Source organism: Marmota flaviventris, chromosome 5 (assembly GCF_047511675.1).
Source record: "Marmota flaviventris isolate mMarFla1 chromosome 5, mMarFla1.hap1, whole genome shotgun sequence".
Taxonomy (NCBI): Eukaryota; Metazoa; Chordata; class Mammalia; order Rodentia; family Sciuridae; genus Marmota; species Marmota flaviventris.
Window position 1 is genome coordinate 127,651,205 of NC_092502.1, and position 144,179 is coordinate 127,795,383.

The 144,179-nt window shown below is 36.2% G+C and overlaps 1 protein-coding gene across 1 annotated transcript; it reads left to right on the forward strand.

The window, feature by feature from the left end:
• Positions 1–42,603: 42,603 nt before the first annotated feature.
• Positions 42,604–100,168, forward strand: Emb (embigin). The gene is made up of 9 exons (XM_027954384.2): positions 42,604–42,850; positions 53,178–53,264; positions 75,274–75,463; positions 75,696–75,784; positions 87,152–87,279; positions 89,729–90,008; positions 91,013–91,046; positions 93,770–93,824; positions 94,373–100,168. Exons 1-9 carry the CDS (start codon positions 42,730–42,732, stop codon positions 94,388–94,390), a joined length of 1,002 nt encoding a protein of 333 aa, XP_027810185.2. The 5' UTR covers positions 42,604–42,729; the 3' UTR covers positions 94,391–100,168.
• Positions 100,169–144,179: the final 44,011 nt, after the last annotated feature.

A 144,179-nucleotide genomic window follows, 5' to 3' on the forward strand; every position in this document is an offset into this window, starting at 1 on the left:
TTGTAACTCCATCCATTTACCTGCAAATGCATGATTTTATTCTCTTTTATTGCTGAGTAATATTCCATTGTGTATATGTGCCACATTTTTTTTTATCCGTTCATCCACTGAAGGGCATCTAGGTTGGTTCTACAGTTTAGCTATTGTGAATTGTGCTGCTATAAACATTGATGTGGCTGTGTCCCTATAGTATGCTGCTTTTAAGTCCTTTGAGTATAGACCGAGGAGAGGGATAGCTGGGTCAAATGGTGGTTCCACCCCAATTTTCCAAGGAATCTCCATACTGCTTTCCATATTGGCTGCACCAGTTTGCAGTCCCACCAGCAGTGTATGAGTGTACCTTTTCCTCCATATCCTCTCCAACACTTATTGTTGTTTGTCTTCATAATAGCTGCCATTCTGACTGGAGTGAGATGAAATCTTAAAGTATTTTTGATTTGCATTTCTCTAATTGCTAGTGATGATGAACATTTTCTCATGTATTTGTTGATTGATTGTACATCATCTTCTGAGAAGTGTCTCTTCCAGTCCTTGGCCCATTTATTGATTAGGTTATTTGATTTTTTGGTGTTTAGTTTTTTGAGTTCTTTATATACCCAAGTGATTAGTGCTCTATCTGATGTGTGAGTGGTAAATATTTGTTCCCAAGATGTAGGCTCTCTATTTATTTATTTAATTTTTTCTTTTTAGTTATATATGATAGTAGAATATATTTTTTAAAAAAAATTTGAGCTGTAGATGGACAGAATGCCTTTATTTTATTTGTTTAATTTTATGTGGTGCTGAGGATTGAACCCAGTGACTCAAGCATGCTAGGCTAGTGCTCTACCACTGAGCTACAGCCCCAGCCCTAGTACAATATATTTTGATATATTATATATACATGGAGTGTAACTTCCCATTTTTGTTTTTTGTTGTACAGGATGTGAAGTTACACTGGTCATGTATTAATATATGAACAAGTGAAAGTTATGTCCAATTCATTCTACTGCCTTTCCCATTCCCATCCCCCTCCATTCCCCTCGTTCCTCCTGTACAATTGGTGAACTTCTCCTCCACCCTCCCCCATCTATTTTTAGTCTGCATTGGCATATCAGAGAGAACGTTTGGCCTTTGTTTTTTGGGGGTTAGCTTATTTCACTTAGCATGATAGTCTCCAGTTCCATCAATTTACTGTCAAATGCCATAATTTCATTCTTCTTTAAAGCTGAGTAATGTTCCATTGTGTATATATACCACATTTTCTTTATCCATTCATCCATCTGTTGAGGGGCACCTAGGTTGGTTCCATAACTTAACTATTGTAAATTGAGCTGCTAAAAACATTGATGTGTCTGTGTCACTATAGTGTGCTGATTTTAAATCCTTTGGGTATAAACCAAGGAGTGGGATGTATGAGTGTACCTTTTCCCCACATCCTTGCTAACATTTTTTGTTCCTTATATTCTCAATAATTGCTATTCTGACTGGAGAGAGATGGAATCTCTGTATAGTTTTAATTTGAAGTTGCTAATTGCTAGAGATGTTGAACATTTTTTTTTTCATATACATTTTGACCATTCTTATTTCTTCTTCTGTGAAGTGTCTGTTCAGTTCCTTTGCCCATTTATTATTTGGTTTTTTGGTGTTGAGTTTTTTGAGTTCTTTGTACATCCTGGAGATTAATGCTCTATCCGGGGTACACGTGGAAAAGATTTTCTCCCATTCTGTAGGTTCTCTGTTCATGTTCTAGATTGTTTCCTTTTCTGTGAAGAAGCTTTTTCATTTGAATCCATCCCATTTATTGATTGTTGGTTTTACTTCTCCTGTTTTAGGAGTCTTATTGAGGAAGTCCATTCCTGAGCCAACATGATAAAGAGTATGGCCTACTTTTTCTTCTAGTAGGCACAAGGTCTCTGGTCTAACATCTAGGTCCTTGATCCACTTTCAGCTGAGTTTTGCGCAGGGTAAGATATAGGGGTTCAATTTCAAACACTACTATGGATTTTCAGTTTTTCCAGCACCATTTGTTGAAGAGATTTTATTTTCTCTAAAATATCTTTATGGCACCTTTGTCTAGTGTGACATAATTGTATTTATATGGGTTTGTCTCTGTGTCTTCTGTTCTGTACCACTGGTCTTCATGTCTGTTTTGGTGCCCTACCATGCCATTTTTTGTTACTATAACTCTGTAGTATAATTTAAGGTCTGGTGGTATGATCACTCCTGCTTCACTTAACTTGCTGAGGATTGCTTTGACTATTCTGGACCTCTTATTTTTCCAAATAAATTTCCTGATTCCTTTTTCTATTTCTATGAAGAACATCATTGGAATTTCAATAGGAATTGCATTAAATCTACATAATGATTTTGGTAGTATTACCATTTTGAACAATATTAATTCTGCCTATCCAAGAACATGGGAGATTTTTCCCATCATCTAAGGTCTTCTTCAATTTATTCCTTTCTTTCTTTCTTCTCTCTCTCCCTCTTTCTTTCTTTTTTCTCTCTCTCTCCCTCCGTCTTCCTTCCTTCCTTCCTTCCTTCCTTCCTTCCTTCCTTCCTTCCTTCCTTCCTTCCTTCCTTCCTTCCTCCTTCCTTCCTTCCTTCCTTCCTTCCTTCCTTCCTTCCTTCCTTCCTTCCTTCCTTCCTTCCTTTCTTTCTTTCTTTCTTTCTTTCTTTCTTTCTTTCTTTCTTTCTTTCCCAAGGATTGAACTCAGGGGCACTCCATCACCGAGCCACATCCCCAGCTCTTTTTTTTTTTGTATTTTATTTAGAGACAGGGGCTCACTGAGTTGCTTAGTGTCTCACTTTTGCTGGCTTTTTTTTTTTTAAATTTTTAATATTTATTTTTTGTTTTTTTGCGGACACAACATCTTTATTTGTATGTGGTGATGAGGATCGAACCCAGGCCGCACACATGCCAGGCGAGCGCGCTACCGCTTGAGCCACATCCCCAGCCCCTTTCTTTCTTTCTCTTTCCTTCTTCCTTTCTTTATTTCTTTCTTTTACAGTTTTGTAGTTTTTATTGTTGAAGTCTTTCATGTCATTTGTTAGATTGGTTCCCAAGTATTTTATTTTATTTTTGAGGCTCTAGTGAAAGGGATAGTGTTTTTCGCTGCTGTGACTAAAAGATCTCTTCAGAACAATTTTAAAGAAGGAAAAGTTTATTTGAGAGCTCCTGATTTTAGTCCATAGAGGGCTGGCTCCATTCCTTGGGACTCAAGGTGAGGCAGAACATTATGGCAGAGGTGTGTGGCAATGGTAAGCGGCTCACATCACGATGATCAGGAAGGAGAGAGAGAGAGAGAGAGAGAGAGAGAGACTCTACTGGATAGATACACATATATATCCCAAGCCATGCCTCAATCCCCACCTCCTACAGTAACACCCTAACATTTCAGTTAACACTCAGTTAATTACTATCAGGGGATTAATTCACTGATTGTGTTAAGACTCTTACAACCTAATCATCTTTCCTCTGAACCTTCTTGCATTGTGTTACACTTGAGCTTTTGGGGGACACCTTACAACCAAACCATAGCAGATAGTTTTTCTAATTCTTCTTTCAGCCAATTCATCACTTGATGTACAGGAATGCAATTAATTTATGGGCATTAATTTTATATCCTGCTGAATTCTTTTATGAGCTCTATAAGTTTTCTAGTGGCAAATAGGGATAGTTTGAACTTCTTGTTGGCAAATAGGGATAGTTTGAATTCTTCTTTTCCTATTCATATCCCTTTAATTTATTTTTTCTGTCTAATTGCTCTGGCTAGAACTTCCTGGACTAAAGTGAATAAAAGTAGTGATAGAGGGCATCCCTTTTTTGTTCTGGTGTTTAGAGGGAATGCTTTCAATTTTTCTCCATTTAGAATGATGTTGGCCTTGGGTTAACATATATATAGCTTTTACAATTTTGAGCTATGTTCTTACTATCCCTAGTTTTTCTAGTGTTTTGAACATAAAGGGGTACTGTATTTTGTCAAATTCTTTCTTCTGCATCTATTGAGATAATCATGTGATTATTGTGTGTATTTAAGTCTACTGATGTGATGAATTATGATTTTTAATTTCTGTATGTTAAGCCAACTTTGCATCCCTGGGATGAACCCCACTTGATCATGAGGCACTATCTTTTAAATATGTTTTTGTATGTGATTTGCCCGTACTTTATAAAGAATTTTTGTATCTATGTTCATCAGGGATGTTGGTCTGAAGTTTTCTTTTCTTGATGTGTCTTTGTCTGGTTTTGGTATCAGGGTGATACTAGAGTCATTGAATGAGTTTGGAAGGGTTTCCCCCTTTTTCTATTTCATGAAATAATTTGAGGAGTATTGGTGTTAGTTCTTCTTTTAAGTTCTGATAGAACTTGGCTGAGAATCCATCTGGTGCTGGAATTTCTTTGTTGGTAGGCTTTTGATAATGTCTTCAATTTCATTGCTTGAAATTGATCTTTTAAATTTTCTATAGCCTCATGATTCAGTTTGGGTAGGTCATATGTCTCTAGAAATTTGTCAATGTCTTCAAGATTTGTTATTTTATTAGAGTATAAGTTTTCAAAATAGTTTTTGATTGTTGTCTATATTTCAGTAGTGTCTGTCGTGATAATTCCTTCTTCATTGCAAAGAAATTGTATCGAATTAGAAATTTTAGTTTTCTGTCTCTTCGTTAGCTTGGCTAAGGGTTTATAAATTTCATTTATTTTTTTGAAGAACCAACTTTGTTATGTCAATTTTTGGATTTGTTTCTTTTGTTTCAATTTTACTGATTTCAGCTCTGCTTTTAATTATTTCTTGTCTTCTACTGCTTTTGGTGTTGATTTGTTCTTTTTCTAGGGCTTTGAAATATAATGTTAGGTTATTTATTTGTTGACTTTTTATTCTTTTAATGAATGAGCACAAAGCAATGAACTTTCCTCTTAGCACTGCCTTCATAGTGTTCCAGAGATTTTGATATGTTGTATCATTCATTTACCTCTAAGTATTTTTTTTTTAATTTCATCTCTGATTTTTTCTGCTAGGCATTGGCCATTCAGTAGTGTATCTTATTGCCTAAGATATGGTCTGTTTTAGAGAAGGATCCATATGCTGCTGAGAAGAAAGTGTATTCAGTCATTGGTGGATGAAATATTTTATATATGTATAAATTATTAATTGTATTTTTTAGTACTATAGATTCTTAATTTAGCTTTTGTTTGGAGACTCTATCCAATGGTGAGAGAGATGTGTTAAAGTCACCCAGTATTATTGTGTTGTGGTCTATTTGATTCTTTAAGTTGAGAAGGGTTTGTTTGATATATGTTGATGCTTGATTGTTTGGGGCATAAATATTTATGATTGTTATGTCTTGTTGATGTATAATTCCATTAAGCTGTATGAAATGTCCTTCTTTGTCCCTTCTGATTAACTTTGGCCTCAAGTCCATTTTATTTGATATGAGGATAGACACCCCTGCTTGTTTTCAAGATCCATGATATATTTCCCCCCATCCTTTACCTTCAGTCTATGGATGGCTTTGCTTATGAGGTGAATCTCTTGGAGACAATACTTTGTTGGTTCTTTTTTTTAAAATCTAATTTACCAATCTATATCTTTTGATTGATGAGTTTAGGCCATTTATGTTCAAGGTTATAACTGAGATATAATTAGTATTCCCAGTCATTTTGGTTTATTTCTGGTTTTTAATTTGAATTAGTTTCTCCTTTGATTGACTATTCCTTTGGTGTAGTTCCTCTCTTTGCTGGTTTTACTTTTTTTTTTTTTTTCATATCTCTTCGTAGAATATTTTGTGGAGAATGTTCTGTAGTGCAGGCTTTCTAGTTGTGAATTCTTTTAACTTTGGTTTATCATGGAAGGTTTTTATTTCATCTTCAAATCTGAAGCTTAATTTTTCTGGGTATAGTATTCTTGGTTGGTATCCATTTTCTTTCAAACTGGGTATATGTTATTCCAAGACCTCCTAGCTTTGAGGGTCTGGGTTGAGAAATCAACTGGGATCCGAATTGATTTTGCTCTAAATGTAATCTGACATTTTCCTCTGGCAGTCTTTAAAATTCTATCCTTATTCTGTATGTTAGGCATTTTCATAATAATGTGTCTTTGTGTGGGTTTTTTGTAATTTTGTATATTTGGAATCCTTTAAGCCTCCTGAATCTGATTTTCCATTTCATTCTTCAGTTTTGGGAAATTTTCTGATATCCTTTCATTGGAAATATTGTGCATCCCTTTGGTTTATATCTCTCAGCCTTTATCTATCCCAATAAATCTTAAATTTGTTCTTTTCAGGTTATCTCATAGTTTTTGGATGTTCTGTTCATGGTATCTTAACATTTTTTCTCCATGGTCAACTTTATTTTCAATATTATATATTTTGTCTTCATTGCCTGAAACTCTGTCTTCCAATTGCTCTAGTCTGTTGGGAATGTTTTCCAGTGAATTTTTAATTTGGTTTATTGACTCCTTCATTTTGAGGATTTCTGCGTGATTTTTTTTTAAAGAATCTCTCTTTATTGAAGTGATCTTACACTCTCTGTATTTTTTTGTCTGATATCACTCCTTACATAGTTCTTCACCTCACATATTAGTTTAAATATGTACATTCTAAACTCCTTCTCTGACATTTCTTGCACTGTGGTGGTCACGATGGATTCTGTTGTTGAAGTATCTTGATTTGTTTTGGAGTGATTTGTTCCCTTGTTTTTTCATGTTGTTTGTGTGCCTACCCATCTAACAGTATGGATGTGAGGCAGTAGAATGCCTACCCTATAGACTTATAGTGTCCCTGAAGGTTTCTAGTACCTCACTTCTGAGAAGTTACCTGTCTGCTTTCTCAGTTTCATGCCATGGAGCAGCCACGAAAGTGACCTGCTCTGTTCCACCATCTTGAAACCTCTCACAGCAAACCTAGTTTAGTGTTTTTGTTTTTTGGTATTGGAGATTGAACTCAGGGACACTTGACCGCTGAGCCACATCTCCACCCATATTTTGTATTTTATGTAGAGACAGTGTCTCACTGAGTTGCTTAGCTCCTCACTTTTGCTGAGTCTGAACTCACAATCCTTCTATCTCAGCCTCTTGAGACATTGGGATGCTTGACTTAGTTTAGTACTTTTAATGTACCTTTGTTTTGGCTCTGTGATCAGGGGTCTTTGCTACAGTTTGAATATCCTCCAAAGGCCCATGTGTTAAAGACCTGACCTCTAGCCTGTGCCACTCTTGGGAGGTGGTGGAACCTTTGGGAGCTGGAGTGTAGTGCAAAGTTTAGGTCAATATCTTCATGGGGGAATGGTATTTGTACCCTAGCCCCTCCTCTGTCTTTGATTCCTGGCCACCAAGAGATACACAGGCTCCCCTATCACCACTCCCTCTTATGACATGCTGTCCTGCCATGTGTCTAAAACAACAAGGATGGAACGCAGACTGGAATCTCTAAAACTGTAAGCCAAAATAAACTTTTCTTCTTTTTAAGTTGATTATTTTATATAAAGTAATATGATAACAGAAAGCTGATTAATACAGGCTAGTGCTTATACTTTGTACCACATGCTACATATCATGCAGCTGTTCCTGCCCAGTTAACAGAAACACTGGAGAGGTTGTGATTGCTGTAGGGAGGTCAGTGACATTGTCGTCCAGGTGCTGCCATACATTTTTGTCTTTAATTATATAATTCCTGTCTCCTTCATGTGGTAAGTCTTCCAATTTCTCTCTGCCAGCTTGTTGAGGCCAAATCACTTAGTCTCACCCTATTGCCCTGGTCTGCACAAAGTCTGTTCTGTTCACTTGCTTCTCTAAAAACAGGAACAGCATTTAAAAAATTTTTTTTCAAAGCATTAACAGGAAAATTGAGCTTTTTTCCCTGGGCTAAGGAGGCCTGCTGTGCCATAAGAAAATGGAGAGTGTTATTCATTCCCTCAGAGGTCAGTAAGATTCTGAGATTCTGCACCTGGCTCCTCTAAGACCCCATTATCTGAATGAACATGCCAATCACTTTTCAGGATGTCTGTACAGTGACTCTGGTTGATGACTTTATCTGTTCTTTTTAATTCTGGTCTGTGCAAAAAAGTCAAGAAATGAGATCTGCTGTATTTAGAGCTCAGTAAAGAAATCTGTAGAACTATCAATTACTGCTCCAAATTTTTAGACTAAACTTAATTTATTTATATATTGCTCAAAATCTACTCCATACCAGTTTCTTTTCAAGTGGGTTCTTTATATTTCATGTGGAGTTCTTGGTGTTCTTTTAATATTAAGGCTATTAACCCCTTATAGATGACATATCACATGTATTTTTTCCCGGACTACATTTAATTTTTATTTTTTGGCATCTTTGATAAAACATATTCTTTCATATTTATGTAGTAAAAACTTTTTATGTAGTAATTCAATTTTTTCTGTTATTAATTTTTAGCTATATGATCTTTTCCCCTATTCCTCAAATAATTTTAAATTCTTGAGAGCTTTTGAACAATTGTCTAGTTTTATTTTTAGAACTCTAATCAACTTGGAATTTATTGTTTAATATGATGAGTAAGCTAGAGATCTAAATTTATCAAAACAGATATTTATTAGGTGAAAAGCCACTTGTTAGATACTATATTCCTTTGCCACCATTTTGAAATATCATATTTGCTGCATACCAAATTCTCATATGTATGTGTGTCTTCCTTTGTTTCTCTATTCTTCTCAATTAGACTATTTGTCTTTTCTTATATTAGCATTGAATTTTTGAAGTGTTACAGTTTCATAGTATACTGTGATTTCTTGTTAGGGTCTGTAAACAAGTCAAGATGGCGCCTGGCATTTTGCCAGAGGGAGTGGTTTGTGAGGTGGCGCCAGCGAGCCATTAAGTGTGGAGATTCCTTATTGGTTGACTGCTGTATCTAGTTTATGTTAATTAAGATAAGCTGTGTGTAATGTACATATACCCCTCCTGTCCTACAATAAACGGCTCCCACTCCTGCTGTATCAATGTACACAAGTTGCTCGTCACCCCCGGTTAGTTTGCTGCAGCCGGACTGCAGCAATTTCTAGAAGGATAAGTTATCCCCAAAATCTTCAAAATTTCTCCAGTTATTATTTTATTTCTACTTTTTCAATATATAAGTACATACATATGAATATATAATGTGTGTGTATATAGTAAAAAACTATATATAACTATAAATATATATAGTTGTAGGTAAATTGGACACAATACCTTTATGTTACTTACTTATTTTTATGTGGCACTGAGGATCACACCCAGTGCCTCACATGTGTTAGGCAAACGTTTTACCTCTGAACTACAACCCCAGCTCTTGGTTTATACTTGTGGATGCTATTAAATTAAGTTTTAATCATCGAAAATACTTTTGGAATTTAAATAGAAAGTGGCTGGAATTTAAACATTAATTTTGGGGAGATTCAGCACCTTTGCAATGTCGAATCCTTTCTATTTTGTCATCTCAAAATTTTTTCATGTAGGTTTTACACAATTTATATGATTTTAATTAGGTATGTTCTCAAGTATATCAACTTTTTGGCCTTTGTTAAGGGTATTTTAAAAGAAATTTTTGTTATTTGTTCTTTCTGTAAATCCAAAAAGTACTACTTATATACACTGTCTTACAACTGAGCATTTTATTAAATTATTACATTAAGTCTAGTAGTTTTTTTTACACTAAAAATAGGAGTTTATAATTCACAGTAATATGTTTCTCCTTTTCAAATTTTTATTTAATTTCTTGTTTGTTAGAAAATTTACTTAAAGATCCCGGTGCTTAATTTCAAACAAAAGAATAACCAGACTCAAAATTTCTTTTTCTTCTTCTTCTTCTTCTTCTTATTTTTTTTTTTTTTTGGTTGTACTAGAGATTTAACCTAGGGGCACTCTACAACTGAACTACAACCCCAGCACTTTTTAACTTTTAGAGATGGGGTCTTACTAAATTGCTGAGGCTGACCTTGAGCTTGAGAACCTTCTGCTTTAGCCTCCCAAGTAACTGGGATTTTAGCTACATATCACTGCACCAGCCAGTATGGTACATGTTTATTCTTACTTTAATCAGAATTCCTACACTATTCTACTGTTAAGTACATTTTTGTTGTTAATCAGTTCCCATATTTATATGAAGGAAGGAAAGATTTTTTTTTTTTTAATTCCTAGCTTACCAAGGATTTGCTTTGACAAAAAGTGGATGTTGAATTTTATCAAATGTATTTTAAACATATATAGTTTAATTTACCTGTTATATACTTAAATGAAATATTTATATTAAATATCAAATATATTAAGTATAAAACATTTACATTAAATCTTTAATATACTTATATTATATTTGATACATTTAATACATATTAGCAAATTAAATGAATAGATTTCCTAATGTTAGATTATTTCCTTGAATTTCAAGATGAACTCAGATTGACCCTGTGGTTTTGTTGTTAAGTCACTATTCAATGTTTACAGTAGTAGGCCTATGCAAATACTTTTCATATTGAATAATTTTGGCATGTTATGAACACTTTAATTTTACTCCCTTCCTTTTGTTTTTCCCTTGTGTTTTTGTATGTGTTCCTCTTCTCCTGCCCCTGCTGTGCCCACTGTCTTTAAGTAGTTAATAAGTATAATTTTGAACAAGGTCAGTGATGTCAGATAAACTCAAGACAATACAGTTATTTTCTTGAAAACAGTCTCCACATCTGGTTGTACTTCAGGCCTGAAGTACAACTGTCATTCCAGGATGTCTCTTTTCTGTGGCACCGTGAATTCCCTGTCTTTCTTCTGGCTTACATTTATTGCTTTTGGCCCCTATCTTCCTCTTATTTGGTCGAATGTGTTATTTTGCCTTAATAAATCAGGTCAAGTTCAAGCAACAAGGGAAGAGGCATGGGTATGAGAGCCCTCAGCAGTTACTCTAATCTTATCTGGATACGCTCTAGGTGGCATCTCTATCCTGGAATCACCTGTTAATGTTGTCCTGATGATTCCTGTTGCCATATCCTTTCCTTTAGTTGGATTTGCTCTTGATTTTGGTGAGAAAAAGTATGCATGGGAAATAGACCTTTGAAACAGTTCATAATTAACATGTTTTTGTTCCATCCTCCTGTTTAATTAACATTTCAATAGGATCTAGGTTGGAAACACTTTCCTTCAGAATCTTGGAGACATTTCTCTTTTGCTAAGAAAGTTGAAATCATTTTAACTTCTGACTACTTGCAAACTCTTCCTTTTGTAGAACCTGTGTGATTTTTTTTTCTTGTCCATGGTGTTCTGAAATTTCACAATATCCACCTTGGAGTGGGTGTATTTTTATCCATTGGGCTGAAATTTGGAACACCTTTTCTTCTGTTTTAGTCAATTTTAAGTTATTTATCATTGTTGACTTCCTTCTTCCATCCTCCCCATTTATCTCCTGAACATCTGTTATTTGGATGTTAGGCCTCTTGGATGAATCCTTTGTTATGTTTGTTCCTATTCTGATAATCATCTCTTGGTCTTCCACTGTACTTCTTGTGAGAGTTCCTCAAATTTATTTTCTGAAATTTTTTATTGATTTAAAACAAATAAATGACAGCAGAATGCATTACAATTCTTATTACATGTATACAGCACAATATTTTCTGAAATTTTTATTGTTTTTCATTTCTTCTATCCTGTTTTTAAATCTAGTCATTTCTCCCTGAATATTCCCTTTCAGAATACTTTTTGTTCATGGTTGCAATATCATATTTAATCTGATGATTTGTATGATAATTTTCTTTTTTTAAATTGGTTGTTCAAAACATTACAATGCTCTTGACATATCATATTTCATACATTTGATTCAAGTGGGTTATGAACTCCCATTTTTACCACGTGTACAGATTGCAGGATCACATTGATTACACATCCACATTTATACATACTGCCATACTAGTGTCTGTTGTATTCTGCTGCCTTTCCTATCCCTTTTGAAATTTCTACACTGTATATATTTTTAACTTATAAATCATGTTTCCTTTGTTTTGGTTTCTTTTTTATTTTAAATCCTTTCCTTGTGTGTTTGGCCTTCTTTAGTTGTTTATTCTAGTTTAAGATTATAGGGATTAAAGTTTAATCACTGAGCTGGTAACTTTTTGACTTAAGAGTTTCAGTGAAGGCTATCTTGAGTAATGTTTTTGATGACACTTGCTTTAGTAGTATAAACCTGAAAATATTCTTTTAATCTCTTGTGTTAAGAGCAAAGGCAAGGCCCTTTAGTGAGGGGTTCTTGGCATTCAGCATTCGACATTTGGTGGGTGCAAAAGACAATACCCCTTTTATTTTCAGTAAAATACCCATGCATCCAGCTATAGAAGCACAGGACAAACCTGTACACTAACACTGGATCCTATGTTTAAAAGAACTTTATGCTTAATTTAATTCTGTTATTGTCATCTCGAAATTGCTAATGATATTTGAACAAAGGGCTTGCATTTTGATTTTGCACTGGGTCCCACAAATTATGTATCAAGTCCTGGGTACCCACACCCTCAACTCTGCAGATCTAAATAAATGACTCTTGGTTTTACCCTCTCCTGCTTTCTCCAAGGGTGGAAGAGGAGTATTTGCTCAACAGCATTTCATTACTTGTTTCTAAATTATTTTAGCACTTCCTTTTATGCTTCCTCCTTCTTCTGCAAAAGCAGCTCTGCCTAAATCCACCTTTCCATGAGCATCAAGGTCATAGCATTTTGGCCTTTAACATTTTTCTATCACTACAGTACATGGCGGACCACTCAAATCTTGAATGCCTGCTGCTTTCCATAAACAGTGGAGGAGTTTCCTTCCTAAATGGTAAAGCATCACTATGGATACAATAGAGCCCATGGGCTGAGGACATCTCTTAGTGTGGTAAGAAGAGATATTAAGGGACCTATGCTGCTGTTTCTCCTCCTCCACCTCCTCCTCCTCCTCCTCCTCTTCCTCCTCCTCCTCCTCCTCCTCCTCCTCTTCCTCCTCCTCCTCCTCCTCCTCCTCTTCCACCTCCTTCTCCTCCTCTTCCTCCTTCTGTTCCTTCTTCTTCCTCCTTCTTGTCTTCTCTCCCCCTTCTCCTCCCCTTCCTCCTCCACCTCCTCCTTTCCCTACTCCTCCTTCTTCTCTTCATTTTCTGCTTTCCCTCCTCCTCTTCTCCTCCTTCTTTTCCTTCTCCTTCTGTTCTTTCTTCTCCTTCAATGTATACCTTATAAGTTTTTCTAGGAAAATCTGTTTCCTAACCCATTAGAGTGATTTGATAGCATTTCTTGCTGAACTGCAGTGCACAACAAGACAAAATTTCAAAAGGATGCATTTTGCCTTAAGGAAATTGTCTTAAGGAAAAAAAATATCACTTTTGTCTAATCTGTAATAACAATGGTAACAACAATAATCATTACAACAAATACTCATTTTATAATTTGAAGTTCTGCCAAAATTTTATTTTGATTTGTACAGCATTTGTAGACATGTATTATTTTTCTACAAAGGAGAGGAAACTGAAGTGTGGAGGGGCCCAGAGACTATTGCCAATTTCATAAAAAGAGTAAATGGTAGTGCTGAGTCAAAACCACTGCCTCCAAATGTCCTTTTAACCAGTGTGAATATGTGAAGCTGTCTCAACTCCAGATAAAAGCTTATCTTTTTCATCTGATATCTCCACTTTGGTTCATTTTCTTTGAGAGAAACTAATTCTTCTGCCTTTTCCTTTTGGTCAAGAGTTTTTTTTGTTTGTTTTGTTTTGTTTTTTTAAACAAATAATGCTAAGTTTATTAACTAAACACTTTCTTTAGCAAATCATTAATCTCCCATAATGAAAACAGAAGTGTTTTTTCCAGACCCTAGACAAGAATTACTATTTGTTTGTTTAGCCACACTTTCAAAAAGTCATTTGTAGAATGAAACTAAAATAGAGCATGTGTTCTCCACCATAGATGGCCAGATACCTAGCTGAGATATAAATTGCCTTTCTTGTAACTTTAAATTTTATTTTTAAAAATTTTAACAAAGCAGTTAAAATACCACATGAAATACTATTTTGGCTGTGTTTTGAGACAAAACTCTGCATAAACTAAAGCATTTGGATAAAAAGTGAGATTATTAAATCACTGATTGCCCCCCTTCTTCCCTCCCCCAACCCCTATTGTAAAGATTGAGATAAAACTTCATGTGTAAGGGCTTTGGCATCTCTGATTTCATCTTCTATAAATTGCTTCATCTGTAAAATGTGATTACGAGTTACTTCTCTTGAAATTCAATCCAGCTAAGAAATGCTTATTTCCATTGGGTTAAATAATATGGCTGTTCAATTTTCCTTTCCCATTCATGTGTTTGATAGCCACCATTTCCCATAACTTTCATTAAAGCTAAGAATATTTAAAAAAATAATAAATGAATAATTAATTTAAATGACAGCATTATTTTGCTATCATTAATGCAGAAGCAACTTGAAATTCTAAATTAATTAAAAGATGGTTGAATTTGAAAGGAAAATGAGTCATAATTATTAGGTATAAGATGGCAAATGCAAATGTAAAAAAAGAAAAAATACTAGAAGAAAACAGAGTATTTTCATTTATTTTGTTTTTTAATAATGAAAATTTTATTTTCTGTTTGACATAAACAGAACTCTTTTTTACATAAAATTCTGGTTCATTTAAATATATAACAAATAATTCCTGGTGCAAACAGTATTGCAAGAAAAGACAAACTGGGAAAAGTCAATATTAAAAACACCTAAATAAAGAATGGACAAATAACTTGAATACGTATTTCATCAAAATGAAAATGAATGTGCTACCATGTGCATGTGCATCTGTCCTATTCTGGCTTCCCATTTTCTTTTGAATAACTTCCTTATATTTGGAGAGTATAACAATTTGGAGAATATGTCATCAATTATGTCTTCCCAGCCAGTAAGAACACAAACATGTAACCTAGCCTCTGCCAGTCACACATGATAAATTAGAGGAAAACAGGCTTTGTGAAGATCTTCTGTTTTTGCTACTGTAGATTGTAGTAGAAGTTCTGACTTTGTGTGAGTTTCAGTGATTTTAGGGTTCAGAGTGAAGGCAGTAGCTAGAGTGGTAGTTTCCTCTTTATTTTATTTATTTTTATTTTTTTTATTGTTGGTTGTTCAAAACATTACATAGTTCTTGATATATCATATTTCACACTTTGATTCAAGTGGGTTATGAACTCCCATTTTTACCCCATATACAGATTGCAGAATCACATCAGTTACACATCCATTGATTTACATATTGCCATACTAGTGTCTGTTGTATTCTGCTGCCTTTCCTATCCTCTACTATTCCCCCTCCCCTCCATTCCCCTCCCTTCTTCTCTCTCTACCCCATCTACTGTCATTCATTTCTCCCCCTTGTATTATTTTCCCCTTTCCCCTCACTTCCTCTTGTATGTAATTTTGTATAACCCTGAGGGTCTCCTTCCATTTCCATGCAATTTCCCTTCTCTCTCCCTTTCCCTCCCACCTCTCATCCCAGTTTAATGTTAATCTTCTTCTCATGCTCTTCGTCCCTACTCTGTTTTTAGTTACTCTCCTTATATCAAAGAAGACATTTGGCATTTGTTTTTTAGGGATTGGCTAGCTTCACTTAGCATAATCTGCTCTAATGCCATCCATTTCCCTATGATTTTGTCATTTTTTAATGCAGAGTAATACTCCATTGTGTATAAATGCCACATTTTTTTTTTTATCCATTTGTCTATTGAAGAGCATCTAGGTTGGTTCCACAGTCTTGCTATTGTGAATTGTGCTGCTATGAACATCGATGTAGCAGTGTCCCTGTAGCATGCTCTTTTGAGGTCTTTAGGGAATAGACCGAGAAGGGGAATAGCTGGGTCAAATGGTGGTTCCATTCCCAGCTTTCCAAGAAATCTCCATACTGCTTTCCAAATTGGCTGCACCAATTTGTAGTCCCACCATCAATGTACAAGTGTACCCTTTTCCCCACATCCTCGCCAGCACTTGTTGTTGTTTGACTTCATAATGGCTGCCAATCTTACTGGAGTGAGATGGTATCTTAGGGTGGTTTTGATTTGCATTTCTCTGACTGCTAGAGATGGTGAGCATTTTTTCATGTACTTGTTGATTGATTGTATGTCCTCCTCTGAGAAGTGTCTGTTCAGGTCCTTGGCCCATTTGTTGATTGGATTATTTGTTATCTTATTGTCTAATTTTTTGAGTTCTCTGTATACTCTGGATATTAGGGCTCTATCTGAAGTGTGAGGAGTAAGATTTGTTCCCAGGATGTAGGCTCCCTATTTACCTCTCTTATTGTTTCTTTTGCTGAGAAAAAACTTTTTAGTTTGAGTAAGTCCCATTTGTTGATTCTAGTTATTAACTTTTGTGCTATGGGTGTCCTATTGAGGAATTTGGAGCCCGACCCCACAGTATGTAGATCGTAGCCAACTTTTTCTTCTATCAGACGGCGTGTCTCTGATTTGATATCAAGCTCCTTGATCCATTTTGAATTAACTTTTGTGCATGGCGAGAGAAAGGGATTCAGTTTTATTTTGTTGCATATGGATTCCCAGTTTTCCCAGCACCATTTGTTGAAGATGCTATCCTTCCTCCATTGCATGCTTTTAGACCCTTTATCAAATATAAGATAGTTGTAGTTTTGTGGATTGGTTTCTGTGTCCTCTATTCTGTACCATTGGTCCACCCGCCTGTTTTGGTACCAGTACCATGCTGTTTTTGTTACTATTGCTCTGTAGTATAGTTTGAAGTCTGGTATCGCTATACTGCCTGATTCACACTTCCTGGTTTGCATTGTTTTTGCTATTCTGGGTCTTTTATTTTTCCATATGAATTTCATGATTGCTTTCTCTATTTCTACAAGAAATGCCGTTGGGATTTTGATTGGCATTGCATTAAACCTATAGAGAACTTTTGGTAATATCGCCATTTTGATGATGTTAGTTCTGCCTATCCATGAACAGGGTATATTTTTCCATCTTCTAAGATCTTCTATTTCTCTCTTTAGGGTTCTGTAGTTTTCATTGTATAAGTCTTTCACCTCTTTTGTTAGGTTGATTCCCAAGTATTTTTTTTTTTTTTTGAGGATATTGTCAATGGAGTGGTTGTCCTCATTTCCATTTCAGAGGATTTGTCGCTGATATACAGGAATGCCTTTGATTTATGCGTGTTGATTTTATATCCTGCCACTTTGCTGAATTCATTTATTAGCTCTAATAGTTTCTTTGTAGACCCTTTTGGGTCTGCTAGGTATAGAATCATGTCACCTGCAAATAGTGATAATTTAAGTTCTTCTTTTCCTATTTTGATGCCTTTAATTTCTTTCGTCTGTCTAATTGCTCTGGCCAGTATTTCGAGAACTATGTTGAACAGAAGTGGTGAGAGAGGGCATCCCTGTCTTTTTCCAGATTTTAGAGGGAATGCCTTCAATTTTTCTCCATTCAGAATGATGCTAGCCTGAGGCTTAGCATAGATTGTTTTTACAATATTGAGGTATGTTCCTGTTATCCCTAGTTTTTCTAGAGTTTTGAACATAAAGGGATGCTGTACTTTGTCAAATGCTTTTTCCGCATCTATCGAGATGATCATATGGTTCTTATTTTTAAGTCTATTGATGTGGTGAATAACATTTATTGATTTCCGTATATTGAACCAGCCTTGCATCCCAGGGATGAATCCTACTTGATCATGGTGCACAATTTTTTTGATATGTTTTCGTATCCGATTTATTGAGGATTTTTGCATCTAGGTTCATTAGAGATATTGGTCTATAGTTTTCTTTCTTTGAAGTGTCTTTGTCTGGTTTAGGAATCAGGGTGATGCTGGCCTCGTAGAATGAATTTGGAAGTTCTCCCTCCTTTTCTATTTCCTGAAGTAGCTTGAAAAGTATTGGTATTAGTTCCTCTTTAAAAGTTTTGTAAAACTCTGCTGTATACCCATCCGGTCCTGGGCTTTTCTTAGTTGGTAGTCTTTTGATGGTTTCTTCTATTTCCTCAATTGATATTGGTCTGTTTCGGTTGTCTATATCCTCCTGACTCAATCTGGGCAGATCATATGACTTAAGAAATTTATCAATGCCTTCACTATCTTCTAATTTATTGGAGTATAAGGATTCAAAATAATTTTTGATTATCTTCTGTATTTCTGAAGTGTCTGTTGTGATATTGCCTTTTTCATCCCGTATGCTAGTAATTTGAATTCTCTCTCTTCTTCTCTTCGCTAGCATGGCTAAGGGTCTGTTGATTTTATTTATTTTTTCAAAGAACCAACTTTTAGTTTTGTCAATTTTTTCAATTGTTTCTTTTGTTTCAATATCATTAATTTCAGCTCTGATTTTAATTATTTCTTGCCTTCTACTTCTTTTGCTGTTGTTTTGCTCTTCTTTTTCTAGGATTTTGAGATGAAGTATGAGATCATTTATTTGTTGTTTTTTTCTTTTTTTAAGGAATGAACTCCAAGCAATGAATTTTCCTCTTAGAACTGCTTTCAATGTGTCCCATAGATTCCGATATGTTGTGTCTGTGTTTTCATTAATCTCTAAGAATTTTTTAATTTCCTCCTTGATGTCTTCTATAACCCATTGATCATTCAGTAACCTATTGTTCATTCTCCAAGTGATGCATGATTTTTCCTTCCTTCTTTTATCGTTGATTTTCAGTTTCATTCCATTATGATCAGATAAGATGCATGGTATTATCTCTACTCCTTTATATTGTCTAAGAGTTGCCCTGTGACATAATATATGATCTATTTTTGAGAAGGATCCATGTGCTGCTGAGAAAAAAGTGTAACTGCTTGATGTTGGGTGGTATATTCTATATATGTCAATTAAGTCTATGTTATTAATTGTGTTATTGAGTTCTATAGTTTCCTTATTCAACTTTTGTTTGGAAGATCTGTCCAGTGGTGAGAGAGGTGTGTTGAAGTCTCCCATGATTATTGTATCGTGGTCTATTAGACTCTTGAACTTGAGAAGAGTTTGTTTGATGAACATAGCTGCACCATTGTTTGGGGCATATATATTTATGATTGTTATGTCTTGTTGGTGTATGGTTAACTTGAGCAGTATGTAGTGTCCCTCTTTATCCCTTTTGATTAACTTTGGCTTGAAATCTATTTTATTTAATATGAGTATGGATACTCCTGCTTGTTTCTGAAGTCCATATGAGTGATATGATTTTTCCCAAACTTTCACCTTCAGCCTATGTATGTCTTTTCCTATCAAATGCGTCTCCTGTAGGCAGCATATTGTTGGGTCTTGTTTTGTGATCCATTCTACTAGCCTGTGTCTCTTAATTAGTGAGTTTAAGCCATTAACATTTAGGGTTATTATTGAGATATGGGTTGTTCTTCCAGCCATATTTGTTTATTTATGTTACTAAACATGGTTTGTTTTCCTCTTTGATTATTTTCCTCCCCTTTACTGTCCTACCTCCCACTGTTGGTTTTCATTGTTATTTTCCATTTCCTCTTCCTGTAATGTTTTGCCAAGGATGTTTTGAAGAGATGGTTTTCTAGCTGCAAATTCTTTTAACTTTTGTTTATCGTGGAAGGTTTTAATTTCATCTTCCATCCTGAAGCTTAATTTCGCTGGATACACAATTCTTGGTTGGAACCCATTTTCTTTCAGTGTTTGAAATATGTTATTCCAGGATCTTCTAGCTTTCAGAGTCTGTGTTGAAAGATCAGCTGTTATCCTGATTGGCTTACCCCTAAATGTAATCTGCTTCCTTTCTCTTGTAGCTTTTAAAATTCTCTCCTTATTCTGTATGTTGGGCATCTTCATTATAATGTGTTTAGGTGTGGATCTCTTATGATTTTGCACATTCGGCGTCCTGTAGGCTTCTAGGATTTGGGATTCTGTCTCATTCTTCAAGTCTGGGAAGTTTTCTCGTATTATTTCATTGAATAGATTGCTCATTCCTTTGGTTTTGACCTCTATACCTTCCTGTATCCCAATGACTCTTAAGTTTGGTCTCTTTATGTTATCCCATATTTCTTGGATGTTCTGCTCATGGTTTCTTAACAATCTTGCTGAGCTGTCTATGTTCTTTTCAAGTTGAAATACTTTGTCTTCATTGTCTGATGTTCTATCTTCTAAGTGTTCTACTCTGCTGGTAGTATTCTCAATTGAGTTTTTAAGTTGGTTTATTGCTTCCTGCATTTCTAGGATTTCTGTTTGTTTTTTATAACCTTTATCTCCCTGTATAGTTGATCTTTTGCTTCCTGGATTTGTTTGTGTAATTCATTGTCAAAGTGATCTTTCATTGTCTGATTTTGCTGTCTAATGTCTTCCTTGAGACTCCAGATCATCTGAAGCATGTATATCCTGAATTCTTTATCTGACATTCCATCTGCTGCAGCTGTTACCTCTTCTAAAGTTGAGTTGACCTGCATTGCTTGTGTTCCTTTCTTTCCTTGTCTTTTCATACTGCTTGCGTTTCTTTCTGCTTGGTGAAATTGTTGTGTTTTTGAAAATTTTTCCCCCTATATATTTATATTGCTCTTGTATAGTTGAAAAGTCTCTCTTGCAGGGTCGGGCGTCGGTCTGCCTACCTTGCAGGCGCGGGCGGCGGCTCTGCTCTGCCCCTGCTCCAATTGGTGTGACGTGTCTACCATGCCTGCGGACCCCTGGGCCTGATCTGCCGGTCGGTCGCAGGTCTGCCTACCTTGAGGGCGCTGGTGGCGGCTCTGCTCTGCCCCTACTCCAATTGGGGTTACGTGATTACCACGCCGGCGGGCCGCTGGGCCTGATCCGGGCGCGGGCGGCGGCTCTGCTCTGCCCCTACTCCAATTGGGGTGACGTGTGTAACACGCCGGCAGGCCGCTGGGCCTGATCCGCCGGTCTGTCGCAGGTCTGCCTACCTTGCAGGCACGGGCAGCGGCTCTGCCCTGCCCCTCCTACCACGCCCACGGATCGCTGGACCGCTGGGCCTGTTCTGCCAGTCAGTCGCAGGTCTGCCTACCTTGCGGGCGTGGGTGGCGGCTCTACTCTGCCCCTACTCCAATTGGGGTTACGTGACTACCACGCCGGCGGGCCGCTGGGCCTGTTCTGGGCGCGGGCGGCGGCTCTGCTCTGCCCCTCTGGCTTGATGACAAAGTGAGAGCGACTCGGGTGTTTGTGACTCACTTTCTTTACCAGGAGACCAACTGTTTCTGTCGCCGCTGGTATCGATGAAGTTCTCTTCTCCGCCGCTTTCTGATGACATCAGATCTCTGCCATGTTGGTATCCCATGCGAATGGCAGCATTTCGTTCCCTTTGTCGGGTGACCAAAGTAACGGGTGAGTCCTGACCGGCCCTCACAAACCCCGTCTCAGTCCTGTTGCCACTGCCTGTGAAGGCTCGGTTGGTATTTACCTCCACAGTATTCAGCAGGACCCGGACCGAGAAGCAGTTTCCGCGGGTTCTTTATCCCTGGGCCAGAGCAGTTCCTTGAGCTGGAATTCGGCCGCTCAGTGCTCGGTGTATGTTCTGATAGGAGCAGGCTCCAAGAAGCAGTTTCCACGGGTTATTTAGCACTGAATCTGAGTAATTTGTCTGTGAGCCACAGGCAAATGGCAGCCTGAAATTACCTGTTCTATGGCTGAATGAGCTGCGATCAGTCGAAAACAGGGATGGTGATGTCAGCTCTCCAAGATGGTGGCCGCTGGCTTCCTCTGTGGTCTGACTGGTGTGGAGAACCTAATTGGACCGCTTCCTTCCCCCATCTCAAACCCAGAATTCAGCACTGAGTACGGTGATTGCACAGCTGGCAGAAGCCCGCAGAAACTGCAGCCCTGTATCTTTGCGTTGCTATCTCCTCGTTTCCCAGCGCGCGCCTCAGACTCTAGCCGCGGGGCGATTTGCTGAATAAGCAGCGTGACCCTCCGTGCGGACAAATCTCTCGCATTTGAGCCCCCGTAGCTGATCCTCGTGCGATGGAAATCCTTCCTCTAGGTTTTGGAGCACCCCAATTTTGCTGGAAATTCCTAACAAGATAGCTTTTAGCCGTTCTAACTCATCATTCTCCCGCACAGTGACGCGGTACACGGGGGTAATGCTCTCCCTTCGCCGCCATCTTCCTCTACCTCTAGTTTCCTCTTTAAAGGTGAGTTATATAGTTAAATCACATTTTTCTTGGCTGCATAAGACTTGAGCCTTCTCTAGTTCATATGTGATTTTTGTCCTTTTCTGGACAAACTAACCAGAGTGGATTTGTATCTTTGCTGCTAAGATTCATAAATAATATAGCAATGTGTAAGTAGTAGAAAGAAAAGGATATAACAACAACAAAAAAAAAAAAAACAGAAAAAGTAGGTTTATTCTGGGGGCATGATGAGATTTCTGCACTAAAAAGAAAGGCTGAGAGAATATAGCTAATATTTTTAAAGAATTTTTAACATTTATTTTTCAGTTTTCGGCAGATACAACATCTTTGTATGTGGTGCAGAGGATCGAACCCGGGCCGCACGTATGCCAGGCGAGTGCGCTACCGCTTGAGCCACATCCCCAGCCTCTATATCTAATATTGAAAGAAAGGCTGTGGCCTTTAATAGTACATGGTAACAAAACAACTAACTCAGATATTATTTAGAATGAAGTATGATTGATGGGAAGGCCTTGAAAGTCAAGTGCTAAAAATGTGGAACAGTATATTAACCTTGAACATTCAAGGACTGTGGGATTGACTGCTTATTTCAAATGTGAATGATTATCTCAAAATCCTGAAATCTTGGTTGAAATCACTGTTATAGAAACAAGACATTTCTATCAATTGTAAAATAATACTTTGTCATATGCAGCTTCAAACATTAAGGAAACTAAAAAATCAAACAAAATTTTCATCCTTTGAGTTGCTGTATTTATAGTAAGTTGAATTCATACTATATCGATCTCTTATATGAAAGGAAACATTTATTGAAAGAGAATGGAGCTCTGAGAATTAGAGTGAAGACATGTGGGAAGATTCATATGGCTTGGAGTTTTTTTAAATGCCCAAACCCCATGGAATGATCCTAATAAAAGAAACAGATTCCTGCTTGCAAAAAAGATTCAGTAATTTAGTCATTTGAGGCAATTATCTTACAAGAACTTAATCTTCCTCAGTTGTTTCTATAAATATACCTGCATTGCACTTGTAACCTCAGTGTAATCCCAGCATGTCCAAGGGGTCACTTGCATGGCAAAAATTTCAAGAAGGCAATGGATTATATAATAACTTTGGAATATTTGTGTCCATGTGTTCTGAAAATACAATAATTTGGATCACTGTAATAGGACATTATATTAGTTTACTATCTTAATTATATTTTTTCTGATATTCAGAATCTGATAAGTGGAAAGTATCAAGATCTAAATGCTGTGGCAAAGCATTTATACTAGAGGATAAGACACCCCATTTCCCTAGTACAAATGTCTTCACCTTAGGCATAGTTTGGGATTTCCATGCCAACCACAGTTTGAGGTATATTGAGAATTCTTTACCAGAATGAAAAAACAAAACACAAAACAAAACAAAACCAATAAAACATGGTATAAGTGCATTGTTTTGCACTAAAATAAAAATACAAAACTCATTGAGCTTTGCTTCCTTGAATGGCAGCATGTACATACATGGGCATTCACTAAATATCTTTTGAGTGAAGCTGCGCCCATCATGAACAGAATGTCATCTGAACTACGAAGTCATAAGGCATAGTGTTCAGCAACATGCTTTCATAAATGGGATACAAAATAGACAGGATTGAACCTGAGTCCAAAGATGCACTTATATTTCATGAATAGAATACTTACACTTCTAGTAAGTACCCACAAAATCACACATAAGGGTACCTTCTGAGGAAACTGGATTGGGGATGTGAGTTACGAGAACACAGAGTTAGATAAGGGAGAGTTTTTTGGTTGGGGAGCACTGTCCTGGAACATGGGATTAACATCATGTTAAGGACTCAAGAAGATGGTGCAAACGCACTAATAGGATAGTTTCCAGAAGTATGGAAAAAGCCATACCCCACAGCTAAATCGCTATGTCTGATGTTGAAAGAAAAAAATGAATAGCTCAGAGATTTATTGGTTATGCTAGAGTCAAATAAGTAAAATTAGTAAACCTATGATTTGGCTATGTTACATGGGAGGGCACAGGGGATACATCATTTCTGGAGGCAATAATAAAATGTACTGGTGATAAAAAAAAAAAAGAATCACTAAAATGTCCCTGGTTATTAAGGAAATAAGAAAGGTTACAGAAGTAGGTTCACTGATAAAAGCAATAGCAAATTGAAATAATAGAGGCTAGGTGATGGAAGCACTGAATCATCAGAAGCTAAGTGGACAAATTACTGTGATAAATGGAAAGGTTAGAGGGGCAACCAAGGATCTTAACACATAGGGATCTATGGAAATAAAATATGGCATCCTTAGGACAAAGTAGATAGTCATCAAGGGTATTCAGTTGTATAATCAAAAAACAAAAACAAAACAAAACAAAAAGAACAAACAAATCCAGGATAGATTGACCAGGAGGCCAATAAAAGTCAAATCCCTGGATTGGAAATTATTACTGGGGATCATATGATAAAAGAAATCCCAGTCTAGGTTTGCTTCAACATGAGTGATCTGGATCTGGAGACCCATGGGGCAATCACTTTATCAGTTTTTGAATGCATAATTGGAATAAACATTCTTAGTTTTGGCTCAACACTTATGTTGTATTCTCAAGCTCTAGAATGAGTCATTATGATGTGGAAGGCAAAATGGAAGATTCTGAAAATTCTCCTAACCTCAGCAAGATAGTAAATTAAAATTAGTATCACATCCTAGGGTAAGGCAATAATTATTACCACTCTAAAGAGCAAAAGCAAGCAGCAGTGACAGTCTTCAACTTATTCCACTTAGCTCCCACTACCTCCCCTGAAACAAAAATAAACATGGTTCCTATAGAATGATAGTACACTGCTGCTAACCTAGTTAAGTGGTAGTCCGGTTACAGCTGCTGTGCTAAATGTGGTGCCCTTACTAGAGTAAATTAACAAAGTCTCAGGTACATGGTGTGTAGTTGCTTGTGTTAGTTGGTTGGAGTCTCCTACAGAAGTTTATAGCTCACAGTTCTGGAGTATGGAAATCCAAAATCAATGTGTTTGATATTGACAAGTTTGGTTTCCTCTAGGTCTCTCTCCTAGGGCAGTAGATGATTTCCTTTTCCCTCTGTCCTCACATGGTCTTTTCTCTGACTGTGCACATTCCTGGTGTCCCTTTCTTTTCTTATAAGGACTCCAATCACATTGAATTAGGGCCCACCATAATGACCTAATTTAACCTTAATTACCTTTTAAAAGGCCCTATATTGAAATATAGTCATATTCTAAGGAATTGGTGTAAAGCTTCTTCATACAAATTTTTGGGGAAGACAAGTCAGTCCATAACACCAGGATCTTGCAAATACATCCCTTCCCCTCCTATCAAAAAAAATCATAAATAATTCACATTTATTTACAAATGCTTACAATAGTATGCATTTCCCACCTTGCCTTGGGACTATATCAGTTTTCTTACTCTTCTGTCATGATAGAGTTTGGAGATATATGACTTAGCTGGATATTATTGAGAGCCACAGACAAGTCAAGATGGTGCCTGGCACTTTGCTAAGAGGAGTGGTTTGAGAAGTAACGCCAGCGAGCCATTAAGAAGATAGATTCCTTGATGACTGACTGCTGTGTCTAGATTATGTCAATTAAGTTAAGCTGTGTGTAATTATTAAGATGATGAGGATTCCTTAATGACCAATTGATGTATCTGGATGTTAATTGAAGCAAGCTGTGTATAATCAGTTAAGTGTATATATACCTCTACTGTCCGACAATAAAGCGGCTCCCGCTGTATCAACCTTCACAAGTTCCTTGTCACTCCCCCTGGCTATTTTGCCCAGCCAGCCGGGCTGCGGCAGGATATCTTGAAGAGTATCACACTATTATACTATGTCAATGACATCATGCTAATCAGACTGGATGAACAAGAAGTGGCTAGCATTTTAAAGTCCTTGGTAAGATATTTATATTCCAAAGGATGAAGAATAAATCCTATGAAGATTCAAAGGCTCATCATTTTAGTTTCAGATTTAGGTCTCTAGTGGTATGGGGCCTGCTAGAATATCCTTCTGAAATAAAGGCAGAATTGATGCAATGTTTATTTTCCATTGTGCAAAAGTAAACACAAGATCTGGTAGTTTTCTTCAGATTTTGAAGCAGCATTTTCCATAGCTGAGAATACTTCTCTGAACCACACCAAGTGACAGGAAAAGTGTATGCAGCAGACCCAGGTTGAGGCACAGACTGCCATGCTTCTTGGGCACACACCTCAGTTCATCCTGTGAAAAGTTGAGGTATTGCATAAGAAGACTGTATATCAGACAAGAAAATCTGCTTTTGGGTGTTCTGGAACTCTGAAGGTGGGTAATAAATGACCATGAGACCCAATAGTTTGTCAGATAAACATAGTCTAAAGTTGGGCAGAACTAATGGCAATTAAGATGGTAGTGAGGTATCCAGGATGGAGCATGAGGAAAGACAGAGGCATAAGCAAGTTGAATGAGAAGGTAGATAAGCCCTCATGGCACCCACCACTTTTGTTCCAGTGCTTCTTCCATCTCTCACTATGGGTGTATTAAGGATCCAAATGACTAGTTGATGGAGGGGCAACAATTCTGAGCTTGCTTTATGCATGGCAGCCACACTGAGACCCATCCACTCAAAGATGACTTTGGAAGGCAGTGGTGAGGAGAAATAAGTTCCAATGAGCAGAGCCTCAGGAGGTCTACTTTGAGGAGAAAAAAGTAACTCAGGGTTATAATAGGCATAGACTCTTGGATGGTGGAAAATGGCTTGGTCAATTAGTCTGAGAAACAGAATGGAAAAGCTGAAAATATGACAAAAGGGAGGTCTGGGTACAATGCCTGTGGATGCATATTTGGGAATCGTGAAGTCTTTGTATTTCATGTGAATGCTCACTCAGCAAGTTGACATGGGATAGGCTCAGTGTTGAGACAGTGGTCATCTAAAATGAGTAAACATGGTAGTACCAGAGATGGAAGCTAGGAACAATGTCAACAGCATGAATTCTTATTTGCCAAGCGTATGAGTTTCCTTGGTCTGAAATAAAAAGGTGCCACAAATTAGGTGGCTTCAACAAGAGAAATGTCTCACAGTTCTAGAGGCTAGGAAACCCAAGTCATGGTGTTGGGAAGGTAGGTTCTTTCTGAGAGGTATGAAGGAGTATCTTTTCCATGTTTCACTATCAGTTACTGATTGTCTCAGTTATCCCTTAGCTTGTAGATGGCATTCACCCTGTGTTTTTATGTTGTCTCCTATCTGTGTATTTCTATGTCCCTTCACATGGTATTCATTTTTATAAAGACAATGGTTATGCTTGATGGCGAATCCATCTTATTCTAATATGACCTCATCCTAACTAATCTGCAGCAACCTTTTTTTTTTTTAAATAAACACATATTCTGAGATATCGGGGGTTAGGATTTCAGCATATAAATTTTTGGGGAACTAAATTAAATCCACAACATCAAGGAAGATCAAACATTTCTGCTGATGCTGAATTTTCCACCCATCAATAAAGAAACCCATACTACTTTTTTGATAAAGCAAAATCATCAGAACCAAGGAAAAGAGGAGAGAAGGGAAAGGCAAAATACTGGGGAACCATATTGAGCCAACCAACTTGATTGTATTGCACACTTCATTCCTTAGAAAGGGAAGCCATTCATTTCAATAGAAACAGACTTGTGTTCTTGGTCTGGTTTGTCTTTCTTGTTTACAGAACCTCAGACTGCACTTTTTCCCCCATGGCTCACTAAATGTTTGATACCCTGGTACAGAATCCCACACAAATTGTGACAGACTAAGGTATTCATTCCTAGCAACAAAGGTGCAGGAGCGTGCACATTACCATGGGATCCACTGGTCATCTCTATCATGAGAGGGATAGAAATGCCTGTTGAAGTCATGGTTGAAAGTGACAGTTCAGAAATGGTACTTTGACAGATTAGAGGGTCATCTTGCCAGACACAGTATATACTCCAAATGAACAAATTCAGCTAATTTATATGGACCTAGGAACAAAGTAGTAGAAATTTGGAACTGGTATTTCCTATCCCTACAACTCTGGGTTCTGTGGATTTATAGTTCCTACTTCCTGAAGAGGGAAGACTTCTATGAGAGGACACAGAAGGAGTTTCATTAACTATAAGATACTGTTGCTGCCTGGACAATTTTCCCTCATCATGACAAAGAACCAGAAGGTGAGACATACAGTCACCATCTTGGCAAGATTGTCACATAAGTGATCCATTTATGGTAAATGGAGTGAGAGGTCAGGAGGGCCTGCAAAGGACATGGTGACCTTCAGCTCATTCCCTTCTGAGATGATGGTTTATGTTGTGCATTCAAGTAAGACACTAAAATCAGAATGCATGCTAGCTGATAAGGTCAGAGGCAATCAGATGGGAGGGAATGCAAGGGAGACCATGAGTGTTAACCATGCTGCCAAGGTCTGCTGTGGTGTGGCAGTAGCTCTGGCTCTTCCCACTAACCTTCCTTTTCTGATACCTTCTATTTCACATAATTAACACCATAAAAGAAAAGTGCATTTTAATTAAATATGTTGTGTCATGCAGTAGCCAAATATGGAACTAGTTAGTGTAGGTGACCGTCAATGGAAGAATGGATAAAGACAATGTTATATATATGTTCACAATGGAGTTTTATTCAGCCATAAAGAAGAATGAAATTATGCCATTTGCAGGAAAAATGGATAAAACTTGGTTGAGTGAGATAAGCCAAACTCAGAAGGTCAAGTTGTATGTTCTCTTATATGTGGAAGCTCGAGAAGATAAAGGAAAAGAAAGGTGGAGAAGATGAAAGAGAGAAAGAGAGGAGGGAAAGAGGAAATACTGGGGAATGATACTGACCAAATTATATTGTTATATCATATGCATGTATGAATATGGAAACAAATCTCACTCTTATGTATAATTAAAGTGCACCAATAAAATATGGGAAAAAAACAAAAAAGGCAAGAAATTGTATGGTACTCATTGGCTTTCCAAAGAAACTGAACATCATATCCAGTACTTGGCAAAAATTTTTTTGGATTCCCTAATGATAGCATTCATAAAATTCATATCATCATGCTCCAGCTCAGTTATCTGTCGACAGGGTCCCATTTTATATTTAACTTTGAAAATATATTTATAATCCTTTGAAAATATATTTACAATAATCTAGACTCATTCTTCTCACTTGCATAGCTTCTCTCTTGCACAGCTGGATTTTATTTGCTGCAAAAAAGAAAACTAGGGTGAGGATATAGCTCAGTAGTAGAGCATTTGCCTAGCATGTGCAAATCCCTGGTTTCCACTCCCAGCACTGAAATAAAAAGTTGTGTTATGAAACATATTCCTGATAGGACAAATTTTAGTTCTGACTAAATGCTGACGAGAATTGAAAACTTCCCTTAAATTCAATTGATGTGATGATTAAAAGAATTTTCCACAGTCCAGCTCCTAGCTCCATATATTTGTAACCTGGTATCTCCTTTATTCCATAATTACTTCTGGTGCTAAGTGATACCCTATCTGCCTAGGGACAAGCAGATTTGCTCCCGTCCTATCTATGGACGGGCAGCTTTTTTTTTTTTTTTTTTTTTTTCGTCACTTACCCTTGAGTGTCCCGGGCTCCCTGTAACAGGCCACCATCTGCTGCAGCCTGGCTGGCTGGGCAAAATAACCGGGGGATGACGAACAACTTGTGTAGATTGATGCAGCAGGAGTGGGAGCCGTTTATTGTAGGACTGGAGGGGTATATATACATTACACACAGCTTATCTTAATTAACATAAACTAGATACAGCAATCAACCAATAAGGAATCTCCACACTTAATGGCTCGCTGGCGTTACTTCACAAACCACTCCCTCTGGCATTTTGCCAGGCGCCATCTTGACTTGTTTACATACCCTAACAATACCAGAGTATTAGGACCAAGTCTTTGGCATTGCACCTTCAAGTCAAATGTTCAGTCACTGTGCTGGGCACATCACACAGTAGAAGTTGTGTGTGTGTGTGTGTGTGTGTTTGGAGGGTGGCTACCTGGGGTTGAACTCAGGGTCACTCAACCACTGAGCCACATCCCCAACTCTTATTTTGTACTTTAATATTTAGACACAGGGTCTCACTGAGTTGCTTAGTGTCTCACCATTGCTGAGGCTGGCTTTGAACTCTCAATCCTCCTGCTTCAGCCTCCTGAGCCTCTGGGATTACAGGCGTGTGCCACCTCGCCTAGCAATTGTGTGTTTCTTAAAACCATTTCTATACTGGATTAGTTAGCAATAACTAGCCTCTACACAGAAGTGGCTAAAGAACAAAACTATATTATAATAAGTCCTTACTAAATGTATCCTTAGCTCATCTCCTTTTATTATGCCATCTGGTGTGGCAAAGTTTGATGAAAGAGAATAGCGAGCAGGACTAATTGATAGTATTAAATAATTTCAGTTAAAATAGCTTATTTTAACAAAATTTACAAAGGCACATGGCAAATGAATATATTGCTAGCTCTTCTAAGATTTTACAATGCATCTGTACAAGTCAGAAACTCTACTTCCCCTTCTTTTGAAACTCATCTTCCTCTGAGGTAGAAAGGGGATGTTTGCTTGGAAATGTATGAAAGGTGTAGTGCATCAGGGGAGCATCTGCTTTTGTTTCAAAGACTAAAAAAAAAAAAAAATAGATTTCATATTGATAGTGTGGAGTACTGAGGTATATATTTCACATAGCCAAGACTTCTTGTCATATTTTGAATACTTTCCTACACTTGGGGAAGTTTGCACATTAAGGATCCTGATTTCCTACACTGAGGTCAGAACTCAAAAACACCTTAGTGAAACTGCTTTAGAGGTGAGCAAAGATTGCTCCGTTTGTTTGTGTAGGTGGCAGCAAGAAGTACAGGGATAAGTACCTGCTCACAGGTAAGGTCAGAGATGGAGGGAGTAGTAGATACAGAGACCTCTGGCATTTCGTGTTCAGTGGAAGAGGAACTACTGGTATCCATTTCAGGCCAATTTATTGTCTGTTTTTCGGTATTTCCATCTTTGTGTCTGTGTCTGTTTCTTCAACAATCTCAAGTAGTACCTAATCACCTTTAAGAGATTATAATTCTGGCTAAACTAGCCAGACGAGTTTTTGTTGTTTGCAACAAGATTTGCATATGGTATTTTAACATATGAAAAATGTTCACCCAAACTTACAATGAAGGGAAAACAAATTGAACTATAACTTCATGCCATTTTCCATATCTCATATTTACAAAGTTACATTCTCATGAGAAAACAGTTCCTCTCGTTGTTGGCAAAATTGCAAACTATAACAATCTAGAAGGAAGATAATGTGGCAATATCTTTCAAAGTTTTAAACACAAATATCTTTTGACAAAGAAATATTTCTATGACTGTATTCTATCTATACATTCCTATGAACCACTGAATAAATGCACAATGATTTCATTTTTGAATTATTTTTAAGTGGAGAGCATCAAAATCCGTGTAATGTTGTCAGTTGGTAACTGGTAAGTACATGGTGGAACATTCACAGAGTGAAGTAATATTTATCTGTTTAAAGGGAAAAGCTCTCTATGGGAATCAGTAGACATATTATTAAAGTAGAAAAGCTATGAGTGGGCCAGTGAGCAAGAATGCCATCATCTGTAGGAAAGGAATAGGCAAACAGAAATGTTTGCATAGATTCAGAACATTTCTGGAGGAAGGCAGTAATTTATAATGTTCATCTCTGGTGAGAGAGGCTGGGTGGAGGAGATGGCTGCTTTTTGATGAATACAGGTTTGTAGCTCTTGAATTTCTTTCATTCATCTGTGAAACAAATAACTATGTAAGGACAGATGTGTAGTGGATATTGTGGTGCATGAGTCATAAACGTTGACCAGATACTGGCTCAGCATTTTGGGAGCTAAATGGTAGAGATGAAACTGATGATTACAGCATCATGTGTTAAGAGGTGGATGTATGAGTCAGCTTTCTGTCACTGTGACAAATACTGAAGATAAATGAACTTAGAGGGGAAAAAAAGTTTATTTAGGCTCATGGTTTTAATCCACAGTCACTTGGCCCTACTGCTTTTGGATCTGTGGTGACATAGTACTTCTTCATGGCTGGGGTGCCTGGTGGTGGAACCTATTCATCTCATGGCAGCTGGGAAGCAAAGGGGAAAAAGTAATTTCCCTTCCACTTGGTCCCATCTACTGAGGGTTCCACCCAGTAGTGCTAACAGGCTGGGAAACAAGCCTGTAGCACAAGAGTGTGATGGAGACATTCCAGATCCAAATAATAGCACCGGGATAAGGATGTACACAAGATGCTGTGGAAGTAAGAGAGGAAGCCCTTGAAGAGGGATAATCAGAGAAGCTTCTTGGGGAAAAAAAAGGCTCACAGAAATTGAACTGAGAATTAGGTAGCATAGCTACAGGCAAAGCTATTCCAAACATTCTAAGAGAAGGAAGAGAAGGATGAGAGGGAAGAGGGGGAAAGAGAGAATTAGAGGGAAAGTCAATGAGGCATACAAGAACTGGCTTTGGAGTTTACAAGACCTGACTTTGTGGGAACTTCAAGTATTTTGAACAAATATAGCTCGGACTAGGGGAAATGTTGCAAGATAAGCTAAAGAATTATTTAAAGCCCAAATCATAGAAAACCTTATTGAATTTTATTCTTACAGTAAAAGCAATGGGCAGTCCTTAAACTTAGAAGGTAGAAGGAGACTTCTGTGTGGAGATTTTCAATAAGAATTTTTTAAAATAATATTTTTTAGCTGTCAATGGACCTTTATTTTATATGTGGCACTGAGAATTGAACCCAGTGCCTCACACATGCAAGTGCTCTACCACTGAGATACACCCCCAGCCCTACAATAGGAATTTTAAGGCAGAAGGCAAGGTTTTATATTTAAACCAAGACCAGCCAAAGAAAGTCCTGGAATCAATAGAAATGTATTCAGCTGTCAAATAACAGAAAAATCCACACAGTGCTATGCTAATAATAATTATCATTATTTTATGTAAAGCCTGGAGTAGGCATCTGAGAGTTGTTGTAGTAGCTCAGTGATGTCCCCAAGGTATCAGGATTCTTTTTGCTTTTCCCTCTATATTCTTGGAGAAGTTCTGGCTTGTCACCAAATGAATGCAAAGTCGCCACTGTCAATGCTGGCCTCATGGCTAAAATTCAGGGTTGAAAGAGGAGGTGAAGGGGCTGGGGAAAAGATCTTGTCTAGTTGAGGCGTTTTTGCTCCCTAGATGAGGAAACTCCTCTATGGATTTGCTCTTATATCTCATTAGCTAAGCTTCCCCTCTCCATGCACCACTGCTAAGGGGAATCAGATTATACTTCCTGGCATAGGCAAGTTTTAATTTATTGCTTGGGGTGTGTTAAATTTCCATCCCCAAGATTGAGACTTCTCCACATCTTGTGTGTATAATGTAGGATATTTTAACAGAGAGGAAATGATTGGAAGTTGGTCATAGGTCTCAATTTAGAAATGATACAACCTACCAAGTGGTCTAGAACTTGTCATTAATTCTTGAAAGAATCAAAACTAACCAGAGAAGTTTTTCATTTCTTTCCATTACTGACCCTGTTAAAATATGGAACAATTTTAGTACAGTCTAACTAGAACCACAATTGATGGGCAATTATGTATTAGTTTTCTGTTCTCTTATAACAAATTATCAAAAATTTACTGGCTTAGAACCAGATAAATTTGTGATCTGACAAATTCCCAAATCCAGATACAGTTTTGAGGTTTTTCTGCTCAAGATCTCAGGAGGCCACAAATAAGGTATTAGCAGCGCTGTAATCTTGTTTGATCCTTTGGGACCTATTCGAAGTTCACTTGTTGGCAGAAGTCAATTCCTTGTGGTTTGAGGACTGAAGTTCAGCTCCTGAAGGTTGACCCTTTTCAGTTCACAGTGAGGTTGTTTATTCCTTCCAAATGAGCACACAGGAATCATTCCCTTCATTTGACTAAAATGGAGTCTTACCAAATGTAACTTATTCAAGAGAATAACTACTTCATCACTTCCACAGACCTGCCCACACTCCAGGGGAGAGATTTATACAAGGCGTGTGTACCAGGGGCAGTCATCATGGAGCACATCATAAGAATCTGCCTGGACTTCTGTTTGTAGGTTTTTTTTTTTTTTTTTTTTGTATCTTTTCTACTAACGGTCACAACAAATTTTCATCTTTATTATAGTACTTTATATAATACTATCTGATACATGTTTTTCTCCAATATATTTTTTAAAGAATCAATTATTTTAACTAATAGTTAACTCTCAGTTCTATCATTTCATATCTTCCTAGGATCTAACAGACACTTTTCATTTGATGACAACTTATATATTAAGAAGGGAAAAAAGTAAAAGAATTTGTGGTATTATTTTGCAAAAATAACACAAGTTTTAGTTAAAAAAGAAAAGAGGGTTTCCTCTACTAATTTTCTAATAAGTAAAAAACAGTGTACACCAATAATATACAATCATTTTCAGATACTAAAAAGAATTGTATCCTAGTTGTGAAAGAAGTCATAATCACACAACAAGTTGAATAACAAGGAAATAATAAGCTAACAATAAAGCTTATTAAAATAACAAGCTAACAATAAAGCTCATGCTATAAAGCTGCAAATTATTAATTGTCGAGTTAATCCTACAGACAGCATGAGTTTGGAAAAGAGGGTTTGAATTATTCATTATGGTGACACAAACTATGCCAAAACGTAGTGGTTTAAGATAATGACAATTTTATCATATCTCACTATTGTGTGGGCCAGGAGTTTGGACAGGGCTTAGCTGGGCAATTCTTCTGTTCCAGGGAGTATCAATGGGGTCACTGTGCACTGTTCAGCTGAGGGCTGGTCTTTTCTGAGGGCTCCAAAAAGGGTCCCTCACAAATCCATTAACTTCTTGCTCCTCGGCCTCTGCCTCACTCTATGGCATCTTATCATTTAGGACTATTAAAAGAGTAAAAATGGAGGCCACAGTTCATGTGTATGCTTAGGCCAATCACCCATCACCCTATAAAAAAAGACTTAAGCTATCCTGATTTCTCTTGAAATGTGGGTTCTAACCACAATAAAAACTTCAGCATTTATTTTTTGTCAGTATGATGAAATCAAACTCATTAGCTCCAGATGAATAAGCTTGTATAGCTCTCCATGTGCTAAAAGTAATGTAGGTACATAGTAGCCAATCATAACAGAGATCAATGTACTTCCTCATTGATTTTATAAGCTATATGTCTCTTGTGATTCCAGCTTCTTAAGACTTGGTTTGAATGTTCCCAGTTCATAATCTTTTCTTGTATAAGCACTATTTCTTTTTTACTTTTTAAAATTGCATTTACTCACTTTTTTTTTGCTTCATTTACAAAAAAATTTGTATGCACAATAAACTCTCATTTCCTTTTTACTTCATCTGGTTTTATTTTGAAGTTTATAGTGTCAGAAGTAAGATCTGAACAATATCTTTGAGGATCCCCAAGGCTGGGAAGTATAGCCACATACCAATAATGACAGAGCCCACTACACTCACTGCTTTCTTGCTGACCGCAGAGTTCAAGGGTAAGTCTCTCTCATGTGTGAGCTCTCTCTCTGCACTTTGAGCTCTTTATCTTTGTTGTGCATACCTGTATTTTGTTGAAGCTTCAAGGTAAGGCACCCCTTTGTCCCTAAGAAGGAAATAGCTGGTATTACCTGGGTTTCTGGACAACAGTAGAATTACCAGTTTCCCTATATAGATATAGTCATTTTAGGGCATTTTAGGCAAAGATGGACTCCATCTGTTACATGACCCCTTCCCTATCTCCCTCTAAAATCCCTGTTTCCTACTTATATATGGATCAGGGTGTTTGTGATCCCCAAAGAGATCAAACCAAATTTATAGAGGAATTAAAAAATTTTCTGGGTGCTTACATTAGTTAGCTTCTCGTCACTATAACAAAAGGTCTGATATAAGCTACTTGTAAAGAAAAGGATGCTCACTGTTTTGGAGGCTCAAAATTTAAGATCATCTAGGAGGAAAGGGTCACACCTCAAATCTGAGCAGATAGAAAGATACGACCAAGCTCAGACTTTTATAACAATCTATTTGTGAGAGGTCAAGGAGTTGCATATGAATTTCCTTACAAGAGCACAACCCCAATGACCTAACTTCCTTCCACCAGTCCCTGCTTCCTAAGGGTTCCACCATTTCTCAATAGTGCTACCCTGAACCTTTGGGACACTAAATATCCAAACCAGAGCAGAGTCTTTGATTCATGTCTCCTGATTTGTACCAATTTGTCCCTATGATTGATACAAGAAATGCTTGAAAATGACCAGAAAAAGCCTGTTGTGATATTCTAACTAAGATGCCTTATTTTGTGTTTGTGTAGCACAGGGGATTGAACCCTGGACCTTGAGAATGCCAGACCACTGAACTACCACTGAACTAGCTTCCAACTAGATATCTTGAGGATCCTGTAAACCACACCTTTAAAGAAGATAAGATGGGCTAGAAAAATGGGCCAACAATGGTTGAAGCTATTCCTGTTCTCCATGAGAACAAATTAGGCCATAACCCAACCTTGAGGAAAAAGAAAAAAACAACAACAACAAAAAAACGAACTAATCTTCTATGGACCACTGAATCTGCCTATAGGAAAATTTTAAACTATTTTCCTGCCTTGAAGGCCAAGATGAAGTGGCTTTATTTGTCCATTTTGTTAATGGACTGCAGATAGAAATAAGTGACTCACGAAAGAAGCATAAATTAGAATGGGAAGTAGCTCCCTTAACAGAATTGCAATATCTAGTAGGACATTTTGAAAGGAAATTAGAGCAGAATAGAAACCATCAGGCAAATAAACTAATAACCATTCAATTACAATAGTTGGAGGGACCTTGATTAACTTTTAAAAATGTGCTCCCAGTTTTGCCCCTATTGATAGAATTGCCTTGTCATAATGAACTTTCTTGGATCATGAAAATATCTGGGTGGTGAGAATTTCAAATCAAGTTCAAGGGTTCTCATATCAGAACTCATAAATATACCTTTGGCCCTTTCCCTGAGAATTGCTCCTTCTTGCTATGTGACATTGGTCCTGTAACTTCCTGGGTAGACATCTGTTATTGACATAGGAAACTAAATAAAATTCTCTTCTGGCGAAATGACCTTAGATTTATCAGACACTGAAACACTATGGGTTTTTTTAAGCCCAAATTAACTGTCCTAAGGAAATATTTAATTCCATTTACATCTAGATATATACTTTTCTGAAATTCCTGGCACTCTGTGGGCTTCTTGTTCTACAGATGTGGGAAGGATTCGAAATATCAAACCCATTAAAATTCTGATTGACCCTTTTAAATTGCTTCTTAAATTATTTCAATACTTTCTGACATCTGAAGTAATATAGGGATTCATACTGATAAAAGAGGACTTAATAAGTCAGAGATTAATTATTACATGTACTAATCCTTGTCACACTCCTATCTTCCTGCCAATAAACCCTGGGAAGAGGGACAGAGTTCTGTACGGGTCCTGAAAATTATAAATAAAATTGTAGTACCAAGAGTTCCAGTGGTACCAAATCAAAATGGTACCCACTGAATCCAAGTGGTTCACAGTAGTAGACTTGATTTACTTCTTTTTGTTTTAACATTCCTGGAGACAAAGACTACCTGCATTTGTTAGCTTTTACTTAAAAAATCAACAATGTACTTGGGTAATAATCCCGCAGGAAAAGCAGATGCTACTTCGCACTGTTCACAAGTTTTACACTTGGGCTAGGACACAGCAATTTCCCAGAAATTCTATCTGGACTCAATATGTAGGTGATTTACTTCTTTGTTCCTCATCAAACAAGGACTCAGAAATGGACTCAATGTGTATAGTACAATAATTGGCTTATTGGTGCCTGAAGACGTGTCCAGATAAACTCTAATTCTCTTAAGAAGTGGTGCATTATCTAGGTCGTGACTTATTTGCAAAAAAAAAAAAAAAAAAAAACCTTTCTGTTTTCAGAAAAAACAAATATTATACAAAATTATCCCAGGTCTGTGACTAAAAGGCAACTCAGAGGATTCCTTGGATTTGCAGTATATTGTAGATCCTGGGTCCATGATTTTTCTCTTTATTATCCTCTCTACTCCATGAGATAAGCAACAGTAACACTTAGGAACCTCTTCTTTGGGAAACAAACCATGAGAAGGTCCCCCTGGAACTTAAATGGGCATTGAGCAGTCCTCCCGTGTTAGAGCTCCCCAATTATTCCAAACCCTTTTGTTGTATATGAATGACACAATCAGGCTGTAGAAGTCCTTATTAGAAAATGCTGAGGGAAAAATGCATAGCTTCACAGTTTGAGAAGTTAAAGATCAGATACAGATACCTCACCAGATTATAAAGGCACAATCAATTGATCTTTTTAGTCCAATCTTGGCTTTGGCTTCACAGTCTTTCTCAAACCCTTGGTGTTATCTCCCCATTAGTCACATTGATAAAATTCCTGTGCATTGTGTTCTCTTAAGAGTCGTAAATGATTGTCAGCATTCACTGACTCTTAAGATGAACTCTACAAGGCCCTGAATAACAAAAACTACATGAATTTGAATATATGGAAGAATCCTTTAAATTCTGCTTTGTGATCTTTAGATGATCCTGAAAAGAAAAACGTGGTAATGAGAGAAATGCTTAAGACCTGGTCATAGTCTGAGGTCAGCTGAATGACCAAAAGGGAGGGGAGACTGTCAAAGTATAATAAAAATGAAGGCCACAGTTTCAGTATACCCAAGAACGAACAACCAACCAACCATCATAACAGAAAATCAAGCTATCTTGATTTCTCTGAAATGCAAACTCTCAACAAATAAACTTAAGCTTTTCTTCCTTGTCAGAAGGACATAGACAAATAAGCTTATACAGCTGTACTTACTCTAAAATGAATTTAGGTTTTTAATAGCCAGTAACAATAGAGATCAATGTACTTCCTTATTTATGCTTTATAAATTGTACTGTAACCTTAAGAGCCAAACTCTTTTGGGTTTGAAGTCTCCCAGTTCACCAGCTGTTCTTCTGAATGCACAGTAAATTTTTACCTTTCTTTTTGACTTGGTCTGATTTTATTGTGATAAGGCCTTCCCTATACTTTGGGCTTTTCACAGCATGATAATCTCAGGGTAGTAGTGTTTTTTACCTGGTGGCTGTCTTTAAGGAGAGGCTTACAAGGGAAAGGAAGTGACATTTTTGGGGGGTCTGTACCTGGAAGCTTGCACACTGCTCACTTTAGCAATATTCAGAGGTCAGGGGTGTAACAGAGCTCATCCAGCTCAAGGAGAAGAAACTTAAGACCCTCCTTCCTGCCCTCAACACACCAAATGAAGAGAATGTAAAAGCATTTGCAGCCATATTCAATTCAGCAGGCAGGGAAAGGTCAATTGGAATAGAAAGATCAGAAAAAGCTGTACAGGGAAATTAGTAGTAGATGAGCTGTTTTTAAAGGATATAAAGCTTTGAAAAAGTGGAGTGGGGATGAGGCCAAAAAAATAACAGATATCTAAATATAAAACAGTAACAACAGGGAAAAGTCTTCCAAAATGCTCAGCAAAACAGGAGTTCTGTTTCTTTCTCAGATTGTTTTGCTCCAACAACAAAATTGACAGTGGGAAATGGACTCAGCTTAGGCAAGTCACTTTTTCTCTTCATAAACAGAGTAATTCAACTGAAAAGATAATTTTTCTTTAAATGAGGTCATCTCATTTGCAGAAGGGGAAATTTGAGGTTAAAGATTTTATAAGACTAATTGGGAAAGGTCAGTCAGAGTTCAGTTTGTCCTGAAAATTGGCCAATTTAAAAAATTCTCCCAAGGTACAGGGAAATGTTTGCAGTTAGCATTGAGACACAGGGCAGCAAGATGGGCATGATTCAATAGCCACTGATCTGGTTATTTGGGTTTAGCAAGCCTAGCCAAGGTCTTGGTATGGTCACAGTATGTTTTAGTCCTTTAGGATGTCATAAGGCTTTGTTCAGATAAGTTTAATCATTATAAGTATAAATTTCCTTATAAAAAGGATGCTTTCCCTAGATTTGTAGTTCACAGATAAGCAGCTCTCCACATTCATTATTGTATGTGTGTGTGCTTGTGCATACACAGGAGCCCCCTTACTGCACATACAGTGGTTTTTTTTTTTTTTTTTTTGTACTGAGAATTTTTACCACTGAACTATATCTCCAGCCCTTTTTATTTTTTATTTTGTGACAGAGACTCACTAAGGTGCTTATGGCCTATCCAAGTTGCTCAGACTGGCCTTAAACTTGTGATTCTTCCTGATTCTCTGGGATTAGAGGTATGTGCCACCATGCCCAGTCATGCAGTCTATTTTGAACAAAGTGCCTGGTACTTGGTAGATATTTAATATCACTGGTGAATTGTATCATTCTTATTCTCTCAATACTTATTTGAATAATCTATTATTTTCCAAAGTTTGACCCATATAATACTAAGCTGCAAACAGGAGTATTTTAGATATACACACTAATTAAAATTAAACATTGCTCTCTGGAGTAAGCATATCTTTCTTGTTTAGCAGTTCAACCTGACAATCTGTATCTAATGTTCTCTTTCATTTTTTGGTGCATGCTGATTTGCAATAAGGAAAGGAAGAAGGAGCAAAACTCATGAGAGATACTTTTTTTTTTTTAAAAGGATCAAACTTTTACGTTTTTTTTTTTTTTAAAGAGAGAGAGACAGAGAAAGAGAGAGAATTTTTTAATATTTATTTTTTAGTTTTCGGCAGACACAACATCTTTGTTTTTATGTGGTGCTGAGGATCGAACCCGGGCCGCACGCATGCCAGGCAAGTGCGCTACTGCTTGAGTAGCCCCATGAGAGATACTTTAAAAAATATATCTTTTGTAGATTAGGAATGGAACCATCACGGCATTCATGATACTACTATACTACTCTTTGGTATTTCTCCAAAAGAATTAAAGTCAACATACTATAGAGATACTTGCATACCCATGTTTATAGCAGTCAAGTTATGGAACCACCCTAAGTGTCTGTGAGTGGAGGGATGGATAAAGAAAACATGATATATATATATATGCACGCAATGGACTTATACTCAATTATAAAGAAATTATGTCATTTGTAGAAAAATGAATTATCTGGAGAGTATCTTGTTAACAGAAATAAGCCATATTTACAAAGCTAAGTAAATAAGCCACGCTCAGAAAGTCTCTTATATGTGGAAGCTAGGGAGAGGGGAAAAAATATAAGGGAGATCAGTAAAATAAAGGAAAGAGAAGGGGAGGGAAAGGGGAGATAATGGGAAATGGGGAATGAAATTGACCAAAAGATATTCTGTATATATGCACGAAAATGACATAATTAATCTCACTATTATGTATAATTATAATGTACCTGTAAAAAATATCTTCTGTGTGGAGAAGTCCTGTAGTCTCAGCTATTCCAGAGGCTGAGGCCAAAGAATCGTTGGGGTTCCAGGGTTGGTTAACAGTGTAGGCAACAAAAGGAGATCCGTTTTTAAGAAGGAAAAAAAAAGTTTTTTTTTTTTTTTTAATTTTTTAGTGTTGGTTGTTCAAAACATTACATAGTTCTTGATATATCATATTTCACACTTTGATTCAAGTGGGTTATGAACTCCCATTTTTACCCCATATACAGATTGCAGAATCACATCAGCTACACATCCATTGATTTACATATTGCCATACTAGTGTCTGTTGTATTCTGCTGAAAAAAAGTTTTTTAGTTGTCTTATATTTGGTGGAAGCATAAAAAAATTTCCAGCTATTGGCCTTGATGGATAAGGGATGGCATTATGTTAAATGGTGTTCAGTGTATGAGTTTGACCAAGTTCAACGTCTTTGTGCATTTTACACAGTATGTCCTTTATGTAGTTGTTTCATAGGCTCTTTTTGGCGCCTCAAAAACTGTTAGGCTAAGCAAACAAAGGGAAAATAAAAAGATACACTATTGGGCCTTGGGGGCTCTGAAGCCTTATTCCGGAAAGACTCAGTTATGAGACTGGAGGGAAGGGTGTGCGTAACTGGTAGGAAGAGCTAAAGCAAATCCAGGGTGTAGGGCCGCTAGCCAGAGCCTTCCACCAGCGGAAAAAATAAATCCTCTTAATAAGATAGCTCGAAGATGCCTGAGGGAGCAAAAGTACTCTCTATTCTCTTGTCTGTCCCATCAAAGTAAATAAGCGAACCCTGCCTCTGATGCACGCAAAGAATAGTTTGCAGGGAGAGTTTCAACCTATCCCCGAAGTGATGCGCTCGCCATCACCTGCCCAGCATCTACAGCAAGCTCCCTCCCCAGCCTCGTAGAGCTGAGAAGGAGGAGGCCGGAGAGGATGCGGAGCGGAGGTGGCACAGCACATCCGGGAGCGCCAGCAGGCGGCTGCGGGCTGCATAATTCATGGGGGGCTGGGCGCAGCACTGGGCCAGCCTCGGGTACGGAGAGAGAGTCTCGGGGGAGGAAGGCAGGGCGGCTGGGCCCCTCCCACTCAGCCTTTTCTCGCGTGTCCTGACCTGGGACTGGCAGTGAGCCCCGAGCCATCAGCGACTGTGCGCCGGGTCTTGGGACACCGACGGCGGCGAGCTAAGGAAAAAGCAGCGTCCACGAGGACCAGGGCTAGCCCGCTGGCCCCATGCGAGTGTTCACGGGCCTGCGGGGGCCCCGGGCGCCCCGAGCGTCCTCGGCCTGGCCGCTTCTCCTTGTGTGCCTAATAGCTGGGACGCCCTGGAGCTTGGCGGACAGCGATCCCCCAGGTGTGATGGGTGCAGGGGCCGGGATGGGGAGGGCTCGGGGCGCGCCTGGAAGGGGCGCGGAGAGCTCGAGTCCTCGCAGGGGGAGGGCATCGCGGGCGCGCTGGGGCGGCGGTGGTGGGGAGCAGCGCGCGGATGCTGGCGAAGGCGGGCTGTGGAGCGGTGGCGGCGGCCTCCCATTGGCTGGGCGTGCGTTACCTAAGCTGAACCTGGGAACTGGAGAGGCTCGGGCTTCTCTGCTTGGTGGAGTGAATCTGGAACGGGTGGCGCCGGGCAAGTCAGAATCGTCGGGGGTGTTGGTATTTGGGCGGGTTCGAGATTTTTTTCTTTGGAAGAGGGCGATAGCATGTGTGGGTGGGTGCGGGCACAAGTCAGTGACTTTGCTTCTGCTCATGCGGCGTGAGTTTTGAAATCCACATTCTCCAAGGCCAACTCCTTTTACTTGAATTGAGAGTAAGACTCAGATATCACCTTTCCTCCTGGCAGGTATTGGCTTTGAGGATGTTTTGCAGAGCAAAGTGAAAAAAAACAACCAACCAACCAAGAAAACAAAGCCCTCACAATCTACAGGATAATTTGTGTGTATACTTTAGTCTTTGAAAACAATACCCCCATCCCGCCCCCTGTGGTGGTTGTGTTGCTTAAGACAGCTTTGCCATTTCAGCTTCACCTGTTTATAGTTACTTTTTTTTTTTCCCCCATCTAACCTGGTTTTCTGTGCTAGTAAATCTCTTAAGCGTTAGCATGCAGCAAAGGACAGAGGAATACCACTGCCCCTTAAGTGGTAAAGATTGCCCACGAGGGACATGGTTCTGTGCGCTAAGTTCAACCTTTCACAGTAATTTATTTTTATGAAGCTATAGCCTGTAATTTTTTTTTTTAAACATACCATGAAGAAGGAAAGATAATCCAAGACAATTCTTTGTTTTATACATGCCCTCCAAAAGGCCTAGTTGTTAACAACTTGGATAAAATCATTTGGGTTGCTTTAATTTTTAAGTTTCTTTGCCTCTTCTTCTCTTTTCCATCATATCACCTAAAAATAACTGTCCAGATTCTCCCACCCCCCGCGGCCCCATGTCCCTAGTTTTTCTATCTCCCATTCACCCAACATTCTTTTTCAGAATATGGTGGTTTTCTGCCTGCAGACTTTCCTTCCTCGCTCTTTCTCCCCTCCCCCTCCCACCAGTTTCCAGTTCTGGGGATGGAACCTTAGGCCTCAGTCATGCTGGGTAGAAGCTCTACCACTGAGCCATACCCTTCAGCTCCAGAACTGTGTAGTTTTGAGAATCAATTAGTTCTTGGTTAGTACTTAAAGTATGGTTTCCTTGGCTCTATGTCAGAATTACCAGTGCTTTAAAATTACTGATATCTGGTTCCTGCCTGTAGAAATGGATTAATTTGGCCTGAGATTCGGCCTATACATAAGTAGTTTTAAAACTCCTCTTGTAATTCTATGTAGTTTAAAACGACTGCTTTAAAATGATATGACCTAGAGAGTGCACTATTGATACTCTGTTGACATCAGGTTTAAGCAAATATCTGGAGCAGGTTCCAAAGGGAAGGAAGCTAGGAAACAAATGGAAGTAGAATAAATGAAGGTGGAAACAAAAGGGATGAATGGGGAGAGAAATATCTATGTATGTATGTAAGTCCTGTTCTTTTAATTCCATGTAAAGCTAAAATTACAAAATCATATATCATATACAAGGCAAGAAATAAGCATCTAAATTTAAACTAGAATTAAAAATGATCAGGTAACCAAAACTTGTTTTCTAGACTCTATATAGCTCTCCATGAGATTGTTTCTTCTTTGCTAAAGGGTACCGTAAAGTTTACTGGATACTTTTTAAAAAAAAATAATATCTTTATTTTATTTTTATGTGGTGCTGAGGATCGAACCCAGTGCCTTACTCATGCCAGGCGAGTACACTACCAGTTGAGCCACATCCTAAGCCCCTGGATATTTTTTAATGTAGATGCTTTGAACTGCTTGGAGATAGGTGTTCTGTTAAACTAAGACTTTGCAGAGTGGGTTTTTTTTTTTTTTTTTTTTTTAAAGGCAGGTCTCTCTGTTGCCTAGTCTGATCTCCAAATGGTGACCTCAAGTGATCTTTCCACTTCAGCCTTGGGAGTAGTTGGAACTACAGACAGGGGCCACTCTGCCCAGTCTTCCAGCAAATTTGGATAATAAACATGGTTATAAGTTATAATGTTTACTATGTGACAGTTGTGTGCCAGCTACTTCACTGTGCAACTTATAGCCCCAATGAGTTAGCTTTATTATTCCCGGCTTTCAAATGAGGAAATTGGGGCTTAGGTTAAGTAATTGCCCAAGTACACATATTTAGTAAAGCAGTGTAGCTAGAAATTTAGTATTGGTCAATCCAATTCCAGAGCTTGTTTTCTTATACACAATGCTGAGTTGTCTCCTTGAGGTAATTCGATATGCCTATGAACATTTGGAGCCACTTGACAATACAGTCAGTCTCAGTGTTTGGTATGAGCTATAAGACTTGTTGATGGAGTCCCTAAAGAATTAGGCACAGGGACTCACCTTGACTCTGTGAAGGCTTTTTTTTTTTTTTAATTTATATAAGAAATTTAAAGTGTCTTTGTAAAAGAGAAATATGAATGGGAATATTTCAACATCATTATCATTACTATTATAGGAAAAAATTGGATAAATGGTTCATGTTTATTTTTTGAGAAATGTTTGCAGTGAAGTCATTTGAAATTGGCATTTTAATTTACAGAGGACATGGTTTGTGTGCTTCCTTGATCAACTTTGTTCCCTACTAGACTATCCCACAAAGAGTGCCCAGAATAAATAGTTGTTGAAATGACTATTTTTCAAGTGCCCACATTTTCCTGGCATTGTGTTACCTATATTTCAGGAGAAAGTGCTAGCAGTTTGTATCTTTAAAGGCATTTAAACTGTTTAAAGGGATAGATTTACTGTAAGCCTACCTTTAATAGGGATATTTCTGATACATCAAAAACTTTAACCTAAATTTATCATCATAATTAAAATGAATTGTATAAGCATTTATTAAGACCTAGTTCAACTGACTCACTTCCTAATGTTCTATCCCCGCTCTCTCCTTTCTCTCTCCTCTTGCCCTTAATGGATAGCCATTGGGAGGGGAAGAACAGGGAAGCATCCTCACGTGGGGAGTGAAGCTAAAAGGCATCCAGATCCTGGTAGGGATGGCATCCAGGTAGGAGAGCAACCCAGGTGTAGTGTTCAAGCCTTATCATAGTGAAGAGGGTGCTTCTTCCTAGTGCAGGGTCTCAAGAGTTGAGCAGGGTGACAAGGGCTGTCATGCCAGGGCAGTTGACATCAGTATCTGATCCCCATCAAGGCATGGAGGTAAGGCATACAGGAGAGACAGACCAATTCAGGAGGCAGAAGCAACCTGAGTGAGTGAGGAACATGGGGACAGGTGTGGCAGCAGCAGTGGGAGATTAGTTACATACAGGGGAACTGATCAACTAAGTAAATCTATCAAGGATATTAGGACCCAGGTTTTCCACTAGAGAAGAAGGAAATGAAGATATGCGTGTGGCGGGGAGTGGGTGGGAGGGGCGAGTAGAATGCTGTGGTTTTGGATTGCAATTGACAGTATCCATGTGTGTATGTATGTGTAAATGTCCTTATAATATATATGATATATGTATAAGTAATATACACACATATGTATATGTGTTGTATGTATGTGTATATGAGTATGCTTGCATGTATTTTTGGCTCTGTTTCCCGAGATGAAGCAGTGAATAAGAATACTTAGCACCCTGGTTTTGGATTAAAGTACCATTCTTTACTAAGAGTAAGCAGGACTTCTTGGAGAAATGGTTGATTTCAGGATTAGGGTGAGAAAGGCAATAAGCCTGGAACATCTTATGTCAGAAAACAGTTAAGTGCTCACAGAATGGCAAACCATGTCAAAAGAATGAAAGAGTCACTGCAAAGGGGCTCCCACTGGACAATATGGGACAAACTGAGTTATCAAGGTAGATAATGATACTAATGGGTTATAAACCACTGAATAATATGGGAAATCTTGAGCACATACTGTTATGAATTAGTCAATGAAAAGTTTTATGAGGTACAAAGTATTATATAGCTACCAAGTAATTTCCCTAATAATTCTTATAGATTCACAGGGGATAAAAGAAAAAAATAGAAAAGACTGCAAGCACGACCTTAATCAAAGCTTGATCTTAATCAAAGGTCAAACCAAAAACCATCAATACAGGTGGAAAAAATTTGTGTGCACTAATAGGGTGTACAAGGAAAAGAACACAGTATTAGCTCAGTGATATTTATGCCAAAGGTGTCTACCCTGTATTTGTCCATATTATAGTGGAACTCTCCTGGGATTTTCATGAGTCAAGGTCATCAAAGTCAGGAGGAGACTGGAGCTATTCCAGAATGAAAGAGGAGAGATATGACAGCAAATGGGAGCATGTGATACTGAGCTGGACCTTTTGCTAAAAAGTACTTTGTAGGGAGACTTTTCTAGAGTGCCGAGATGATCTGGTAATGCATGAATGTTAGTCCCCAGATCTTCAGACTATATTGGGATGATGTTGGGGTGTTTCTTTTGTATGTGGTCTGCAATGTCATTGTCATACGGTTCAGTGAAAAAAGTTCTGTTCTGAAATCCTTCTGTTATTTGAGATTGAAGAGAAAAATAATTAGTTCATTTTTTTTTGGGGGGGGGGAGGGAGGGAAGCTTCGTTTAAGATAGGCATTCAACTACAATAAAATAATTTAGTAATTTTGTTCTTCAGTTCTATTTCCCAAAGAATTATATGTCCTTAAAGAGGAATAGAGTATATATGTTGAGGGTGGTTGTCTTAGATTATAATCTTCTGAAGCTAATTTTGTATAGCTGGCCATACGTTTCACATTATAAAGTGAATATTAGGAATAACAACCTAGGACACATGTTCCTAAATAGAAGGAAAAAAAAAAAAAACCATTATAACATTTTGTTAAAAATAAACTGTACTTCTAAGACATCATCAGTATTCAAGGATAACAAAATATGTTAGGAATGTTAGTATAGAAATAATAGATGTTATATTTAAAAATAGTGTTATTCTTTTCATTGAAAATAAGCTTTTTCTTGCATTCTTAAAGTTATTGAGGTTATCATAACTATTATATCCCTAATCCCCAAACTGAATCTTTTTATAGCCTTATAGTTACATAGTTTTGAGAATCTGAAAGGATTTTGTTTGATCTTGAAGCCCAAAGTGCTTTTGTGACTTAGCCAAGAGCAATGAGCTAGCTAATGGCTGTAGCTGGTTTCCTGGTTTGCATTTTAGGGCTCCATCCAACATGTGGTTTTTCTTCTTAAAAGGCCCTCAAAATAGGCCCCTGGTGGGAGGTGGTGGTTGTTGGGGAAGGGTGGCAAGAAATGTTCATGCTTTAAAATATTTATACTTAAACTAAGTAGAACAGGACTAACCACAGTGTCACAGGCCTTTTGAAAAATCAAGATTGAGGGTATGTGTGTTCAGAATCAAGGTTTCTCAGCTTTGGGTCACTGACATTCTGGACTGGATAATTCTTTGTTGTAGGGGACTGTTGTTGTAGACTGTTTTGTAAGGCTGTATAAGAGTAAACATTGCTCTTGTCATTAGGTTTTTTTTCTTTTAACTTGCTTGTAAATGGCTTTCTTGCCCAGTAGTTTCCTAATATTATATAAAAGCTATTCATTCCTTATCTGGGCTGTTATCTCTCTCTGACTTATAAGGGCTGACTTATAAATGGCCCCATCAGATTAACTTGTATATGTTTTTTGACACACCTCTTTTCTTGACAAAAATCCCACTGGAGAATGATGCCCAGGACCCAAAGTAGCCTTATTCTCTCCCTTCTTTTCTTTCTATTATTATAGTTATAGACAAGGGCTAGGACTATTTCATGCAGTTCTAAATATATTGTTTATAGGCAGTATTTTTTTTTTTTTTTTTTTTTTTTTTGGTAATTAGGTGTTTTAAAATTGTCCTGGCTTAAATGGCTTTTTACCATTGGTCATGGGCTCTCATGGTTATATACAGTATTGTTCCTATGGGAAAAAAAAAAAATTCTGATTTCTAAACCTTTGTTTTATATAAAGTATATATGATTGATTCCTAAATTGTACTGCTTTTATAATTGGGTTGCACATTTACAATGCTAAGTATTAGAATGTTAAAATGAGAAATTATTAAAATAATTTCAATTTTGTATATTGATAGCAATTGGCATATAGGTGAAAATTTTAAAAAATTCTATTTTTTTTTTTTTAATAATAATCTATGCTTTCTTTTTCTTTTTTCTTTTGTGTTGTTAGGGATGGAACCCAAGACCTTGCACATGCTAGGCAAGCGCTATTACCACTGAGCTATATACTCCCAGTCCCAACTTCGACTGTTTCATAGATGAAGTCCATACTCTTCCCTTTGGTCCTTCCCAATTTGATTCAATTAAATGAAGCCCCAAAATTAAATTGGTAAAAATGTTACTTTAGTATTTTGGGTAGATAATGGCACAATTATTTATTTGAAAGTGTTAATAGCATAAATCATAAGCCCCTCCAGCAATTTTAAAAGATAATATGTGAAACACATCTAAGTGTTGTCCATTTTGCTCTTTGACATAAATTAATAATAGGTGAAAATTGGGATGTTACTCAATTCTTTGATGTAATACTCTCATGTCCCAGCTCCTGTTGAAGGACAAAAAGAAATCTTCTAATTTCTGGAATAACTATTAGATGTTAATCTTTTTTTAAAAATTTTTATAAGTTGTTGATGGACTTTTATTTTTAATTTTTTTTATTTGTGTGCAGTGCTAAGAATCAAACCCAGTGCCTCATGTATACTAGGCAATTGCTCTACCACTGAGCCACAATCCTAGCCCTAGATGTTACTCTTTTATGTTGGCATTTTGGCCACTATCTGTAAAAGAGTGCCAGGTGGAAAACTTCCGGTGAGGATTAAGAAAGGGATGATTATGATAACTTAAAGAATGTGCACCATGATCTTGGCTCCATCTCTCAGTGTTTACACAACTTTTCCAATCCTCCCTTTTTCTCCCTCCCTTTTATTTTTCCCCTATGAGATGAGGTTTATAGTGGAAAGAGAACATCAAAGCACTGAGCTGGATGTATCACATTTTGAAACCCCAAGTAGTAGGTAACTGGCAGAACTTGGATTGGAACACAAAATTCCCGCCTCTCCATGTTACACGTCTTTATGGGACTTAGCCCAATCCTCTCAGGGAAATATTATAATTGGGTTGCACATTTACAATTAGGGTTTTTTTTTTCTTGTAACTTGCTTGTAACTGCCTGAATCTCCTGCCAGTTTTCTTTATATACCAGTTAGCTGAGTCACTCTCCTGCAAGCTGTCCTCCTACTGAAAGCAATAAGGTTTATGTTCTCACTCTTTTGATCAAAAAGTGTCTAAACAAAGAACTTCTCACTTTTACTATTCTAACAGCTCTTGCCCTGATCATGTCGGGTGTGCAGATTGCCTCTTAAAAGGAAAGCAGAAATCATATTGGTTATATGTGTGTTTTTTTGTACTTGGGTATTGTTCAGTGGAAACTGGAACCTGGTGAGGACTGATGTTTTTAAAGAGAATGTGAAGTTGGGGTAAGTGGTTCCAGGTTTGTGGATGTGTGATTGTACTTCTAATATATGGACTGGAAATTTAAAGTTGGCAAAACAGCTAGCACATTCTGGAACTATCCCTGAAGCTTTCTTTTTCTTTCCTCTCCTATTCCTTCGACTGCTGTCAGCTTAGATTTTGCCCAGGCTCAGCTTAGATCCCTTTTCTCTGCTCCCTAGAAGGTAGACCCTAGGTGGGTTCTTCCCTAACAGGTCCTGGGGATGAGTAAAAGGAAGGGAGCTCCAGCCTTGGCTGATCTCTTTGGCCTCACCTTCACCCTCATCCCACTGCCAGACTCAGGCTTCTCACTGTCCAGCTTAGAGGTCAGCATGTGTGAAACACACAGGCTGGTGATAGTGAATTAGTGTGACTCTGAAATTTTAATGACTCAATCACAAATTGTGGCCCTATCAGCTACCGTTATGAATGATGTACCAAACAAGAACCTCTTGACAGAAGAACCCATCTAGGATCTACATTCCAACAAGCAGAAAAAAGGGATCTAACCTTAGCTTGGGCAAAATCTAAGTTTACTCTATTTCTTACTCCTCATCATCATTAAACATGTGTCAAGTGCTTTATATGCTCACTTATTTATATGAAATAGAAATAAGAAAGACATAAATCATTTAAAAATATTTTTAGTTGTAGATGGGCACAATACCTTTATTTTGTTTATTTAGTTTTTTTTTTAATGTGGTGCTGGGGAATGAACTCATTATCTTGCGCATGCAAGGCAAGTGCTGTACCACTAAGCCACAATCCCAGCCACCAGAAATCACTTTTTAAGCATATGTCATTCTCTTATTGTTACTGAGAGTGTGAACAACAACAACAACAAATGATGTTTGATGATCTCAAAAGGGGTTTGGGCTTGTTTCAGGATGAGGAGTGTGTTAATAACCTTCACCATTGCATCCTGTTCCATAGTAGGATAGGCCAAGAAAGGAGGTTTCCCTAGCAAGGAAGCAGATACCAAAACTTTGTTTTATAAACTTCACAGATTGATAATATACAGAACAGCTCTTTTCTTCCTACCCATAAGTGAGTGATATCTGCCTTGATTTTTCTGAGGTATTTTTTCTTTAAAACAACCTCTAAATGAGCTATGTCCTGGAATGGAAAGAAAAAAAAAAAACAAAACCCAGAATCTTCATTAAGAAGAGAATATTAATGGGAGCCCTTTTAGCAAGCTATCCCCATGCCTTTGCCCCATGTTGCTTTTGGAAGTGGGTAGGAGAGAGAATATGAACGTGAATGAATAAATATTAGGTGTGGGTGGAGAAGAGGTTTTCCATCCCTGGGAGTCAAATGAGAAACTCAGGACATATTTTTCTATAAAATCACTGTCAAAGGACAGGATGACTTAAATATGTTATTAAAGATTATAAGAAAGTGCATTTCAGCCTTCAAAGCTGTTTTTGAAGTGATTAAATCTTTAAACAGCTTATTGGAGAATTAGGTTCTGTAGGTACATGTTTTTATTAGGCAGTGTTTTAAGCCATGTGTAAAATTGAAGTAAAAAAAGGTGATATACTTTGATAACATTTTTCATACCTTTAGGAAAAGGAAAAGACTGGAAATCTAATCTTGCATTAGAAATAACTTTCTGAGTGTTTTTAAAAAGTGCAATAAAAAAAGGCTCAGGTTTAATTTAAATGGAATGAAGATTTCAGAATGCAGCCAAGTTGAGAAGCCTTGTTTTCTTCTCTGACTTGTTTAGAGTTTGTTGGAGTTTTGCTAGGATGAGGTCTACTACTCAAAGAAGCAAGAGGCTGTGGAAGAAGGAGGAGGGGCAGAGGGGAGGCTTTGAAGAGAGAGTGTGGTAAAAATGGAAACCTTGTTTCTTTCATGAAAATTTTCAAACCCAGTGACAGAGGAAAGGGAAGTAGGTTGCTAAAGGGCATGCTACACTGTAACCATTGCTGGAAAACAATGTATATCTCACATGCAGCCATTTTGTCCTCTGCCTCTAATGCCCAAAGTTTTTATTTTGTTTATTTTTTCTTGCCCTTTGTTATAGTCCCTTCATCACTCTTTGTTCTCTCATCTCTCTTTGCCTCATTCTTTTCTTTTTTGGTGCTGGGGATTGAACCCAGGTGTGCTTTGTTTTTGAGCTATATTCCTAATTCTGCTTTAACTTCTTCTTCTTCTTCTTCTTCTTCTTCTTCTTCTTCTTCTTCTTCTTATTATTATTATTATTATTATTATTATTATTATTTGAGACAGTGCCTCCTAAGTTGCTGAGGCTGGCCTCAAACTTGTGATCCTCCTGCCTCACCCTCAGTATTATAGGCATGTGCCACCATGTCCTGCTTGTTTTGCCTCATTCCGTCATTTCCTTTTCTGTCACTATTATCTAATTCTTCAGTGTTTTCAATTCATTTATGTTTTTAAAGGGATCTGTAATTGTAGAATAAGAAAATGGAGGTATTTATCAAAGAAAACAGCTGTCTGAGTAAATACCCGGTACATTTAGGTAAGAAACAGAAAAAAAAAAATCAGAAATTTGGTCACATTTAATAGCCTAATATAATCCTGAAAAAAATGTTATTTATCCATAATAGTGTACAATGGCATTTTAGCTGTTACACACTGACTTTCAGATAGTCATTTAGTCTTGATGAGATGTCTGATCCCATGTTTTTTCTCTTACAGATTCAGCTTTTACAAATCTTGTTGGAGAAGAAATGATGGCAAAATACTCTAACCTGTCCTTGGAGATTCATAGCATATCACTGACAGGTAAACATATCATGTTTCAAATACTACAATGCCAACAAATTTTGTTTTTTAAACATCATTTAACTAAGCCAGTGTTCTCTGACTCATCAAGTTCTAATCCCTGTTCCTGGCTTGGTGGGAGAAGTGTACATGTAACCCGTACAAGTCCACTACCCTGTGGGTGACACAAGGAGGGCATCGTGCTTTGGCTTCAGGGAGGTGGAGGCTGTTCCAGACCTGCTTGGTCTGAGAAAGGCTTTTTGAAAGAGGGTCACCTGGGGGAAGGGGAGGATTAATTGAGGTTTGCAGATTATCTTATGCTTTCATTAGTTCCTGCTGGTATATCCTTTAGAACCATGCTACACTGAGAGGAGAACTCATCTGTCTACTGGAAACCATTTAGCCAGAGTAACTAATGATGGTCTGAGATAAGTCACTGACAGAGCTGTGGGAAAACCAGTAAAGAATCCCCAAGCCAGACTCAGCTCTGCTTTTTCTGCTTGCTCTTTCACAGCTTTGGATTCCAGGACCTCAAAAGTAATTGGAGAGTTTTTAAAAGTAGTAACAATGGTCTGCTTTAGTAACAACTGTCTTATAAAATAGTACAATTTGAATTTGAAATATTTAAAACCTGTTTATTAAATCAATAACCAATATTTTCTACTTTTATGTCCAGTTTATAATGGTTTCCTCCATGTGTGAAATCTTTCTCTACTTGTGTTTCATGTGATTAGAAGGGGTCATATCAATGTTGGGTAGAACATTTTTATAACCTTGCAGTTCTTTTGGTCTCCAAATGTACCCTTTCTGATATTTGGAATTTATTCTTTTAAAAAATAACTACAATATATCTGTGTTGTTACTTGTTGCTTTACTTTTTTCAAGTTCTGGTTGTTGGTTACTTCCTTAAGATGAGGTGTTTCCATAAGAGAGATTCATATGAAGATGTAAGTTTGCAAATTCTTTCGCCAGTCTGGCAGTGTGGGCAGCAGGTATCCTTCACTTATTGGAATAGCTAGTCGTATAGAACAGCAAGAAATGGCCTTTTAAATTGATACCAGGCTGGTTATTTACTTGACCTGTTTGGAGGATTTAAAACCTAGCAACTCTTTTATTCTAAGAATGTAATTAAAACCAGTCTTCTTACTGTTACAAAGAGAAAACTTCAGTGTGTCGTTTCTTCTCCTCATGGACTCTTGAACTTCAGCTTGCCCCTAGTCTGAGCAAGCACTGAGATGCAGAACATCCTGAGAACTGGTGACACCGCCTGATTGTGCCATCTGTGTACACACATTTGTTTGCTCAATTTCCCTCAATGTTCCTGCTGGTTTACTTGTCTGTCCCGATAAAGGAATGCCTCTGTTTGATTTTTGAGACACTTGAAAGTCTTAAGTTTGGAGCTTTTCGCTATTGCATGGTCTTTTTAAGATTAAGACTTTAAAAAAGGATCTGATTTTTTTTTTTTTTTTTCTGACAAAAGAAAAGGTCTGACATAAGTTCTGCAACACTGGCCCTGTGCTTTGTAAATTGAATGGCTGTGTTTCCATGTAGGGCTGTGGGTCGGCTTGCCTTCTCATGAAAGTTTGGTTTTAAGAGTTACATTTACTAGAGCACAGAATTTAAATTTGAAGGCATGCTGATGATTATTGGGAGTCAAGAATTTTCTTCGGGTTTCATTTAAGTTTTATTATGATTCATGATGGTTCACATTAAGGACTTTAAATCATTTGGGTTTTTAACCTACTTCATGAATGGAGTATGTTCATATTGTCATATCATTGTTTGTATTAATTTTATCATTGCTATTGTTTATCTATAAACAGTACTTTTAATATTTTTTATGTTGTTACTTATTTTTTCCTTCCCTTTGGCTATTTTAGAAGTGGTCTTACTGTTGGGTTAAAGTGTTTCTTATAGAAAGATCAACCAATTTTGGACCAGAATGACCATCTTGGCTATTCTTCTTCACACATTTACTTAGTGAGAATGGGAAACATTTGGGCCCTGTGCCTGGAAGAATGAAAAACATGACCCTTGACTTACAAAAGGTCTACTTGTTTACTTACTTAATATTTTTAAAAATGTTGCTAATTATTTCCTTTATAAACTCACAATGTTGACTGTGTACTATGTACATATTCCTAAATATAACTTAATTAATTCTCCTAGTAGCCCTCTGAGGTGAGCATGATTATTATCTATAATTTGCAGATAAGAAAAGAGAAGCATAAAGAGATGAAGTCAATTGACCAAGAACACGGGTCCCAAGTTGGGGATCAGTTCTGAATCCAAACAGCCTGGTGCTGGAGCCTGTGCTGTTAACCATTGTGCTTTGTAGCCTCTACCTCTACCTCTACTGGTCACCCTTTTATTTTCATGTGAAACCCCTGTGTCCCACCTTTCTTTTACTTTATCCCTCTCTAGCTTCCACATACTAGAGGGGGAAAAATACAACCCTTAACTTTCTGCATTTGGCTTATTTCGCTGACATAAGGCTCTCAGGTTCCATCCATTTTCCTGCAAATGACATAAAAAAATTAATTCTTCTTTATGGCTGAATGAGACTCCATTGTATCACTGAGCTTTGAAACAGATCTTTTGATAATGGACTGTTTTTATATCACAGTTCTAAGTTTTCCAATGTTAATATTTGTGGACTTTTTTTTTTTTTCCCTTTGCTGTGCTGGGAATTGAACCCAGGTCCCTGCACACGCCGAGCAAATGCTGTACCACTGAGCTATATCCTCTGATCTCCATTGTCAGTATTCAGAAGTCGTTTATTATATTATCACAATTAGAATGTTTCTGTATTGTTACTTTCAGTGTGTGTGTATGTTTTTCCCCCTTTGCACATTGTAGTGTTTAGAGTCTCAATAGTTCGTTATAGTTTAACCAATGTGATTAAAATCAAAACATCAGCTGGCAGTTTTCTTGAGCAGCCTGTTGATGTTGCCATCATTTGTCACCCTGGTAACCCAATGGCACATTGTATTTACCATGCTGATGTGAGCAGCTAGCCTGGCGAGGAAAGAGGGCACGAGATGGGTTAAGCAGGTGTTGAAACTACAGGTAAGCAAATTAAGCACAATGTAAGGTTTAGGAAGATCGGTCACACTGAGGAAAGATAGCCATGTTTTCTAGTCCCAGGCAGGTGAGAGTTCTGGGTCAGGAGCACTCAGGCTTTACAGTAGGAGGATTGAATCGATGAAAAGAAGCGAGTATTCCTTTCATTTATTTGGCTGTCCAGACTCTTGCTACCTAGAAGATTCTAGAATGACTCAAATGATGTGTGACTATTCATGATATTTCTCAGAGGCAGTCATCAAACCTGATGTAAAGACTTCATGTACAGAGAAGACAAAATATGAGTCCTGATGTTCCCGGGGAGCGAAAGAGAAGATGGAGAGGGCTTCACAGTAGCAGTACAAGTAGCACAGCGAGTGGCTTTTGTTCTCCACCAGAGAACTGCTTCCAGTAGCAGAAATGATGACGTTTGGGCTGGGTAATTCTTTATCCTAGGGGGCGGTTTGGAGCACTGTAGGATGTTTTTAACAGCATCCTGGCTTTTACCTATTAGATAGGAAATCAGAAGTCCCCTGGAAGACAAAATCATCCCATTTGCCCTCTCTGCTCTACATGTAAAAGAGGTAGATCTGGTTTTTGAGAGAGCTATTTTAATGAAATACTTGAAGCAGACTACTTATGAAGATAGAAGGTTTGTTTAACTCACAATTTGGAGTTTCAAAGTGCAAACCGCATGGCACAGGATCTTGGGAAGCCTTGTGGTGGATGGGGTAGAGAATGTGGGAGGCACAGGGATCTGGGTGGTGCCAGGCTTGCTCCTTTTATAACACCTCTTTCACCAGAACTCAGGGTTCCCCAGAGAGGTACCTGATCCCTTGGTGGGGCCCTCAGTGACCTAAGGACCTTTCACTCTTAAAGGTTCCAACATCTCAATGCTGCTGTTTCATGGCCAAGCCTCTAGTACATGAATTTTGGGAGAACCTCTCACATCTAAACCACAGTACCCGGCAACTGTTCCCCATCCCTCCACCATGGGAGGACATATGATTTAATAATCACAGACACTTTATTAACACCAAAAAGTCAGATGTTGTTGCTCAGAGGCCCAAGACACAGCCCAAGTGGGACAGCAAACCTGATCTATTATAATTCCATCTCATCCCTCCTTTCTGCTTCTTCTGTTCAAATGCTCCCTATTTTAGAGAATTAAGCCAAAAACCACATCTCTGATAAGGCTCAGGTAGATAAGAGCTACGTGTTTCTCTGATGTTTGTATATATATATATATATTTTAATGAACTTTTAATTATGTAAGTAAAATAGAATTTATTTTAAAAAACATTAAAACATTATTTCCAGCATTCTAATAAATTTAAAGAATCTGAAAACCCTCCTGCCACATCTAAGCATGTCTTCAGTACAGTAAACCTTATCTTAAATATACAGCCAAGGACAAATGAAAGTAAAGACAATTTCTACTGTCCAAAATTGGTAATCAGAGTGTCAAGCCTGGGACTTGATGTTGTGTTGGGTTTCCTTGTGTCTGTGGCCAAGGTACTTAAGTTTTAAGAGCCACAGAGATATAAAAACCCAGCCTTGAATCTATGCCAGGAGAGGAGAGTAGGAACTGGAAAACCCCAGAAAGCTGATCCTTCCCTGGCTACAAACAGTGGAAGGTTTGACCTGGCATCAGCTGACAGCTGGGTGGGGCATCAGCTGACAGCACAAGGTGATGACAAGTTGGTTTCTTTGTTTTGCCTTTTTCCGCATTAAAAACAAAAGGTTCCCATTACTGTCAATTAAAAATACACCCTAAACCCCCCAAAGATTCCTCTGATTATTCAAAGATATGGGCCTGCTCTGGAGGACGTTTAGATTGCACATTTATATTACTTGCATTAAAAGCTGACAAATAACAGAAAACGATCCCTGGCAGGTGCTTTTTCCACAGGAAAACCATAAAAAACTTCAATGGAAGGACACATTGTCCACCTGGCTCTGCAGTCCATATTGAGAATGTGACCCAAGAGAAATACTAAAAACAACAAAGCCACCCCTGGTCTGCGAGCCAGCCAAGGAGCTGTAGACTAGATGTTCCTGAACTTCACATCACAGTACTAGATAGGCACACAAAGGAACAAATGTTAGAAATATGAGAAACGTGGGAAGTGAACATTGTACTATCCAAACAGAACTTCTAGAGATAAAAGTCATAAACTTGACAGACCATGTCAAAGCCCTGCTGCTACCCAGCACTTCTATCACTGTTCTATCCCCTCTTTCATGTGATAACTTCTATTCAAAGTGTGCTTCTTTCCCATTCTCTGTATGTGTGTGCATGCATGCACAGGTGTGGCATATACATGAGCAACATAAAAACTATATAGTACTGTTTTAGCATATAGTACTGTATATGTGTGTATATATACTTACACATATGTGTATGTATATAGTATATGCACCATATACTTCTGTTTTATATACATACAGTAGTCTTCCATTCTTCAGGGGGGAATATTCCAAGACCTCCAGTGGATTCCCCAAACCATAGTACTGAACAGTACATGAGCAGTCTTCTTTATCCATGGGCTCTGAATCTGTGGATTCAAAAATATTAAAAAATATTTAGGGATAAAAATATGTACAGAACGTTTATAGCTTTTTTTGTCATTATTTCCTAAACAATACAGTGAATGGCAATTTACACACAATGTACATGATATGAGGTATTCTAAGTAATCCAGAGATTAAAGTGTGTAGGAGGATATATGTAGATCATATGCTTTGAGTATCTATGGATTTTGGATTCTGAATCCCTCACAGATTCTGGGAGATGGTTGTTCTATGTTTTCCCCTGTATATACATATCTATAATAAAGTTTAATGTATAAATTAGACATAGTAAGAGATTAACAACAACAATAATAAAAAGTATGTAAAATGTCATCACTCTCAAAATATCTTACTGGACTGTACTTACCTTCTTGTTGTGGTGATATGAGATGATAGTTAAAGGAAGCACTTTCTGACTTCTCTTTGGGATATCCAGATTGCCAGCTTCACTACTCTTGCCCTTTGGTGAAATAGGATTGCTTGAGCACAAGCACTGTGATATGTTATGACAGTTATAATCTGACAATGATAATGGATAATAAGTGATTAATAGGCAGAAAGCAAATACATTTTAAGCGATCTGATGGACAGAGGCTGATTCCTGTCCCTGGAGGTACAAAGTGGGGTGATGTGAATATGCTACTCAGAATGGCATCCAATTTAATACTTATACATTGTCTATTTCTGGAATTTTCTTTTTTTTTTTTTAAAAAATATTTAACTTTTGGTGTAGATGGACACAACACAATGCATTTATTTTTATGTGGTGCTGAGAATCAAACCGGTGCTAGGCGAGCGCTCTACCACTGAGCCACAATCCCAGCCCCTGGAATTTTCCATTTAATATTTTCAAAGCAGGTAAATGAAATCATGGAAATTATATAGTATTGTTTTGTATTTTTAAATATTAATAGTATATCCCTATGTATTTTTTTGAAAGTTGCTTTTTTTCCCTCCACCATCAGCTTGGAGATTTAGCCATATTACATATGATGTAGCATGTTTCTTTTACTTGTATGTACAGTGTAAATATACCAGTTTACTTAGCCTTTTTTTTCTTGATGAGTTTGCTTATATTCTTTTCTATTATAAATCATATAGAAATGAGCACCCTACATATATTTCCCAGGGCAAAATTTTGAATATTTCTGTTGGATAAATAGCACAAAGTAGAATTACTTAAGAAATTACATGTATTTTTTATCTTCATAGACACTTCAAAATTGCCCTCCAAAATATCTGGATGGTTTGCCTCTTCCCCTGCCCGTATAGTTAAACACAATTTTCCCTACATGTTCTCTAATTCTTCATAGTATCAGACTCTGGTTTTTGCTGGTGAGTACGAGAAGCTGTAGCACTGTTGTTTTCATTTGCATTTTGGAGTTGGACATACTTTTGCCTGTGAGAGCATGTACTTGTGTTAATATTCTTTACCAGTTTCGGTATTGGTTTTTAAAAGTTGATTTAAATGAGGGAGATATAAATTTTGAAGACTGATTCTTTCTGGACTTTTAATGGAAGTTGTAGGTATTTTCTCCCATTTGCTTTTAAACCTATATGCTTTTTTTTATTGTGAAAAATTTTCACTCTATGTTTTTTTCTATTATTTTCAAGTTTTTGCTCTTCACTTTTTAACCCAGTGTGAACACAGTTTTATGATTTGTGTGTGACAGGGAACTAATTTTATTGTTATTATTTTGTGTAGATATTAGTATCTCAACTCCCTTAATGTTGTATTCCTTTTTCCTACAGTGTTGAAATATCACACGCTAGTTAGAGTCCAGATTCCTATATTATTGTTTCTTAACTGTTTCAGTATTTTTCAAGCTACCCAAAGTAATAAATAAATTTTATCTGATGCACTGCTCACACATTCACACACATGAAACAAAAATTTCATCAAACAACCCTTTCCCCCTCATACGTGTGCTACATTTGGATAATTTCTCTTGCTCTTCTGAACCCATGAAAAAGCAAATCTGGTCATAACTACTAAATTATTTTCTGACCTGTGAGTAGGTTTTGACTTGCAACTTGAAAAATTCTGCCTATTTTATTCCATTAATTTCTTGATGTTTCCTGCATTAATACATTAATATTAGTTTTTAAAACACATCTCATATCTTTGTGTTTGTTTTTTTAAATAGATTTTACTATTCTTGGATTTTTACTTTTGCATTTAGATTTTTTTTTTTTTAAGCAATGCCTAGGTGGTCCATGGGATACATGTATGGGGGCCCCAATCATTTTCTTTGTTAAAAGGCCAAACTTTTGCTGTGAATTCTGATTTTTGACTAAAGGTAGATTTCAGATTTGACTGCAGGTTTTTAATGTTGCTGATATTTTCACTGTGCTGATATTTCACTATGGGTCATTTTAACTTGACTACCATTGAAGGTGTTGGATTAGCTAGAACAAATTGGCTAATTCCCAAGTAACCTGGTTCTTTTTGATAGCTCACTGAAGGCCATAAATTATTAGAAACCCAGCATATATATATATTTTTTTATATTGGTCACTTCCATCCAGTGCATCCAGGCTTCCTCCTTCTTTCCTCTATTCCTATTTTTTCTTCCCTCTCTTCTTTTCATTTATAGAGAATTGCTGGAAGAAAAATAAAAAAAGAGCAAGGGAAAGAAGATGAGGGGAAAGTAAATGTGTTAAAGCACATATGGGTAAAGAAAAGAGATTAGCAGGAAAAATTGTCCACCTGCTTCCCCATCCTCATGTTAGTCTTAGGAAACTGGTTTGTTTTGTGAGACCATTTAAATCAGGAGTCCCAGAACTGAGAAGCAGAAAGCAGCACAGAAGACTAAACAAATCTTATGTATGATGCAATCTATGGGAAAGGATATGTCATCAAAGCACAAGATCTTTCTGAATTGGAAAACAAGCATGTTCCACAAATGGAAATGTTTATCTCCAACAATGAGAACCAAGTCAGGTGCAATCCAGAAATGAATATTTACTCTAGATCTAACTAAGAAGAATATGAAGGGATGTTTTGATAGTCTTTAAGGTACACTTGCATTTGCAATCCAGAGTTTCCTCTTCTGTGAATTGCTTTGCATTCTGTATTGCTATTGATGCTATGGCAATTAGATTGACTAATATTGGTTATAAAAAATCTTATTAAAGAGAAAAATACATTTTTGTTAAAATTTCTGTTCATATTTTTTCATGAAATGACTGTGAAAGAGCCCCCTCCTATAGTGTTTTTTTTAGTTAACTTATTTATTTTAATTAGGCATATATGACAGCAGAATGTGTTTTGATTCATTGTACACAATTGTAGCACAACTTTTCATCTCCCTGGTTGTATACAATGTAGCGTCGCACCATATGTGCAATCATACGTGTACCTAGGGTAATGATTCCATCTCATTGCACCATCTTTCTTGCCCCCATGCTCCCTCCCGACCCCTCCCTTCCCTTTACCCAATCAAAGTTTCTCCGTTTTTCCCCATGTCCTACCCCACCCCCATTATGAATCAGTATCCACTTATTAGAGAGAACATTCGGCCTTTGTTTTTTTGGGATTGGCTTACTTTGTTAACATGATATTCTCCAATTCTGTCCATTTACTTGCAAATGTAATAAATTTATTTTATTTTAATGCTGAGTAATATTCCATTGTGTGTGTGTGTGTGTGTGTATATATATATATATATATATATATATACAATTTCTTTATTCATTCATCTATTGAAGGGCATCTAGGTTGCTTCCACAGTTTAGCTATTGTGAATTGAGCTACAATAAACATTGATGTGGCTGCATAGCTATAGTATGTTGATTTTAAGTCCTCTGGGTATAGACTGAGTGGATTAGCTGGATCAAATGGTGGTTCCATTGCAAGTTTTCTAAGGCTCCATACTGCTTTCCAGATTGATTACACCAATTTGCAGTCCCACCAGCAATGTATGAGTGTGACTTTCCCCCCACCATTTAGATGTTTTAAAGTAAAGGAGTACTTTTTGGGTTTTGACTGATCCTTCCTTGAATCTGTAGATTAATGTTGAGGAGAACTGAATGTTTTTGCAATATAGTAGTGCCACTTGTGATCTAGATCCCATTTGATTTAGGGTATCTACTATAGTTAATCTTAATTGTATTTATTTATGTTTGAATTGTTATCTTCTCTGCTACCAAGAGCAATTTTTAATTAACCTCTATATCATACATAGCATATAATAGTACTGAACAAATTTGTTTTGGCTGAAAACTGAATCAACTGTTTGAGACATAAACCTCTTATTCATTCCTGCATATCTCCTTAAGTATTTTGTGGCTAGAATTTCTCATTCACCTCCCCAGGCAGCATTTTTTGTAAACCTGAAACCAAATTCTAAGGCAAGATGCCTGATCTCTCTAGAGAAATGTTTCAGTACTTTAAATTCTATATTCCAGGATCCACTTGCATTATTAAAATCAGTTCAGCAAAAATTCATCAAGAAAGAGTTTACAGTGGTGAACAAAGCAGACATCTTTCTACTGCTCTCCCCTGAATATCTTATAGTTTACATTCCAGTGGGGAGAGGCAGTGAATAAATAGGTAGACAAATTAATTAAAAAGATAACACTGGGCAGTTTCAAGTGCAGGGAAATAAATCAAAGGTGATATGATAGAGAGTGATTGTAGAGAGCAGAGTTGGAAAAAGCGGGCAGGGGAGCCCTCTTTGAGAAGGAGGCATGTAGGCTTGTACTAAAATGCATATTACTAAGACTATAGAATCAAAATCTCTGGGAGGAGGAGGCCTGAGTATCTGCATTTTTAGAATTTTAGAAGTTGATAGCCTGAAACATGAACCATTTGGCTGGGGTGAAATCTCCAGGATAGACATGAATCTGCAATCGCCTGTAGTTTGGACAGAATCTTTATCAAAATAGTGGGTCATGCTGTACATTAGGTGTTCATGAGTTCTCCACTTGATTGGGTGAGTCCTAAGGCATCTGTGCTTAATTATTCTTTAATGAAGTCCAGTTATTTTTTAATCTTTATGCCCCTGATATATCCATGGTGCAGAAAGAAGACCAAGGGATGAAGAAGCCAATTTTGAATGCTTTGTATACCCTAGTCTTAACTCATCATAGCCATAGACTTACCAATTCTATACAGTATGTGTGTGTGTGGGGGAGGTTCTACATAAGATTCCCTGGATTTATTTTAAAATTAGTTTTGCTACTAAAAGAATTTTTAAAGCCAATAGAAAAATTCATTACAAAAGTTAATAGTCCCTTGTACTGGGGAATCTATAGATACAACATTTTCATTTGCTGCTGTTTTCTTACATTGTTTTAAAGTGAAGGTGTACTGCTTACATTGTTTTATGAAAGTGAAAACCTTTAAAGAGGAACTAATACCAATACTTTTCAAGCTACTTCGGGAAATAGAAAAAGAGGGAGAACTTCCAAATTCATTCTACGAGGCCAACATCACCCTGATACCTAAACCAGACAAAGACACTTCAAAGAAAGAAAACTACAGACCAATATCTCTAATGAACCTAGATGCAAAAATCCTCAATAAAATTCTGGCCACTCGGATACAAAAACATATCAAAAAAATTGTGCACCATGATCAAGTAGGATTCATCCCTGGGATGCAAGGCTGGTTCAATATACGGAAATCAATAAATGTTATTCACCACATCAATAGACTTAAAAATAAGAACCATATGATCATCTCGATAGATGCGGAAAAAGCATTCGACAAAGTACAGCATCCCTTTATGTTCAAAACTCTAGAAAAACTAGGGATAACAGGAACATACCTCAATATTGTAAAAGCAATCTATGCTAAGCCTCAGGCTAGCATCATTCTGAATGGAGAAAAACTGAAGGCATTCCCTCTAAAATCTGGAACAAGACAGGGATGACCTCTCTCACCACTTCTGTTCAACATAGTTCTCGAAACACTGGCCAGAGCAATTAGACAGACAAAAGAAATTAAAGGCATCAAAATAGGAAAAGAAGAACTTAAATTATCACTATTTGCAGATGACATGATTCTATACCTAGCAGACCCAAAAGGGTCTACAAAGAAACTATTAGAGCTAATAAATGAATTCAGCAAAGTGGCAGGATATAAAATCAACACGCATAAATCAAAGGCATTCCTGTATATCAGCGACAAATCCTCTGAAATGGAAATGAGGACAACCACTCCATTCACAATATCTTCAAAAAAAATGAAATACTTGGGAATCAACCTAACAAAAGAGGTGAAAGACTTATACAATGAAAACTACAGAACCCTAAAGAGAGAAATAGAAGAAGATCTTAGAAGATGGAAAAATATACCCTGTTCATGGATAGGCAGAACTAACATCATCAAAATGGCGATATTACCAAAAGTTCTCTATAGGTTTAATGCAATGCCAATCAAAATCCCAACGGCATTTCTTGTAGAAATAGAGAAAGCAATCATGAAATTCATATGGAAAAATAAAAGACCCAGAATAGCAAAAACAATGCTAAGCAGGAAGTGTGAATCAGGCAGTATAGCGATACCAGACTTCAAACTATACTACAGAGCAATAGTAACAAAAACAGCATGGTACTGGTACCAAAACAGGCGGGTGGACCAATGGTACAGAATAGAGGGCACAGAAACCAATCCACAAAACTACAACTACCTTATATTTGATAAAGGGGCTAAAAGCATGCAATGGAGGAAGGATAGCATCTTCAACAAATGGTGCTGGGAAAACTGGAAATCCATATGCAACAAAATGAAACTGAATCCCTTTCTCTCGCCATGCACAAAAGTTAATTCAAAATGGATCAAGGAGCTTGATATCAAATCAGAGACACGCCCTCTGATAGAAGAAAAAGTTGGCTACGATCTACATACTGTGGGGTTGGGCTCCAAATTCCTCAATAGGACACCCATAGCACAAAAGTTAATAACTAGAATCAACAAATGGGACTTACTCAAACTAAAAGTTTTTTCTCAGCAAAAGATACAATAAGAGAGGTAAATAGAGAGCCTACATCCTGGGAACAAATCTTTACTCCTCACACTTCAGATAGAGCCCTAATATCCAGAGTATACAAAGAACTCAAAAAATTAGACAATAAGAGAACAAACAACCCAATCAACAAATGGGCCAAGGACCTGAACAGACACTTCTCAGAGGAGGACATACAATCAATCAACAAGTACATGAAAAAATGCTCACCATCTCTAGCAGTCAGAGAAATGCAAATCAAAACCACCCTAAGATACCATCTCACTCCAGTTAGATTGGCAGCCATTATGAAGTCAAACAACAACAAGTGCTGGCGAGGATGTGGGGAAAAGGGTACACTTGTACATTGCTGGTGGGACTGCAAATTGGTGCAGCCAATTTGGAAAGCAGTATGGAGATTTCTTGGAAAGCTGGGAATGGAGCCACCATTTGACCCAGCTATTCCCCTTCTCGGTCTATTCCCTAAAGACCTAAAAAGAGCATGCTACAGGGACACTGCTACATCGATGTTCATAGCAGCACAATTCACAATAGCTAGACTGTGGAACCAACCTAGATGCCCTTCAATGGATGAATGGATAAAAAAAATGTGGCATTTATACACAATGGAGTATTACTCTGCATTAAAAAATGACAAAATCATAGAATTTACAGGGAAATGGATGGCATTAGAGCAGATTATGCTAAGTGAAGCTAGCCAATCCCTAAAAAACAAATGCCAAATGTCTTCTTTGATATAAGGAGAGTAACTAAGAACAGAGTAGGGTCGAAGAGCATGAGAAGAAGATTAACATTAAACTGGGATGAGAGGTGGGAGGGAAAGGGAGAGAGAAGGAAAAATGCATGGAAATGGAAGGAGACCCTCAGAGTTATACAAAAGTACATACAAGAGGAAGTGAGGGGAAGGGGGAAAATAATACAAGGGGGACAAACGAATGTCAGTAGAGGGGGCAGAGAGAGAAGAGGGGAGGGGAGGGGAGGGGAGGGGGGATAGTAGAGGATAGGAAAGGCAGCAGAACACAACAGACACTAGTATGGCAATATGTAAATCAATGGATGTGCAACTGATGTGATTCTGCAGTCTGTATATGGGGTAAAAATGGGAGCTCATAACCCACTTGAATCAAATTGTGAAATATGATATATCAAGAACTATGTAATGTTTTGAACAGCCAACAATAAAAAATTTAAAAAAAAAAATAAAGTGAAGGTGTACTGGCCAAGCGTGGCGGTACATGACAGCAATCCTAGTGACTCAGGAGACTGAGGCAGGAGGATCACCAGTTTGAGGCCAGCCTCATCAACTTAGTGAGGCCCTAAGCAACTTAATGAGACCCTGTCAAAAAAAAAAAAAAAAAAAAAAAAAAAAAAAAAAAACGGCTAGGGATGTGGTTCAGTGGTAAAATGCCCCTGGGTTCAATCCCCAGTACCTAAATAAATAAATAAAATGAAGCTGTACAAAATGGTTCAAAGTAAGTAGAAACTTTTCATCAACAGAGAGAAGGTGGAAGTTAGAGGATAGTTATTGCATGAAGTTTTCTTAATTTGCAAATGCAAAAGAGATGGTAAAATGTAAAAATGTGATTTATAGCTCCAGGAACAATAAAAGAGGACTAGCTATGAGTGGAATGTACAGTGCAGGGGTGGGCTCTTCTGATTCCTGGACTGATGCCCAAACCTAGACCTTGCATTCTCTGCACCCCCATATGTAACCTCAGGGTTTGCCTTTTAGATTGGCTGAACAGGTATTATAATTAACACCTTGCAGAATTTATTATGGGGACCAAGTATTAAAGATGGTCCATATTTTTGTAAGCACCAAATAACATAATTGCTATGGAATATTAATCATGAAGTGGAAGAAGGCACATTTGAAACAGTCATTGTAAATCTTGGTAGGTGTGAATGAGCTAGGTTCATGATCTCAACCATAGAAGCAGTCTTTAATCAGTGAAGCAGGAACTGATTTATTGAATAGATTTTCCTTATCAGAATTGAGGGGAAGGCTGGAAACCCAAGTCCTGGAAATACCAAGGACCTAAGGAGGACAGACAGTAAGAAATACTGAAATAAGTCTAGTTAGGATATTACTGTTGGTACTGTACAATCTTGATATCAGTGCCTAGAATAGATTCACACAGTAGATTGTTTTAATTGATTTTTAAAAAATACATGACAGCAGGATGTATTACAATTCTTATTACATGTATACAGTACAGTTTTTCATATCTCTGGTTGTATATAAAGTATGTTGACATCAATTCGTGTCTTCATACATGTATTTTAGATAATTATGTCTATCACATCCCACCATCATTGTTAATCCCCTGCCCACTCCTTTTCCCTCCCACCCCTCTTCCCTATCTAGAATTCATCTATGCCTCCCATGCTTCTCCTCCCTATCCCACTATGAGTCAGCCTCCTTACATGAGAGAAAACATTCGACATGTTTTTTTTTGGGTTGGCTAACTTCACTTAGCATTATCTTCTCCAACTTCATCCATTTACCTGCAAATGCCATGATTTTATTCTCTTTTATGGCTGAGTAAAATTCCATTGTGTACATAGGCCACATTTTTTTTTAATCCATTCATCCCTGAAGGGCACCTAGGTTGGCTCCACAGTTTAGCTATTGTGAATTGTGCTGCTATAAACATTGATGTGGCTGTGTCCCTATTGTATGCTGTTTTTAAGTCTTTTGGGTATAGACTGAGGTAGCTGCACCAATTTTCAGTCCCACCAGCAGTGTATGAGTGTACCTTTTTCCCCACATCCTTGCCAACACTTATTGTTGTTTGTCTTCATAATAGCTGCCATTCTGACTGGAGTGAAATGGTATCTTAGAGTAGTTTTGATTTGCATTTCTCTAATTGCTAGAGATGATGCACATATTTTCATGTGTTGATTGATTGTATATCACCTTCTGAGAAGTGTCTGTTCATGTCCTTGGCTCATTTATTGATTGGGTTATTTGTTTTTTTGGTGTTTAGCTTTTTGAGTTCTTTATATATCTTAGAGATTAGTGCTCTATCTGATGTGTGAGGGGTAAAAATTTGCTCCCCGGATGTAGGCTCTCTATTCACCTCACAAATTGTTTCTTTTGCTGAGAAGAAACTTTTTAGTTTGATTTCATCCCATTTATTGATTCTTGGTTTTAATTTTTGTGCTATAGAAGTCTTATTAAGGAAGTTGGGGCCTAATCCCACATGTTGAAGATTAGGGCCTACTTTTTATTCTATTAGATGAAGAGTCTCTGGTTTAATTCCTAGGTCCTTGATCCACTTTGAGTTGAGTTTTGTGCATGGTGAGAGATAGGAGTTTAATTTCAGCCCCTAGATTTTTTTTTTTTTTAAATACTTTTTTAGTTGTAGGTGGACACAATACCTTTATTTATTTATTTATTTGTTTGTTTGTTTTATGTGGTGCTGAGGATCGTGCTCATACATGCCAGGTAAGTGTTCTATTACTAAGTTACAATCCTGGCCCCACACAGTAGATTTTTAATAGAACTGTTACATGGATAGGTAAATGAAAGGCATGTAGTAGGTATGTCATAAATAAGTTGGACAAATGGATGAATGAATAGTGATGCACTGTGATTTCTGTATCTTTTAATTAGCTCTTTTTAGTTATACATGGCAGTAGAGTATATTTTGACATATTATGCATAATGGAGAATCACTTCCCATTCTTGTGATTGTACATGATGTGGAGTTTTACTGGTTGTGTATTCAAATATGAGCATGGGAAAGTTATGTCTGATTCACTCTACTGTCTTTCCTATGATTGCTGTACACTTGCTGTTGCTACTGTGATTAGTTTCTCAGTTCTGGATTCCTTCCTAACTGTAAAGCCCTGGGTAGGTGAATATGATTTGTGAGGTGTCCAGGCCTGTAGGGCATAGGGGAGGAGTATCCAGCTCTAGGTGTCCACCTGAGTACAGAGCTTTCCCTTTCTTTGTACTTCATGGAGTAGAAGGGTGTTGAGATTCCTGTCACCCCATATAGTGATAAAACCCACTGCTATAGTGTTGGATAACTTTCATGTTAATTACTTGGAAATAATAACAGCAAATCAATTTGATCATAATACAACAATGTAACCATTTGCTGTGGTTTTCTAGGAACTGATAAACATAATGCTGTGATGTTCCAGTCTTTATACTATGGAAAGATGTTTAATTTTTGGATTATTAATGTTATTTCCACAAATCAGATATTATATTGTTGAAAACAAGAAGAAAGATGCAGTTTTGAAACTCAAATAGAACTGTGCACCACCATTTCCCATTTTTCTTTGAAATGATCTTAAATCAGTTTAGTCTTTTCAGAATGTATTTCAGAAAGTGAGCAAGTTTTTACCGTCTTAGAAGTGTAATGTCATGGATGTTGTTGCAAAACTTCAAAACAGCAGAAATGCATTGCAGTTATGCAATATTCAGGAAGTTGAAATGTTGTTTGTTGAGTTCACATTTGTTGGCTAACCACAAAAGATTTTAATGTGAGTGGTAGAACTTTCTACGTATTTATGATGCTGTGACTACTTGACAGGAAGAAAAGCAAGCTGCAGTAATATTACAGGAAAACATGAGACAACAGTTAGGCTCAGAGGATGGTCTGACACTCAAAAAGCCTGTATTGTGGTTTATATCATATAAAAGAACACTTGGTGAGGGTGTGGCTGAGCGAATTTTTTAAATGTGCTGGTTGTGCCAGTCAGTATCATCCTGTTCACATTGTCCTTTGCTACATTTAAAGTTCTAAGTTAGTTTCATCTTCTATTAAGATTATCTTTCATTTAAAATCTTGGTTGAACAGTTTGAAGGTGGTGAATAAGTTAATTTCAATGTTACAAGAATTTCATATCATTGAGAGTGGGTTTATACTACTGGTTAGGAGGATCTGAATCTAAATTTGAGATTTGGTGCTCATCTATAAAGTAGGAATGATAACCATAATACTTCTGAGAACTGTTTGAAGATTAAGTGATACAATCAACATATAACTCATAAAGGAAGAAAAGTTTATTTTGGTTGGTTTCAGAGGCCTTAGTTTATGATCAACCAACTCAGTTGCTCTGGGTGTGAGGTGAGGCAGAACACCATGGTAGGAGGGCGTGGCAGAGAAGAACTACTCAGTACTCCATAGAAGAAAGCAGAGCTGGTGGGTGGGAAGGGACTGCAGAGAAGATAAACTCTCGCAGGGAACACTCCTGTGTCCTACCTCCTTCTTTCACACCCCACCTGCCTATAGGTACCACCCAGTGAGTCCTTTGAAATTATTAATCTATCAAATGGATTTATCCATTGATAGGTTGCCACTTTCATGATCTAATTATTTTACCCCTGAATCTTTCTACATCAACACAGGAGCTTTTGGAGGATCCATCACATGCAAGCCACACCAGGAACATACATTGAACAATTCCTATATTATATCACCAGTGCTCTTTCATATGATAGCATTTTCTGTAGTCTAATGAAAATATCCATTGTCCTAATTTGCCAATGAGGAAAATGGGGCAAACAAGGAAACTGCAGTATTCATTCCATAGACACTTTTTCTTTTCTTTTTTGCAAATGAAAGATGTCTCATCAGGGCAGTTAAATAATCTGAGTTTTACTTTTACAAAAGTACAACTTTTTATATTATAAAAAATAGATAAAGGAAGAGAAGCTAGCAAGAAAAGTTAAGAGGTCATTTGCCTTGTTTTGGTAAAAGGTAATGAAGACTTACAATGAGGAAATTTGATTGACATTTCAGAGATGAGATGAACTGAATCCTATTGCATGTGAGTCAGGATTAGTATGGTGAAATAGAAGCAATGTAAAGGGAATTTCAAGGGATAGGTAGTCTCCAGCAATATTTGTTATTCCAGGGATATGAAATAGTAAAGCATGAGCTGTGCAAATATGTCATCAGGCTAAATAGTAGACCTTTTTTAACCTAAGTGAAAGCATTTTTTTTTTTTTTTATGGTAATATGATGGGTGAAGACACCAAAATGTATTGTATTGAGGTGGGAATGCAGCTGAGATCAGAGACTGTGAAGTTAATTATTTGAAGAAATTGACTAATTCAGTCATTCTTTTTGGCAGAAATTTCACTAAGAGATGGAACTAAATTTTAAGGGTACCCCAGAGCTAAATGTGTCATGAGGAACATTTAGAGATACCAATTTCAGGACAAAAAATACAGTTGACCCTGAAATATTTTCTCTCATAGCTACCACCACATGTAATTCCTACTATGTGGTAAGCACTCACCCAATACAGTGAAATGTGTAAATTCCTTCAGCTTTTACTTGCTCAGTTTTTGCCCTGTATAATTTGACTCTTGTTCAGGTCTTTTATACCTTGGCTTTTGTTTTTTCTTTTTAAGAGTAAAACTCCATTCAGCAATTTTGCAGTTACACAAGCAGTTATTTCAAGCCTGTGCTCACAAAGCACTTCACACTGGTTGTATTTCCCTGTTTGCAAACTTTGCACCTTGCCATTGCTTGAGAAAGCATTTTATGCAGTTTTAAATGTAATTAAAAGTGATAGGACATTCACTTAAGTTATGTTTCTTTTTCTTTATAAACTTTGGCTCTGCATTTCACAAGAATGCACAGGAGGGACTTGGGAGATTGGTTTACGTAATGCAGTGTGCCTTTGCCCTTCCCTGACCTTTCTGAGGAGCTGCACAGCTCTGACATGTGCACAGTTGCTTCCCTGCTTTTCCATGTTGTATTACCCAGGTGTGATAAATATCATGTCCCTAAATATTACAGTTTTGTTTAAAAAGATGCATCAGTTTTGTTTTTTAAATATTTATTTTAATTAAATTTTACTTTAAATAAAAATATTTATTTTATATCTTTGTTTTATTTATTTATTTTTATGTGGTGCTGAGGATCAAACCCAGGGCCAAGCATGTGCTAGGCGAGCACTCTGCTGCTGAGCTACAACCCCAGCCCCCCAAAAGATGCATTAGTTTTAAAGTATCTTATTGTCTTCAGCTTTCTCAACATGACTGTCTCTCCTGTTTTTAATTGTCTGTTGAATAAAGCAGATCATGTAACATTTTCTCACAATCTGAATGTTCTTGACTCCCATGGGATATGGTTCAATTTGTTCTTTCATTCTCTATATTTCCTGTAAACTGGGAGTTGGATGGGGGGACTTCCTCTGTGTCAGGATTCCCCTTTCCCCTTCTGGACAGATGACTGCCCAGGTGGTGGGGTATCATTCTATTTTTGAGATGACAGCACAGTTAATACAAAATGCTGAGATCCACGATTCCCTTGGTATTGAGCACCACTGAGTTATATTTATATGTTTTGTTTATTTATTTATTGGGTGGAATTCTTCTCCTGGACTGTTTGAGCTAGTGGTAGAGCTGGTGTCAAGGTATGTGCTTAATATTTTTCCTTTATCTTAACCACTATTCAGAATGAAAGTTGGTACTGTAATGTCCTCTGTAAATGGAAGTGTGTGTGGGCGCGCGCGTGCGTGTATGTGTGTGTGTGTGTGTGTGTGTGTAAGAGAGAGAGACAGAAAAATAGATAAGGAATGGCTCCTGCCATCCTGACTCTACTGGACCCCCTGTTGAGATCTGGGAGTCTGACTGGTTAATAAAGCTTATCCTTGCTGTCTTGGTCAGAGGTCCTGAAATCTTAACTGCAGACTCCTGGATGAACAGGATTGGTCCCCACTATCCCATCCTCATTGCTAAAACATTGGGGAAGAAAAGCTTCCCCTCTTCCCCTTTAGATTCCACTAATTAAATTGATGAAAGATTAGCAAAGAAAAAGAAGATTTAATTATGTATGTATAGTAGTTCACAGAAACAGTGTGACTCAAAGGGGCAATTAGGAGGCTGGGGATGTGGCTTAGTGGTGTGAGAGCACCTGGCATGCACAAAGTCCTGGGCTCTATCCCCAGCATGGCAAAAGTAAAGAAAGAAAGCAAAAAAGAAAAGAAAGAAAGAGAGTTAGAATTAAGGCTTAGTTTGCATTTAATTTTTTTAAAATTTAACTGATACATAATAATTGCATGTATTTTAAAGGTACAATATAATATTTAGATATAAGATATAATGGTAAATGATCACATCTGGATAATTTGCACATCACTTATCATTTCTTTATGTTGGGAGCATTCAACATCTTCTCTACTAGCTATTGTGAAATATGCAATTGATTGTTGTCAATCTTAGTTATCCTACTATTATGAAGAACATTCTAAGTTATTCCTTCTGTCCAGTTTTACCCCTGTACCTGTTAACCATCCTCTCTCCACCTGCCTCTCCCCCCACTTCTCATCCTCTGATAATCATTATTCTACGCTCTGTTTTTATGAAATCAGCTTTCTTAGCTTACATGTATAACTGAGATCACAGGGTAAGTAAGTTTCTGTGCCTGATGCTTCACTAAACAATGTCCTCCAGGCTCATCCATACACCATCTTGACAAAGAAAGGAGAGGGGCGAAGGGCCACTTATGGGAAAAAAACAGATTTCTTCTTGGAAAGATAAGCCAGCCCATAGGAGAAAAGATAGCAGACATGATGTTTTTATGGCAGTGTCCATTCAGATGTGGCATGGATACTTCTCTAGTGATGAGAATTATCTTCCTTGTTTGCTTTTGGGGAGGGGATTTATGACAAGTGAGTTCTTCTGAGTGCTTTTTGGAGGCTCTATGTTTAGTCAGATAAAAGATTTCAGGAACTCAATGCCTGCTGCTCAAAATAAATTTTTATACTTTATTGGCATATCCTGGACTCCTTTCATATATGTAGGTGTGTACATATGTGTATATACAGATGTTATGACTGTTATCAATTCATAACATCTTATGAATTGATACTGATGTTTGGAATTCAGTTAAAATTTAGAACTATAGGATGCCTATGTAAATTCTCTTTTTTTTAGATTTACAGGTTCTTAAGAATACCAGGAATGACAGAATATAGCATCTCAGTCCAATCCACACTACACACAAAGCATTCTTGCGACATGTTCCAACACTATGTTTATTGAAAAGATTTGAAATAGGCCCTCTACTCTCAACCCACTAGTGTGGGTTGGTGTTTACAGTTATACTGTTCCCACACTTTCAGAGCATATGGAGTATATTTTTTAGTACTCTCTTCCCTATATCCTATTTAGCTATCATGATTTCAAGAGATAAATATCACAGACTTATGCTTTTGTGATTCTGTTAATGTTGTATCAAAACTTTTCTTCAGCTGTGCCTGTGAAGGAGAATAAGAAAAGTAACCAGATCTATGTTGACAGAGGAATAATTCTTCAAATAAATGGATGGAATGTTGAGAAACTGTTCATATAGCACCATTGAAAATTTAGAAAAGGTTTTATATATTGGATTTCCCTGCAAATGTAACTTTTAAAACATTTTTTTGTCTTTCATGACTTACAGACAAGTCCAGTATGCTAGTAGAAAAAAATATCACATTAGAAAAGCCTTCTAATATGGAACTCACATGCCAGTTCACAACATCTGGAGATTTGAATTCAATAAACATTACTTGGAAAAAAGGTGATGAGCTACTTGAGAATAATAATTATCTCATTAATGCATCAGGAAACACTCTGTATACCCAATACACGTGAGTATACAAGATTTTCAACCATGTTGATAGCCAGAATTGGTTTTATCCTAAATATTTTTACTGACAATAAAAAATTCCTTTGCAGTTAATGAATGTTAAGCTAATATTCTAATTTGCATGTTTACAGAATTATTTCTGTTTTTAAATTTTGATTAATTGTTAAGTCTTCATTTTCATTAAGAAGTATTTGAAGAACTAAGCCTGGATTAATAATTTAAATTACCTTTAGGTTCACCATCATTAATAGCAAACAAATGGGAAGTTATTCCTGTTTCTTTGAAGAGGAAAAGGAACAAAAGGGAACATTTAATATCAAAGGTCAGTATTAATAACTTGAGAAATAATAACTTCAGCATTATGTTCTTAGATTTTTAAGTCCCTGATTTTAATTATTATTGTAATAATACACACAATGAAGTTGGGAAAAAAAATTACATGCTTTCCATTGACTCACAAAGGTGACCTTGAAAATGGTCTTGCATTCCCTAATCCACTCCCCTCTCTGCTTCCATCTCTTAGTTTAAATACAGGTTTTACTTCCAAAGGCCAGCCTGCCAAGTTTTCATAAATCATATTAGTCTCTTAATTTATTTATTAATTCAGCCCTCTAAATTTAGAGCTTTTGTAATAGTCCTCCAGATTTCTGAGTTACTGTGCTCTCCCAGATTAGGAGAATATGGTTTGGTGTACTACATCCCTGACTCCAGGCCTTGTTATTTTAGAGATCCGTAAAATTTAAAAATAGTATGGAGATGCACAAAGGGTTGAGTACATTTTATATCATCATGTATGGCCGTTTAAAAATACAGCCACACATCCCTTAACAGCAGGATACAGTCTGAGAAATGTGTCATCAGGTGCTTTCCTGTGGGAAACACACAGAGCACTTACAGAAACCTTGATTGTTGGCCTGCGACACACCTGTGCTCTGTAGTGGAGCTTGTGGCTCTTAGGTTAGGACTTTGGAGAGTGTGTTATTGAACACTGTCTGCCATTGTAACCAGTGGTAAGAATTTGTGTATCTAAACATGTAACAGGTACAGTAAAGATACAGTATGAAAGATACAAAGTGGTATGCCTTTGTGGGGTGCTCCCGTGAATGGGACCTGAAGGATTGGGAGTCGCCCTGGGTGAGTCAGTGAGTGGGTGGTGAGTATGAGTCAAGGCCTGGGACTTAATTGTCTACCACTGTAGACTTTGTAAACCCTGCACACTTAGGCTACACTAGATTTATAAATGAAAATTTCTTTAATAATAAATCATCTTTAGCTTACTGTAACTTTTTACTTTATAAATTTTAAACTTTTTAAAAACTTTTTTGACTTTTCTAATAGGCTAAAACACAAGCATTTTTGCAAAAATATTTTCTCCATGTAACCAGTGGTAAACCTTTGTTTTTATTAAAGAGTCTTTTTTTTTTTTTTCAACTTTGTAAATGTTTTTGTTTAAAGTGAAAACACAAATACACATACGAATCTAGACCTGCACAGAGTCAGACTCATGGCCCTGTCTTCACTGCCACCTCTTGTCCCATGGACAGTCTTTAGGGGCAGCAACACACAAGGAGCTGTCATCTCTCTGATAACAAGTTCTCTTTCTGGAACATTCTTGAAGGACCTGCATGAGGCTCTCTTCAGAAGACCTATTCAGAAATCTGTTCAGAGTGGTTTGCTTGATTTGTTTCACTGTATTTGTCATAGATTTGCTTTTAAGCAGATGATGCACCATGAGTCTTCCTCCCTTAATGAAAACCTTGCTATGTCCGGGTCGATGCTTGTAAATTTTTTAAGGAGCCTTAGTATTCCGCTTCTGCTGAACACTTCACTTTGACTTTTCATGGGAATATTTCCTTCTCTCATGCAGTTTCCTTTTCTCTTGCCTCTTCTTCAGTTACCCATGCACTAGGTAATAGGAATTTTTCAGCTCCCTTATAATCTTCTGGGACCACCACTGTGTATCGATGATTTATTGTTGACTGAAATGCCATTATGTGCCACATGACTATTCAAACCCCACAATATAATCTACAGTTCTTCCTCAGAGAAATAAGCAAATTGATATATTTACTATTACCATCATTAAACCAAAACTTTACAAAGTCACAATCTCTATTATCCAACTCAAATAGTCTCATAATAAAGACAAATTGTTTTGGGGTAATTATCTTTATGAACATCCCAATGTTTTGTGGTAGATTAAGGAACTACAGTGTTCATGCCGGTATTTGGGAAATATAGCCTGTTGAAAACTGTGTAGGGTTCTGCTACACATTAATTTTCCAGAGAACTGGAAAACTCTTCTCCTTTTTCCAAAAACTTTATTCTGACAGAATACTGATCCTATCCTGAAGGCCCTGTCAGTAGCAGAATAACCTGCTTCTTTATTTCCATGATTGAAGGTGGTTCACTCCCACGTCCCTCCCTGTGTCCTCTCTGCACTGGGACTCGCCTCCTTTGCATGTTTTGTAAATGTTCCAATTTAGTAAAGATAACAAGTCCTTGGTCTTTCCAAAGGCAGAAATTGGCTTTGTCCTTTGATTATTTTGATCATGTATATTCTTTCTTAATCTTCTTTCTTCTGTTGACTAATTTAACTTAGTGGAGGAGCGGATGGACCGTATGCATTTCCTTACTGTGTCCTTTTCCTCTCTTCTTTTCCCTGTCTTGTCCTCCCTTTCATTCTCCTCTTTGCTCCTTTTCTCCTTTTCTTTTCTCTTACCTTTTCCTTTCTTTCTTTCCTTTTTCTCCCCCCTTCACTATTCCTAATAAGTGAAAAAGTATTAAACACACACGTGCATATATACACACAAAATACTAATAATCACATTTTATTGAGTGTCCTTTAAATATGTAAAGAAGGCCTCTAGGTGTTTGCTCACCAAATCTCATGACTTAAGTGCTCCCAGGAAATTCAACTTTAAATGCTGTGTGTGTGTGTGTGTGTGTGTTTGTGTTTAATACTTTTCACCTATTAGTTAAAATTAGTGTGTGTATCTCCTCTCTGTCCTCTACATTGCTTTATTTTCTGGAAATACAGACTTACCGTGTCTGATCAAAGTTTAAGTATTGACTGTACAACATTTTTTTTTTCCTTATTAGCCCTCATCATAAATCAATCAGATTACTATATATGACCATTCTTGGCTCTGATGTGAATATTATTGGAAGCATTTTACTTTTCAAAAATGTCAATTTCATGCCAAGTATTCTTAGGGAAGGCCTCTTGATTCCCCAACTATTTTGACATTACTAAGCTGACGCTGACCAATACAGGGATGAGCTTTTAAATCAAGTCTTTCAGACATGCAAAAAAAAAAAAAAAAAAAAACCCACTGAATATTTGCATTTTCCTCTTGTTTTTTAATTTGTGTGAAGCAATTTAGTTCAAATTCTTCTTTATTTTTGTGATATTGGGGATTGAGCCCAGGGCCTCATGCCTGTCTAGGCAAGCCCTCTACCACTGAGCAGCATCACCAGCGTATTTATATCAAGACAGTATTTTGCTAAGTTTCTCAGGCTGGCTCAAACTTGCAATCCTCTTGCCTCAGCTTCCTGAGCAGATGAAATTACAGACAGGCACCCCTGTGTCCAGATAACTTGTTTGGTTTTAATTGCTGCTTCGCAGTAATATAACTTTTAAGTATGTACTATATCCTGAAGGTTTTTATGAAATTAATAAGTTGAGTCCTTCCAGATCTTCCTTGGTAAAAATAATAATTCATTTAGGTTGAATATTGTTTGGAGAAATGATTTCATTTATGTAGAACTTAAAGATATCAATACAATAATTAATGTTATAGTTATTCTTTTATTAGGTCTGTAAAGCTTGTGGAGTGTTGTATATTATATTTTTATAATTGTCTGTTACGGTTTGGATGTGAGGTGGCTCCCAAAAGCTCACGTGTGAGACAACATAAGAAGGTTCTGAGGAGAAATGATTGGGTTGTAAGAGTCTTAACCCAATCAGTGAAATTAATCCCCTGATAGGGATTAACTGAGTGTTAACTAAAGTGGTAGGGTGTCACTGGAGGAGGTGGGGATTGAGGCATGGCTTGGAGTATATATTTGTATCTGGAGAGTGGAGTGTCTTTCTCTGCCTCCTGATCACTGTGATGTGAACTGCTTCCCTCTGCCACCCTCTCCTGCCAGGATGTTCAGCCTCACCTGGAACCTTAAGGAATGGAGCCAGTCTTCTAAGGACTAAAACCTCTGAAACTGTGAGCCCTCAAAGGAACTTGTTTTCCTCTATAGTTGTTGTGGTCAGATCATTTAGTCACAGCAGTGAAAAGCTGACTAAAACACTGTCCTGTTATACTTTCTCTACATGGTTTGCTTATGGTTTTTCCTAAGAAGAATTTTCTTTTCTTAGCAGCACTAGAGTTGAATGTGCATGAAAAGCCTGTTTTATCCACTATTTTAAAGTTAGCCAAAATAAAATTTTTTTGGGGGGGTCATAGACTACCTGAGTCAACTATAGCTCGAGCCTGAGCCCTTAGAAAAAATCATCTTCAAAGTCCCTTCTTCTGTCTTTACAGGAGCCAGTTGATTTATTGCTACAAGGGTATAACAGGGCTTCAGCATTACTGATTAGTACAAGGCAAAAAACCCTGCTGACTTTGTGTGTTTGGCTGTGGATGCCAGAACCTGCAAGACAGCAAAAGTGCACGTCGGGAGCTTCTAGCTGCTGATGATTATTTTTCATCCAAGAAAGATGAGAGATGAGAGTTCTTCAGTAGTGGGTCAAATATCCTTAGTTGCTGAAAATTTCCATAATACGAATCAATATTAAAAATCTCTGTAGAAAGTATGCAAAAATTAAATTGGTTACAAACGAGAACATTTTGGAACTCATGGGGAGATTTTGATAGGACCAAATGCTATGAGACTTGTCATGACTCAGCCATCTGTCTTCTCTGGGAAGTATCCAAGAAGTAAAAGTGTGGAAAAGTAGCATCATAGAAGCAGCTAGGACTTTAGTCCTCAGTCTTCATGCTGAAGTCCACTTAGCTCTCCTTGACCATATGGAAGAATCTTTGTCCAAATATGGTAGCATCTAAATGTCCTTAAACCAGAGGAATGGTCAATGTGAACTTGGGCATTAGTCCAGGAGACAGTTAAGGAAACAGAGGAGATAAAAAAAGAAAACAGAATTCTGTTTCATCTTCTCCTTGTCATCACTCGGTCATTATCATTTGTTTGTAGTGTACAGCTTAATCCCAACATTTAATTGGGATGGTTAATAGCACAGCCATGTGATCCTAACCTGGATCTTATATAATACCCGAGTATTTCCTAGAAAACCCCTTTCAGCTGCCAGATATGTGTCCCAAGCATGTGCCTCATGGAGACTTGCTGAAAACAGGATTTCATGTTTTCCTCCCAGTGTTACCTTTTCCCACTTTTGATTCTTAACCTGTGGGAAAATTTCAAGATTTTGATTATATTTCAATACACTTTCTGTTAAAGCATGACCTAATCTATGGAAGGAAATATACTGAAATTGAGAAATAGAATATCTGAAAGATCACCAATCTAGGAAAGCAGAAACTCTGGCCTTGACCAATGCCCAGCACAACCATTTGCAAAGTCTGTACTTCTAAACAGTGTTTGTGCTAAGATGATCCTAATCTGGCCAAAGACCAGTGCTTCATGAATACACTTTGTACCTCTCCCACAGAAGTCAAGCAGTGTGGCTTTGCTCCATCTGAGGATGGAGGGAACCTTGTGTCTTTTTTGTGGGGGCGGGGGTGCTAGGGATTGAATCAGGGCCTTATGCTTGTGAAGCAAAGAACCCTCTGTCTTTAGTGGAGGATCCCTCTGTAAGTCTTTAGTTGACACCTGCTCTAGAGTAGGGTTGATCTTTTCAAGTGAGACATTAATTTTCAAATGCTTTCACCTAATCTGTAAGTGTGATTAGAAAGTAGTATTGAGTTGATAGACTGATAGTGCTCTGTTAGGATATTCAGGAAAAAAATTAGCCCTGAACTGATCCGGTTACTCCTCCTCACAGCAAAATGTCAGCTGTGGAAATACACACAGAAAGGGGAACCAAGATGGATTGTTACTGGCCCACCAGCTAGGTGTTACTAGCCTTTAAGCCAAAGTAAACTAGTCTATCCCTTCATAACCCAAACTCAGTTTGGTACTACTTATTCTACAGAAGAAGATAATTCACCTGCAACCAGGAAAAAAAAAAAAAACAAAAAACTGATGAGCATGGGGCTGAATTGTTTCTGCTTTGAAATTCCCAGTTATAGGAAATAGGGCCTAATTAATGCCCTATAATATGAGGAGAGCCTTCCTCTTTAGGGCTGGAAAGCAAGAAGGCTGAACAAGAGGAAGGAGTTGATAACAGAGGTTAGCATGGACCTCAGACTGTAGAGCATTGCCAGCCTTCTGTAACCACAGCCTTAAAATATCTAGTGCAAAAATCGGTTCTGCCCTAAGGAAAATAATAGAGAACAAAATGTTCCATGATTCAGCCGATTTGAGCCTTTAACATTTAATCATTTTCTCTTTCTCAAGAACTTAAAATATACTTGTTACATTAATATTAAGACAGATGGTCCCCTTATTCTCTTGGATCCTAGAGTTACTTCCAATTTCTTATATTGGTTACTTTCCTCCATGTCTGTGCTATCTCTGAAGTGGTAGCTGCACACTAAGAAAATCAAATGAATACTAAGAAAATAGCCTTAGCTAATAGGGCAAAACACCTATGTGAGAGAGAATCTTTCCTCCCTTTAAATAAGCTGGACTGTTGTTGTCTTTTTATTAAAAAAAAAAAATAGTTCTTGGTTGTTTCAAAGTATTACTTGATTTTTTTTTCTGCCTTTTCTCGTTAAGACTAGTTTGTTGGGGATGAGCTATTTCCTTTTTAATTCTTATATTTTATTCCATGTATGCTTTCTGCTTCACATACTTCATAGGTCTTTTTAGCCAGTTTGATTTTGCATTATCTGTAAAGTGCAGAAACTGGGCACCCTCACTTAAATTGTACTGATTTGTTTGAATTATAATGCTTATGCAAACACAATAATGTCTAAAAATTTTATTTCTACATTATAGTTGTACATAATAGGGGGATCCATTGTGACAGATTTGTACATGCACATAAAATTTGGTCAATTTCATTCCTCATTGCCCCTCCTTCCCTCCCCTCCTCACTACCCCTTGTCTTCTTCCCCTACTCTCCCAGTCTCCCTTCTGTCTTCATGAGATCCATGCCCTCTTTTCCCCCTTTCTCCATTCTACCTTCTCCATATAGTCTGGCCTATTATGCTGTCATGTTCTATCCATTTTCTTGCACATGACACAATTTCTTCTTTATAACTGAATGAAACTCCATTGCAAACACAATAATCTTATTTAGCTGCTTTACCAACCAGTTGAATGTGTGGTTAAAGCAGTACGATTCACTGAAGGTTGCTTTTTTTTTTTAAGTTGATTATCTTTAGTTATACATAACATTAGGATTCATTTTGATATATTTTTAAAAGCATGAAATATAATTTGCTCTAATTCAGTCCCCAGAACTTCCTTTTTCCCTCATTTCTTCCCTCTCCTGTTCTCCTCCTTCTACTCTACTGATCTTCCTGCTATTTACTTATAGTTTTTTTTTGTGTGTGTGTGTGTCTTGTGAATGTAATGATGGTGAGATTCACTGTGGTATATTCATATATGTGTGCATAGGAAGGTTAGGTCAGATTCATTCCACTGTCTTTCCCTATCTCATCCCTCCTTCCTTCCCCTTCATCTACTCCATTGATCATTCTTCTATTTTGTATTCTCCCCCCTCCCAATTTTAGATTCCTTCTGCATATCAAAGAAAACATCCTACCTTTGACCTTTTGGGATTGGCTTATTTCACTTAGCATGATAGTCTGCTGCAGTTCCATCCATTTACTGACAAACACTGTAGTTTCATTCTTCTTTATGGCAGAGTCATACTCCATTGTGTGTGTGTGTGTGTGTGTGTGTGTATCACATTTTCTTTATCCATTTATCTGTTGGATATATATATATGTGTGTGTGTGTGTGTGTGTGTGTGTGTGTGTATCACATTTTCTTTATTCTTTCATCTGTTGTAGGGCACCTAGGTTGGCTCCATATGTTGGCTATTGTGAATTGTGCTGCAATAAACATTGATATGGCTGTGTCACTGTAGTATGCTATATCTTTTGGATGTATACCAAGGAGTGGGATAGCTGGGTCATATGATGGTTCCATTCCTATTTTTTTTTTTTTTTTTGAGGAATCTCTACTTTCCAGAATGATTGCACTAATTTGCAGTCCCATCAGCAATGTGTGAGTGTGCCTTCTTCCTCACATCCTAATCAACATTTATTGTTACTTGTATTCTAGGTAATTGCCATTCTGACTGTAGTGAGACGAAATCTCAGAGTAGTTTTAATTTGCATTTCTCTAATTTCTAGAGATGTTGAATATTTTTTTCATGTATTTGTCAACTATTTGTATAGCTTTTGATTAGTGTCTGTTCAGTTCTTTTACCAATTTATTGATTGGGTTATTTGTTTTTCGGTGTTAGTTTTTTGAGTTCTTCATATATCCTGGATATTAATGCTTTATGTGAGGATCAGGTGGCAAAGATTTTCTACCTTTCTGTAGTGATAGTTACACTTGAGGATGGACTGGGGCCATATCTACATAATTAGCATCTCAGCGCTCCTATTTCTTCACTCTTTTCCTGACCCTTGTTTTTTAATTATTTATCTCCTACTTTTTGTCATTTTACTTGTTTCATAAAGGACACAGTTTAGCGTCTTTTTCTCATTCCCATGGTTCAGATAATTTCCAGGTGTCTCTCTCTTTCTCTCTCTCTCTCTCTCACTCTCTCTTTCTCTCTCTCTTTTTCCTGGGTTTTATTTCTTTTCTGATTCACAGGGCTAGCTGGCCTAGAAATCATTTTTCCACATAAAAAAAATTGATCCTATTAATTCGGCCAATGAACAGGACATAGAAGGGCCGTGGGCATTGCAGATTATAAAACAGCTTAATTAAGAAAGCAGTACCAGTGTATAATCTTAATAAAAGTTTTAATTTTATGGTGTTTCCCATGCACCAAGGACATTATGTTTTCTTGTTTAATCTTTATTGTAATACCACAGGATGGGGATGATCTACCCTTAGCCTTAAAGCTGGTACCACTAAAACTGTAGTCTTAAGTCAAGTATCTCCTAGACCCAAATCTTGTCTTTGTGACATTGTGTTGACTTCTGATTTTTGAACTTAACCTCATGCTCCCTAGCTTGATGGTGACAGATAGGGAGTTAGTCTTTCAAAAGGAATGCCAAGAAGATCTTTGGTGAGATTAGCCACCAAGCTTCTTCTGGCTGAGATGACTGTAATGAGCAGCATCTTGAGTGAGCTACATGCTCTCGACTCTCCTGCATTGTGCTTCTTCAGAAGCACCCGAGTAGTTCCTCTATAGGTGCCCAAGGATTATTAGGGGGTGATTGCAAATTCCGATTGGTACTTCACATCTTTGGTTTATGTAAAATTGTTGCCTACTCAGTTGGATCAAAACATGTTTAGTTGGCTATTAAAAGTATGGGAACCTCTGATTTATGGATTGCTCTGTCATCTCTGCTAGGATTACCTAAGCATTTATTCCTTCGGGGTGACATACCTTCCTTTTATGTGCACCTCTTTATTATTAACAGTGTCTCATTCAGTACTCTGCTGCTCAGCAGTCCCAATGAAGAGGGGATATGTATAATTATATTGGAGACAATGATGTAGGCACATTTTAAACAGTAAGGAATACAAGGTGGCTTGCCCACTTGCCATTATAACATTAATCACTGAAAGACAGAACCCATGAAGAAACCCTTGTCTAGGGCTACACAATTTAGAATTTTTTTCCCACTCATTACCAATTATTTTCCTTTTGCTCATCATTAAAATTTATACCTTCAGCAAATACTTGCCCAATTATCTTTGGGTAATAGGAAGGAACTCAGGAGTACTTGAAAAATATATTTAATCTTATATTTAACTTTAGCAATTAAAATTGATCTTCCCGCTTTCTACTGTGTCCCTCTCAAATATAAAATCTAAAAAAAAAAAAATAAAATAATGAGTAAAATTTTTAAAATACCTATGAAATTTGACAACATAGTATAAAAAATTTAGACAGTCATAATTGTATCCATTCTTCCCCTGCTGGCAAACTAAACAAATAAACACAAGTGAAAAAAACAAAATAAATAATGTGCTAAAGTTAGTAAAAGGAAAAAAAAAAACAAGAAAGAAATCAAAAAGAGTAATCATCATTGATCAGTTGACATCCCTAGATTAAGTGTTCATTCTAGATACATCCTTTTGAGGTCAATCAGAGGAACTGATTTCTTCATGTAGGCTTGAGTTTTTATTGTATTACTTGTATTCTTTTTTGAAATTTTCTTCACCAAATTGTTTGTATACTAAAACTTAATTTTTAATTGTTCAAATCTTAAAACCTAATTATTGCTATAATGACATCTATATTAAACTTACCTAAGAAATTTGTCATCGTATACATTAGCATATATTTTTAAAAAGTCACATGAAGTGTTTTTCAATTTAACCTTTTTTCTTATGCTGTTCTTTTTTCTTAATTTATTATTATTATTTTTTAATGTTCCGACCCTCTCTAACTCTTTGCTGGCTTCTAATAAATCTGTTATTTATTTATTTATTTTGTTATTTTTAGATGTACATGACAATAGAGTGTATTTTGATGTTTTATACATAATAAGTTATGGAGTATAACTTATTCTAATTAGGATCCCATTCTTGTGGTTGTACACAGTGTGGATTTTCACTAGTCATGTATTCATATATGAACATAGGTTTTATACTACTGTCTTTCCTATTCCCATCCTCCTTCCCTTCCCTTCAGTCCCCCTTGTCTAATCCAGTGAACTTCTATTCTCCCCCCAACCCCACCCCTTATTGTATGTTAGCATGCACATGTCATAGAGAACACTCAGCCTTTAGATTTTTGGGACTGACTTATTGCACTTAGCATGATAGTCTCCAGTTCCATTTGTGGTAAATCTGTATCAACCAGCAATTTTCAATCTGGTAATTTTCTTTTCACTCAGATGCCTTCAAAAAACAAAACTTTGAAGAAAATACTTGCTCTATGGTGACATAAGAGGTGGGAATAATAAACTTGGAAACATGGAGCTTCTTTCTCTTTTTTGGTACCAGGGGTTGAACCCAGGGGTGCTTTGCCACCTACCTATATTCCCAGGCCTTTTAATTTTTTTTTTTTTTTTTTTTTAATTTTCATACAAGGTCTCACTAAGTTGCAAGGCTGGCCTTGAGCTTGTGGTTCTCTTGCCCTACCTCCAGAGTTGCTGGGATTACAGGTGTTTGCCGCATGTCACAGTTCATTGCAATGCTATAATTGTTATTAGGTTCAATCACAGAAGGGCTTTCTTCCATTTCTACTTTGGAGACAATTATATTGCAGCTGTCTAGCTATTAGTATTTTTACTACTATTAACTATACCCTAGTGACTATTAATTTGTTTCAATTCATGTATAACTCAAACAACATAAAGAAAATCAAGTCACATATTGTTGAGAAAATTAAAGGAGAAAATGTCTTCAAATTTAAGACATTTCTTTTACTTGAACAGTTTCAGTATGTACATTTTAAAAAAATCTCTCTTAGTTCCTGAGCTTCACGGAAAACACAAGCCATTGATCACGTATGTGGGAGATTCTACTGTCCTGGTGTGTAAATGTGAACACTGTTTTCCTACAAATTGGACATGGTACCGTAGTAATGGGAGTGTACAGGTAAGAGCTTGCTTCTTTGATTTGAAGAAAGCAACAACACCAACAAAACCCCTTTAGTTTATAGATAACAAGATTATAATAGACTCAAAATTCCTACTATGTTTATTTTTTTGGTATGTATTCATAATGAAAGAACAGTGATAAATGGAGTTGTCTTTTGGTGTTTCAGCATATTGCATTGTACATATGAAGATATCTTAGTTTCATTAGCTTGTACTTTAATTTTTTTTTTTTTTTAGGTTTAGCAATTTATTTAAATTCTTCAAAAGGAAGTTAGATTTCATTTATAGTTAACCACTTTAGAAATAAACTCATCAAAAGAGATTCTTTCCCTAACCTTCCATGAAAGTAACTGGGGAAAAAAACTCCTTCATTTCCCATTTCTGTCTTATGAAGTATCTGTGATAGAATGTAACATAAGACTACCATTTGAGAAAAATAATGAAAATCTGGTAACTTAGGTTCTATCTGTAAGTGCTATATGCTTTTTTTTTTTTTTGGCCTTCCAGTTACTAGATGGGAGCCAAACACTGTACTTTAATTTTCATTTATTTAAGGGAAATGACTATTCAAAGAGCTGATATGAAGGAAAAAAAAAAAAAACGGATTCAATAAATCAATTTTGGTTTCTTCCTCCCACATAGCCTCAAATGGCTAGAAGACTTCAGGGACATCCTTCTCTAGCCCTGCTGCTAATGATCATTGAAATTAAAGCTCTGTTAAAGGCAGGCTATCATTCTAGAAGAAGCATATGAGTCAGAAGAGATTTTATAATGAAATATTAAATTCCTTCTGGGACAAAATTGGTGATTTATAGACAGCTGAAGGATGACAGAGGGAGAACTTGGAAAGCAGGAATGACTGATTCCGTGGTAACGTTGGCTTAGTTTTTCAAAGAATAGCTCCAGGTTGTGCAGATATAGACTTACCCAATTAATATTTCTCTTTGTCATGTTACTGATGATTAGGAAAGGTGTACGCAAATATTAAAAAAATTTGTAAAAATAAATCAAGTGTTTGAAATACACAACCTGATTTATATGTGCATATATGATATCAAACAGTGGCCTAAATTGAATCATATATATTTTTTCTTTCCTTCTCCTCTTCCTTGCCCTTTGTCCCTTTTCTCCATTCTACTGATTTCCCTGCGATCCCTCCACCATCTTTCCTTTCCTTTTTCCTTTCTAGCTTCCACATGTGAAAGAAAACGTATGACCTAAAACCTTCTGAGTTTGGCTTGTTTTGCTGAACATAATATCCTCATGTTCCATCCATTTTCCTGCAAATGACATATTTTCATTTCTCTTTATTACTGAACAAAACTCCCTAAATAAAATTGTATTAAACTTTTAGAATGTCATTTTACATGTATATACCTGTGCTTCTGTCCATTTGTTACGAAATCATTCTCTTAAGTTGACTCTGAGCATGGGTCATAATAGGATGTGAGAAAAGTACAGGGAAGAAGGTCCAGGTCAAAACTCTAAGTCAAGTATTTTTCTAAAATGTAACCAACCATCTGCATCAGAATCAGCTGGACTTATTTTAAGTGCAAGACTTTGACTTTTCATCTCTGACTCTGGGAGGGGGCATTTGTCCTAAACATCCCGGGCAGTGCTGTGTACATTGAGTCAGGTCACTACAATGTTTTTGACCAACAAGAAGCTCATAGAAAGTTCTTCCTCAGGTAACCTCAGAGAATATTTTTATGCAGAGTAACATTTATTGAACAGTGAGACCAGGGAAGACATCAGATGGGCCTAGGAATAAAATATTATTTAAATTGATTAAATATAGCAGCTTCCAAATAGTTTAGTATGACTGTTATGAGCCTGGCAAAAACCTAGAGAATCTCAGAAGCCATTTTGCCTGTGAGACAGAAATTGGGACGTGAAGGATAAGAAGGGTACAAGCCCCTGTAGATAGCAAATCTCTTTTTCCATTGCTTTTGTATCAGCTTGGAAGGTCTGAAGATTTCAGCTTCAGTTCCAGTGTGGAGAGCTCCCATTGTCAGGGTTAGTGGTCGACTTTCATGGGAGTGATCAGAAATAGTGGGTAGCTTCAGGGTTGGGAGTTGTTTCACTGTGTGCTTGTGCTTGTGAGGAGCTGGTCAGTCTTGGAATGTAAAACCCAGATGGCTGGAATTCTTCTGTTTTTTTATTCTCATGTAATATTCACCCATGATGATCTATTCACTTTTTAAAAACATTCAGTGCTAAATTCTTATCACAGAGAATATTTATTCCTTGATTTGCTACCTGGAAAATCAAACTCTGATAAGATTTAATTCTGTTGTATATAAGGTCTCACAAATTTTAGTATGCCTTTTTTCCAGGAAGCAGTTTTCTTGGCATTACGTGATAACTTTGCTCAAAATTGGATCATATAGGACATGTGTCTTTTATGTGATATGATAGCATTGGATTTTAACATTTCCTTACATTAGGTTCCTGTTGATGTTCACATGAATGATAAATATGTTATCAATGGAAAACACGCTAATGAAACAAGGCTCAAGATAATGCATCTTTCGGAGGAAGATGGCGGATCCTACTGGTGCCATGCAATATTCCAGCTGGGCGAGAGTGAGGAACACATTGAACTTGTTGTGCTGAGCTTTTTGGTGCCCCTCAAACCCTTTCTTGCAATCATTGCTGAAGTTATCCTTTTAGTGGCTTTTATTCTGCTTTGTGAAATGTACACGCAAAAGAAAAAGAAGCACCCAGGTACGATTTATTTTTTCATTGCTACTTATTTATGATATCACTTACTTATGATATGTACTATGACTTAATATATCACAGTGACTTTGAAGTATTGTGAAAGAACCCTGTTTTATTATTTGCAGCAGTATTTATGTTAATAACAAGGGAGATAGTGAGCTGTGAGCCTATATTGATGGTCTTCCTGTTTCAACTTGCTTAAAAATATTAGTAATAAAATTAACTTTTTTCTTTTGATGCTACTGATACCTGAGCACTAATGAGTGGATGTGACAGTTGACATTGCAATATTAGAAAAATCTGTCTTTGCTTAATATAGAAGATCTTAAAGACAGTTTTTTTTTTCACTTGGATAATTCATTTTAAAATATATTTTTTTAATTTTTTATTGTTGGCTGTTCAAAACATTACATAGTTCTTGATATATCATATTTCACACTTTGATTCAAGTGGGTTATGAGCTCCCATTTTTACCCCATATACAGATTGCAGAATCACATCAGTTACACATCCATTGATTTACATATTGCCATACTAGTGTCTGTTGTGTTCTGCTGCCTTTCCTATCCTCTACTATTTTTATCAAATATTCTGGCATTTTCTTAAAAGACATTGTCTTGTCAGTGTCTTATTTTTGTAGCCTGTGCCTGATGGGATATGGGTTGAGAAACCAATGGTCCTTTGAAAGAATCTACTATACATTCTGTATTCTTTTCTGATTTTGTATTGAATTTTTAATAACTTAAATAGTGGCAGATAATCAATCATATATTTGAAAATCCCAGGCTTTTCTTGGTCAGAAATGGAGATGAAGTCTGTAGATAAAGAGGAAGGCAAGCAGGAGCACCTGAGTTGGTGCTTCTGGTTAAGATAATGTGTTTTAGCTTCATTCCAAACAGGAAGAGCAGCACTGGGCATTCTTAGCTTGGGAGGGGGGTTAAATTGAACATGTATGTTTCATTAAAAATAGTAAACCTTTCTTCTCATGTTCTTCTTTTGTTACACAGAGGAAGGGAAAGAATTTGAACAAATTGAACAGCTGTAAGTATTACTGTTTACAGATTAATTTTTGCTTCAGTTAAATACAGATAAATATGGAACTGAATGAACTATTTACAGTCAGGAACACAAAAAGCACCAGAATATATGATATGCATGTTATTTTCTGAACATGTCCATGAGGTGGTGAAGATTGGCATCTGGAGTCCTCTGCCTGTGTTAGAATCCCCATCTAGGACTGAGGCTGTAGCTCAGATGCAGAGTATGTGTGAAGCACTGGGTTTGAGTCTTAGCACTGCACAAAAATAAACAAAATAGAGGCATTCCGTCCATTTATAACTACAAAACAAGATTAAAAACAATAAAAACAACAGAATAATTCCCCTGTATCACTGCCCGCACTTCTCTGTGCTTCAGTTTTCTCCTTTACAGAATGGGTTTATAGTAGAATTTATCACTTAAACCTATTGGATTAAATAATACTACAGTGTAAAAATGCTCAGCATAGGCTTTGATGCATCAGTGTTCAGTGACCACAGGGAAATATTATTTGCTTAAATGGTTCTCATTCTTGACTACATAGTCAGATACAGTGACTCAGACCTTGCTGGATTCCCCAGACCAGAACCTCTGGGATTGGGTCTGGGCATTTGTATTTCTTGACAACATCTACCAGTAGTTCTGATTGTCAGATTGAAAATCACTGGTTTGTAATTCTATTAGTGATTATTCTTGAGAGAATACAAATTTTGTCATGAATTCTTCTACAACCCTTTTTAGAGTAGAACATGAGGAAGGCTGGGAATAAAATAGCTGGGAATATAATTTGGTATGGGGAAGGTGGAAGTGAAGTATGAAGTATGAAGGCCAGTGACAGAGGTGCCCAAGATGGGGATTAAAGTCTGAGTAACAGAGCCAAGGGCCATAGACTGAGAATGTGAGACTATCGCAGATGAAAAAACCTGAGAAGTGGGAGAACTGGACAACTGTCACCAACACAAAATGACACTGGAAGTTTATCCTTATTAGCCCTTAGGTGTCCTGGGGTGTGAGTCTGCAGCCACCTGAAAGAACAGTATTGGGCCAGACAGTTGTCTTGCAGCAATACACAGACATTCAAACCGGCATTTTGACTCAGTTCACAAATAGCAGGTTAAAAAAAAAAAAAAGAGAGAGGGAGAGATCAAGAGGTGAGCTTCCAAGTTAACCAGTTAACCGCACAAAATAATTAAAACAGGGAGTTCCATGAAACCAGGTAGGGAAGAAAAGGCTTTGTATTGGAATCTGACATTCTTCCAGTTGGTAGGCAATCACACTTCTCCCAAGGCAGTCTGCTGTCTTCCTGGAAAACTTGGGCAGTTTGTTTATTGTGACCTGAACTTTGAATTGTTCTGATTCCCATGTATTGGACCTCTTTCTTATTCTTAGAATCCTAAATATGCAACAGCTGTTCGCATACTGGAAGACAAGCATAACCTTGCCTTGCTTCTTCTGTTCCCCTGGTTCAGCCTCCACAGAGTCCCTGACCATTCCTGTGAGGTCACAGGTAGAGGCTGCATTCTAGTTTGTGCAAGACATACTAATAAACAGTTTGCCTGAACAGTATGGAATGGACTGTCAGTTCTGTATAATTTCATGGTCATGTACGCAGCCTCCCCTATTCAGTATTTTTCCCCCTTAGGATATCTTAGAGACAATATCAAACTGATTCAATCTATAATACAAAGAATGAATTTTTTTTTTTTTTTTTTTTTTTGAGAACTGGGGTAGTGCACATGATTTTCTTCATCCTTCACTGTACCACAGAAATCATTTAAAATGTCTCAATTTTTTAGGTTATCTCAGTAAAAGATTAGTACAAGGAGCGAGGACACTTTTAGTTTATTTAGACCAATCCAACCTTGTACCCTGTAACAATGTTCTTCTAGATTTTTTGTGTTAGAGATAATTGTGGGGGGCAGAAAAAAATTTTTATGTATTATACACAAAATATATTTTACATATAACATTTATATATGTACTTAGATCCCCATGATTATAGGATTTTCTTGATGAAAAAGATCTAAAAATATAATACTCAACACAATAACATCAAAACAAGCTAGTTACTGCAAATAGTTCAATAAGGAGATTGTGCATTTATTCACTCCACTTGGATGTATAATCTACACAGTTCCACCTACCACCATCCACACACTCCAATTTTGACATTATTGATTGGGTGGTTGAATTTATTGCTTAGTGGCAGTAGTTTAATGAGCTCAAGCCTGCACAGATCTCCAGGGACATTCACAATGCACAACAGTTACCTAGTTTAGTCATTCTTAAGAATCTGAAGCCCACATTTATAGTCTTGTTCTGATGTACATTGGGTAAAGAACCGTGTTTGACCTCTAATGCAATGTAATAAACATCAAAGCATGAGACCTGTGTGACACAACCTAGTTGAGCTCCTTATTGGCTATTATCTTGCATGATTCCAAACAATGCCTAAGTTATGGTTATATGCCCAAATCCCATTCGTGCTCTTCCCTTTGCATAGAACAAATGAGCTTTTATCATCGACATCAAGGCAACAACCCTTCTCCAAGCACTGACACAAAAATAAAAATCAACATTAAGAATAAAATATTTTTAGAAAAATGCATTCTGTCTGCATTGGCATTTTCCATTTTATCCTGATCGCCATGATGTAAATGGTATATACTGACTTAATTTTATGCATTGTAAACATATAATGATTTCCCTTTTTGTTTTCCTCACAGGAAATCAGATGATAGCAATGGTATAGAAAATAATGCCCCAAGACACAGAAAAATTGTAAGTTACTTCCAAATGATCATTGAGCTACAAGGCAAAATCCAATATACACAGGCTATTAATCCAGTTTCTTTTGAGTTTCAAAACAGACATAGTAATTGACAGTGTGCTTGAATATGCTTGTTATACTATTATAGAAGAAAATATATAGTTATACAAAAATTAATAGCATCCTTCTCCACCAGAAAATAGGTAGCAACCAATCTAAAAGTAAATCAATTGCATTCTCTCTATGTATTTATTTTTAATCACCTTGGGCTAGTTTCTTTTACAATTTTTCACATAACGTTTTCTTTCTCTCAAGTTTTCTGTATTATTCTATCATTTTATTTTCATATATTCCCATATATTTAGTGCTGTGAATTAATTCATAATTGCTGATTTTTTTTTTTATTGAGTTAAAATTTTCTTAATTCATCAACAGCAGAGCTCCTCACTTTGGCAGTAGGTTACCCCTGTTTCCCAGTACTTTTGTTTTGCTAAAGTGATAGTTATTATAGAATAATGAGGACATTAATTATGTTTTATTATGTTTTTTTTTAATGCAGGAATCTGGGAACCAATAAATGGAAAGATCATGTCAGGGGTCATGGGAAGATGTGTGCAGAGTTCATATTTCATCTTGGTTTATCCTTTCTTTTAAGACCATCAGAGTTTTTATTTTTTTAAAAGACAAAAAGTTTATGCAACACACAAAGTAGTAGCTTCATAAACAAAATGTGCTATCTCATATCTAAAGATATATTTTTATTTTGTTATTGTTTTTATGTTAAAGCAAGGTAAATTGTTTCAAACATGTTCTATGAGTTGTAATCCAAGATAATGAATTACATCCTGGTCCATAACGGACACACAGAACAGACACCAGCAAAATCAGTTAATAGTTTATTGAACAAATGTCACTAAAGACCTGTTTAAAACCAAAGAATTTATTAAAGAGAAAGCCTTTGCCATTTGTCTTAAAAAGTTATTTTTTTCCCCAAATCTTACTCTGTATGTGAAGTATTTGTAACAATTTTCATGTAAAGTTCTTCCTTCTGTGATACTGTAAAAAAATGTGTCTTCTTTGGAAATGAATACTTTGTGCTTTTGCTAATGATGGTTATCCTACAATTTGTAGAATAAATATATACTTTTAATCCATAAATAATGGTTTAAAGCAAGGAAATAAAACCATTTGCTTGTCCCAAAGTGCTGTCACTACAAAAGCAAATCCTCCTAATCTTAATCCACTCATTTCCATTGCTTTCCTACACCAAACCAAAGATCTGCTTAGTCTTTATAAGTAGAATCCCCTTCTCCCCACCATGGGGTTTGAACTTTTTCAGGTACACCTCCTGGTGTTCATGTTTTAAGTTGCAGAACTATATAGTCATAATGCAACACTGTGACTATCTGTAATTCATCTGTGGTTCATGGTTTCCTAGTATCTTTTATTTGTTATGTAGTTTCTTGGAATTTATGACTGGTTAAATATATAAAAATACACAATTGATGCTTTATGATAATAATTCCTTAGACTGAAATCTGAAAGTACTAAAGTACTTCCATGTTGTTGCAAATGCCTTAGACTTATCTTGAAAAAATAGATAGTTTCTATTGCACATATAACTGAAATATTCTCTAAGGTCACTATAACTAAATGAAATGAAATCTAAACGGATAGGAAAAGTGATCAATGGCTTTAAATGAAATATGGAAATTATGCCTCATACTAGATTGGGAGCTCTTGATACTTAAGGGCCTGGGGTCCTGCTGCTTATCGGGCAACAGGGTTAAGAACAATTAGAAGCAAAGAGGGAAGAGCTTGGGACTATGTTAAAAATTCACATTTCTTGATGATTAAAGGATTAAAACTTGGGGAAGAAAATTCAGTGATTTGAAAAGAAATATTTTATAGAAACTTGCACCATGCATATATTGGTTAAGAAAATTATAAGATTCTAATAGTGAAAATTATATGGTATCTTACCTAATGTTATTAATAGCATAAGTAATATACATAAAGTAAGCACTTGGAAACTGCTCATTATTTTATTGCTGCAGCAGTGCAGTCTTTTGTCATAAAACATGTTGAGTAGACATATAAATTTTATCAAACTGGAATACACTGCTTTGTGGCCAAATTAATTTTATTGGTCTTAGAGCCATTCATTTGTTTTGATTTAATTCATTATTAATTTGAAAAAATTATCTTGGGTGATATGATGGCAGTTAGTTTAATCCAAACAACTTGAATTCAGTGAAAAATTAATCAAAACTGTTATATGAGTAAGTCCAATTCAAATTGGTATAACTGCGACTAGCTGTGTACAACACCAAATCAGTATAGCTCTTTTGCATGTACATGCTTCTATTTTGACACCACCAACTGTTTAGGTTAAAATAGATTTCAAGAAAAAAAAAAAAAGAAAATTAGTGCCCTAAGGTTGAATGATCTGAAACATTTATCTAGTAAATTGAAATTTTAAGTGGCATTGCTTTTAAGTGGCAATGCTTACCATTTACTTTTTTTCTAGCAAAGACAAGTTATTTTAAAAACTCTAGGCAGAAAAGGTGCTTCAACATTTAAGTTGATGTTTGGCTTTTCAGAGTCTCTCTGGAGGGCCCTGGAAAATTGCTTTAGCACTGTTTATTAAAAATGAAATGATTCCATTACCTCACCTCATGGAAAAGATAAATGGAATAACTAAGAACGTCCAATTGTCAATGGACTACAGATACTAAGCAGAAGAAAAGCTGAAGCAGAGAAACCACTCCAGCTTTATATGTTAGACACCTAGGGAAATTTTGTGATTCTTTCCAGCTCATGGGGATTTTCAGAATAATAAGTGGATTTAATGATGTTATAGAATTCCCAGATATTTTCACATTCAGGTTATATGAAAAAGTATATCTTTTCCTTTTGCAGTCTGTTTTTCCCTAGCATTACTTATGTAGGCCCAATTTTAAAATTGATTGTGCTCCTTTCTTCTCCTTTACTTATGGGTCATGAATCTCCATTTCTTTGACCTTAATAGCTCATTAATCCACCCCATTGCCTCCCCCCATCCCACCTTCACCAGCTGATTTTTGTTCCCCAGTCTCATCTTCTATCAACCCATCTTTTGTGCTGCTGCTTGATCCTCTTTCTTAAATACAAATCTCACTTTTGAACTTCACCTGATAGGTTCCAGGCCAAATTGCTATAGGCTCACCATTGCCATTTCTTAATATTGCAGTTAACCAAATTGCTGATCTCTCTCCAATGTCTTGAAGTAGCTTTTATACATAGAGATTGAGCCCAGAATGCTCTCCCTGATGTCTTTCCCCACTCCACTAGCTCAAGACTACCTGTCATAATTTTATGCTGATCTTATGACTTTGGGTAGTTCTCATACCCAGTGAGACATGTACTATCTTAGGTGCACAAACTTCTCTGCATTTATTGCCCTGTATTATAAAATATGTTTGCTGGACTCTTTCCTGGAGTTTGCCTTTTATTTTTATGCCCTGTATCTACCACAATGAACATATGTTAAAGATGTCATGAAAATGTGTTTTGAATGGATAAATTTATTAATAAAAATCAAGTTTTGGGCTGGGCTTGTGGCTCAGTGGTAGAGCACTTGCCAGGCACATGTGAGACACTGGGTTTGATCCTCAGCCCCACAAAAATAAATAAATAAATAAATAAATAAATAAAGGCATTGTGTCCATCTATAACTAAAAAAAATAAAAAATAAATAAATCAACTTTTGTAAATTTGTGCTTATTTTAGAGAAACAATTTAAATGGTGACAAATCAGAATTTTAAAAATATTTTAACAGGGGAAAACAATCATATAACTTGCCTAAACTATTATACAGAAAGTATTGTTTTTAACTTAAGTTCCTATTGTCCTCCATGTTTCATGGACAGCACACAGATAAGCCCATTTTTTATTTTATTTTGTAAGTTAATGTGTTGACTTTAAATGTAAAGAATTTCAGTAATTGTATTCTTTTGTATGGTTCCCTAGAGAGTTGATAGTTGTGTCCACTTCACTAATCTCATTCCACTGTCCCCGTCCAGACAGTGTCTTCTGATACCTCATTCTCAGAATTCACTTCAGACTTTAATTTTAAAAGAAACAATTTTTTAAAAAAACATTTTAGTTTGGATCCCTGAAAGCATACCTTTCATCAAATTCATCAAAAGGAAAAGTTGTCAGTTCTGCTTGCTTATGCACTGGGTCCTTATCTTTGAGGCACTTAAATAGGTTTATGCAAAATGATTTACTGAGTATCTGCTCTACTTCTTGGTAGAAAATGAATCTTCTGTAACTGAACAAATTTATACACAGAATTGGGGACTTACTTCACATTAGTGATGCTCAACTTTAGATAGGAATGACTTCAAGAATGTGTTCCAGTATTAATTAAAAGGCAGTGACCTACTTGTCGGTGCTCTGAATAAATATTTATGAAATGAATGAGAAATAGAGGAATGATTCAATTATTTTGGAATCTTGAATCATACATATTTATACATGTCTACTTTGATTTTGATTAACTGCAAATTTATCCTATTATAAAGAAAAAGAAAACTGGCACTATGTGCACTTCTTTCATACCACACTTAGAGATGTCTTTGCACTCCATCTGGAAAGTCAGTTATATGCCTTGTTGCCAACTGAGTTCTTCATTAAGGAATATTACATTATTTAATAACAACAACTGACATTTATTGAGTGCATAGTGTGTGATAGGCACCATGCAAAATGCTTTGGAATATTTTATATCATTTAATCTCCACATCATCCTATGTCATTAAACAGTTATTTCCTGCTATTTTATATTTATAGATGAGGGAACTTAGGCTCAGAGAGATGGAGTAAGTGCCTCAAGTCATCCTGCCTGTCATGTTTAGAATTGGGACTGAAATCCTAAGTGCTAACTTAGGCTTACCTACCTTGTGGAGCAACTCTACCTGTTAGTTACACACTTCTTAGAAAATAAGGTTATTATGTATTATCTTTCTATGATTTTTGAAATTCACTCTTCTGGCTGGCCAGTTATATCATAAGTTCCATAATCTTTCACTCAAGATTTAGGGAACCCATGCTTTGGCATCCTGTGTCTCTCCATTGGTGCTGGGGAATCAAAATACCTTAATTTGTTTTAACACTTTTTCTAATTCTACTTGTGAGTGGTGAGTGTGACCATAAAATTTTTCACAACACTGAAAGTGAAAGAAGATGTTAATTATAAAATCACAAAGACAAAAGACAGAAAATGAACCCGGTGGTCATACTTTTAGCCTACAGGGAGGAACTGAGTATTTTATGGATGTTCTACCATAGACACAGTGGTAACATCTGCAGCAAGTTTGAATGATTAACAGAAATTAACTTTCAGAGGATAGCCAATTTTAGGTAATGATGAAAATAGTCATTTTTAATAAATGTCAGGTGAATGTCACTGTGGAGAAGTGCCTATAGTGAGACCATCTACTAAGCTTAAAGTTTCATTAATACTTTGTGCAAGCATGTGATATGACTCAGATTTATTGGCATTAAAAGTATGATTCACAAGTTAAAAGAGAAAATGGCAAATAAAATCTTGATTTTTGCTAGCTTATGGGATGAACTGGACAGTTATTTGGATATGTGTATCCTCTGATTAATTCATCATTATAATAATGTCTGGGGTTCTAGGTGAATCAGACATGCCCAGTGATGCCTTTATTACAATATTTGCATGTGAATAGCATTGTCAAAATTTCTTTTAATTCCACGACTAACCTATAACATCTATATTTCTTACTCTTTCATTACCCCATGGGAAAATGTGAGGGAAACCTGTTTAGAGTACTGGTTAAAATCTACATATTATTTTGGTGTGTTATCTAATGTGTTTAAAAACGTTGTTCATGAAAATTAATTTTGCTATGCAATTTTTAATTTAATTCAGAAAATAATTTATCACAAATTATTTTTTCTAAAGTTTCATAAATAAATGAAAATATTAGATTTATTACATATGTAATTAACTAATATTATCTAATGCTGTAAAATGAATAGCACAAAATATGATTATATTAACTGCTTTTGTACCTTTCAAGATAAAAGTTGACCATAAACTTTAATCTTATTTAAGTCAAGGACCATTGACTTATTATGACATATTTCCTAATAATTGTAATGATTTCTTTTATTAGCCCATGTGTAAATTCTCATCAGTGCCTTTCTGTATTGTGTAAATAGCACAGAAAATATGTGTATAAGAATGTTGTAAAAATCTTTGGTTATTTGCATAACCCAGCATGTATCTAATATACAATTAAACTCAATAAAATAAATTTTGTGAATTAAAAATTTAAATATTGGAAATATACTTTCAAATTTTACATTGTTAGTAATGATCTATAAGTGAATGTTAATAGAAAACATTTTTTTTTCTTTGTATGTACTCATAAGAAACTTAAAGTTTTATTAGACAATTTATCTTTCTCAAACCTAACACAAAAGTTCACCAAAGCTGAAACTCTGTTTTTTTTTTAAATTTTATTTATCTATTTTTGTAGTTGTAGATGGACAGCATGTCTTTATTTTATTTGTTTATTTTTTATGTGGTGCTAAGGATCAAACCCACTGCCTTACAAGTGTTAGGCAAGTACTTCGCTGCTGAGCTGCAGCCCCAGCCCCTGAAACTGCATTTTGTTTGACATATCAAATTGAAAGCTAGTCAGAAAGCAATTTTCAAAATGTACTAAACTATATTTTAAAAATTTAAATGGCAACCATGACTTTGATAAAAATGAACATTTAAAATGAAATTGATGCATAGAATAAATTTGCTCATGGTCCTGGGTAATTTTTTTTCAACTTTTCAGTGCCATTTTGGATTGATTCAGCAAAAATTATGGTTAATTTTGTATTCTATTAAAATGTCTACTGCTACAAAAAGAATCAATATTCTAATTAGTGCATTTTAATGATTCTAATAGTTAAAGGAGAAAAATATTGAGGATATTAGAATATCTTATTATGTATTATATTTGACTCTTACTTTAATAAAACAAATATATATTTAAATTACCAATGGTTAACAAAGAAGTATCTGTGTTCTAAAACATGTGGCCAATTTGAAGGAAGTGAGCAATAGTATTTTGCAGAAACTAGATTAAAAACCATGGTTAGAAGGTCATCCTGTGAAATTTGGAGTAGATATGTTTTTTCCTATTCCATTAAGTGCAGATAACAATGTTAGGCCTTACAAAACAAACAATGATTCTGACATGAGCCAAACATTACTGGTGTTGCCCCAACCCTACCCTCAGCATCAAATGCTGAGTGAAGAGTTGGGATTGGGAGCTAAAATTTTTCATTCCTGATAATGAGAAACTCCTCTCATTCTTACTGAAAATTCTGAACTTCTGCTTTTGCCCTAGAAGAGCCATATACCCTTCTTCTGGATTATCAATGGAGTCAGAGTGTGTGTGGTACCTAAACTATTGTTTTTGAAATGAAGTCTTGATATTTGGCACAGGTTGATTGGTGTTGAATTTCTGGGCTCAAGTGATCCTGGTGTCTCAGCCTCTTGGGTAGCTGGCACTACAGGAATGTGTCACCATGCCTGGCAGGAACCTGGACTTGTGACTCCCCAAAATTTAACAAATACCATTAGCCTATAAAGCCAAGAAAGTGAGAAAACCCCAAGCAGAGTGCATTCAATAAAATCCTTGCCAAGGTACATCATCATCACAATTGTGAAAACTAGAGACAAGATAATCCTGAGAGCAGCAATACAGAAACAATACCTTATCAATTAGTGGAGAAAAGCAAGTTGAATGACAGCGTACTCTCATCAGAGACATAGAACCTAGAAAAGTGTCACAGCATTATTCAGATGCTCTTACTACCAGTAAAATTCTGCATCTGGTGAAATAATTCTTAGTAATGCATTTGGAAATCAAGACATTCTCAATGAAGGACACTAAAAAACCTTGTCACCAGCAGACCCACTTCAAAAGAATGGCTAAAATTCTCCAAAGAGAAAGGGAATGATAAAAAAAAAAAAAAAGGAATTTTGGAACATCAGGAAGGAAGAAGTAACAATGAAAAGAATAAAATTATCAATAAACACAGCATCTCCTTTTCTGATTTTTCTTATGTTTGACTCTTAAGGCAAAGAATGACAACATTGATCTGGTTGCCAATATAATGTGAATGTAAAGGAAATATTATGAATATTTAGTATTGAGTGAGGATGCAAAGGGACATGAAAGAAGGTAAGTTTTCTATACTTCACTTAAAACTGTAAAGTGTCAGCAATAGTAAATTGTAATAAATTATACATAAAATTGTGTAATATCGAGAGCTACCACTAAAAAAAGCTATAAAAGAGATGTGGTAAAATCATTACAGATAAATCAAAGTGAAATTCTAAAACATGTTATGATGACCCCACAGAAATTCAGGGGAAAACATAACAGGAAAAACAATGAACAGAAAAAGAAAATATCAGGGTTAGGCCCTAATAGCACCAATAATTTTGTAAGTCTACTTTTGCAGGTAAATGGCTGGAGGTAGAGAAGATAATGCTAAGTGAAGTTAGTCAATCCCAAAAAATTAAATGCCAAATGTTTTCTTTGATATAAGGAGGCTGATTCATAGTGGGATAGGGAGCAGGAGCATGGGGAGAGATGAACTCTAGATAGGGCAGAGGGGCTGGAGGGGAAGGAAGGGGGCATGGGGTTATTAATGATGGTGGAATGTGATGATCACTATACATTATACAAAATACATGTATGAAGACATGAATTGGTGTGAATATGCTGTGTATACAACCAGAGATATGAAAAATTGTGCTTCATATATGTAATAAGAATTGTAATGCATTCCACTGTCATATATAAATTAAAAAATATTTTTTGTAAGTCTAAATAGACTTCTATGCCAATAAGGCAGAGATTGGCAGAATAGATTTAAAATAAACCAACTATATGTTGCCCATAAGAAACAATTTAAATGTGACAATATAGGTAAACTGAAAATGAAAAGATGGAAATATATGCCAAATAGACTTTAACCAAAAGAAAGCAGAAGTGACTGTATTAATATCAGATGAAATGGGAGTCAGAGTAAAAAAAACTACCAGGAACAACAAAGGACATTACACCACACATAATAAAAGTGTTAACCCAGCAAGAAAATATAGACCAGACAACTAACTTGCAATGTGATATACCTAGCAGCAAAAACTTAGAGAACTAAATAGACAAATCTACAATTATAGTTGGAGACCTCAACAGTCCTCTCTCAACACTGAAATTATAGAGTATGTTTTTATGACCAAAATGGAATCAAACTAGAATCAGTAATAAAAAAAAATAATGGGAAAATCTTCCCCCACTTGGATGTTAACATGTTTGTACATAATTCTCGAGTTAAATAAGTTTTAAGGCAAATCTAAAAAGCACAATGTTCAGAAAGAAAAATATATCAAAATCTGTGACTTAGCAAAAGCAGTGCTTTGAGGGACACTTGGAGCATTAAAATTTTATGTTAGAAAAGTGAAAAAGTCTCAAATCACCCTAAGCTCCTACTCTAAGAAACTAGAAAAAAGAACAAATAAATCTAAAGCATTTAGTCTTATTTTCCAGGTCAGTAATTTGCAGTATGATACTTTCTTATGGTCCTGGGCTGCAGCAGCAAGCAAAACAAAGAGGATAATGAAGACAAGAACAGAAATCAATGAAATTGAAACCAAACAATGGAGAAAATCAATGAGACAAAATCCTAGTGGTTTTTTTTTTTTTTTTTGAAAAGATGAATAAAATTGGCAAACCTCCAGCAAGACTAAAAAGGGGGAAAAAAGACAAATTAACAATACCAGAAATGTAAAAAGCAATATTATTATAGACCCTAGATATATCAAAAGGATAATAAATAGTATAAACAATTCTGACACATAAATTAGGCAATTTAGATAAAATGCGCCACACAATGCCCACGAAAACCACCATAGATATTGAAATATGCAAAAAGTAATTGAGTAGCTCTACAGCTGCAGATGGTCCTCCCAACTAATGATTGCTTGATGTATTAGTTTTCTTTTTCTTTCTTCTTCTTCTTTTTTTTTTTTTTTTTGGTGCTGAGGATGGAATTCAGGGTCTCACACATGCTAGGCACATACACTACCAATGAACTAAACCCATAGCCATGGGCTTATGATTTTTTGGCTTTATAATAATTCCAAAGTTATACACATTCAGTAGAAACCTTGCTTTGAATTTGAGTTTTGATCTTTTCTGGGGCCAGTGACACATGGTATAATATTCTCTTGATGCTGCGAAGCAGCACCTAGCCATAGCTCCCAGTCAGCCATGTATCACGAGGGTAAATGACTGATGTTCTGCAGTATACATAATGTTTCCAATAAATTACCTGAGATATTAAAAACTTTATTAAAAATATGCCTTGTGTTAAGATTTTTTTTTTCATCCAACTGTAGGCTTAATGTATGTGTTCTGAGCACATTTAAAGTAGGCTAGATTAAGTTATAGTGATTGGTAGTTTAGATAAATTTAATGCATTTTCAACTTGATTATACCTTCAACTTAGAATGAGTTTATCTGGGCATCATATCATTGTAAATTGAGGACCATTTGCACATGACAAAGAAACATAGGCAAAGTTATTCAACATCCCAGCCTTTGATATCACTATATATGTATGAGCATAACAAAAATAAAAATACTGAAAATACCCAAATGCTTGGTGTGGATGCACAGAAATCATATATCTCATACATTGTTTGTGGAAATACATAGACACTATGGAAATTGATATTGAAATTTCTTAAAATATAAACATGCACTTGGGATATGATCGAACAATCTTACTTCTCAGTATTTATCTCAGAGAAATAAAAACTAATGTTCACACAGAAAAAGTATCCATGGTTGTTCACAGCATCTTTAGTTATAATAGTTTAAAACCAGAAACAAACATCTTAAATAGGTAAGTATTTAAACAACTGTACTATACTGCTACATCTTGGATTTTATTTGTTCTCCAAAGGCCCATGAGTTAGAGGACTCAGTTCTCAACTTATTACTATTGGGAGGTGGGAGAAACTTTAATAAGAGATTGGGACTCCGGGAGGTCTTCCAGTCAAAACCTCTGCCCTTGAAGGAAATGTTGGGACTCTTGATTTCTCCTCTTTCTCTTTCATTCCCAGTTACAAGATGAATGTTTTTTCCATATTCTCCTGCCGTGATGTACTGCCTGGCTACAGGCCCAAAGTGGCAGGGCCAATCAATCATAAATCAAAACCTCTAAAACTGTGAGGCGAAATAAACTTTTCCTATTTGTAAGTTAATTTCTTAAGGTATTTCTTAAAGTAACAGAAAGGTGATTAACATATACACCTGCAGCATGTAATATTACTCAGCAATAAAAGGAACAAATTATTGCTATTTGAAACCACTTGGATGGATTTCAAAGACATTATGCTGAGCTTAAAAAAAAAGCACATCTCAAGAGATGTGACTCCATTTATATGACATCTCCCAAATGATGAAATTGTAGAGATTAAGAACAAATTAGTAGTTGCAAAGGTAGGGAATACTAGGGGCAAGTGGAAGTGAAGAAGACTATAAAGAGGTAGTAATAGGGAAATACTTGTGGAGATGCGTTAGGTTTCTTTCTTGGTCATTATGTGAATCTACATATGTGACACAAAACAGAACTATATACACTTTATATCAATGTCAATTTCCTTCTTTGGAGATGATACTATAATTACTGAAGGCATAAGCTCATGTCATAGGAGGAAACTGAATTAAGTAGGAATGGGTCTCTGCTCTAGCTTTGGAACTTCCTGAGACGCTTATCATTTTCTAAAAAAAAAAAAATCATATCATCTAAGCATTAGATGACTAGTACTATATTAGACAAGAATATGGTTTAGAATTCTACTTCTTTATTATTGATTCAGGTAGAAGAAAGTCAATCTAAAAGATGAGCTAAAACCATTGGTAAAAAGCAAAGTATAGGGTTAGGTATAACTTCTGCTCAGATTATAATGTCTTACTGTTGGAGTCCAGCTCCAACAGGGGTTCTCAAGAGACGAACGGATGGTGAGGAGTCCGTGAAGGAGAGGGGTGGAGAAACAACACAGACACCAAAGTGAAGGTGCTGAATCCCAATCTTTACTTGTGAAGTTGATCATATATACTTTTCATTTTGGCAGGCTCACAGTACTTTGTGGTTACAAAACAGGAATCATTATTCAAAGAAACAAAGTATTACGTAGCTACAATTAGAATAGAAGAATGTATCTTGGCTTATGTATAAGCAAGCATTTTTCCTTTCAGTTCACATTTTGCTTTGAGCCTTTTCTGTTTAGTTAACTTTTAATAATAGTTAGAAATGTCCCAACTATTGGCCTATACCTTGACTATTCTTTCTTGACTTACTGACTGGAACCGGTGCCATGGTTAACTTGTTATTAATATTAATCAAACAAGAGTAAGAGCACAAACCGTTGTGCACAGGAACAAGAACGAGTTGCCCAGTACTAAGCACTAATCTGTCTTCTTAACATTAATTCTTCTTCTCTAGATTTTAATTTAATTTCTCAAAAACTTCCTTGACAGGAATATGGGGAGTTTTTTATTAGACATTAACAATTTACACTCCACAGCTGAATCATTGCACTTAGAGCAAACATATCTATTCTTTAGAAGTAGTTGCATTAATTGGGAAAGTCATGTTCTTTCCCTCATACTTAATGGTCATATGAGAAGTCGCAACTATACTTATTAAAGGAATACAAAAACAAACCAGCCTATTCCCAGAAACATACTGCACTCCTCCAGAGGATGGACGCCTTGCGCCATCCACCTCAGTAGGGCCTTGCCATTGCCTGAGTCAGGGGAGGGGCGCAGCATCTTACCAGATAGACTTTGCAAAAAAAAAAAAAAAATCCTATTTAAATTACAATGCATTTTAAAATCCCTCCTTTCCATTGAATGATTGACAACATTTACATATAAACTTGATAAAGATAATCTATGTGTAAGGATCTTTATTCTGTATTATTGTAGTTGTGTAAGAAAGGAAAATTAGATCTTTCATTGCATTTAACCATCGCTACAATAGACATTCTATACTGAAAAATGTTATTTTAATTCTGAAGTAAAGATATTATCAAAGTTTAATAAAATCTTGCACATTTATTGCACATTTACAAAGATATCTCTATATATACAAAAAACATCAGAACAAATAATCATATCCCTATCCTAATTGTATTTTCTCATATGTATGTTCTTTGAATAGGTATTCTGGTCCTTTATTGTAGCTACAATGTAGAGCAGAAGACAAGAGTGATCAATCAGAGTTCACAATGGTTTGTAGAAGTAGGAGAGAGTTGTGGCTAGATGTAGCATTAAACAGCATGTGCTCATGAGACACCACCTTCCTGGTAACACCATGAACCAGCCTGTTGTCTATTCTATGACAACATTAAAATTCCATGCAATAATTTTTTTTTCTATGTTTTTAAAACTTCTTCTGAGATTCTAAAAATACTTATTAAAATATACTCTAATTCTGTTCTTTGTTATTCTCTGCAATTTCCTGTGTTGGGCCAAGAAAAACCTTAAGCCTAAATATAAAATATAGTAATTTAAAACATTATAAAATAGCTTTTATGTAAAGAGAAGTCAAAGTTTATTTTTAAAAAAAGTTTTATTCAGTTTTTGTTGTGGTAGGGACACTTAGCTTTATATCTCCTTAACCAAAATTTAAGTGCACAATACAGTGCTGTTAAGTATAGGTACAATGTTTACAGGAGGTTGTTAGGACTTACTCATCCTTTTTATCTCTGGAGCACTTGACCACTGGGCCACATCTCCAGGCCTATTTTGTATTTTATTTGGGGACAGGGTGTCACTGAGGTGCTTAGCGCCTCACTTTTGCTGAGGCTGGCTTTGAACTCGTGATCCTCCTGCCTCAGCCTCCTGAGCTGCTGGGATTACAGGCATGAGCCACGAGGACTTATTTATTTTACCAAGCTGAAACTTTATATTCTTTAACAGCAAGCTTCCATCCCCTCGCACCAATTTTTAGCAACCACCATATGCTCTCTATTTCTGAGAGATTGACTATATTAGAATCATAGTGTGGAATCATAGTGTTTGTCCTTCTGCAACTGGCTATCTCACTTAGCATAATATGATTATCTATGTTCTTGTATATTGTGGGATTTCCTTCTTTTTAAAAGCTAAATAATATTCCATTGTACACATTTGCCATTATTGTTTATCCATTCATCTTGGATGGATGGTTTATTTCCATATCTTGGCTTCTGTGAATAATGTTGCAACCAACATAGGAATACAGACTTCATTTTCAGACTTTGATTTTAGGTCTTTTGGATATATGTTTAGAAGTGGAATTACTAGATCAGATGGCAGCTCTATTTTCAATTTTCTGAGAACCCTACACACCACTTTCCATGGCACTGCACCAATTTCCATTCCCATCGTCAGTGTATAAAATATCCAACTTTTCCACATCTTCTCTTTGATAAGTTTTCCTAACAGGTTTGTAAGATAATTTGCATTTTACTGATGATTGGTGAAGTAATATGCATTTTTATGTATGTTAGCCAATGTATGTCTTTTTTTAAAAATTGTTTTTATTTTTTTAAATACACAACAGCAGAATGCATTGCAATTCTTATTACACATATATACCACAACTTTTCATATCTCTGTTTTTATATAAAGTAGGTTGACACCAAATTCATGTCTTCATACATGTACTTTGGATAATGATGTCCATCACATTCCACCATCCTTGCTAATTCTGCCTCTCCCTTTCCCTCCCCCCTCTCTTCCCTATCTAGTATTCATCTATTCATTCCATGTTCCCCTCCTTACCCCACTATGAGTCAGTCTCCTTATATCAGAAAAAACATTCAGCATTTGTTTTTTTGGAATTGGCTAACTTCACTTAGCATTATCTTCTCCAACGCCATCCATTTACTTGCAAATGCCATGATTTTATTCTCTTTTATTGTTGAGTAAAATTCCATTGTGTATATATGCCACATTTTTTTTATCCATTCTTCTACTGAAGAGCATATAGGTTGGCTCCACCGTTTAGCTATTGTGAATTGTGCTGCTATAAATATTGATGTGGCTCTGTCCCTGTAGTATGCTGTTTCTAAGTCTTTGGGTATAGTCTGAGGAGAGGGATAGCTGGGTCAAATGGTGGTTCCATTCCCAGATTTCCAAGGAATCTCCATTCTGCTTTCCATATTGGCTGCACCAATTTACAGTCCCACCAACAATGTATGAGTTTATCTTTTTCCCCACATTCTTGCCAACACTTATTGTTGTTTGTCTTCAAAATAGCTGCTATTCTGACTGGAGTGAGATGATATCTTAGAGTAGTTTTGATTTGAAATTCTCTGATTGCTAGAGATGATGAGCATTTTTTCATATATTTGTTGATTGATTGTATATCCTTTTCTGAGAAGTGTCTGTTCATGTCCTTGGCCCATTTGTTGATTGGGTTATTTGTTTTTTCGGTGCTTAGCTTTTTGAGTTCTTTATATACCCTAGAGATTGTGCTCTATCTGATGTGTGAGGGGTAAAGATTTACTCCCAGGATGTAGGCTTTCTGTTAACCTCATAGATTGTTTCTTTTGCTGAGAAAAAACTTTTTAGTTGATTCCATCCCATTTATTGATTTTTGGTTTTAATTCTTGCACTATAGGAGTCTTATTAAGGAAGTTGTGGCCTAATCCCACATGATGAAGATTAAGGCCTACTTTTTCTTCTATTAGACACAAAGTCTCTGGTTTAATTCCTAGGTCCTTGATCCATTTTGAGTTAACTTTTGTGCATGGTGAGAGATATGGGTTTAAATTCATTTTGTTGCACATGGATTTTCAGTTTTCCCAGCACCATTTGTTGAAAGTGCTATATTTTCTCCCGTGCATGTTTTTGGCACCTTTGTCTATTATAAGATAATTGTAATTTTGTGGGTTAGTTTCTGTGTCCTCTATTCTGTATCATTGGTCTACCAGTCTATTTTGGTGCCAATACCATGCTGTTTTTGTTACGATTGCTCTGTAGTATAGTTTAAGGTCTGGTATAGTGATGTCACCTGCTTCACTCTTCTTGCTAAGGATTGCTTTAGCTATTCTGGGTCTCTTATTTTTCCAGATGAATTTCATGATTGCCTTTTCTATTTCTATGAGGAATGCCATTGGGATTTTGATTGGAATTGCATTAACTCTATATAGTGCTTTTAGTAGTATGGTCATTTTGATAATATTAATTCTGCCTATCCAAGAGCAAGGCAGAACTTTCCATCTTCTATGATTTCTCTCTTTAAGGTTCTATAATTTTCATTGTATAGATCTTTCACTTCTTTTGTTAAGTTGACTCCCAAGTATCTTATTTTTTGTGTGGTTATTGTGAATGGGGGAGTTTTCCTCATTTCCTTCTCAGAGGCTTTGTCACTGATATACAGAAATGCCTTTGATCTATGGGTGTTGATTTTATATCCTGCTACTTTGCTGAATTCATTTACTAGTTCTAAAAGTTTTCTGGTGGAGTTTTTTTTGGGTCTTCTAGGTATAAAATCATATCGTCAGCAAATAGTACTAATTTAAGTTCTTCTTTTCCTATACATATCCCTTTGATTTCTTTCATCTGTCTGATTGCTCTGGCCAGTGTTTCAAGAACTATGTTGAATAGAAGTGGTGAAAGAGGGCATCCCTGTCTTGTTCCAGTTTTTAGGAGGAATGCCTTCAATTTTTCTCTGCTTAGAATGATGTTGGCCTGAGGCTTAACATAGATAGCCTTTATGATGTTGAGATATGTTCCTGTTATCCCTAGTTTTTCCAGTATTTTGAAAATAAAGGGGTGCTGTATTCTGTCAAATGCTTTTTCTGCATCTATTGAGATGATCATATGATTCTTATTGTTAAGTCTATTGATGTGATGAATTACATTTATTGATTTCCATATGTTGAGCCAACCTTGCATCCCTGGGTTGAATCACACTTGATCGTGTTACACAATCTTTTTGATATGTTTTTGTATTCAATTTTCCAGAATTTTATTGAGAATTTTTGCATCTATGTTCATTAGAGATATTGGTCTGAAGTTTTCTTTCTTTGATGTGTCTTTGCTTGGTTTTGGGATCAGAGTGATATTGGCCTCATAGAATGAATTTAGAATTACTGACTCTTTTTCTATTTCTTGAAATGAATAGAAGAGTATTGGCATTAGTTCTTCTTTAAAGATCTTGTAGAACTTGGTTGTGTATCCATCCAGTCCTGGGCTTCTCTTGGTTGGTAAGCTTTTGATGGCTTCTTCTATTTCCTCAGTTGATATTGGTCTGTTTAAATTGTGTATATCTTCCTGACTCAATCTGGGCAAGAAATTTGTCAATGCCTTCAATGTCTTGTATTTTTTTTGGAGTATAAGATTTCAAAATAGTTTCTAATTATCCTCTGTATTTTTGTAGTGTCAGTTATGATATTACCTTTTTCATCATGTATGCTGGTAATTTGAGTTCTCTCTCTCCTTCTCTTTGTTAGTGTGGCTAAGGGTCTCTCAATTTTTTCAAAGAACCAACAAGTTTTTGTTTTGTCAATTTTTTCAATTGTTTCTTTTGTTTTAATTTCATTGATTTCAGCTCTAATTTTAATTATTTATTGCCTTGTACTGCTTTTGCTGCTGGTTTGTTCTTCTTTTTCTAGGGATTTGAGATGTAGTGTGAGGTCATTTATTTGTTGACTTTTTCTTCTTTTAAGGAATGAACTCCATGCAATGAATTTTCCTTTTAGTACTGCTTTCATAGTTTCCCAGAGATTTTGATATGTTGTGTCTATGTCCTTATTTACCTCTAGGAATTTTTTAATCTCCTCTATGCCTTCCTCTATCCCAATAACTCTTATATTTGGTCTTTTTATGCTATCCCATATTTCTTGACTTCTGTGACCCATTGTTCATTCAGTAGCATATTGCTTAGTCTCCAGGTGATAGAGAAATTTTTATTTTTTATTTTGTCGTTGATTTCCAATTTTATTCCATTATGATCTGATAAAATACATAATAGTATCTCTACTTTTTTTTATTTGCTAAGAGTTGCTTTGTGGCATAGTATATGGTCTATTTTAGAGAATGATCCATGGTTGCTGAGAAGAAAGTGTATCTGCTTGATGCAGGTTGAAATATTCTATATATGTCAGTTAAGTCTAAGTTATTGATTGTGTTATTGAGTTCTATAGTTTCTTTATTCAACTTTTGTTTGGAAGATCTATCCAGTGGTGACAGAGGTGTGTTAAAGCCCCCCAAGATTATTGTGTTGTGGTCAATTTGACTCTTGAACTTGAGAAGAGTTTGTTTGATGAACAGAGTTGCACCATTGTTAGTGACATATATATTTATGATTGTTATGTCTTGTTATGGTTCCCTGGAGCAGTATGTAATGAGCAGTATGTAATGGTGTATGGTTCCCTTGAGCAGTATGCAATGTCCATCTTTAATCCTTTTGATTAACCTTGGCTTGAAGTCTACTTTATTTGAAATGAGTATGGAAACCCCTGCTTGCTTCTGCAGTCCATGTGGGTGGTATGATTTTTCTCAACCTTTCACCTTCAGTCTGTGTATGTCCTTTCCTATCAGATGAGTCTCCTGGAGGCAGAATATTGTTTGGTCTTTTTTAAAATCCAGTCTGCTAGATTTTTTGATTGGTAAGTTTAAGCCATTAACATTTAGGGTTACTATTGAGACATAGTTTGTATTTCCAGCCATATTTGTTTATTTTTATTATTTTACTTGAATTGCTTTTCCTCTTTGATTAGTTTTTCCTTTAGTGTACTACCTCCCTCTGCTGATTTTCATTACTGTTTTTCCTTTCTTCTTCATGAAATATTTTGCTAAGGATGTTTTGTACTATAGTTTTCTAGCTATAAATTCTTTTAACTTTTGTTTATTGTGGAAGGTTTTTAATTTAATCTTCAAATCTAAAGCTTAATTTTGTTGGATATAAGATTCTTGGTTGGCACCCATTATCTTTCAGAGCTTGATATATGTTGTTCCAGGATCTTCTAACTTTCAGAGTCTGTGTTGAAAAATCTGCTGTTAACCTAATTGGTTTTCCCTTATATGTAATCTGATTCCTTTCTCTTGTGGCTTTTAAAATTCTCTTCTTATTCTGTATGTTGGGCATTATAATGTGCCTTGGTGTGGGTCTGTTGTGATTTTCTACATTTGGCATTCTGTAGACTTCTTGAATTTGGATTTTCAATTCATTCTTCAAGTTTGGAAAGTTTTCTGATTTTAAATTCATTGAATAGATTGTTCATTCCTTTGGTTTGGACCTCTATGCCTTCCTCTATTTCAATAACTCTTATATTTGGTCTTTTTATGCTCTCCCATATTTCTTGAATGTTCTGCTCTTGGTTTCTTATTTTTGCTGTGTGGTCTATGTTCTTTTCAAGATGATTTATTTGATCTTCTTTGTCTGATGTCCTATATTCTAAATGGTCTATTCTGTTGGTGATGCTTTCATTTGAGTTTTTAATTTGGTTTATTATTTCTTTAATTTCAAGGATTTCTGTTTGGTGTTTTGGTAGAACCTCTATCTCCCTGTTGAGGTGATCTTTTGCTTCTTGGATTTGTTTATGTAGCCCATTTTCGAAGTGATCTTTCACTGCCTGTATTTGTTCTCTTATGTCTTCTTTGAGATCCCAAAACATTTTAGCCATGTATATCCTGAAATCTTTCTCTGTAATTTTTTTCTGCTGTAGCTGCCAATTCTTCTAATGATGTGTTGTCTTGATTTGTTTGTGGTACTTTCTTCCCTTGTCTATTCATGTTGCTCATGTGTCTTCCTTTCCAGCTCTGTGGATGGTGTGTTATTGTTTTTACCCTATTGATTTATAGTGCTTTTGTAGGGTTCCAAGATCTCTCCTTTGTGGGAAAGGACAATGTTAACAGATCCCAATATCAACAATACACCACTTATGAACAGATTATTGTTATTAAGACATTTAAAGTTTAATCTCAATGTCCAGAAATGCTGGATTCAATTATTACTTAAAATATAATCAGTAGTTTCATAAAAAGGTTTATAGTTTCTGGTGGTAGACAATGAACTAGGGGTCAGGCATAGGGTGATATGTTGAGGGGAGAAGATGCGAGCATTTATAGTTAATATATCTTAGGAAACATGAAGGAGAAATCTAGTGAAGAGGGTAAGTAACAGGAGAATACATAGGAAGTAATTTGGGGTAGACAATTACGTGGGAAGATTCTTCTAAGGCGCTCCTTTGTACATAAAACAAACACACATGTTTTTAGAAAAATACAAGATGTTAAAAAAGTATAATTTGGAGGGTGAAGGAAGACGAAAGAGAAAAAAAGGAAAAAAAGAAATAAAAAAGAGAAAAAAAAAGGAGAAATAAAAGGGCTTATGCAATTCCTCTATATTATATTATTCAGGTGACTCAGTCCTCAAAGTCCTATTTTGTGCAAAGTTCTTGATTTTACATATGTTGTGGATGTGAGGGCTAGAAGATAGAAGGATAGAAGAGAAAGAATAAGAGAAAAAAATACTCTTAGAGATCCTTTCTTTCTCTTATCATCCAGTAGGTGGGATTGTCTCATGCAGTAGGTGTCTCTGCCCTCAGGATGGTGTAGGTAACCAGGGTGTGAAGATTGGACCTGGTGTGGAGTGCCTGTAAGTGGGGAGTGTCGCACACCAATCCCAGCAGGGAAAAATAGTGCCTCACGGGGTCTTTTTTTGTGACCACTCATCTGACTTGAGCCCCCTGTATCGTTTCCATCTCTTGCCTGGAGCTTTTCCAAATCCTGATCTCTCTGTTATGCTCCAGACTTTAGTCCTCTTCCCTCTCTTATTTATCAGGTCCCAACTGCGGGACCTCTCACTTGCAGGCTCACACCAGGTGGATGGCGCCCTGTTCCCACTGCAATCCTGTCCAACTGAGAGCTGTTCTTGTGTTGGGTGGCCACTGTGCCAAGTTAATGCTGTTGTAAAGCGGGGAGGAATTGGAAATCAGGTACCTGCTCAAATGGTGATCTTATCTGATAGCCACGCCCACCATAAAATGCCGAGGAAGGTTTTCCAAGATGGAGTCACTCTGTTTCCAGTTCTGGGGTGTCTGGTGAGGTTGGGGGCTCCGAGCAATGGCGTTGTGCTGTTGTGATCTGCATGGGAGCAGAGCAAAGTCTCTGCTGTCTGGAGATGTGTTGATAGGTGATTCTGCTAAAGCACTTGATGTGTCTTGCGTGAACTGGAACTTCGGGCTTTGGGTCCTGCTCGAACACTGAGGCCCAGAACCCTGCACGGGGTCACAGTGCTAGTGATTTATGCAGAGAGTAGCTGTATAGGGGTCCTCTAACACTCTCAGAGATTCAGTATTCTGACTAGGTGAGATCTGGATCACAGAGCAACACAGAATGCTGCCTCTCTCTGGTCTGCCATCTTACAACCTCCTGTATGTCTTCTTCAGAGAAATGTCCATTCAAGGCTTTCACCTATTTCAGTTTTCAAATAATAATAATAATAATAATAATAATAATAATAATAATAATAATTTGTAGGAATTTCTTATTCATTTAGAGACAATCTCATTATCAGATATATAGTTTGCAAATATTTTCTCCCATTCCAGGAATGGTCTTTCACACTAGTGGTTGTTTGCTTTGGAATCCAGAAGATTTTTAGTATAATGTAGTTCCATTTGTTTATTTCTTAACTGTTATCTTCTGTGCTTTTGGTGTCATGTCTAGGTAATAATTGTCAATGCCAATGCCAAGAGCTATTTCTAGGAGTTTCACAGTTTCAGGTCTTATATTTAAGTCTTTAATTGATTCATTTTGAGTTGATTCATGTATGGTATGGGGTGAGGTTCCAGTTTCATTTTTCTGCATGTGAATACCCAGTTTTTTCTCAGCATTTATTAACGAGACTAATCATTTTGTACTGCATATTTTTCACATCTTCATCGTAGATCACTTAACTAGGTTTTATTTCTGGTCTGTCTATTCTTGTCCATTGGGCTTGATGTCTGGTTTTATGGTGGAACCATGCTCTTGATTCTTTGTAGCATAGTTTGAAATCAGATGGTATGATGATTGTAAGTGTAGTCCTCTTGCTCTGGGTTGCTTTGGTTATTCAGAACCTTTTGTTTTTCATAAGAATTTTAGATTTTTTTCTATTTCTATGAAAAATATCATTGAGATTTTAATAGGTATTCCATTGACTCCGTAGATTGTTACAGATAGGATGGACATTTTAATAATATTAATTCTTCCAACTCATGAACATGATGGCTTTCCATTCATTTGTATCTTCTTCAATTTTGTTCATCAACATTTTGTAGTTTTAGTGTACATACCTTCACATCATTGGTTAAATTTATTTCTATCTTATTCTTTCTGTTGCTACTTGAAATGGAATTACTTTCTTGACTTCTTTTTTAGTTTTTCTGTTGTTAATGCATAGAAATGAATTGCTATTTTGTATTAATATTAAACCTTGAAACTGCTGAATTCATTTAGTATTTCTAACTGTGTGTGTATGTGTGTGTTTGTGGGGTTTTAGGTTTTTAAAAAATGTGTCAGATTATATTATTTGAAAACAGATAATTTTACCTCTTCCTTTCTAATTTTCTAATTTTTATTTCTTTTACTTACCTAATTGCTCTTTCTAGGACTTCCAGTATTATGTTGAATAGAAATGATGATAGTAAGCTTCCTTGTCTTGGGAATCCTGATCTTATAGAAAAAGTGATTTTTTTTTTTTTTTTTTTTTTTTTTTTTTTTACCATTGGGTATGATGTGTTGGCTGTGGGTTTCATGTGTGGCCTTAACTGTGTTGAGATCCATTCCTTTTATACCAGGTTTGTAGAGAGTTTTAATCATGAAAGGTGATTAATTTTGTAAAATTATTTTCTGCATCTATTATGATGATCATGTGATTGTTATTCTTCATTATGTTAATGAATATAACGCTAATTGATTTTCACATGTTGAGCCATCTTGCATCACAGGGATGAAACTCATTGATCATGATACATAAACCTTTTTCACTCTGTTCTTTCATCTGGTTTGCTAGCATTTTTCTGAGGATTTTGCACCTGTGTTTACCATGGATATTGTCCTATAGATTTCTTATGGTATCCTTGGTTTTGATATCAGGGTAATTTTAGCCTCACAAAATGAATTTGGAAATGTTCTTTGTCCTTCAGTTTTGTTTTTTTGTAAGAGTTTATAAAGGATTTTGTTAATTTTTAAATATTTACTAGAATTTACTAGTGAAGGCATCTGGTTTGAACTTTACTTTCTTGGGAGGGGGAGAGATTTGAACTACTGATTTAATCTCCTTGTTTACTATCAGTAGGTTCAGGTTTCTCCTTCTCCTTCTTCCTCTTCCCCAAACTCCCACCTCCTTCTCCTTCTTCCAGCTCTATTTATTTATTTATTTATTTATTTAGTGGTGCTGGGGATTGAACCCAGGCCTTGTTGATGTGAGGCAAGCACTCTACCAACTGAGCTATATCCTCAGCTCCTTATTGATTCTTTATAGTTATACAGAACAGTAGAATCCATTTTGACATTATATAAAAGCATGGAATATATCTTGTTTTAATTCAGTTTTTAGTATCTCTACTTCTCCTCCACTCCCCCAACCCCTGCTCTCTTAGCTCTACTAATCTTTCTGCAATTTACCCATAGTTTTAAAATTAATTTCTTGTGAATTCAATGATTCTTCCATTTCTTCCAAGTTATCAAATTTGTTCACATGTTATCTATAATAGTAGTCTCTTATGATCCATAAGAGACTGATTTCTGTGGGTGTCAATTATCATTTCTCCACCATCATTTCTGATTTTATTTATTTGAATTTTTCTTTTCTTAGTAGAAATCATAGGCAAGACAATTTCCCTTGATCCTGAGCTCTACCAGTTTTGTGGAAAGGTAATGTGGATAAAGTGAAATTGCTCTTCCTGATTATTTCAATGTGATCACTCTTGGTTTTGTGATTGTTTGAGGTGATGCAATTTCTTACCTACATTTTACATTACCCATGAAAGTATTTAGGGCCATGTATCATTTTTAGTTTGGTATTTTTTTTAGGGGGTGATGAGGGTAGTGACCTCCTATTTTTCCATTTTGCTAACATCACACTCCTAAAGGTTGTTTTTTCAGCGTTATAGAAGTACACAAAGAGATAACAAAACTCTGCATATCTACTTATATAGAGGCCAAACTACAATTAAAAAATTAGTCTTCTGTCATGAAACTTGAGTTATCTATTCTTACACTTAAGCAGTGCCTTGTTATTTTCTATGGCGTTATTCTGAGCTTAACAATTCACAATGAAAATACAGTTTGAGCTCATTGATCCCCAAACTTACCCATTAAAGTCAGTTGTAGAAAGAAATGACAGATGCTTCATTGTGTTGAGAACAGCATTATCTAAAATTTTTGGCTCTTAGACTCTAGACCATGTGAAATTCATCTGCCACTCTTAACATTTCTGTTTTAATCATATCAATTTGCCAAAGTACTAATTCCTTTGTATCTGTCTCCCTACCATTGTGCACACAGACTAAATGGGCTCCAATTAATGTAATAATATGTTTCTGAAAAGCAATCATCAACCATAGGATTGAGCTTAGGCTAGAAGCTTTTCAGTTCAAATGATAGTTATTAAAAGATAAGAGCTGAATGCCCCTGCTTTGGGCTGACTCAAAAAGAATGATCCCAAACAAATGAACTGTGATGCAGCTGAATTTTTGCAAATTCCTGGGAGCTATGGCAAAATGCTTTATTTTTATGATCTTTGAACCACTGAGATCATAAATAAGAACTAACTTATGTGTTTATTTTCTATCAATTTTCATTTTACACTACACATATAAAATAGGATGTGGTTGAGTTTGGTGAGTCATATCTGGCAAAGCTATTGCTAACCATTATGTAGTGAGGAAGAGAGTTGAGCATCAGCCAGTCTTTGCTTTTCTTTGCTTAGAAATCCTAAGAACTTAAATTTGGGGAAATTAAGATATTTATAGAGATCATAATTTGTGGCTAGCTTGTTTTCTTGGAATTAGGTCACAACTGTGCTGAGGCAAAAGGCTTTTTTTTATTCCCACATTTCTTCCCCAGGCTACTCTCCACCCCAAATTCCAGTTTCATGACTTTGAAATACAGAATAGGAATTGCAAAAATGTGTGGAAGAAATTCTTGAACTTAAATCATACAGAGTATTCTTTTCACTTCACTTAATCTCTTCTTCCAATACAATACCCAAGTGTTTTAGCAATAAAAACATATTGAACTTTTCCTTGCTCAATTTTTAAGATTTTGTTTGTACAAGATTCTTAGCATCACTTAAGATTTAATTAACATCATTAAGACATATTTTGGGTAAATTATTTTATTCAAATTATGATAATTTCTTTTAATGCTATTTAAAAGATTCATTTTTGTTTTCTAAATATTTATTGCAGGCTTACTTCACTCAGAAGTAAATATGTTTTAGCTACCATATATACATATATACATAGCCTATATATATATAGATAGGCTATGTATAATATAAATATATTATATGTAGCTTATATTTATATATATTACATAAACATATTATATATAATATATGTCTATATCTCTATCTATCTGTCTATCTATCTATCTATGAAGTAGTTCCTGCCTTGAAAGAATTTATAGGCTAGTGCTGGGTAGAAAGATGAATAATAATTCTTAATACAATGTGAAAAATGCTTTATTTTTTTTTACTGAATAATCTCTGGAATAAATTCAACGGAGTATAGAAAAGGACCTTTACTTTGGCAGCCTTTTTAAAAATAGAATGACTTCCCATTGGGCTGGTGTTGTGGCTCAGTGGTAGAGTGCACACCTAGCATGCATGAGGCACTGGGTTTGATCCTCAGCCCCACATAAAAATAAAATAAAGATATTGTGTCCAACTAAATTAAGAAATAAATATTAAAAAAGAATGACTTCTTATTGCCTTTTCTGCAGAAATGAAGACCTTCTCAAATTCTCCATTTTACCAATTCTTAAAAGTGTTTTAGAGTCCTGGCTTTTAAATGTTAAGTCCCATGAAGGTTCCCCTCTGACCTTCTTATTATCCTATGATATTGCTGCCTCAGCTATATTGTCTAGGTTAATTGCCACTATTTTGGGTACAGTTACACCCAGGGTGAGCCCAGCCCTGAGTTTTGGAAGGGGCTTTTATGTTTTCTCTGACTGCCTTCATCCTAATATGTGGAATCATGCCTTTCCTGTAAGTTCTCCTAACACAGAGAACATTTGTCAAGTTTTCACTCAAGACTTGACCATACTGGGAGGAGAATGCTGCATAGGAAAAAAATTGCTAATATTGCACTGTTGTAGCACTACCCTGTAGTTTTTTACAAGGCCCACTGCCTGTTCTCATCCAAGCTTCCTTCACCAACGGGAAAATCACAGTGCCTAAGTGTGCAGACCAAGTTGTGAAACCCACAGAGACAACATAGATGTCAACTCTTCTCAGCCTGCAGAGCACCTCTTGAGGCTCATATTCTTCCCTAGTATCGACTTCTTTCCACTATACCTGACTCTGAGAATATCTGTTTGTTGGAATAACTTTTGGTTCACAGCTAGCAGCTACGAGCAGCTCAGAGTGCAGGAAAACCTATGCTTGTACAGGCCTGACAGGAGCACCTGCAGGATGGGGTGCTCTGCTCTAGCGAGCCATCAGTGAAACCACATCCTCAGTGTTTGTGGTCAGCATTGCCAAGCTACCAGACTACCAGGTCAGGAAAGGGAGAGTCAAGTGCTTCAGGGCATGTAACTCCCCCAACTCATAAAGCCCCCCTCCTTTAGGGACAAAGACCCTTCTAGACTGCCTTCCATCACGACAGCAATATTTAGGGCTTCCTCATAGTGCGGTTACATTAGGCATAAGATGATTGGCTTATAGAAGTTAAGGTGCTTATATGTGATGGGCGGGCACGCCTTACCTGAACCCTAGAACAGCTGTATGCATTCCAAAAATAAATGAGCTTGAGCTTGCTGAATGTCGCCTGAGTTTGTTGAATGTTGACTCCGGTTTCTCATCAGCCAGCTTTCTCAACAGCTCCCGATGTCTGTGTTGATTTGACACTGCATCTCGACCCTCCACCCCCGCACTACCCCCCCACTCCTGTGACTGACATAGCTGAGTGACCATCAACCACACCGTGACTAGGAACACATACATCTGTTGAGGGAAAATTCTGGTCCTGTCCATAACATACCCATATTGGAATACACCAAAGTAGTGTGAGATCAGTATATTTCTAGAATTCTGAAATACATAATAATGTTAGTTCATACCATGCTGAGTCAAAAATTGTACAATTCAGGCTGAAGCACAAAAAAGTCATTGTATTTCCCTTTCATTCTCTTCTCACCAAATTAAAAAAAAAACACGATAATTCACCAAATGGTAGTTTGAAGATTCTTTAGGAGAACTTTATCAAATTATCATCCAAAAAATGACTAGTCATATCAGTGTACCACCCTATCTAATCTGTAGAAAAGATATAAGTAGGGCTGGGGTTGTAGCTCAGTGGTAGAGTGCTTGCCTAGCAAGCATGAGGCACTGGGTTTGATCCCCAGCACCATATAAAAAAAAAAAAAAAAACCTAAATAAGCAAAATAAAGGTTTTGTGTCCATATACAAATAAATATATTCAAAAAAGAGAGAAAGGATATAATTTTACTTCATGATAATAATATAATATATACTATGATAGATACTATTTTGAACCATATAAACATATAATAGTGTAATTACACAGATAAGTACATATATAATCAATTATTCATGCATCCATATAGCACATCTATATATGAATGTATAGTGTGCATATATGTGTGTATACATATGTATAGTATATATATGCATTATTTATATAAATATATAAAATATATATTATAACTGTGTCTGGTCTAGGAGATGGTATATTAAACAAAATAAAGTACCTGTTCCCATGGAACTTACCTTATAAGGAAGAATATAGACAAATTAAGAAGAAATAAAATATATAATGTTTTAACTACAATTAATAAGTGTACAAAGAAAAGTGATGCAGCAAAAGAAAGACTAGGCTGTGCTTTTAACTAAGATACAGTTCATAGAATACTTTTCTGGAGAAGGTCTAAGCAGAGATTAGGCAGAAGTCATGTAAATATCTGAGGCAAGAGCATTATAGTTGGAGAAAAGAAAGCCTAAGAGAATAAATTCATAGTATGTTTAGGGAACAGCAAAAAAAGTCCAATATAGCTAAAAGAGATCGATGAAAGTGAGGTGTGAAAACACTGCAGAAAGCCCAGGACCAAACCACATAGGAACATGCAGGTGAAGGAAAGGACTTTGAATTATATTCTCAACTTTGTGAAAAATTAGAATTAGGCATAATTTCAAGTAATGAAAAATGTATAGCTTAGGAAAGATAGAATACTAATTCTCATTCATATAAAGACATTAAGATATAGGCATGCTGTTTAGCTTCCTAAAATTGCAGGAACCTGGACTCTTTTGCTATTCAATCATACTTAGAATGTGGCTTCTGCCTCAGGGACTGAAATGGTTGAATGAGCTCTAGTCGTCAACCTGACATTTCAACCACCAGAAACCACAAAGAATAAGAGAGAGAGAGAGAGAGAGAGAGAGAGAGAGAGAGAGAGAGAGAGAGAGAGGTTCTATCTCTAAAGTTATGTCCTAGAAGGTGTACAAGACACTTCTACTTACATTCCATTGAATATAGACTAGTCTTATGGCTATCCCTAATTCTGAGAGAAAGTAGGAAATGTAGTTTTAATTCTAATCATTTGTTTCATCATATGTCTTGAGTTCAATTTCCAAAGAATAGTAAGCAGTCATTAGTGGATGATGAGTCAACTCTGAAGCCATAAGTCGCTGGAGAGTGTCAAGCACAAACAGGACACAAATTCATTTACATTGTTGTATTAGTCAGCTTTTCATCACTATGACCAAAATATCTGACATAAACAACTAAAAGAGCAATGATTTATTTTGTCTCAGTTTCAGGGATTTCAGTCTGTGATCAGCTAGCTTCAAGGCAGAAACTTCTTGGCAGAAGAGCATGGTGGAGTGAAGCTGCTCAGATTATAGCAGCTGGCAAGCATAGACAGGGAGCCAGGAAGGGGCTGGGGACAAGGTATACACATCCAGGGTGCCCCTTACCTGGTGATCTACTTCCTCCAACTAGATGCCACCATGTACAATTCCCACCACTTTCCACTATTGTCATGAAATTCTTCACCCATCAGTGGATTGATTTGCTGATGAGGCAGAGTCCTTCTGATCCCATCACTTCCCAAGAGAGCCCTACCTTTGAACACTGCTACATTGGGAACCAAGCCTTCAACACATGAATCACTAGGGGACACTTAATATCCAGACCATAGCAATTATTAAAGGATCCCTTTTCTTGCTATGTGAAGAATGGAGGACTTGAGAGTTCACATTGTGAGACCACCTAAAAATCTATAACAACCTAAATTCTATTAAAGTCATCTTAGTAAATGGCTTAATAGATCTGTAGTTTTAAACTTTTGCTTAGAATTAGCCACATATCAGTTGTTTCTTCCTTATGTTTTTATTTCCTTGATTATTACCTTAATATTGCTTCAGAAATACAGCCAGCAACTCAGGAAACTGAGGCAGGAGGATCACAAGTTCAAAGCCAGCTTCGGCAAATAGATGAGGCTCTAAGCAACTTAGTGAGATACTGACTGAAAATAAAAAAAAAAAAAAAAAAAAAGGCTGGGACTGGGACTCAGCAATAAAACCCCTTTAGTTTCAATCCCCAGTATAAAAAAAAAATACAGTCAATATAGAAAACTTTTTCTTTATTCTTACTCCAATGAAATGCCCATCAAAATTTCATTGAAAGAAAATTCTATCTGTATATTTAATATTAATAACTTGTACAACATTCATGACAAAACAAAGTAGCACATGTTCAGTACACTACTAGTCTTTAGAGAAATCATTGAAATCCACATTATGCACTGCACAACACACCTCATGACAAAACATTTCCCATCATCCTCTTGCCAGACTGGATGGAGTAGATTCTGAAGTATAATTTACACTTAATACAAATATCTCTTCTGTGAGAAGCCAGATGAGGAGTCATTCTTCTGGAGGGCCAGGATTGAAAGCAACAAGAAAGATAATCTTGAAAACTTACTTAGAATTTTGACTATTTCCCTGTAATTCTTCATTTTAATAATTCTTAATAATGTATAGCTTCTTTTTTTCACCAAGGAGAGAAAAATTCTGCTTCATTTCTAAACAGATCTATCTTCCAACTTGGCTATGAACATGCAGTTTGTGTTATGCATGCCTGAGGCCAAAGTAGAGGGGAAAGAAAGAGAGCCAGGAAACAAGTTATTATGTTTTCATCAGCGAAAGTGCACTGGATTTGATTTCCAAAATGACTTGATGTACTCCATCTCCATATCTTGATATTAAGACCAGCTGATTGTGCAGTAATCTGATAAGAAGTATTAGGAAAATCTCTCTGATTACAAATATTTCCTTTGCTTATTTTTTTTGTATTTATCAGTGTATTATAGTTATACATGATATTGGGGTCATTTTGATGTAACCATGCGTGCATGAAATATAAGTTGCTCCATTTCAGTCCCCAGTACTAACTCTTTGCCTCTCCTCCTCCCTCTCCTGGGCTCCTTCCTTTACTGGCCGTCTTTCTATTTATAGTATTTTTAAATTGGTGCTTTATAAATATACATAAAGGGGAACTTCACTGGGGTATATTCTTATATGTACATAGTATAATTTAGTCATTTTAATCCCACCATTCCTCCCTTCATCTTCCCCTGCAATCTCCCTCCTCTACTCCACTAATCTCCCTTTTTATTTCCTTGAGATTACCTATTCTCCTTGCCACTTTTTCTTCTTTATTTTGGTCTATTTTCTGCATCTGAGAAAACAAATTCCACCTTGACTTTCTGAGTCTGGCTTATTTCACTTAGCATGATGCTCTTCAGTTCTATCCACTTTCCTGCAAATACCATAACTTTCTTCTTCCTCCTCCTCCTCCTCCTCCTCCTCCTTCTCCTCCTCCTTTTCTTCTTCTTCATCTTCATCTTCTTATTCTTCGTCTTCGTCTTTGTCTTTTGGTATCAGGGATTGAATTCAGGGGTACTTGACCCACTGAGACACATCTCCAGTCCTATTTTGTATTTTATTTAGAGACAGGGTCTCACTGAGTTTCTTAGTGCCTCACTTTTGCTGAGGTTGGCTTTGAACTCATGATCCTCCTGCCTCAGCCTCCTGAGCCACTGGGATTACAGGCGAGCACCATCATGCCCGGCTAACTTTATTCTTCTTTATGGTTGAGTAAAACTCCATTGTGTATGTATATCATGTTTTCTTTATCCATTTATCTGTTAATGAGCACCAGGGCTGGTTCCATAACTTGGCTATTGTGAATTGTGCTGCTGTAAACATTGATGTACCTGTATCACTACATTATGCTGATTTTAGTTCTTTAGGATAAATACCAATAAGTGGACTAGATGGGTCATATGGTAGTTCCAATCCTAGTTTTTGAGAAATCTACATACTGCTTTGGTTGAGTGGTTGTACTAGTCTATACCTTTTCCCCAACAATTTCACCAGCATTTATTATTGTCTGTATTCTTGATCATTGCTATTCTGCCTAGAATGAGATGAAATCTCAATGTAGTTCTGCTTTTTCCCTGATTGCTAAGGATGTTGAGCTTTGTTTTTTTTTTCGTACATTTGTTGGCCATTTGGGTTTCTTCTTTTGAGACATGTCTGCTTAGTTCTTTTGGCCATTTATTGATTTTTATTTTTTGGCGTTAAGCTTTCTGAGTTCTTTGTATGTTCTGGATATTAATCCCTTGTCAGAGGAGCAGCTGGCAAAGATCTCCCATTCTGAGATCTCTCCCTTCGTTGTCTGTTTCCTTTGTTGTGCAGAAGCTTTTGAATTTGATGCTGTCTTGCTTATGAATTCTTGGTTTTATTTCTTGAACTTTAGGGGTCTTGTTAGGGAAGTCAGTGCTTGCACAAATATATGGAGTATGGAGCCTACATTTTCTTCTAGAAGTTTCAATGTTTCTGGTCTAATTCCTAGGTCTTTGATCCATTTTGAGTTGACTTTTGTGAAAGATAGAGATCTGGTTTCTTTCTTCTCCATATGGATATGCAATTTTTCCCAGCACCATCTGTTAAGAAGGCGTTTGTTTCTCCAGTGTATGTTTTTTTCATCTTTTCTTTTACTTCCTACGGTGAAATCACTCATTTAGGAAAGCACCACTTTGAGAGTCGTGGCACAGAAAGGACTTCAAAGTCTATTTTCTATGGGGCAGAAAAATGAATGATGAGCTATCTGCATATAAATAGCCTAGGAAGAATAATATTTCAATATTTTTATACTTTATTGTGGTATGAATCAGAGTTGAACAAAATTATTTTAGGATGTTCTTCAGTAAAGGAAATGTGACCCTATCAACAATACACTTAAATTATTATGTTGGTTCTATAAGGGGGTGTAAATTTAGTTTAACCAGACTAGTCCCATAACAATTTAAGTGGGGTTAGGTACTAAAATGTAGTAGTTGTTTCAGAAGATTTTCATAGGTCAGTGAGCTACACTTTTACAAAATGTTCACTTAATTCATTGGTAGATAAATGTAGATATTGTAGATGTTTAGAAAATTGATTTCATAATGCCCCAGTTTATGAACACTAGTGTTGGTTAAGGTCAACTCTTACAGTTATAAATTGGAAAATATCAAAGTGTCTTCTTTTCTAAAAGGCATATCTTTATTTTAAAACTTGAAATTGGCATCCAAGCTTCTAATTTTGTCCATGAAGTGGTTAATCAAGGATATAAAATACTCATGCTGTGAGAAACAGTGATGCCTTTAATAATTTAATATTCCTCATATCTTTAGAATGTCTCTTTGGAAGACTATGAGATACTGCAGGAATCCACACTTGATAATTACAATGTTTCCAAGGAAAATGTTGCCATATGCTACCAAAATATGAAATGGGAGTTCAATTTTAATGAATCATAGATGATTGATTTACTTGAATTTGTTCCTTCCATAGTAATTATCTTTAGAAATAGAAAATATATTCTCTTGCTCATATGTGGCTTCTAGTCATCCCACTAAATGGTACAGAATCTCAACAGTGGGAAATTAGTCCTGATTCAGTTCTCTCCAAATAACCATGGTTTAAGAATTTAATTAATACTATGGGGGAAAGTCAGAAACTTAAAGGACCAATAATAATTTTGACTAGTGAATAAGTTAGTGAAGGTTTATTTTTTTTTCCTTGGGGAAAAGAGCCCAGCATAGATATAGAGATGAGATATGTTAGGCAAAAAATAAAAACTGTGGCATGAATTATTAAAATGTGAGATTACAGAAGTAGTGGATCCAAGTTAAATATTGGGTTGATGGACCTGCAGAAATAAATAGGACCCATATTGTGAAGGATTTTGGATAAAATCTTGAAAAGTTATTTTCTTAGGTACATAAATTCATATGAAATACGACTATCATTCTTTGTGTTATGTATGTTGATTCTGAATAGTTCAAGTATCAGTGTCTACCTAAATTCAAATTTTCCAATATATCCTTCAAAACAGTACAGATCAACAAAAACAGCAAAGAAGTTCATGTTAATGTCATGCCTGCAGTATAAACAGAAAACAGAGAACACTACCACTTCAAATTACCTTTAAGAAAATTAACATAATTTTTTAGTGGAACTATTTCTTTGAGCTCCCACACAACTTTTCAGAGAATAGGGAGGTAATTAGTTGAAAAACTCATTTGAATACAGGAGGAGAAAATGAAGGGCTTAATACTGAAGTAAAATTGCCACCAGGAAGTCTATATTAAATACTAAAATGTTGAAAATAAGCCCTTGAATATTAATGCACTGCCATTGAAAAGAGACTTAAAATGATGCAGTCTTAGACAGGTATTGCTTCTGGCATTAATGGATAAAAAAGGAAGAGATGGAGATAAACTTTAGAAATTGTGCAGTGAAGGAAAACAGGAGCAAGTAGAAATTTAGGAAACTGAGCGATAAGAGAAAAATCAGAGCACAAAACATAAAATCTGTCTCATAATCAATTAACGAAGCTTCTCTTTTCCTCACTGTCAAGGGAGGAGAGAGGTCATCCTTCCACTAAGAGTATTGAAGCCACCCAAAGCCAATAGTCCTGGCCATGAAATGCAAGGTAAGAGAGGCTTTGATTCCCCATTAACACTTTATGAGAAGAAAAAAAATATGAGAATGTAAGTATTTTGGTGAATGAAAGTTTCCTCTTCCATGCACAGAAAGTGGAATCTTTAACAAACATTTTTAAATAAACAAAATATTCTCGAGCACTTAGTTTTTGTTTACTAAAACTGTCAAACGTCAAAGATAAGCAAAAGAAGTACCTGGTCTCTCAGGCCTAAATAAATGAATCAGCAAACTAACCAACCAACCAACCAATCAATACATGTCATGAAATTAGAGCGCCACCAATCTTTTTAAAAGTAACACAGAAATCAAGACAACAAATAACATTGTCAGGACACTCAAGGGAAGAACATAGGAAAAAGGCATTCTTATCTAGGCAAACTGTCTCTTAGGTATCAAGGCTACCAATGAAAAAAATTCAAGATTTTTGTCAGGGACAATTTCTTAGGTAACGTAAGAAAGAAGAGATTTTTCCAACTAAGAAGTAATAAGGAAACTTCACAAAATAATTGATGGCATTTGGAATTTTTAATTGGTGATCTAATTCTAAAGCAAAGATGGAGATTATGTTGAAGAATGATAAATGGGACAGCAAATGTAGCTCAGTGGTAGAATGTTTGCTTAGTGTGTGTGAGGTCCTAGGCTTCATCCCCAGCATATAAACAAATTATATATTTATTGGTGCTTTATAATGACATATAATGGTGGATTTGTTGTTATATATCAACACATACACATATATTAATATGAAGAAAATTCAAATGGTCAATTCAGAATAATAAAACAATAGGTATTGTTTAATAAAACTGTCAAACTTCAATATGAATTGGCTCATGTAACAATGAATTGGCCCATTGTCACTCCCCAGCATTTCTGCTTTCCCTCCCCTCCTTCCTCCTCCTGGATCCTTTCCTCTACTCTACTGATCTCCCTTTGAGTCTCATGAGATCCACTCACCACAACTTTCTTTTCTTTTTCTCTCTCAAGCTTCCACATATGAGAGAAAAATACAACCCTTGACTTTCTGAGTTTGGTTTATTTTACTTAACATAATGGTCTCAAGTTCCATCCATTTTCCTGCAAACAACATAATTTCACTTTTCTTTGTGACTGAATAAAACTTCATTGTGAATATATCGTTTTCCATTCATCCATTCATCCATTGTTGGGTACCTGGGCTGATTCCATAATTAGGCTTTTGTGATTCATTCTACTATAAACATGGGTATGCATGTACTGTTATCATATGCTGATTTTAATTCTTTAGCAGAAATACTGAGGAGTGGGATATCTGGATATATGGTTCCAGTCCCAGTGTTTTGAGGAACCTCCATATTGATTTCCACAGTGGTTGTACTGATCTCACCAACAGTGTAATAACGTTCCTTTCTCTCTGCATCGTCCCCAACATATATTAGTGTTTGTATTCTTGATGGCTGCCATTCTACGTGGAGTGAGACAAAAATTTCAATAAAGTTTTGGTTTGCATTTACCTAATTACTAATGATGTTGAAAATTTCCCCTTATATTTGTAGGCCATTTGAATTTCTTCTTTTGAGAACTATCTCTTCAGCTCTAATTGAGTTTTTTGGGGGGAGGTATTAAGTTTTAGTTTTTTAAATTTTGTACATATTCTATATATTAAGAAGAATAGCTGGCAAAGATTCTCTCCCATTCTATAAGTTCTCTTTTTACATTCTTCATTGTTTCCTTAGTTGTGCAGAAGATTTTTAATTCAATGGTGTCCCTTTTATTAATTTTTGGTACTCTATCCTGAGCTTTATAGAGTGTTGGAGTGTTAATCTTATGTTTTCTTCTAGAAGTTGCATAGTTTCTGGTCTAACCCCTACGTCTTTTTCCATTTTGAGTTAATTTTTTTTTTTTGGTAGGGTGAGAGATAAGGACCTAGTCTCATTCTTTTATGTATGGATAATCAGTTTTTCCAGTACCATGTAGTAAGAAGGCTATCTTTTACACAATATAAGTTTTCAGCACCTGTTATGGTTTGGATGTGAGATATTCCCTAAAGGCTCTTGTTAGTGCTCATGCTAAATATATGTGTTGAAAGAGAGTCAGTGTGTAGTGCGTAGAGTGTGTGTTCCCCTTTAGGACTGAAGGAACTTTTTTCTTGATTCCTGAGAATGTTGTAGGCTGACGTTCTCAGATGGCAACAATCCATGGGATTACCGTTGGCTAAACAGAGTTGCATAGCCTATCACAGATTGTATGATCCAATAACATAGCATACTAAAAGCTTTATAGACCCATTTAGTTTCTTAGTTTAAACATTACGTATGAAAAATAATGTTAACTATGGATTTGCAATCAATGATCCATGGACCAAATGTAGACTGCTGTCTTTTTTTGTACATAAAATTTAATGGGAATGCAGTTACATCTAATTATTTATGTATTGTCTGTGGTTGCTTGCTCTCTATATCTATAGAGTTGAGTAGCTGGAATAAAGAAGCAGATAATATTTACTATCTGGCCCTTTACAAAAAAAGCTGATCCATGCTCTAAATTACATAATTATAAATTTAGCTGTTATAAAATATACATCCAGATAAAAGGATTCATAGCTTAATCAATTAAATCTTATCATGCTCCCTATAATTAACACCACCAAGTGATCCATTCCATTGAGATTTTATTGATTGTTAAAATCAAAGCTTTAGTAACATTTCTTGTATGGAATATTTGGTCTGTGGATATTTCTTTAGGTTCTGCAGTTAAACAACTTTGAAAGAGGATGCATACCTTCTTCCTTTCTTGGAAAATCCTCATACTCTTTGCTATAATAAAATCCCTTAAGCAATCACATTTCCCATTTTCACTGTGTGTGTATAATATAACATGTATCTATAAATTATGCTTTTTAAAAAAGCACATTACAGCCGGGTGTGGTGGCGCATGCCTTTAATCCCAGCAGCTTGCTCTGGAGGCTGAAACAGGAGGCTCTCGAGTTTAAAGCCAGCCTCTGCCACAATGAGGCACTAAGCAACTCAGTGAGACCCCGTCTCTAATAAAATACAAAATTGGGCTGGAAATGTGGCTCAGTTGTTAAGTACCCCTAAGTTCAGTCCCTGGTATTCCCGCCCCCCGCCCCTCATCAAAAAGCACATTATAGCACAAGTAGGAACTATTGTCCAAACACTCATTGTGCAAATAATACTTGTGGAATTAAAAATAATTAAAAACAATAATGAAGTTTTGCACATACATGGAGAGGAAGTGAAGCATGGAAAGCTATAGGATTAAAAATTTAAAAAAACTCCTTCCTCAGAGTTGGTTAATGAGCGCGGGGTACAGTTGAAAGGGAGGGAAACTTCTGATTTGTATAGCACAGTAGGGTCACTGTGGTTAACAACAGTTGATTAAATATTTCAGTAGTCAGTAAAGAGGATTTTGAATGTTCCCAACACAAAGAAATGATAAATGTCTGAGGCAATGCATTTGCAAGTTACTCTAATCTGATCATTACACATCGTATACATGTACTAAATTGCCACACTATAACCTATTGATATACACAATGATGTATGAATTAAACATAAAAGTGTATTTTAAAAAACAGAGCAAACATCATCTTTATATGCAACTGTGATCAGTTCTCTGCACCAACTAAACACAATTCGTTACTTGTTATAGTTTGTAAAGATCATGACAATTTGCAGATCTGTTAAATGTGTGTGATAAAACTAAAACCAAAGCACAATGAAAATCTTCTTCCTCCATTTGCTCTTTTTCCACTTCTCAAAGATAATCATTGTTAAAAATGTGATTTGAATTCTTCCAGCTGACAACAGCAGTTTTAGCATTTGCTGTTTTGTTGTTGCTGTTCATTTTTATTTTTGCAGCTGCAAAATGTTGAAATGAAATCCTTGTATGTATATTCTGATAAAATTATGTCTCTTTAGAGTAAAATCCTAGCAGTAGGATTTCTAGGTGACATTTAAAAATGTTAAACTGTCTTGTAGAAAAGTTGCACTAAAATATATTCAGTAATGAATGAGGTTCCTTCTCCATGTACCTAGTAACAGTAAAAAAATCCTTTTATTTGAGCTATTGAGGAAATGTGATGTGATGAGATTACCCCTCCTTTTATGATTGGTGATACACTTTTCAGAAGTAAAAACGAGAAGAGTACTTCCTTGTATGATATTTATGAGTTCAAAATTTATAAAAGTTTGTCTCAAGTTCAAGAAGTTTATACATTGAGCAGTATTAAAGAAGAAAATATTTTAGTTGATTATTGAGAAAAGTCACAGTAACTGTTATGTGATTATTAAATCATCAGTAACAACTCCTAGGCATTCCCTTCCTGAAGTTAGGTGGCTCAAGTGCCAGCGGGAAGCACACTGATGTCATGGTATTTTTAAAATTGCTTACACTTGTTTGTTAGAGTTGAATGGCCAGGGATTTGAAACTTATCTAAATGAACTTCATGTGTTTTCCTGTTTGTTCCTATTGTTAGGTAATAATCCTCTTGGGGATTTTAGATTTCTCCCAGGAATATCATGTTTATTTTAACCACAGGTTTACAGTGAGAAGAAAAAGGGATGGAAAGAATCAAGTATAGGGTTAGGAGTATAGCTTTTTTCACACAAGAAAACAGAAAACGAAACAAAACAACAACAACAACAAAAAGCAAAAAACAAAAGAACAACAATAACAAAACAACAAAAACACCTGCCTAGTAGACCTCTAGCTTAAAGACTGAGAATCAATCTATCCTTTCCAAAATTAAGGCTCTTTGGGGGTTTTGTACCAACTAAATGCATTTCTGTGTGTGCTGAATGTTGTGACATAATAATAATTTCCATTTTAAAAGGAATGTAAAAATTGGTTGTAGTCATGGAAAAGTTGACTCCTTGGCTGGAAAGTCAAAGCATTCTCTGAACTAAATCTTAACAGAACTAGATATAACCAGATACCTTCTCATTATATTCCTTCCCTTTTGTGATGTTGTGATAGAATTGGTTTGACGGGCAATGGTTGCTTTTATTTTATTTTTTTAAATTAGTTCCTCCTGATATTTTATAGATTCAAACATTCACTAAAAAATGATGGCAATTCCATATTTCCAACCTGTCAAAGGAGTAATAGAAAAAAAAAACTTCTTTGTTTTCAATTTCATTTGAAAGGAATGAGTGTCTGTAGGTTGGTTTCTCTTGGTTTATGCAATAGCATACCTTGCACGGATATCAGTCCCTGGGAGGGGAACACCATGCACCAGCTACCAATCTCAGGGGAACATGCTAAATAACTTGCTCATTTTTGGTAACATTCTCAGATCTTGCAGGAGGTTTTCTATAAACCAAACTGCCGTAATATTAGTGTGAAATGGAACACTTGCACAACAAATCAGGCAAAGCAAACTTATTATTCACATACATGCAGTGGAAATCAACAAAAGCCTGAAATCCATGAATTGCCAGTCTCTTAAAGTTAAGGAAAGCTGCCCAGGATGGAAGGAGCCAGGTCTGCTTGTGCCCCACTTCACACCACAGCTGAGGGGCCCTGAAAGCCCCTACCCTGGAGAAACCAGGATTGCTGAACTCAAGCAAGGCAGGACATCTTGTTCTAGGAAGTATGAGGACAAAATCTGGTTCTTACAGTTTTTGTTCATTTCAGGGTGTTGTGTTCTTGATGCATGCTGCATGAGAAGTGCAGGCAAGATGCGGTAGAGCTGGTGGGGCCACGGCTGTTATTTAGGCCCTTATTCTGCAAGGCCATATTCATTCTTGACCTCTGGCCTTCCTACCCTTCCCTTGATTGAAACAATATTTTTATTTTTTCTGTCCCTTATTCTAAGAGTAATCACACATAAAACCCAACTACACTTTTCTTCCCAAAGTGTTCCTTACAGAATTCAGACTTCATTGTCAGATTCTTCTGATTTTTTTTGGGGGGGGGGGTGGAGTGGGGTGGGTATTCTTCACTTTTGAAAACAATTTATTCCATTTGCTTGCAAAATTAAATTTATTTTTTAATTTTTATTTTTAGTTATACATGACAGTAGAATGTATTTTGGCAGAATACACATATACAGAATATAACTTATTCTATTTAGGTTCCCATTCTCGTGGTTGTACATGATGTGGAGTTACCCCGGCCGTGCATTCAAATACAAGCTGAGGAAAGTTATGACCAATTAATTCTACTGTCTTTCTTATTACCCACCCCTCCCTTCCCTTCATTTCTCTTTGTCTAATTCAATGAACTTCTATTATTCACTGCCCTTCCTCCCTCGGGTTAGCATCCACAAATCGGAAAGAACATTCAGCTTTTGGTTTTTTGGGATTGGCTTATTTCACTTAGCATGATATTCTTCAGTTCCATCCATTTACAGGCAAATGCCCTAATTTCATTCTTCTTTATGGCTGAGTAATATTCCATTGTGCTTGCATAAATTAATATGAAATAGGCATAGCATATAAAAAATCTACTTCATTTATGGATAATGACAATAGGCTTTGGTCAAATAGTTTTGCAAAATTGACCAAATAATAAAAGAAAGCTGGCATTAAAGCCAAAGGGTCCATTTTCTACTTCAGTTTTCTTGCCTCAATATATTCCTATTTAATAATAATTTAATAATTTAGTAATAATAATTCCTAAATAATAATAATAATAATATTTATTCCATAATTTTTTACTGAGTGTAGAATATTGCTTAGTAATCCATTTGGTATTAAAGGGGAATAAAAATGGAAGACGTATCCTGAGCTTCTCATATGCTTATAGTTGAATAGAAAGAAACAAAATCATTAAGGATAATGTCCATTAAATAATATTGGGAGAGAAGACACTTATGCTTCTGAAAGGTCAAAAGGACTTTGTAAGGGGGCTTTAGGGAGTGGGCCACCTTCTTCCTGTCCCTTTGGGCACATGAGGACACCGTGTCTGTGTCCTCCAGATGATGCAGCAACAAGATGCCACCTTGGAAGAAGAGAACAGCCTTGTCATACACCAAACCTACCAGCACCTTGACCTTGGAGTGCTCAGCTTCCAGAGATGTGAGAAATACATTTCTGTTATTTGTAAATCATATAGCACAATGGTCATTGCTCACATTGGCATATGTTTTTTGGACTTGGTACTGTTGCCATCAACCAAATCAGATCTCTGGGGAGAGACTCACAGAATGACAGAATGTTACCTATATCTTGTTGCAGAGACATGCATTCCCCACACATCCTGAGTTCTCAGGTGGCCTTTGAATTTTTTTCATTTTGGTGATTCCCTCCCCCCCTAAATCTGTGGGAAATTTAATTGTCACACAGATATGATGAGCATCAAATGATTAATACATCTCTGGGCTATTTGGTTAGGAGACAACAGGAAGTGCTATAGAGCACAGACCTTCAGACAACTGTGGGCATGCTGTGACTAAGCTATCACTTAGTCATTTCCTGAAAGAGAGAGAGAGAGAGAGAGAGAGAGAGAGAGCAGTAATGTCATTATAGTGAGCTATTCATAAATGAGTATTTATTAAAGATAAAATTCTTGCCTTTTATTCTAATATTATTATTTTTGAAAAATTCTCTTATTTATGAAATGAGGATAAGAAGGGTAGTTGCTTTTAAAAAATTGTTCATGGCAAAATACAATGTTGGCAATCCTATGTCTATATGCATGTATGTATAACTGGAAGCTTGTTATGGGGTTTGTAGTATGTGAGGGGTCTTTTCTGTTGATACTTATCTGGAAAACTGTTTTTGTAGCCTAGATCTCCCACAGCAAGAGTGTCAATGGAGCAGCAAACATTTGGAGACAGTGACAGTGCACAATACAGCAAAGGCATTCATGAGGTGACAGACAGTATTTCAGATAACAAGAAAATCTCCCAAATACATATTTTTGTAGATCTACATAGAAAATTCAAGACTTATAGATTACTGGAGTTTTAGAGATACTATGGTTAGGACAGTATGTTATGTCATTGCAAAAAAAGCCTGAGTAGAGATTTATTCTTCAAAAGGCCAACATGGGCTAATAATAGAATCAGCAAATGCAAAACTCTGGGACCAGGAAAAAAGACTTCTGTCTGTGTCTTACAAATTCTTATGTATGGGAGCATTTTAAAAAATTCCTTGGTAAGGACAGACTAGAAACTAACATTAGACTTTGGATGATTCAGGAAGCAATCTTGGAACCTCAGAATGTCTTGACGTCATCATTGTCATCATTATGGACATTTGTTATTATGATACTAATCTTGTCTAGGAGAAAACACTATCTTTACAACACTGAGTTTGGACAGGTGATTTATTGCAATAGATTCTCAGAATGTCTGTTCTAGGAAGGACTTGGGGAATTAAAATTACTTCTTTATTTTAAAGATAAGAAAATGGAGATTTGGAAAGTTAAAGAAATTTTCCTATGGTCATAAAGTCTAGAAAGTGAACTTAAATTTAAATTTTCTGACCCTTATGTAAATACTTTTAAAATTATACATACCAGTTTTAATATTTTCCAAAATAAACATTTAGTAGCAAAAGAACATGTCAGTAAAGATTATTAATGACAAATACAAAATCGTTAATGGCAGATGCTCCACAAATTAAATTGCAATTAGGTTTGCATTCCATTATATTTATAAACTGGAGCATCATGTCAATATGTGCCCCTTCTTTTAGCACACAGTGTAGAATTTATCATTTAATAATTCAGCAAATATTTTTTAAGGGCTTATTCACTTCCTGGAAGAAAAAGACTTAAAGATGTCCTAAGATAATGTAGATCCCAACCCAAGAGAACATTATTTAAAATATCCTTTTCAAAGTAGAATTTCAATTTAGTCTTCAATTTTAATTTATTCAATAATTAATTTTTTCAACAATATTTTCTGCCAATACAGTATTCTGCATACAGTTCTAGATATCATTTTTGGAACTGGGCATACAGCAGTGAACAAAATAGACAAGGTTTACTGCCCTCTATAATCCGCATCCAGCTGGGGAGATGGAAACATAACAATGCATATGCAGAGGCAGAAAGTGACAAGCCTTCTGGAAAATCATGTTGCATAATAAGAAGTGCGGTTAGGAAGCACCAGGAGGACCGTGGCTTTAAATAAGGTAACCACAGAAGGAATCAATGAGCTGAGGATGCTCAAGTCAAGATTCAAAGGAGGTGAAGAGCTGTACAAAGACGGATCCAGGTAGAGAGAAAAGAAGGTTCTGAGGCTGCAGTGTATGTGGAATATTCTGAAAACAGCAAATAAGACAGTGCTGTCAAGAGGACAGTTAGCAAGAAGGAGACTGAACAGAGATGAGAGCAAAGGGGTCACAGGACAAAATTACTCAAAATCAACGAGGAAAAGAAAAACTTTAAATCCTCCTCTGATTGCAAGGGGGGAGGTGAGGGTAGGGATAGGGAACAAATTACACAGAAAGAAATAAAAATAAAAATGATAAAATATTTATCCTAGGAAACAAGTGCAAGAATGTCAAATATTTGAGAAACAAAGTGCTAACAAAAGATAGAAGAGGATAGAGTGTTTGCCAAGCCTTTCTGTGCGGCCAACATTGCCCTAATACCAAAGCTAAACAAAAGCATCACAATAAAAGAAAAACACAGACCAAGCCCCCCCCCCCCCCCCCTTTTTTTTCTTCCTTGTTGTTCTGGGTTCAGACACAGGGCCTCACATTTGGTAGGCAAGTGCTCTACTACTGGCCTACTCCAGCCCTGGATTAGGTATCTTAATCACAGCAACCCTAGCCCTGGATTGTGTTTTAATTAATCTCAGCTGCCCCAGCCGTGGATCAGGTGTCCAGCTTAATGCTGTAATGGGGAAAGAAGCAGTAGATTAAGTACATTACTGTATTCTATGTCACTAGAGAGAATTGAAAAACTCTGTTCACTCATCTAGCCTGGAGAGGGAAGATGTTGGATGTTCCATTGTTTTTTCCCAGTGACCTTGCTTTCTTCTCACTCAGATGAAATTATGATGTGGATTTGTCTTGTCACACAGGGTTGCAAAGTGGCCTTGTTTAGGTCCAGTAGGGCGAGGCACCGCCAATACGTGAGCACCAAGACAACCTCTAAAACACCACGGCCTAGTTGTGTCAGCTTGGTTCCTGCATGACTGTTCTTATGGGGGAGATGAAGCAAGAGAAGAGGCAGAGATTGGGCTAATCTGGGCTTCTTAGGCTCCTGTCCACATCTTTTAACATAGTAGCTGCAATTTTAGCTGATTTCTATGTTGATCTTCTTCATAAAATTCCTCCTGTTACTTAAAAATACTTGAAAATTACATGGTGTGTATGTGTGTGTGCGCACACGTGCGTGTACACATGTGTGGTCTTTCTTGATATATCATGAACTAAGGCAGAGATGTGCAATGAATGGGTTGAATTTTTCTCAGATCTGATTTTACAAAGCAGCTGTGAAGCTGGGAAAATAGCTGGATCTCCAGAGCTTAGATTTATCAATATTCTTTTCACTGCATTGTGGTGTGATTGTTTTTTTTTTTTTTTAAACTAGTAAAAATTTATGCAGTAAATCCCAATTGTGCAACAATGCCACCTTAGAAATTTCTTACACTAATGATCCAATTGTGAAACATTTTTAACATTAAATTTATAAATTTATTAATCTGTTGACATGGAAAAAGTGAATGCGATATCAGAATTCATACTCTTTTTAAAAGTTTAATTTCTGTTGGTAAATGAAAATTCTTCCTGAAAGCTATTTTTTTTAACTTTGTCATTGCAATTCCATTTCTGCCTTGCATCAGAAGTGTTTTTCTACATTTCATCCGTACCAACAAATGATGTTTTCCAATGCAAGAAAATTGTGTCTTGTTTCTTCTTAAATCAGTGCTGCACACGTGTGAATACCCATTGAATTGTTGTCTCTTGGAAACCTTTGGATTCACAGCATAAATATACATCATCCAAAGCTTTGCTTCATAATTTGAATATGGTTGATATTAGTTTTGAATGCCAAAAAGAACATTCATTTCATATATTGCCTTTAATCCCTGATATGTAGTTATGTCTCATTTTCAAATAAAAGTTTCTATACATGAAAATAAATTCAGTAAAATTTTGAGTCAAGTAACATTGGGAACAATAAGCATTTTTAAAAGGGAATGATCAATTAAGTCAGTATATATTCATAATATTCATGAAAAATAAAGATAATGGGAAAAAAATGAAAATATCTTAAGTAGATAGTGATAAATGCAAAACCCAAAATATTGACTTATGGTTATTATGATTACAATTTCAGTAAGCTGATTATACCATATAAAAACTGGTGGTAAATATTTATGAATGGAAAATAATTGTGTATGCTTGGTGAGGCATTATTTCTCCAACTATAAGGTAATGTTTTAGAAATAATCAGTTTGGTCAGTGTGTCAAAGAGATATCTGCATTCCAATGTCCATTGTAACATTATTCATAATAGCCTAGAGAGGAAAACAAACTAAATTTCTATTGATGGATGAATGGTAAAGAAATTATAGAGTCTATGTATCAGTGGAATATTATTATGCCTTAAAAAAGAAAGAAATTCGCCATTAGCAGCAATGTGGATGAACTTGGAGGATGTTATGCCTTGTGAAATAAGCCAGGCACAGAAAGAAAAATACCGATGACCTCACTCATACTTGAGATCTATAAAAGTCAAATTCCTAGAAGCAGAGAGTAGAAGGATGGCTGTGGGTGTGTATATGAAGGAGTAGGGGAATGCGGAGATGTTGGCCAAGGTGTACTAAAGTTCCTGTATGTAAAATGAATACATTCTTGGAATCTGATGTATAGAATGGGGCCCACAATCAGCTGTGTTTTGTTGTGTGCTTGAAACTTCTAAGGGAGTAGATCTTAGGTGTTTTCACAACCCACAGTAGATGGTAACTATGTGAAGAGATGACTATGTCTATTAGCATTTCTGTAGTAATCATTCTTATGTATACCAAAATATCACATTGTACACTTTACATAATTTATAAAAATCAATTTGGTAAACCTGTCATATTAATTTACAAAATAAAATTGTAAATGTATTAGTATTTGAATTCAGTTAAAAATATTAACATATGATAGTTTTTAAAAGAGTTAAATAATATTGAGGTTTACATCTGTTCCTTAAAACTTCTGTTTAAGAGACTCATTTCAGTGGTCAAAAACTGTGAAATGATAAAGATTTATAAGAAAATAATAAAATAGAATCTGAAATTACTACAAATGAGATCACTAATTATTTTTGCCTTACTTGGGAGCATGAGATCCCATTCTCCTTATTTTGTAAACTGAAATTAGAATTTCTACCTGGTGACACTTGTGCAACTAAGTGAACAGCCAGCAGAGGTCAGGCTTGAACTGTATTACCAACGTTACAAAGTAGTATCAGGCAAGTCATTGATTGGAGTTCCGCAACTTTTTTTTTTTTTTTTTTTTTTTTGAAGTATCTAACAAAATAAGTTGAATAGAAGGAGAAAAACACAGAGTAGTATTCCAGAGAATGAAAAAAAAATGTTAAAAATATGTTTCTAGATAAGAACTATTTATCCATTGACTGCAAATGACAAAGTCTGAAAAGTAATTTGACATTATTTACTCATAGTGAGATAAAAAAATTCACACTGTTTGAATTAAAAATGAGGCAAAATGGATATGTAAAATAGAAAAATAATTCTATGAACTATTGTTAACTGGAAAATACTGGTAAACAGCTGTATCATATGCATGTATGTATGTAGCCATGTATGGTTTAGTGGACTAAGCCATGTTGTGAGAAATATATTCTTGGGGACTGTCATTGTTGACAGCATTACAGTGTACACTTATACAAATCAGGAGGCTCTGATATCACTGGATGATATTATTTTATCAGACCATCACCATATGCAGTCTGTCATTGAGACATTTTTGTGTGATGCATGACTGTATACATAATGGGTATGGTGATATATTTTCAATAGGATCACAGTTTTCAAAAGTGTATATATTAAAGGGCACCACATTGCTAACAGTGGCTATTCATAAGTAGTATTGTTTGAATGTTTTCCTTCTTAGCACTTTTTAAAAAATTATTTATATTTTTTAGTTGTTGATGGATACATGCCTTTATTTATTTGTTTTTTATGTGGTGCAGAGGATGGAACTCAGTGTCTCACACATGCTAGGCAAGCACTTTACCACTGAGCCACAACCCCAGCCTCTCAGCAGTTTTTATTTTCTCAAATTTCTATGATTACATAATAACTTATTCCAAAATACAGATACTAAAAAGAAACACTTTTCTAAATTGTTTCTGCTCAATGTGAACTCCTTTTTCAATGTGATAAAATTATCATGACAATAGTTGATACAGATTAAAAAAATTAGTTTGGACTGGCATGGTGTTGGAGTTCAATTCATGCGCTCCCCTCCCCTGCTCTACAGGTGTTAGTTAGTATTTGTTGCATCCTTGAGCACAGTGGCTCAATTTCTTTTTTTGTGATGCTACCTATTTTTGTATTTTATTTTTGTTTCATTATTAAGCCCCCATATGTCTGTGTTATAGCACATATTTTGACTGACTTAATCCTATGATAATCTTGGAAGATAGGTGCTATTTTTACCATAATAAGAAACTGAGGCACAGAGCTGTGAAGTGATTTGTTTGACTAGTCAGTAGTGGAGTTGGGATGTGAAATTGAGCAGCCAAAATGCTATGTTCCTGTTCTGCTAAACCTTGACGCCATATGGATGCATGATGACATGTTAAAGTGATTGGTATTTTGAAAATTAACTGGATACAAATCTTTATCTACAAAAGTTAGGCATAAAAGAAGCATAAGTTAATTTTGTGTTTGTTGTTAACATTACTTCGGGTCTAGTAGCCCTTTCTGCCATGGGTATGCCATTCTGGTGAGCATGGGAGTTCCTTGGGTCCTCCCTGTCCCTCTACCAGTGCAGGGTACTTTCTGAGGATGCAGCAGGCAGCTCTGTCTGTCCATGCATAAGGGATGTCTGTGCTCCCCATGGGATGGGGTGGAGGGGGATGCTTCTTTACCCAGGCAGCACAGACTCTAGACTCTCCTGGTTTCAGATCTCATCAGCTTATCTGCTTCCTCTTAACTAACATTTATTTCTTTTGAGGAAATGAGAATAAAACCAAAACAACACAATACAACAAAAATAAATAGCTGGAACATGACAAAGCAAAAAAGGGGAAGAATGGAAGAAAATGCTCAGAAAAATTACCAATATTTCATAAATATTTTCCAACACATAATAAAACATAGGACAAAATTAAGTTTCAAAAGTCAAAAGTTTATGACATTAGTGCATTTTTATAAATCTCATATTGCATTATTTATGCAGACAGAACACCTCATAATTTTTAAATTTTTGAAATGAATAGGAGTTGTTTTATGTGCATAGAGATGAATGGTAGTCACATGAAAACTCTCATTTTGAAATTTTTCTTTTCTTTTGTTTATGAATGGGAGAGAGAGGCAGCAAGAGAAAGAGAGATTTTCATGATTATTTCAGATTATTTCATGATGATTTCTGGGCAAGTTCATCTTTTTCCTGGTGCTGCTATTACTCGGCTCTCCACTGTTGGGAGCCATTGCTTTATATTTCAGTGAGTTTTCACTGAATTTTGTTGTTTAATTTTTGGATGCTTTAAAAAATACTTACATCCTTTTATCAGCTTCTCAGATACATCTTTTCTACTCTATTAGCATGTGTCTTTTCAGTGGAATCATCACTTAGTGCATTGTCCGTAGTTTGACCAGAAGGATAAAATGTGTCAGCCTCCAAGGATGGCTTTAGCCTCACTAGTTTGTTAGCAACTAGGTTGTGTAGACCTTTAACAAAGGCTATTTAGGAAGTTAACATCTGTGAGATGTTATGCAGTCCGAAGCTTGGGCAATACTTTTAGTTATCTATTAAATCATTACTTGCTATATCTTGTTTGGAAATTGTATATGTACAATCAAGATTTTCTTGTTTTAGTTTTTGTTTATTTATTTATCTTTTTTTTTTTTCACCCAAGTAAGCAGGCCAGAAGATATTGTCAATGCATTCTGGAATGGGAGGTAAATATGCTGAATGTTACTGTATATACAAGACTGTTGGCCCACCTGTCTTGTTGTAACAGCCACTTTCATATCTGCTGAGAAGACAACATGTGGTTATGAACAGCATAGCATTTTAGATTTTGGAATTAACAAGACAGATTTTTGTTGTTGTTGTTGTTGTTTTTGGTCCCAGGGATTGAACCCAGGGGGGCTTAACTATTGTGCCACAGCTCCAGCCCTTTTATTTATTTTTTTATTTTGAGACAGATTCACCCTAAGTTGTTTAAGCCCTTGCTAAATTGCTGAGGCTTACCTCAAACTTGTGATCCTCCTGCCCCAGCCTCTCAAGTCTCTGGGATTACACACGTGTGCTACTGTGCCTTACTAGATAACTTTTTTAAATAGGAGAAATCATGGATAAAATATAGTTTATTTTCTAGACCTTCCAGAGATGATTGACCAATACAGAATATTTTACATATTCCCTAAAATAAAAGTTGTGACAGGAAAAAAAACAAAAACTTTCATTTTAGAGTCTCACAACTAAGTTGTTACGATTCTGATTAAGAGCCATCTCTGGCTGTCATGGAAAAAAACATTGCTGTCAAAAATAGCTCAAAGGCTTTTAAAATATTTTTATCTTATAAATTAAGTTTTGAAAAGACCTGGTTACTTATCAGTATGTGATTTTTAAAGTATCGAAGTTGTGAAATCATACAGAAAGACTTCTAATAGAAAATATTAGTTCTAAATACTAAAAATTACAAGTTTTTCACACAACATCAACTGTCTAACAACACATGGTTTTTAGCCTTCTATAAATTCACGTAATCAGTACATCCTTTATGTAAAAAATTTCATTATATGTCATAAATATATTTTTCTTTTAAATTTCATGGGTTGCTTCTCTTAAGTATTTTGACTTTTTAAAAAGATTAAATTTTC

Excerpts from the sequence above, each read along its gene's own strand:
- Emb (XM_027954384.2), top strand. The coding sequence starts at position 42,730 with ATGCGAGTGTTCACGGGCCTGCGGGGGCCCCGGGCGCCCCGAGCGTCC. Across the intron at positions 42,851-53,177 it reads GGCGGACAGCGATCCCCCAG|ATTCAGCTTTTACAAATCTT; the intron begins GTGTGATGGGTG and ends TTTCTCTTACAG. Across the intron at positions 75,785-87,151 it reads GGGAACATTTAATATCAAAG|TTCCTGAGCTTCACGGAAAA; the intron begins GTCAGTATTAAT and ends AATCTCTCTTAG.